This window comes from Vombatus ursinus, unplaced genomic scaffold (assembly GCF_900497805.2).
Source record: "Vombatus ursinus unplaced genomic scaffold, bare-nosed wombat genome assembly UNPS02005204.1, whole genome shotgun sequence".
In the NCBI taxonomy this organism is placed as follows: domain Eukaryota; kingdom Metazoa; phylum Chordata; class Mammalia; order Diprotodontia; family Vombatidae; genus Vombatus; species Vombatus ursinus.
In genome coordinates, this window is record NW_020944982.1 from 35,444 (window position 1) to 149,434 (window position 113,991).

At 36.5% G+C, this 113,991-nt stretch overlaps 6 protein-coding genes and 2 pseudogenes across 6 annotated transcripts; 6 read left to right on the top strand and 2 right to left on the bottom strand.

The window, feature by feature from the left end:
- The first annotated feature begins 5,817 nt into the window (after window positions 1–5,817).
- On the top strand, window positions 5,818–6,771 carry LOC114029859 (olfactory receptor 6C2-like). Its single transcript, XM_027844525.1, has one exon. The coding sequence runs from the start codon at window positions 5,818–5,820 to the stop codon at window positions 6,769–6,771; it is 954 nt and encodes a 317-aa protein (XP_027700326.1).
- Window positions 6,772–19,770: 12,999 nt separating this feature from the next.
- Window positions 19,771–20,723, top strand: LOC114029868 (olfactory receptor 6C2-like). Its single transcript, XM_027844536.1, is given in 2 exon segments — window positions 19,771–20,686; window positions 20,689–20,723. Coding segments are annotated over 2 exon segments (936 nt in total). The 5' UTR covers window positions 19,771–19,785.
- Window positions 20,724–37,886: 17,163 nt separating this feature from the next.
- On the top strand, window positions 37,887–38,834 carry LOC114029936 (annotated as a pseudogene).
- A 16,603-nt stretch (window positions 38,835–55,437) lies between these two features.
- LOC114029852 (olfactory receptor 6C2-like) lies at window positions 55,438–56,385 on the top strand. Its single transcript, XM_027844517.1, is given in 1 exon segment — window positions 55,438–56,385. A coding segment is annotated over 1 exon segment (939 nt). The 5' UTR covers window positions 55,438–55,446.
- Window positions 56,386–74,383: 17,998 nt separating this feature from the next.
- LOC114029833 lies at window positions 74,384–75,317 on the top strand (annotated as a pseudogene).
- A 9,739-nt stretch (window positions 75,318–85,056) lies between these two features.
- Window positions 85,057–85,998, bottom strand: LOC114029903 (olfactory receptor 6C2-like). The gene is given in 1 exon segment (XM_027844556.1): window positions 85,057–85,998. A coding segment is annotated over 1 exon segment (939 nt). The 5' UTR covers window positions 85,996–85,998.
- Window positions 85,999–101,068: 15,070 nt separating this feature from the next.
- Window positions 101,069–102,016, top strand: LOC114029839 (olfactory receptor 6C2-like). The gene has a single exon (XM_027844508.1). It carries the CDS (start codon window positions 101,084–101,086, stop codon window positions 102,014–102,016), a length of 933 nt encoding a protein of 310 aa, XP_027700309.1. The 5' UTR covers window positions 101,069–101,083.
- Window positions 102,017–111,299: 9,283 nt separating this feature from the next.
- Window positions 111,300–112,238, bottom strand: LOC114029892 (olfactory receptor 6C2-like). Its single transcript, XM_027844554.1, is given in 1 exon segment — window positions 111,300–112,238. A coding segment is annotated over 1 exon segment (939 nt).
- Window positions 112,239–113,991: the final 1,753 nt, after the last annotated feature.

The following is a 113,991-nucleotide window of genomic DNA, read 5'->3' on the forward strand; positions in this document are numbered from 1 at the left end:
TCCAAGGACTCTCAGAAAAGTAAGTATGGGAATGGTTTTCCATGTCACAAATTTTCATTTTAGATTTATATGAATGGAAAGTATAGGACTCTGCAAAATTCCAAGGTGTAGACAAATACTATGAATATTTCACTAAAAGGATAGATGGTCATTTTTGACATGTTGCTTTTCTATATAATGATAAAACCTTTGAATTTCATCCTCTAATTAGAGGAAAGCAAGTCAGCTTTAGTGATAGTGAATTAAATGCTTATTTCTGTGCTTTGAAATTTCTCTGTCTTCCTAGCTCTACTGCATCCAAAGATATCACTTCTGTTCTCCTACTGTGTGTTTCCTGAAATTAAACAGCTGATGGTAACTCTTTTGACTATCGAGCTTTCATATTTAAAATGCATCAACTCTTAAAGTATGACACAGTGGTTTTCAGGCAATAATAGAATAATACAAATTGGTTAAGCACTTTTCTTTTGGAAACAGTTCATTTGACCCCACTAGAGAGAGAACATAACTATTATAATAACAAGGAACTAGATAATCTGGGAACCTTTAGTGTGCCACTGCTTTACTGTAGGGTCAGCTGCTTCCAGCTGTGTATACTGTGAGATATACAAGACTTTTGCAGAAATAAATTAATATCACCTACCCACTCCTGCAAAAGAAAAGGAAAAATCATTTAATTTTACTGCTTTTTTGTTTCTCTAGTTACAGACCTCTTTTTTTCCCCTAAGAAAAAAATAGCCAAAACTCATTATCTAATTAAAAAATAAAGAAATTGAGGAGAAGGAGGAGACACCATATTCATTTGGACATTCTTCAGAGACATATCTACCTTACACATAGATAAAATAAGTAGCCATAATTTTGCCATTTTAGGAGTACTATGTAAACCAGTATACCTACCTCACTCTCAAACAATACCAATTCAACCTCCTGTTCATAAAAAGGTACCCCTTCATTCATTTAACAAACATTTTCTGAAGTACCTGCCAACTAATAGGCACTGTACTAAGTGCTGGGGATTCAAAGACAAAGACAAAATGGTCCCTATCCTCAAAGAACTGATAACCCATTAAAAGGAAACAACACATAGTTAGAAATTTAAATACAAAAGGGAAAGGATACATTCCAGGAAGGGGGACTAACCATGGAATAGGGATATAGGAGGCTTGTTGTTTGAAAGGAACAACAAGTACAGTGGTACAGCTGTACTGAAAAATAAGCAGGATGGGAGTAAAAAGATTAAAAATAAAATAAGGGGCTGGGTTATGAAGGCCTTTCAAAGTCAAAGAGAGGATTTTCTAATTGATCTTTGAGGCAATAGGGAGCCAGTGGAGTTCATTGAGTAGGGGAAGGAGAAGTAAATGGAGGGACCTGTGCTTTAAGAAAATCATTTGATAGTTGAGTGAAGGATAGATCAGAGTGGGGGGAGACTTGAGGAAGAAAGACTAATCTGAAAATTATAGCAGTGTCCAAATGTGAGTAAATGAGCACGTGTATCAAGGTGAGGGCAGTGTCAGAGGAGAGATGGAGGCAAATGTGAGAGATGTGAATGAGACTTGATAACAGTTGGATATATAGGATGAGTGCTCATGAGAAGCTGAGGCTGAAACCAATGTTGCAAGTCTGGCTTATTGGGAGACTAGTGATGTCACTGACAGTTTTGGAAAAGATTGGAAGAAAGGAGAGTTTGGGAGGAAAGATAATGAGTCTTGACTTGGACATATTGAGCTAGAAATGTCAATAGGACATTCAGTTTGAGATGTCCAAAAAATGATGATATGGAACTGAAGATCAGGAGAGAGATTAAGACTCAATATATAGATCTGGGAATCATCTGCCTAGACAGGATAGTTAAGCCCTTGGGAAGTGATGTCATCACTAAGAGAGGTAATACACATACAAGTTCTTAAGTTGGTGTTCACTGATCCCCAATAGGCTTATGGATAGATTTAAGGGAGTCTCAGAACTTAGATGGGGGAAGTACACTTTTATTTGAATATAATTGATTTCTTTTGTAATAATAATCACATCCATTTTTAATGCATTAAAATTATTCAGAGAATTGGTTCATAGACATCCCCAGACTGTCAAAAGGGGTCCATGACTCTTTGTCACAAATTAAACTGAGAAAAAAAAACAGTTAAAATAGGTAGGAAGAGAACCAGGATAAATCTGTGTTACAAAAAGCTAGAGAAAACAGAGTGTCCAGAAGGAGAGTGTGATTGACAATGTCAGAGTCTACAGATAGGTCAAGAAGGATTGGGATTGAGAAAAGATGATTAGATTTGACAATTAGAAGATCACTTGTAACTTCAGAGAAAGCAATTTCAGGTGTATGCTGACTTGGAAACCAGGTTGCAGAAAGAGTTAAATGAGAGGACATACAGTGGGAGCATCAAGAATGGCTTTTTCACAGATTTAGACAGTGCACAAGGCTGTGTCCAGGCTGGGGCACTGCAGTGGTGTGGTAAGTTTTACTAGTGACGGCTTTCTATCATTTCCTTTTTGTATAGGAAAAGTCCCATCTCTAACTTGTGTTAGATTTGGTCCCACCTTTTTGAGTGGCAACTGGTATTATCTGCTCCCTCTGATTCCAATTCCCAAATGGCACTAAAAATGTCCAGTTTATTGGATATTCTTTAAAGGAGTAAGTCTTGTGCATTGACATCCATCCCCCTCTCCCTTCTCTAGTGTAAAAGCTTGGTTACCACATGATCCCTCATTTGGAATATTTGCCACTAAATTTAGAAATTGAAATGGGTAAGAGAAACTAATCATGTCTCCTTCTTTTAAAATTTCTGAAGGGAATACAGAGAGCCCTCCTTCCAGTTGTTGCAGTAAGTGTCCCTATTTAATATAGCCCTTGAATTTTAAAAAGCACTTTGCTCACAATTACTCTATGAGCTAAACAATGTAAATATTACTAACTTCATTGTATACATGAGAAAATATAGGCTCAGAGATTGCCCAAAATCATAAGTAACCTGCATAAGTTCCAGGAATGTAAATCAAGGTCTCCTGACCCTCTGGTGTGTGGTTAAGGAAAATGAAGGTAATTAGGTAAAATTGAGTCATATTTCATTGTACTGTTTATATTTGAAAGGAAGATGAGTACAGTGTTAAAAAAAAAGGTAATTTTTTTGTGCGGATCATCTGACAATTTTTTTTTCCTTTAATACACTTATTATTTATTTATATTTAACTTTTTTTAAATTTAGAGTACAAAATTATCACAATATGATATCAATTATACATGTAAAATCATTTAAAGCCTATTTTAATAATAGCCATGTTGCCCCCCCAAAAAAACAAGAAAATTAAAGTGAAAAAAATTGTACTTCAATCTACATTTAGCGTTCATCTGAAGATGGAGAGCATTTTTCATCACAAGTCCTTTGGAATTGTCTTTCATAATGGTGTTAATCAGAGTAGCTCAGTCTGTCACAGTTGATCATCACTACAACTGGTACAGTGCACAACGTCCTCCTAGTTCTGCTCACCTCACTTTCCATCAATTCATATAAGTCTTTCCAGGTTTTTCTGAGGTCCACTTCCTCATCATTTCTTATGGTACAATAGTATTCCACCACAATCACATACCACAACTTGTTCAGACATTCCTCAATTGATGGGCATCCCTTCAACTTCTAAATCTTTGCCACCACAAAAAAATCCCACTATAAATATTTTTGTATATATGGGTTCTTTTCATTTTTCTTTGATCTCTTTGGGAAACAGATCTGCTACTGGTGTGTATACTTTTAATGCCCATTGGGCATAGTTCCAAATTGTTCTCCAGATAAGTTGGGCCAGTTCACAACTCCACCAACAATGTGTCAGTATCCCATTTTTCCCACATTGCCTCCAACATTTGTCATTTGCTTTTCTGTCATATTAGCCAATCTGAGAGGCATAAGGTGGTTCCTCAAGTTGTTTTAATTTGCATTTATCTTCTCAACAGTGATTTAGAACATTTTTTTATTACAGAGACCTTTGATTTCATCTTCTGAAAAGTGTTCATATCCTTTGACCATTTATCAGAAAAATTTCCTGTAAAAATTTCCCAGTTTTCTGCTTCTAATCTTGGCTGCATTAGGTTTTTTTGTGCAAAAATTGTTTAATTACATAAAATTTAAATTATCCACATTACTTCCCATGATACTCTCTATCCATATTTTGGTCATAAAATCTTCCCTGAACATGACAGGTAAAATTTTCCATGCTCCCTTAATTTGCTTATAATATCATTTATGTCTAAATCATGTGCCCATTTTGACCTTATCTTGGTAAACAGTGTGAGATGTTGGTCTAGTTTCTGCCAAACTGCTTTCCAGTCTTCCCATAATGTATTCCACTCATCCACCACTCTATATCTGGCCAGTACCAGACTGTTTTGATGATTATCACTTTGTAACATAGTTTGAAATTTGGTACTGCCAGGCTGCCTTCCTTCATATTTTTTTTCAATTAATTCCTTTGATAATCTTAACCATTGATTCTTCCAGATTTATTTTGTTATTATTTTCTCTGATTCAATAAACTAATACCTTTGATATTAGATTCATATGGCACTGATTAAATTAATTTGGGTAGAATTGTCATTTTAATTATATGTGCTCGATCTACCCATGAGCAATTTATATTTCTCCAGTTGTTTAGATATCTATTTGTGTAAAAAGTGTTTTGGAATGTTATTCACATACTTCATGGGTTTGTCTTGGCAGGTAGACTTCCAAGCATTTTATATTGTCTGCAGTTATGTTAAATGGAATTTTGGGAATACATAGAAATACTGATTATTCACATGGGTTTATTGTAGATCCTGAAATTTTTCCAAAGTTGTTCATTGTTTCAACTAATTTTGGGGAAAGCTTCTACTTTATGTCTATTACAGACTATATTTGATGATGGTTTTAGATAGAAACTGCATATTCTCTTGAGGAGAGCTTCATTTATTCCTAAGCCTTCTTCCATTTTTATTAGGAATTGGTGTTGTATTTTGTCAAAAGCTTTTTCTGCTTCTATTGAGATAATCATGTGACTTTTGTTGGTTTTTTGTTATTGATATGATCAATTATGCTGATAGTTTTCCTAATATTGAAATAGCTCTTCAGTCCTAGTGTAAATGGCACCTGGTCATAGGATATGATTTTTCTGATATATGGCTGGAATCTCTTTGCTATAATTTAAAAAAAACAGTTTTGCATAAATATTCATTAGGGAAATTGGTTTACAGATTTCTTTATGTTTTTGCTTTTCATAATGTAGGTATCAAATCCATATTTGTGTCAAAGAAGGAATTTGTTAGGGCTCCTTTTTTGCTTATTTTTCTAAATAGTTTACATAGTACTGGAATTAATTGTTCCTTCAACGTTTGAAAGAATTCACTTGTAAATTCATCTTGTCCTGGGGACTTTTTCTTGAGTATCCCATTTCTTACTTGTTCAATTTCTTTTCTTAAGAAAGGGTTATTTAAGCATTCAGTGGTCAGATTTTGAATGAAAATAAGAACATTTTAAGGGAATTGAAATGCAAATGGTGTTAACTATAAAGAGATATGGAATGACTGGATGTAAATAGACAGCCTAGACAAGAGTACAACAGAATATTGTTAAATAATAATAATGATCTTTAAACAAAGCCACTGTTTATTCTCTCTAATTTATAGATGAGAAATGCTCAGGTCATTACCTCAGTGATTTTTTTTATCAAGTAAAATGAAGGTCCAGTAATAACTTTCATGGATTTTCCTTTGATTCCCAGGACTAATACATTTTGTCACTCTCCTCCTAAGATCTAATCTCTCTCTTCTTTTACATGCAGATCCTTCAGAAGTCAGGGATGAAAAACCATACAGGGATAATGTTATTTATCCTACAAGGACTAACAGATGATCCACACTTAAAGGTTCTGATTTTCACTTTTCTCTTTTTCACATATGTTTCGACTATCATTGGCAACCTGATCATCATCACCCTCACCTTGATGGATGCACAGCTTAAGACACCAATGTATTTCTTCCTCCGAAACTTCTCCTTTTTAGAAGTGGCTTTCACAACTGCCTGTATTCCCAGATATCTCTACAGCTTGTCAACTGGGGACAATAACATTACCTATAATGCTTGCTTTGCCCAAATATTTTTTGTCATCCTTCTTGGGGCATTTCTTCTGGCCACCATGTCCTATGATCGCTATGTGGCCATCTGCAAACCTCTGCACTACACAACCATTATGAACAGCAAAGTCTGCAACCAGCTTCTCCTGAGTTCTTGGCTGGCTGGATTGGTGATCATCCTTCCACCAATTAGTCTGGGCTTCCAGATGGAATTCTGTGATTCCAATGTTATTGATCATTTTGGTTGTGAGGCATTTCCCATAATAAAGATTGCGTGCTCAGACACACAATTCATAGAGAAGATGGTTTTGATCTTTGCTGTGTTGACATTCATTGTCACCTTATTCTTAGTGTTTCTGTCCTATGCACACATCATCAGGACAGTTCTCAGATTCCCCTCAGCTCAGCAAAGGAAAAAGGCATTTTCCACTTGTACTTCCCACATGATTGTTGTCTCCATTACCTATGGCAGCTGCATCTTCATCTATATCAAGCCATCTGCAAAAGAAGGAGTGGCTTTGAATAAGGTCGTGTCAGTGCTTGTAACTTCAGTTGCCCCTGTTATGAACCCTTTAATTTATGCCCTGAGGAACAAGCAAGTGATACATGCTTTTAAGGACTTAGCCAAGAAGATTTTCTTCCTCTTGAAGCAATAAACTATTGACTTAAAGATACCAAATGACAAGAGAAAATCTAAATAATCTTTAACTATCTGTCCTGGATTCCATTACCCTTTTTCATTTCCCTTGCCCATCACCCTTAACCACAGTTCAATAACTGTAACCTTCTCACACTTTCTTTCTCTTCAATTGAAAATCGTACCAACCCCCAAATAATAAAGTTTTCTTCTGACACTCATTCCCCACTGTCAGTTTCTGCCCTGACATAGAACCTCACTCTCTACTCTAGCCTGCAAAAACCATCATGCCCCCACTTGAATTCACTGAAACCAATTCTTTTCCCCTCCCAAGATCATATACAGGGAGTTCTTATTTGGTACAGTTGTGGAATCATCAGTTCTACTACTAACGTGTCCTTAGAAGTCATCATTCTTCTGGCTAATACTCTTGTCTGTTGCCAATATTCCTTACCACTCTTCTTTTTCTTCACTTTCCTTGCCCTAACACTTAATTCCATGTTTCTCATTCTCTGTACATAGATTCCTCATTCCTCCTGCCTGATCATATCTGACCAATTTTCTGGCCATGAAAGAGACCAACATGATTTTCCAAAATGGTCACTGATGCCTAACCAATTAGAAGCAAACTACTTCTTTTCAGATCTCCTGTAACACCACAACTGTACCTTTCCTATGCAGTTAAGCACTCATTTTGGTCTAGTCTATAGTACAAAAGATTTTATATCTGCCTTTTTGTGTACAACTTGATCAAGAACTAGTGGAAAGCAAAGACCAGGTATTATTGATCTGCAACACAGTGCTTTGTACATATAAGCAGTTCTTACATTTTGTTGAATTTTATTGGTCAGTGGGAGGAAAGACACATCATTTTTGTGATTAGTGTAGGAATATAAGATATTCAGAAACTAGGAAAAACTAAATGAAAAAAAAAAAGTAGTATGCAGGAGCTGATTATAAAAAAGAAATCAGTGAATTCTACTCACTCAGAGAATTTAAATTGCCACTAGTGCTTAACCAAGCTTCAGGAGCATAAAATCAAGTTCTGAATTAAAAAAAAAATAAAGAGGGAGGGGCTTAATGCAACAGTATTATATTGTGGAAAAGACAAGCTGGGCAATTATAATTTTGTATGTGATTTGATTGAACTCCTCAGTGCAACTAATGAGGAAAAAGTATAAGAGAATAAAACAAAACAATTTGATGCATATATTAAATGTTAAAAAAAAATAAAGAACAAAAATGAGGAGCTGGAAAAAAGTTTTCTCAAAATAATGCACTTCCAAAATTGTAGCATTTCACTTATGACTTCAGATTAGACAACAATAAAAATTCACAAGGTTAAGAGGCATAAACTGGGAAATGATATTATGTTTTGAGTCATCACAATGAAAGAATTTGGTTAAATACATACGGACCAAGTAGCATGGCATTGAGTTCATAAATTAAAAGATAATTGTATTGAAAAACATATGGATTATAAAACAATTATTGTAAACTTTAATATTTTTCTTTAATATCTGGATAATGTAAAAGAAGAGCTAAATAAATAATACATTTCAAAGATTTGTGTTGTCTTCTGAATAAGAATATTAATACCTATTGATGAGTACCATGTATAAAAATCAATCAATTAAAAATACTTCTCATGAAGAAACAGAATATATGTTGAATATCAAAACTCATTAATAATAGCAATGAATTCAGATGACACAAAAAATAAAGATGTAACAATATCCTGAATAATGAATGGGTCATAGAAACAAACTTCATCAATGCTCTTTTTAAAAAGGATTATAACAATAAGAAAGCAAATAAACAATTAGGGGATGCAACTAAACTTCATTTCAAAGGAAAATGAAATTCACCAGTCAGTTAGCATTTATTGAATTCAATAGCCATTTATTAATCAACTACAATGTATCAGGTAATACAGGAAGTTCTTGGAAGACAAAGACAAAAATGAAACAGTCCCTATCCTCAAAGAGCTGGCATTCCACATGGGCAAACAGCTTTTTCACAGAGAGGTAAATGTAAAATATATAGAAAATAAATATAATTTGGTGGGGTGTGGGGAGTACTAACAAACTGAGTGCCTCAGAAAAGGTCTCTTCCAAGGCCTTATATATGAGCCTTGAATGAAGTCTTGAGCCCCAGGAGTCAGACGTGAAAGACAACAATATTCCAGGAATAGGTACAAGTTTATGGAAAGGTATGAAGTTAGAAGGCAGAATGCCATGTATAGAGTACAAAAAGCAGGTCAGTTTGGCTGTGACATAAACTAAATGAAAACAAATCAAGTTTATACTAAAAAGACAGCCAGATTATAAAGGACTTTATATGCTACAAAGAAAAGTTTATTTTATATCTTAGCTGTAATAAGGAGACACTGAATTTTCTGCCTCAAGGGAATTATATGGTCCATTCTGTCTGAAGTGGATACTTTGAGATTCCTCACTATTATAATTTTACTGTCCATTTGCCCTATGATCTGATTAGCTTTTCCTTTAAGTATTCAGATACTATGTTATTTGGTGCATATATAAACAAATACATGGATACTGACATATATTACCTGAAATGCTGATATTGATTCATTATCTATGGTGCCTCTTTTTAAATTTTTTGATTTTTCAAAAATATTTCTTGTTCCATTGAGTCTTCATTTTCTATTTGACCCATTCTAATGGCAAGGGCACTGAGTTTTTGAGTATGGTTTCCCCCTATATTTTCTATGGCACAAATTCTCCTTGCCTTTCTTTCCTCCCTAGATATTTTATTTGCTGCCTTTTGCTTCATCTCTTGTAAGTACTCTTACAAGTCCTTGTGGTCCAGAGTTCTTTTTATAATCTAAGACTCTACTTGGAATTACTGAAATGTAATGTCAGATGTAATCTTTTTTTGGTTCTATTTTGAATAATCTTTTCTCTGTTAGAGAGTAGGATCCTATGAGAAATTATTTTGATGTTTTTAAAAATGCTTCATTAAAAACTTAAATTTTAAAAATATAGATCTCATACAAGAAATGTATATTAACAAATGGAGGCTAGAGGGTCATAGAGTCAAAGTGGGAGGTAACAGATGGATAGTCCAAATGTTTTACTGGGTAAATGAAGTGTTAAAAAGGAAATGGTCTCCAATTCATTTTGGTAAATTTTCACAAAGGTTTTGTGGGAGAATCACACAAGATGGGAGAACGTGGAAGAATCACAATCTTTCCCATATAAAGTAATAAAGAAGAATCATAGAAGATGAGAGGGCATGGAAGCAGCATGCTCTGTGGGCACTGTGTGGAGCACTGCCCCCATCAATAAGTTAGAGATCCATTGAAGTACTCATACTGCACCATGGAACTAGCCTTCAGGGAGAAAGACTGCAACAGATGATGACATATCTCAGAATCCCATGGTACATAGAGTGATTGGGATTCTTCTGAAATCTGTCTTGATCCTAGGAATCCCCAATACCTTCTCCTCTGCCTTTGGACTAAGAACCCCTCTGATAACAGACACAAGGGCGATAAGATCAAAGGCTTGTTTCATTGTATGCCTACCATTGTTGAGCACTGTATCTGATGGTGTTATTCTCTGGTCTCTCTAGGCACCAGACAAAGTTGATTGCATAGGAGATTCATTAGTGCTGCTTAAACCTGAGTTCCTAAGGATTATTTTATTTGTGCACTAAGGTCATCCTAAAGCCCCTATAGCAGATTAAGCAGATAAAACAAATGTTATTTGCTGTCATTCATGGTAAATTTATAAGGAAATCAGTTTTACTACCCAGACAGATCAGAACTTCTATTCTGAAACACAAGGAAACAGATTCTAATATTACCTTTTTTTCACACTAAGTCTGCCTTCCTTTCAGGTACAAAGAGTACAGAGAAATATGACACACTTTTAAGGTGGAATTGAATCTGTGGTAGACTATTCATGTAGAATAAGTAAGGGGAGCAACTGGGCCAAGAATCTTGGGCATCCTGAGAATGGGAAATAGTCACAGAGCTGCCAATGAGTGTTAATTGTTTGGGTTCTAGAAGCAAAGTATGGTCAGAAATGTCCACATAGTTAAAATTTTAAGATTAAATTAGAAAAGAACTCAGGCATTATCTCATCCAAAACCATCATTTACAGATAAGGAAACAGAGGCTCATTGAAGAAAAACAATTTAACCAAAGTAACACATCATAAGGAACAGAAATGGGACTCAGATCTACTTATTCTTCCATTACTCCATGCTGCCTCCACTCACACACTGTTGCTCAGCATTGAGTCATGCCAGGAACCTTCAGGGCTACTCGACCCAATGAAGTCAAAGGATTGTCAAAAAAGTAAGTATGGGTATTGTTTTCCATGTCATACACTTTCATTTTGGATTTATAAAAATGGATAGTCATTTGACCCCTCTACAGAGAGAACATAAATATCATAATAAGAAGGAGCTAGACACCCTGGGTACCTTCAGTGTGTCATAAAACAGATCCCTACTATAGTGTAGGGAGAGCTGCTTCCAGTTGTGTATACTATGAAATATGCAAGGCTTTGCAGAAATAAATTAATATTACTTTCCCTGTCATGTGAAACAAAGGACAAAATCATTTAATTTTATTGCATATTTTTTGTGTCTCTCGTTACAGACTTCCTTGTTCCCCTAGAGAGAAAAATAAGCCTAACTCAGTACCTTAAAAAAATAACCAGAAATTAAGGGCAAGGAGGAGACGTCATTTTAGTTTGGAATTTCATCAGAATCACATCTGCCTTACACATAGCAAAAAGCAGTAGCCATAATTTTGTCATTTGAGAAGTACTAGGTATACAAGTATACCTACCTCATTCTCAAACAATATCAATTCACTCCCCTCTTTATATAAAGGTATTCCTTTCATTCAACAAACATTTTCTTAAGTACCTCCAATCTTCCAGGAACTGTACTTAGTGCTGCAGATTCAAAGACAAAATAATCCCTGTCCTCAAAGAACTTATATTCTATTAAGAGAAAACAATACATAGGTAAACATTTAAATATGAAAAGCATCCAAGTAAGTTCTGGGGTCAGGGAAGTAGCAACTGAGGGATCAAGAGAAGCTCCCTGTAGGAGACAGCATGGGAGTTGAGCTCAGAAGGAACCTAGGGACACCACAGGGAATGGAAAACAATCTATTCAAAGAACAAGAAATGGAAGCTTAAATGCCATATGTAGGAAAGAGCAAGCAGACCAGTTTTTCTGGAATGGAGAGAACAGGAAAGAGAATAATACACAATCAGCCTAGAAAGGTAGACTGAAGCCAGATTGGGAAGGACTTGAAAAGCCAGATAGAGGAGTCAGTATTTTCTCCTAGAAGCAAGAGAGAGGCACTATAGTTTCTTAAGCAGGAAAGTGATGTGATCCAACATTTGCTGGACAAATAACAATGATAGCTACATGGAAAATGAAGTAAGGAAGGGAAAAATCTGAGGCAGATATAACAATAAGGACCAAATAAGCTATTATAACACTCCAAGTGAGAGTCTGAAATGGCATAAAGGCTGTATGAATAAAACAAAGGAGATGAAGGGGAAACATATAGTTGTAGTAAGATAAAGGAATAAAGGAGAACAAAGAGTTGAGGGTGGCTCCTATGTGGCAAAACTGGATGACTTGAAGGATCATGGTGCCACCAAAAGAAATAGGAAAGCTTAATCGAGAGGAGGACTTGGGCAGAAAGATGACTATTTCATATACAGTGAGTTTCTGATGTCTAAAATACATCCAGCTGGAAAGTCTGCAGTACTCAAAAGAGAGATTGGGCTGGATATATTGGAGAGAGGAGGTAGGACATTTGTGGATGACTATGAGATTAAAGGTCTGAACATGTTTATACTTACATGAGGAGGTGAAGAAAAGTGAATATGAAGAGGTTGATGAACTAGGAAATTAGGGTATCTGAGAAGATATTAGAGGTAAATTTTAGTTCCCAACTAAAAGGGTAAGAGATAGGATTATGAGCAGGACTTTGCATGAGATATTAGATTTCTTGAGAAAGGAAGAAGAATCCCTTAGGGACTAGAAGATAATGGCCAACAGGATTTAGATAGGATGATATATTTGGATAGTTAGCTTCAGAAAAGTAGATATTGCTGAGTGATTGTGGTTGGGGAATAGTATGGAAGTAGCAGTGAGGAGCAAGAAGCATGTTAACTTCTCCAGTACAAGTTTATTGGGAGATATCAATGAATCCAGAGGCCAAGAAGGTGACCAGGAATGAAATCTATTTTGGGAGGAATCAGGTTTCCTTAATTGTAAAGACAGAGAAACAGCTTGAGAAGAACAGATTTAGCAAAAGAAAAATTTGTTTCCAATAGAATGAGGGATCCAAAGTTCATAGTGGAAGGGGAGGATACATTCCAGGAATAGGGAGCAACCATGGAATAGAGAAACAGGAGGCTTGTTGTTTAAAAGGAACAACAAGTATAATAGTATAGCTGTACTGGAGAATATGCAGGATAGGAGTAAGAAAACTAAAAATACAATAAGGGGCTGAGTTATGAAGGTCTTTAAAAGTCAAAGAAAGGATTTTCAATTTGATCTTTGAGGCAATAGGAAGTCACTGGACTTTATTGAGTGGGGGAAGAAGAAGGAAATGGAGGGACTTGTGCTTTAGGAAAATCACTTGGTACTTGAATGGAGGATGGATTGGAGTGGGGAAAGACTTGATTCAGAAAGACCAATCTGAAAGTTATTGCAGTGTCCAAGTGTGAGCAAATGAGCACCTGTATCAAGGTGGTGGCAGTGTCAGAGGAGAGATCAAGCATATGTGAGAGATGTGAATGAGACTTGATAACATCTGGATACATAGGGTGAGTGCTAGTGAGAAGTTGAGGCTGAAAGCAAAGTTGCAAGCCTGGATTATTGGGAGAATAAGGATGTCTTTGGCAGTTTTAGGAAAGTCAGGAAGAAGGGAGAATTTGGGGGGAAATTTAATAAGGCTTGAGTCGGACATATTGAACTTGAAATGTCTGTAGGGCATTCAGTTTGAGATGTCCAAAAGGGGGTGTTATGGAACTGAAGGTCAAGAGTGATATTAAGGCTCAATATATAGATCTGGGAATTATCTGCTTAGAGAAAATAGTTGAACCTATGGGGAGTGGTGTGATCACTAAGAGAGATAATACAGGGGAAGCTACGTGGTGCAATGGATAGAACACTGTCCCTGGATTCAGGAGGACCTGAGATCAAATCTGGCCTTAGACACATAACACTTACTAGCTGTGTGACTCTGGGCAAGTTACTTAACCCCATTGCATAACCAAAAAAAAAAGACATAATACAAATACAAGTTCTTAATTTGGGGTTCACAGACTCCCCCAGTGGGGCTTATGGATAAATTTAAGGGAGTCTCTGAACTTAGATGCAGAAACGATTTCAATATAATTGTTTTCCCTTATATTAATAATCACATGATTTAATTTTTGCATTAAAAATTATTCAGAGAATTGGTTCATAGACATCACCAGACTGCCAAAAGCGGTCCATGATCCTTTATCACAAAGGAAACTGAGAATAACCAGTTGAAATAGGTAGGAGCAAAACCAGTATAAATCAGTGTTATAAAAAGCTAGAAAAAAGAGGGTATGCAGAAAGAGGTTGTTGTACTTTGTTCTCAAAGACAACCAAAATGACATCACTATGTTAGACTCAAATTACACTGTGACCAGCTGTGGCTGATCAGACCAATATGAGCTCAGAATGCTCTACCACGGTTAGGCACAAATTGGGGTGGATTCTCTAAATTTGTGCATCTCACTTTTTTTCTGAGCTACTTCAATTCTCTTTTGCTCCTAGAGCACAGCACCTTCTCTGATGAGGGCACACCATGATGGGTGGTGTTGTGCCAGCGTCTCCCCTGTCACACAATTAATTCCAACGTGGAATCATCTTTGCAGAAGTTTTTGTTCATTTTTTTGTGTTTCAACCACAGGATGGGATCCCCATCTGACACAGTAATCAGGCCAGGATTTTGTAAGCAGCCAATTTTTAGGGCACTTTTTCGAGTACCTTTCTCACAGTAGGAGTTGAGCAGTGAGATCCTTAAAAGGCTGCTGAGACACCCAGAGGGCTGCCAAATCTTACTGCAGCTTCCAGTGAGAAGACAACCCTATGGCCTGGGCTTCCTGTTTTCAGGGTTGTGACTACAGCTCCCACTTCTCCACACCTTCTACTTCATCACTTGCCTGTCATCACAGGACTTTGAGATAGGTAAAAATGGAAAAGTGGTATAGGTGATATCTTTGGTTCATGCATAAATTGGATTTAAGTGAGACAGAGTTGCATGAAGTCATTGGCCTCATTCTCTCTTCCAGAGTCATCACAGTCCAGTGGTAGGACATAGTCAACATGGCTGGTGATAGGTTGAGATGCAGTGGATAACCTCGGCATATTCCATGTCTTACCAAGCTCTAAGCACTCCACAACACCTGTGTCAGCTGCCTTCATGGCCATTGGAAGAAATTTTTCTTATCTACCCATTCCACCAGGAGAAGTCTTCACATGCTTAAGGTAGACATTCCACTTAATTCACCGATGGGTGTGAGATTCCATGGTTCCTCTTAACCTGGTTTAGCCCATCTGCCAAAATGGTTTACCAGGATGTGGCCACTGTGCATGCAACAGCTTCTTGGAACCACAGGTGACAATTAGGTGGATCAGGTGGACGCCAAAAGTGGAAGCAGCCCTGAAAAGCACTTGGCAGCTTTCACACCAGTGGACCCTGAACACACCCTACACCACATCCAGAAGAAGAGTATGACTGACATCGTCAAAGGCTACAGAGAGATCAAGAAGGATTGAGATTGAGGAAAGATGATTAGATTTGGCAATTAAAACATCACTGGTAACTTCAGAGAAAGAAGATTCAAGTGAATGTTGGCTTGGAAACCAGATGGCAAAAAGAGTGAAATGAGAGAAGCAGCAGGAGCATGAAGTACAGTTGGCTTTTTCAAGGAATTGAGAGATTAGGAACCTAGTGAGGAGGAATATAAAATGGTAGCTAGTGGGGATGATCAGATAAAGTGGGGCTTCTTAAGGATGGAAGAGACATGGGTATGTTTGTAGGCAACAGGGAAGGAGCCAGGATAGAGGGAAGATGATACAGGGAGTAATATACTGGAAAAGACGAGAAGAAGAAATAGAGGGTACATGTGGTGGTACTGACCTTGGTAAAGACAAGGGTCACCTCTTCATATAACAGAGGAGTGAAAGAGAAGATAATAGAGGAAGATGTCTGAGTTATGTTACAGGAGGAGAGAAGAGGGAGCTCTTGGAAGAGAGGAGATGATTCTGTAAGGTTTTGAGAGGAAAAGCAGTTTGGTCACAACAGGAGTCATGGCCTGCTAAAGAACTGAGAAATGGAAAGATAGGTGGTCATGATGAAGATGAAGAATGGGGTTAGCAGTCATAAAGTGTAGGAAAATTGAATGATTATGAACAGATAAAAGAATTTTAGAGTTTATAAACATGGAAGTGGAATGTTTAAGGCTGATGACAAGATCAAGGATATGATCCTCACTGTGTGTGGCTAAGATGGAATAGAGGAGTAAATCATGACAATTATATAGATTGAGAGGCTGAGAGGTTATGCTATTTGAGAGAACATTGATATGCATGTTGAAATCCAAAAGTATGAAAACAGGAGTTGCAGGAAAGTGAAAGGCTCTAAGCCATGTACTGAACTCATTGAGGAAGGATGCTCTGGGGATCAATTGAACATGATCACCAATATGTGGATTGGGTTATAAATTTAAATAGCATGAACATCAAAGGAGAAGTTGCTAAGTGATGATGGTAAAGGGAGAGTCTGGAAATGGTGATTAAGAGGAAGGAGTATTTCAAATCTCCCGCCATGAGTCAGGGAGTTTCCTGGTGAGAAAACTATCAATAGATATCAGGGGTATGCCTGAAAGTATAACTGACACTGGACAGTGTAGCAAGCTAAGCTCTGTTATCAAAGAAAGAGACAGATCTCAATGAAAGTCAGAAAATAGTGAGAAAGAAAAAAGGCTTAAGATGAAAGCAAATGCGCTATATGGAGCAGATATTACAGAAAGCATAGCAGAAGAGGCAGGTAGATCCTGAGTAGGACATTGGTCATGAGGAGGGTTGAGGGGAAGGGGAGTAAGGGAGGAGGAAACTGAGGACAGAGAATGGAATCTGTGCATTGGTAGGCAGATATTCAGAAGACTGGGAAAGTATGAGGGAGTGGGAATATGCTGTTATTATAATGTGCTATTATATGTGTGAAATAATGCAGAGCATGTTTTTATATTAGCCATGTTGCGAGAAAAGCAAGAAAAATAAAGTGAAAAAATGATATTTCAGTCTGCACTCAGAGTTCATCATTTCTTTCCTTGAAGGTGGATAGCATTTTTCCTCAAAAGTCTTTTGGAATTGTTTTTTATCATGGTTTTGTTTAGAGTAGCTAAGTCTGTCACAGCTGATCATCATTACAATATTGCTGTTACTATGTACAATGTTCTTCTGATTCTGCTCATTTCCATTTGCATCAGTCTACAGGTTTTCCCAGGTTTTTCTGAAACAGTATTCCATCACAATCATATACCACAACTTGTTCAGCCACTGCCCAATTGAAGGGCATCCTCTGAATTTACAATTCTTTGCTACCATAAAAAGAGCCACTATAAAAATTTTTGTACTTACAAGTCTTTTTTCCTTTTTCTTTAATTTCTTTGGGAAACAGACCTGGTAGTGGTATGCACAGTTTTAAAGCCCACTGGGCATAGTTCCAAATTGTTCTCCAGAATGCTTGGTCCAGTTCATAGCTTCACCAACAGTGCATTAGTGTTCCAATTTCCTACATTGCCCCCAACATTTGTCATTTTCCATTCTGTCATATTAGCTGATCTGATAAGCATAAGATGGTAACTCAGAGTTGTTTTAATTTGCATTTCTCTAATCAATAGTGATTTGGAACATTTTTGCACTACAGAGAGCTTTGATTTCTTCTTTTGAAAACTGTTCATATCCTTTCACCATTTATCAATGAAGTGATGCCTCTTATTTTTATAAATTTGACTCAGTTACCAATATATTTGAGAAATAAAACCTTTATCAGAAAAAACTTGCTGTAAAAAAAAGCAACTTCCCCAGTTTTTTTGTTTTCCTTCTCATCTTGGCTGCATTAGTTTTATTTGTGGAAAACCTTTTTAATTTCAAATAATTAAAATTTTCCATATTACTTCCCATGATCATCTCTGCCTACATTTTGGTCATATAGTCTTCCCTTAACCATAGATCTGAGAGGTAAAATTTTCCATGCTCCCATAGTGTGCTCATATCATCACCTAAATCATGTGCCCATTTTGACTTTATCTTCATAAACAGTATGAAATTTTGGTCTAGTTTTTGCTAAACTGCTTTCCAGTCCTCCTAGCAATTTTTGTCAAATAGTGAGTTCTTGCCCAAAATTTTGGATCTTTGAGTTTATCAAATACTAAATTGCTGTGGTCACTTATTACTGTGTATTTTGTACATAATCTATCCCACTGATCCATCACTCTACTTAGAAAGCAGTAGTAGATTGCTTTGGCGATTATCACTTTGTAATGTGCTTTGAAATCTGGTACTGGTAGGCTGCCTTCCTTCATATTTTTTAATCAGTCCCCTTAATATTCTTGATCTTTCATTCTTTCAGGTGAATTTTTTTTATTTTTTCTAGCTCTATAAAATAATTCTTTGGGAATTTGATTCATTTGGCATTGATTGATTAAATAAATTAATTTAGGTAGAATTGTTATTTTAAATATATTGGTTTGACTTGACCATGAACAATTTATATTTCTCCAGTTGTTTAGATATCTATTGGTGTGAAAGTGTTTTGTAATTGTGTTAATGAAGTTCCTGCGTGTGTCTTGGTAAGTAGACTTCCAAGCACTTTATATTATCTGCAGCTATTTTAAATGGAATTTTTCTTACTACCTCTTCCTGCTGGACTTTGTTGGGAATACATAGAAATGCTGATTTCTGTGGGTGTATTTTATATCCTGCAACTTTTCCAAAGCTGTAACTGTTTCAACAAATTTGAGGGAAAGCATCTAGTTTATCCCCACTATAAATACTACTTGATAATGGTTTTAGCTACATACTACTTATTATTTAAGGAGAGCTCCTTTCATTCCTAAGCCTTCTAGTAGTAGGAATGGGTATTATATTTTGTCAAAAGCTTTTTCTGCATCTACTGAGATAATCATGTCATTTGTTATTTTTTATTATTGATCTGGTCAAGTATGCTGACAGTTTTCCTAGCATTCCTGGTATAAATCTCACCTGGTCATATATTGCTTTAATCTCTTTACTAGTATTTTAATTAATATTTTTAATCATTTTTGCATATTCATTAAGAAACTTGGTCTGTAGTTTTCTTTATGTTTTTGCATTTCATGATGTACGTATCAATCCATATTTGTGTCAAAGAAGGAATTTGCTTCTCTCCTTCTTTATCTATTTCTCAAAATAATTTAGTTTTCCAAATACCATTGGAATTAATTGTTCTTTAAGTATTTGGTAGAATTCACTTGTAAATACATTTGGTCCTGGGGATTTTTTCTTGGGTAGCCCATTTCTTGCTTGTTCAAATTTCTTTTTCTGAGAAAGGGTTATTTAAGTATTCAGTGGTTAGGCTTTGAATGAAAATTAGTAAGAAGATGTTTAAGAGGATTGAAATGCAAATGATGTCATCCATACTGATATATGGAATGACTGGATGTAGATGGAGAATCTAGATGAAAAGAGGATAGTATATTGTTAAATAATAATAATGATCTTTAAACAAGCCCACCGTTTATTCTCTCTAATTTATAGATGAGAAATGCTCAGGTCAGCACCTCAGTGATGTTGCTTTTTATCAAATAAAATGAAGGTCCAGTGATAGCTTTCATGGCTTTTCCCTATGATTCCCAGAACTAATGCATTTTGTCACTTTTCTCCTCAGATCTAATCTCTCTCTCTATTCTTTTACACACAGATCCATCAGAAATCAGGAATGAGAAACCATACAGGGATAACGTTATTTATCCTTCAAGGACTAACAGATGATCCACAGTTAAAGGTTCTGATTTTCATCTTAATCTTTTTCACATATGTTTTAACTATTGTTGGCAACCTGATCATCATCACCCTCACCTTGATGGATGCACAGCTTAAGACACCAATGTATTTCTTCCTCCAAAACTTCTCCTTTTTAGAAATGGCTTTCACAACTGCCTATATTCCCAGATATCTCTACAGCTTGGCAACTGGGGACAATACCATTACCTATAATGCTTGCTTAACCCAAATATTTTTTGTCATCCTTCTTGGGGCAACAGAATTTTTTCTTCTGGCCACCATGTCCTATTATCACTATGTGGCCATCTGCAAACCTCTGCACTATACAAACATCATGAACAGCAAAGTCTGCAGCCAGCTTCTCCTGAGTTCTTGGCTGGCTGGATTGATGATCATCCTCCCACCAGTTAGTCTGGGCTTCCAGATGGAATTCTGTGACTCCAATGTAGTTGATCATTTTGGCTGTGAGGCATTTCCCATGATAAAGATTGCATGCTCAGACATACAATTCATAGAGAAGATGGTTTTGATCTTTGCTGTGTTGTCACTCATTGTCACCTTATTCTTAGTGTTTCTGTCCTATGCACACATCATCAGGACAGTTCTCAGATTCCCCTCAGCTCAGCAAAGGAAAAAGGCCTTTTCCACTTGTTCCTCTCATGTAATTGTTGTCTCCATTATCTATGGCAGCTGCATCTTCATCTATATCAAGCCATCTGCAAAAGAAGGAGTGGCTTTGAATAAGGTGGTGTCAGTGCTCACAACTTCTGTTGCCCCTGTTATGAACCCCTTAATTTGTGCCCTAAGAAACAAGCAAGTGATAGAAGCTTTTAAGAATTCAACAAAAAGATTTTCTTTCTCTCAAAGCAATAAAGCCAAGTGATAAAAGAAAATCTGAGGTACTTTTAACTATCTGTCCTGGATTCCATTACCCTTTTTGATCTCCCTTGCTAATTCACCCTTTACCCATAGGCCAGTCACTATAACCTTCTCACATTTCTTATATTGAGAATTGATCCACCACCCAAGTAATAAAATACTTCTCTTTCCTTCCCCCATTCTTTGATTGTCAACTCCTGCCATGACATAGCACCTCACTAGCTACTCTCACCTGCAAAACCAACATCCCCCCACCTGAAAGCACTAAAACAAATTCTCTCACCCTTCCATGATCATATATAAGAAATTCCTATATGAGACATTCATTGAGTAATTAATTCTACTAATTTAAAGGGACCTTAGAAGTCATCTAGTCCAACAAGGTCCATTCTTATTGCTGATACCCAAACCTGTTGCCTATATTTCTTACCTCTCCTTATTCTTCTTCCAAGCCTATTCTCTTTGTATAGGCTCTTCATTCCTACTGTGTGACCATATCTGACCAATTTCCTGAGTAGGAAGGACACCACCATGATTTTCCAAAATGATCACTGATAACTAACAAAACAGAAGTAAGCGGCCTCTCTTCAGATCTTTTTATAACCCCACAGTTTTACCTGTCCTGTGCTTTTAAGCACTTATTTTGTTCTAGTTTATATTAAAAATTATGTGTAAACCTGCCTTTTTCTCTAAACTTGATTGGAAACTACTAGGGATAGGGACTAAGTATTACTCATCTTCTACATAGTGCTTTGTACATAATAATGCTTTGCATGTGTGATACATGGTGTTGAGTTTCTTTGGTTGGGGGAGGAAAGACATATAATTTAAGAACTGTCAGCAATAGGTAGGAATGCTGTACATTCAGAACCTGGGAAAGGTTAAATGAAAATAGTAGCACAAAGGTGCTGATTCTGGATAAACAAATCAGTGAGCTCTACTCAGTCAAAGAATTGAATAACCCCTAGTGTTTAACCAATGCTTCAGGAAAATAAAACCAAATTCTGACTTAAAGAAAAATAAATGAAGGGGTTGGGGACTTAATACAAAAATATTATATTGAGGAAAACACAAACAATAATTATAATTTTATATGTGAGTGGATTAAATTCACCAGTGAAATGAAAGATAAGAAAAAGCATTAGAAAACAAAATCCAGCAATTTGCTGCGTACAAGAAGCAAATAATAATAATAATGAAAATGAGGAACTCAAAAACATTTTCACAAGATAATGCAATTCCAAGTTTTCTGCAGTTACATATATAACTTCAGACTAGATAACAATAAAAACTCACAATGTCAAGCTCATAAATAGGAAAACTACATTATGTTTTAAGGCATCACAAAGAATTTTATTCAATACAGATGTACTAAATGGTATGACACTAACATCAAAAATGAAAAACAATTGAATGGAAAAAGATATAGATTGTAAGACAATAATTGTAGACTTTAATATTTTTCTTTGAGAGTCAAACAAATCTAATTGAAAGATAATGAGAAAGAAAACAGAACTAAATAAAAAAAAACTTTTAAAAGACTTAAGTTGCTTTCTGAATAGGAATATTAAAGACAATACCTATTACTGAGTGCCATTTACAAAACTTAATCAATTAAAGAAATATTCTTGTGAAAAGCCAAAAATAATAAATACTTGTATTGCATACCAAAATCCAATAAAATATTCAACTTAAGGAATATAAACAATAAAGATCCAATAACTTCCTAAATAAACAAAACTTATTATGCTTTTTAAAAATGATAAAAAGAAAACAAACCCAAAATTTGTGGGTGTTGCTAAACCAGATCTCTGAAGAAAATTCAATTCACCAATCAATCAATCAGTAAGTATTTACTGAACTCTACAGTCATTTTTTTTTTGGAGAGCTGTAATAATTATGATCAATACAATGACCACTTGTGACTCCAGAGGATTTATGATGAAACATATTATCCATTGCAGAGATGTGGTAGATTTAGGTTGCAGAATAGATGTGTCTATATGTATACATATATAATACAATATATTGAATGTATAATATAATAATACATAATTATAATACAGAATAACATTGCATATATTTTTTAAGTACAATCATTGCTTTGTTGGACTATAATATTTGTTATAGGACTTTCTATTTCTTTTTTTTCCTGAGAGAAAATAGATTTCTATTAATTAAAAAAAGTAGGAAAGAGGTGTTACAGACATGAAATGTAATGTACTTTCAGGTGAGATCATTGTATTAGTCTTAATTAACAGTTCACCTTTGTTATAGGAGACCTCCCATGAAGCAGGAGAAATTTGGAAATGTTTGTAATGAAAAAGCAACAGCAACAACAACAATAAAGTCATGTGCATTCTTCTTCAAGTTGAGACTCTAGACTTTCACCTATGACCAATTTAAGAACAGGGAGCTAGGGGGAGAAACATTTCTTATTGTTTCAGTTTGGGGTTTTTTTGTTTGTTTGTTTGTTTTTTTGCTTCTACATCATTTTCTTTTTTTAATTTTTTTTTCTTTTTAGTTTTCAACATTTACTTCCACAGGATTTTGAGTTCCAAATTTTCACCCCATCTTGCCCCTCCCCCCACCCCAAGATGGCATGCATTCTGAATACACCTTCCCCTAGTCTGCTTTCCCTTCTATCTCTCCCCCCCTTCCCCTTCTATTTTCCTGTAGGGCAGGATAGATTTCTGTACCCCATTTCCTGTATTTCTTATTTCCCAGTTGCATGTGAAAACATTTTTTTAAACATGTGTTTTTTAAACTTTGGGTTATAAATTTTCTCCCTTCCTCCTTCCCCACCCACCCTCATTGAAAAGGCAAGCAACTCAATATAGGCTATACATGTGCAGTTATGCAAAACACTTCCATGGTAGACATGCTGTGAAAAACTAACTCTATTTCCCTTAATCCTATCCCATCCTCCCATTTATTCTATTCTTTCTTTTGACCCTGTCCCTCCTCAGAAGCATTTGCTCCTGATTACCCCCTTTCCCAATCTGCCCTTCTCTCTATCACCCCCCTGCTGTCTTCTCCCCTTCCCCTCCTATTTTCCTGTAGGGTAAGACAGATTTCCATACCCAAATGAGTGTGTATGTTATACTCTCCTTAAGTCAAATCCTATGAGAATAAGATTCACTCATTTCCTCTCACCTTCCCCCAATTCTCCTCCACTGTAAGAGCCTTTTCTTTTCTGTTTTTTTCTGAGATAATTTACCCCATTCTACCTTTCCCTTTCTCCTTCTCCTAATATAATCTTCTCTCACCCCTTAATTTTATTCTCCAGATATGATCCCTTCATCTTCAACTCGCCCTGTGCCCTCTATCCATCTATCTATCTATCTATCTATCTATCTATCTATCTATCTATCTATCCATCTATATATACATACATATAATTTTTTTCCCTCCAACTACCCTAATACTGACAAAGGTCCCATGAATTACAAATATCATCTTTCCATGCAGGAATGTAAACAGTTCAACCTTAATAAGTCTCTTATGATTTCTCTTTCCTGTTTACTTCTTCATGTTCCACTTGAGTCTTGTATTGGAAAGTCAAATTTTCTATTCAGCTCTGGTCTTTTCATCAAGAATGCTTGAAAGTCCTCTATTTCACTGAATGACCATTTTTTCCCCTGCAGAATTATACTCAGTTTTGCTGGGTAGGTGATTCTTGGTTGTAATCCTATCTCCTTTGCTCTCTGGAATATTATTTTCCATGCCCTGCGGTCCCTTGATGTAGAAACTGCCAAATCTTGTGTTATCCTGATTGTGTTTCCACAATACTTGAATTGTTTCTTTCTGGGTGCCTGCAATATTTTCTCCTTGACCTGGGAATTCTGGAATTTGGCTATAATATTCCTAGGAGTTTTCCTTTGGGGAATCTCTTTCAGGAAGTGATTGGTGGATTCTTTCCATTTCTATTTTGCCCTCTGGTTCTAAAATGTCAGGGTAGTTTTCCTTGATAATTTCTTGAAAGATAATGTCTAGGCTCTTTTTTTGATCATGGCTTTCAGATAGTCCAATAATTTTTAAGTTCTCTCTCCTAGATCTATTTTCCAGTTCAGTTGTTTTTCCAATGAGATATTTCACATTCTCTTCTATTTTTTCATTCCTTTTGATTAGTGTTACAGTGACTTGATTTCTCGAATTGTCCCTCTCTTCCAATTTCTCCATTCTAATTTTTAAGGAAGTATTTTCTTCAGTAAGCTTTTGGACTTCCTTTTCCATTTGGCCAATTGTATTTTTTAGGGCATTCCTCTCCTCATTGGCTTTTTGGACCTCTTTTGCTATTTGGCTTAGTCTATTTTATAAGGTATTATTTTCTTCGGTATTTTTGGGGGTCTCCTTTGGCATCACTCTCCGTTTTTCCTCTACTTCCCTTACTTGCTTCTCAGAATCCTTTTTGAGCTCTTCTATGGCCTGAGACCAATTCATATTTTTCTTGGAGGCTTTGGATATAGGAGTTTTGGCTTCATTGTCTTCTTCTGGTTATGTGTTTTGATCTTCTTTGTCACCAAACTAAGAGAATATAGTCTGACTCTTTTTGTGCTGCTTGCTCATGATCCTGGCCAATTACTTGAGTTATAAACTCTTTGTTAAGGTAGGGGTCTGTTTCCAATGTGGAGAATGTACTTTAGGGGTTTTATGCAGCTGTTTTTAGAGATACTTCTAGGGACCTATAAATTTTCAGTTCTTTCAAGATGCTATGATCAAGAGCAAGGTGTTTACTCCTTTCCTGTCCTGTGCTCTGCTCTAGGAGTGACCACAAGAACTCTTATCTGTCTTGGAACTGTGAGGAGGATTTCCTCTCCACAGCCACTACAAGTTCCACCACACCAGCGCTCCTTCTCATCCCAAGACCCCCACCTAGAACTATGACCCAGATCCAAGCACAGGCAAAGCAAGAGAATCCTGCACCAGCAGAGAGATTCCTGCAGTCCCCCTCTGATCAGCCACTTGACTCCCCCTCAGTCTTTGGGTCAGAAGCTCAGGAGGCAGCTGCCGCCCCAGGGCTGAGCTCACAGAATGGGGCTGGGACCCTGTGCTTCTCTTTCACTGCAGAAACAGACTTTTCCCATTGACCTTCTAAGTTGTCTTTGGTGTTCATGGGTTGAGAAGTCTGGAAACCACCACAGCTGTCTGTCATTCAGTCCTCTAAGGCCTGCTCCAGGATCACTACGGCCTGCGCACCCACGCCGAACTGCGTTCCTCTCCCATCCCGGCACAATATACCTTTCCAATCAACCATCCAGGCTGTCTGGGCTGGAGATTTGTTTCACTTTGTCTTTTTGTGGGTTCTGCTGTTTTAGAATTTGTTTAGAACCATTTTTTATAGGTATTTGGAGGGGTTTGGGGGACAGCTCAAGCAAGTCACTGTTTTTACTCCACCATCTTGGCTCTGCCCTGTTAGTTCTTTGTTCTTGAAGAGGACCAATGACACCAGAAAGTTGGTATCTTGACTTGCAAGTGAATTGTATGTAAGTGAGGCAGGGCTGTGAGAAGTCTTTAATGTCTCACTTTCTTCTCCAGAGTCATTGGAGCCCAGTGGCAAGACATAGGTCAGGAAGACTCTTGATGACTTCTCTTTGTCTATTAAATGGAATGATCTCTAGATAATTCCTAAGGTCCTTTCTAACTCTAAACCCTTTAATCCTTGGACAAGTGAACCAGCAATAAGGTCTGAATGATTGAATAGTCAGTTCTTTATGGGTGTATTTTTATGTTGGCTAGTGAATGACTTGATATTTTCATGAAAGATGCTGGAACTCTTTCTCCCTACATGGATGTAGTGAGTTGTTTGATGGTGTACTGAACACGTTCTCAGAGAGTGTCCTGTTCTTGTGATTCAAGTCACTTATTGGTTATATTTTTCTGTTTCTCTCTTTCTCTAGAATAGTCATGACTTGTTTTTTTCAGATGTGAACTTTGTAATCTGTTCAATTTGCTGTGTAATTTACTTCAAAGTAGGAGTTCTTAAAATGTTTATGTCATGGACGCCTTTAGAAGTCTGGTGAAAGCTACAGACCTATCTCAGAGAGATGATTTTAAATACATAGGAATGCATGGAAACTTGCTACATTGAAATAGTTATCAAAATAGTTTTTTTTAAGTTGAAGACATCAATTTTAAAACTACTGCATTAAAACATTAATTTCAAGGGTGCATGCTTTTGCATGAGGGAATATTGTCCCAAAATACAATTACCCTACAATTGTGGGCTTCCTAGCAGGGTTTGTGGATGGTATCTTTCCTAAGAGGTGTTTTCCCAATATTCTGCAGATCAGAGAAGGGCATATATAATCCACTGTTCCTAAAGCTATATCCATGACCCCACTATAATGAGGATGTAAAACACAAATAGCTTGTCATTTTTTAAAAGTTGTGGTATCTCATATATAACTGTTGGCTCTCTCCCTGAAATCACCAAAATAATTTCATAAGGGTTTTTTTATTTCATAAATTTTTGATTTTTGAAGTAGACCACTCTAATCATTATTCTATTATATGGGGGAAATAGGCAAGCAAGTAGAATCTTCATGGAAACAAAATGAGAAAATGAGTGATGTGAAAACTATTTTCATACTTACTTTTGTGACAGTGCTTCATACAGAACATCAGCAGCCAGAAAAACCCCAAAGGGCCTTGGTATGTTCAAAGAGAAACAGCAGTGCAAGCAGGTGGCAGCAGCTTTGTGAAACTATTGCCTAGGTCAAGACATCCCATGGATTGGTTAGCCTATGAAATGAGTCCATCAGCACATTCACATTGAGCTCCTAGGAAGCTAGGACTTGAATTGCAGTTACTGCTTTTGTATTCTGTTGAGTCTCAATTTCCTCACCTATAAATAAGGAAGTTGTATTGAATGATCTCTGATATTCCTTCCAGGTTTGCTTCAAGATCCCAGTTGTGTGGACATTTTGGGGCACACCCTAAATCTGCTCCCTAGAACCTCAAGCTCAAAGGCATCTCTGTGGTTGATTCCCATCTCCAAAGACACTTAGTGCTACTGGGCCAACCTTCTGTCTCCCAACTTTTAATTAAAAGTCAGAAATCTTGCCCTAGAACTGAAAGGAAACTGGGATTCTGGGAATGGAAGACAATGTACAGACCTGCCTCTGTGAATTTCAGAGGAAAACATTTGATAGTTCTGGGCAGGGAAATGAGTTTTTCCTCCTAATTATTTTATCCACTTAGTCTGCTAAAGTTGTTTGGTGATCATATCAGAGAGCAAATAATAGATTCCTTAGGGATTGAGGTTCAAAATAATAAGTCTACCATGTAATCAGCATTAGATTTTTTTTAATGTTAAATAAACAGCTATGGGGCCTGGTCCACCGAGACAAGAAGGTGCTATCATAGCATTAGACATAGTTCTCAAGAAAAAAAAGATACAGCACTCAAACACTGAGAGTCCTGCAACTGAACAGGCCCCTGGTATCTTTCTGCTCCTGCTCACATGATGTAAAGAATAGCTGTGATGCTAAACTGTGGAGAAAATCTATGGAGGGTTCCCTGGGATAGGTCAGATGTTAAGGGAATTCCAGTCAACATGCACCCCCAAAGATTTTGACACATTCTGTTCCTTCCAAGCAGGATAGCATATCTTTGAAGTGAAGAAAATCAATAGGAAACATTTCAAAGATATGCCATCCTCTTATCTTCATTCCATTCAATTCCTGGCCTAGCTCATTGTAAATCTCCAAAACCTGACCAATGCAAATTCACAGATAGACTCAATGCATCTGTCTCATGGGATATCATAACCCAGGCAATACATGGTCAAGGAGAGCCGTTGGTTTCTTTTTCCAGGTGGTTTATTAGGTTCATCTCTTTTGCATTGCTATGGATCTCTTGGAGGAGCCATTGTGGTATATTCTGGGGTTTCTTACTAGAAGCCTAATATTGTCTACTAATACAACCTCATTCTCATTCAAGCAAGACAATAGCATAGTCAGATCTGTGCTATAAGAGTATCACTTTAGAACCTATGTGAAGAATGAATTAGCAATGGGATATTCTTGTTTAATTCCTTGTTTAATATGTTTCTTATGCCTTGATTATGTAGTATTTCCCTTGTTTAATTAATTACTTATTTTATATACTTGTTAACTAGTACAGCAATTCTGTTGTCCTCTTAATATGAAGAATCCTGTCATACCCATTATATTAAAATGTTGCATCCCATATCATACTTTCACCTGAAAACTTGATCCTACTTCTAGGATCAAGTACCTAAATAATAAACTCAGTCCACCATATGTTATTTTGAAAAGAACTAGCTTGCTCATTTTCTGTAAGCTAAGTCCATACCAATCCCAAGTAGCTTCATATCACACTTGGTTGAAATATTTTTGATTGATGGATTAAGTGGAGTTTTCTAATCCTTATTCACACTGACTTGATAATTAATTTAAGAAATTATGAAATAGTGTCAGGCATACCTGGTTCTTTGGGTACTCTCAAGGAAAGACTATGATGGGCAGCAGGAAATTGGGTAGTAATCACATTTTAATTGGGCACAAATGTCTGAAGGCAAAAAAAAGCAAAGAAAGTGGAGAAAGAAATGGTGAAAGGGGTACAGAGATAGACAGTGTGAGGACAGAGGGTAGGGGATTGAAGGCAAGTAGCATAAGGAAGAGGATGGGAAGGGGGAAAGGCAGAGAGTATCACATCTGTAATCATGGGGTAGAGTCAGGAGCACTAGGCAGCATGGATCCGAAAGAGATGAAAAAGAACACAGGGAGAGGGGAAGGCAGGCGTTTGAGTTCTCATTTTTATAGAGTTTGGGGATGAAAAAAACTAATTCTAATCTGTGCCACATGGGGACTAGTTCATTAATATATCCAAATCATTTCAAAGTTATCAATGAAAACTTTAAAGCTAACATCCACATCATCTCAAAATTACAAGCAGTATTTGGGAAAAAAGTAAGGGAAAAAAGTCAGGGAAAGAAGTAAGAAAGGTTAGAAACAGGGGAGACTTCAAAAGGAGGTACAGAGAGCCAGTGAGAACAAAATTGCCAATAATATATTAAGCTGAAACAACTGCAGTGATAATAATACTGTGTTTACGAGAAAAAAGTGGGACCCCTAATTTTTTGGGGCAACAATATTAGGCACAAATGGAGGAAAACATATCTCATAGTCTCCTAACCAATCTGTTGTTTACAAGAAATATATTTTAAAAACAAAAACATACAGAATAAAAATGAGAGAATGAAAAATGTTTTATTTATTAGGTGAATTTTAAGAAACAGGAATTATAAGTATGTTGTCAGAAAAGCAAAAACAAACTCACAACATAAAAAGGAACAAAAAGGGATTTTACATTATGCTGAAAGTAACCAGTCAAAAAAAACAATATTGATATAAAACTTACATGCTTCAAATTCCTTAGCATCTAAGGAATTAACTGAAATTTAACTTTACATGAACTGAGCTACAAGAAGTTATGAACAATAATGCAATAGTGGCAAGAGATTTCAATTTCCCTCCATCAATTTTGAATATGTCTAACAGAAAGTTAAACAAAAGAGAAAATATCAAATATAACAAATTGCCAGGGGGGAAAGATAAAAGACTTACGGCATCTTGTAAATGGGACTGGTCATGAATATATGTATTTCTCAACACTGCATAGAACTTCTCCAAAAATTCACAATGAATTAGTATGCAGCAGTATATTAAAACAAATGTAAAAAGGCAGAAATTATAAACACATCCCTTATGGACGACAACACAATAAACACAGCAATAGGTTAAGGGGGCACAAACAAAACATACATTTGGAGACTTAGGATCAAATCTTAAATAATAAGTGGATCAAAGAACAAATCATAGAAGTAATTAATAGAAGAGTGAGAGGGCATGAACTTATGGAAGAGCTTTTGAGGCAAATAGAGGGACATGACCAAGTAAGGGCAAAGGTCAATAATGAAATGCATAAGCAAGGACCTAAAAAAATCCTACCATGGTTTGATATCAATTCTGCAGGAACTGATGATTTACTAAAAGGGATCCATAACAGAAAAAGGGGGACTAGGAGTCATCTCTACAAGGAAATAATAGAAACTATTTAGAAAAGAAAAAAAAAAGAATAGTTACCTGAGAAGTTTTAATTCCATGAGGAATATGGAGAATCAAGGATTAAATAAGCGTAAGACTCATGAGCCAAAGAATAAATGTCAAGAACAGACAGAAAGGGAAAATAAACAATGTAGAGAGTAAGGGAAAAGGAGTATTTTATGTAAAAATGAACAGAAAAGAAATTCTTAAAAGCTAATAAATGAAACAAGTTGATAGGGCAAAGAGGAAGGAAGATACTAGTTGAAGAACTGAAAGAGGGAAAGGGGTGGGGAGAATTAAATAACCAGATAAAATTGATTTTTTTAAAAAATTGATTTAGAAAAAGGAAATAATAAACAAAACTCCAAAGGAAAATGGGCTGGGGACTTTAGAGGAAAGAGAAGAGAGCAAATAAGAATAGATCCAACTTTGAAAAGATTGAGCTAAAAAAGTTGAAGAGAAAAAAAACTTGAAAACAAAAGGCTTTAGAAATGATTAAACTAACCTAAAAACTAATTCTTCGAAAACATGAATTGAGAAATCCTCTAAGAATCTCTAACAGCAGGGATAGGTGGTGCCAAGACTGCAGAGCAAAGCAGGAATTAGCCCAAACTCTCCCAAATTAACCTTCAAACAACTATGAAATAACACCACAGAATAAAATCTGGAGTGACAGAACCAACAAAAGGACAGGGTGAAACAATTTTCTAGCACAAGACAACTTAGAAGGTTGGCAGGAAAGGTCTTGTGGTCCAAGTGGTGTCCAGGGAAGGCAGCAGCAGACTATGCCCCACTAAGCCAGTATCAAGGCCCCAGTCTCCCATTCATGTCAACAGCACGGTTCCATGGCCTCAACTCAGCAGGCCAGCAGTGAGGCCCCATGCCCTGGGTCCAAGAAGATTGAGACAGTGTCCCCTCAACACCAGAAGCAGAGCATAACACAAAATTAACAATCACAAAATAGGCTGGGGAAATAAGCAAAAAAAAAGAACTCGACCATAGAAAGTTACAATGGTGACAAGGAAGACCAAAACCCAAACTCAGAAGAGGATAACAATGTGATGCCTAAAAGAAAACTTTGAATTGACCTCAGACCCAAAAAGAACTCCTGGAAGAGTTCAAAAAGGGATTTTAAAAATTGATTAAGAGAGGTACAAGAAAAAATTGAGAAAAGAAATGAGAGTGACACAAGTCACTAATGGAAGGAAAAAAGAGTCAACAGATTGATAACAGAAATGCAAAAGATGGAAAAAGATATACAAAAATTCACTGAAGATAACTCCTTAAAAATTGAAATTGGCCAAATGGAAAAGGAGGTACAAAAGTTTACTGAAGAAAATAATGCCTTAAAAGTTAGAATTGGGCAAGTGGAAGCTAATGGCTTCATGACATCAAGAAACAATAAAACAAAATCAAAAGAATGAAAGAATAGAAGAAAAAGGGAAATATCCCATTGGAAGAACAACTAACCTGGAAAATAGATTGAGGAGAGATAATTTTAAAATTATTAGACCACTTGAAAGCTGTGATCAAGAAAAAAAGAGCCTGGACATCTCATTTCAAGAAATTATCAAGGAAAACTGCCCTGATATCCTAGAAAAAGAGAGTGAAAGAGAAATTGAAAGAATTCATTGATCATCCCCTGAAGGAGGTCAAAATGAAAACTCCCAGGAATATCATGACGAAATTCCATAACTCCCAGATCAAGGAGAAAATACTGCGATCAGTTAGAAAGAAACAATTTCAACATTGTGCAGCCACAGTCAGGATCACACAGAATTTAGCAGCTTCTACATGAAAGGATCAGAAGGCTTGGAATATGATGTTCCAGAAAGCATAAAGGCTAGGATTACAACCAAGAATCACTTATTCCATGAAACTGAGTATAGTCCACTAGAGGAGGGAAATGGATATTCAACAAAATAAAGGACTTTCAAGCATTCTTGATGAAAAGACAAGAGTTGAACTGAAAATTTTATTTTCAAATATAAGACCCAAAAGAAGCATAAAAGAGTAAACAGAAAAAAGACAATGTGAGGGATTCAATGAGGTTAAACCATTTACATCCCTACACGGGAAGATGATACTTGGAACTCTTAAGAATATTATCCCATTATCACAATTAGAAGGAGTATATCAAGGAGAAGAAAGTGATCAAGGATGTCAAAGATTACAAAGAATTCAAAAAGAACAAAGTTTGAGAAAAGACCTTTAGATATAGCAATTAGGAAATCTTAGTAACTTAAGAGAGAGCAGTTTCAGTGGGATGATGAGATCAGAAACTACATTGTAGGGAGTTAAGAAGAGAATAAGATGAGAGTAAGTGGAGATATCTTATTGTAGATGGACTTCTCAAAGAGTTTAATACAAAGGACAAAAGAAATTTAGGACAATTGCTATCAGATAGAAGTGAGGGTTTTTGAGGATGATGAAAATGTGGGCATATTTGTAGTAAGCAAGGAAGGAACCAGTAGACATGGAGAGAATGAAGATAAGAGAGTGGGCATAACAGAGGGAACACCTTGAGTATCTTGGGCAAGGCATGTTAAGAGTCTTGGGACACATTAAGATCTTGGGCAAGATCATTCAATGTAGTAAATGAAAAAGGGAGCATTTCAACCCAAGGCCCGGGACTCCAAATCTAATGCTCTTTTTCCTCTGGACCATGCTGCCTCTCACTTTCCAGGACAGGAACCATAATAAAGTCAATTCTGCTGTTGTTACAAGAAAAAGTATGTCAGTTTATTCTCTTATGATTCCATTCACCATTCCTTCAGCTTTCCACACCAAACACTCCCTCCCTGGCATTATTCAACTACGTGTCTTGTGTTTACTTGTTATGATTTAAGTTCCTTAGGTCAACAACTATTTTCTTTTATATTTTTTGTATGTGTGACCCCATCTCCCAGTAGTGTCTGACACATAGTAGGTGCTTAATGAATATTTTTATTCAATCATTATAAAAAGTTTTCCTGATTAGGGTCTATAGAAAGGGAGTTCACTTGTTACTATCCAGAATTTATTTTCCCTCTGTGATTGCTATAACAACCTGCAATTAGCAAGAAGTGAGAGGATTGGTATGTAAGATTCTTTCCATTTCTATATCTATGATTTTATAATTCTTTGATCCAACAACTATCCCAGAAGGCAGTTGTGCCTTTCTGGAGAATGAGAATTCATTTCCATGAAACTCAAGTGAATTTCCCTTACCTGTGAGAAGTAGTGTGGGCATAAGAGTTGTTTTGCCTCTCTACTGAGTCAGGTATATGTCATTCCTCTTTTTTATTTTGTGTGATAAAATAAAGACTGTGCTTTAAAAAAAAACCTATTTAGCTTACATGTGTTTAAGTAGTTTAAATAAAGGCTCTTCATCTTTTCTGTAATGACTTCAAAATGATTCCTTACATCAGAAGTGTCAAACTCAAAAAGAAATGAGGGAGATTAATCTGTATGTAAGGATCCAAGTGGGCCAGCACATTGACTTAGTTTTACAATATTTCTATATTTTATTATATTTTTATTATTTTTTAAAAATATTTCCCAATTGCATTGGACTCTGGTTTGGACTGCCAGCTTTATGTTTGAGATATCTGCCTCAGATGATGCAAGCAGGAGCATGGATATGCCAGGGGCCTGCTCTACTGCATGACCCACACTGTTTGAGCATTGTATCTAATGCTGGGGTGACACCTTCATGTCTCTGTGGACACAGCCCTCATAGCTGCTTTATTAATGTGTTTTTTTATTTATTTAATGCTGATTATATGGTAGATTCATTAGTAACTTTGAACTTCAATCCCTAAGGAACCTTTTGTTTGTTCTCCCACCTGATTGTCCCCAAACACCGTCAGCAGATTGAGCAAATAAAATTTAGGAGGGAAAACCCATCTCCTTGCCCAGATATTTCAGCACTTTTCCTCTGAAGTACCCAGAATCAGGTCTGAACAGTGCCTTCCCTTTCCATGGATCCCAGCTTCCTTTTAGCTGAAGGGCAAGATTTCTAACATTTAACATAAGACCAGATCTCTGATCCAAATACATTGTATAGTTATTTAGGAGACAGAAGGATGGCCCAGAAGCATTAAATGTCTTGGGACATGACAATTAGTCCCAGAGCTGCCTGTCAATATATGGTTCTAGGGAGCAGAGTGTGACCAAAAATTCCATAGAATTAGAATCTTTGAATTAAATCTATAACAAACATTAGAGATCATCTGAACCAACTTCCTTATTTACAGGTGAGGAAATTGAGACTTAGAGAAATCGATGTCCCAGAAGACACAAGTAACAACTGGAAGTCAAGTCTAGATAAGCTTCATAGGAGCAGGTGCAAATGTGCTGATAGACTCAATTCATAGGAGAAGTATTCCATGGGGTGTTATGACCTAGGCAATAGCTTCACTATGCTCCTGCCAGTTGCCTGTCCTACTGTTCATCTTTGAGCCATACCAAGGACCTTTGGATTTATTCGGGCCATTGATGCTATCCATGAAGCACTTTCAGAAACGTTAAGTATGAAAAGGTTTTTCTCATCACATATTGTATCATCATCATTTTGTATCCACGAAGATCATATTTTTGACTATTTCCCCTATACAAAAACACAGTGGACAGACTTATCCACTTCAGACATCAAAAACTTATGAAATTACATTGGCTGTTTCAGGGAGAGAATCAACAAACATTTCTGAGATATCACTTCTTTTATTTAGAATAACATGACATTTGAACTTATACTCTCTTTGGTGAGACTGGACTATGTGTGCCCTTTTATGATCTGCAGGGTGTGAAAAAACTCTCTCTTGGGAAATATACCAACCACAAGTAGCCCTATGCTGCCCACTTACAGAAATTCTACGATTGAAGTTAATTCCATTTCATAACAAAAATCTCTTTTTTCAAAAGCATGCCTCCCTGCCCTGAAAGGGTCAATGCTTTAACACCATGACTCTTAAGCAATTGTCTTTGAATTTCTTTTTTAAAATATTGTGATAGCCATATTTCAATGTAACTGATTTCTTTTGTAACTCTATGTATTTTATTTTGTGCACTTAAAATATTACTCTCAGAAAGGATTCATAGCGTAGTTTCACAATGCTGCCAATGCTGCTGCTTGCTGCCAAACAAAAACAGTTGAGGATCCCTGCTTTAAGAGGTTATTGGTCAATTTCACAAAAAGATGGACTGATTACACATTTTCTATCTAAAAAAAAAATCTCAAGTGACAGAGAGAGACAGACAGACACAGAAGCAGAGAAACATAACTAACAAGTCATAAGAATAGGATACTCTGAGAAGCTTTTTAGAATTTCCTAAAAGTGTTCACTATACATCCCTATAAAGAGAAAGAATTGGAGCACTTCCCATAAAAATAACAAGTCATTCATCACTTAAAACAAAACAAAAACAAACGAAAACAAAAACACTCCTTGGAAGAAACTCCTATCAGTTATTCAAACCTTATAGTTAATTCACTTATCAAAGAATTAAAGGCTTTAGAGTTAGAAAGAACCTGAGGGATCTTCTAGAGAATAATCACCTCATTTCAGAGACAAAGAAACTAAGGTCCTGAGAGATGAAGTGACTTGCACGGAACAACACAATTTTTAAGGAGCAGAGGCTAGATAGGAAAGCAGGTCTTCTAGTTTCTCATGGAAATCTTCTCAGACATGGCAGTTCCCAGACAAAAGATTTCTACAAAATGAGACTCAGGTTCCAAAACATTAGTCAGAAGAAATTAGGCAGAGGACTACAGCCAGGATCTTTGTGAGGTGTTGAACAGAGAGGGGAAAATCTCAGGTGCCCTGGGTAACTGAAGGAGTTGGGAGCATAAACAGGAGGGAAAAGTACATGGACAGGGAAATGGGAGGACCCCAAAGACAATCTGCATCTTCTCGACAACATTTCTTATGGCCAGCCCTGCTTACCCTCATAGGTCAGATGTTCCTAACTCTGCCTTGAGGTGATCTCCTAGAAAAAGATGCTGGGGAAAATAACACATATGAGAAAGTATAGATATAAAAGCAAAGTCATGATGTGGGGAGCAGAAGGAATACCAGTTAGTGCAGAGTAATCATTAGAATCAGCATAACTCACATTTAAAGTTTACAAAGTGCTTTGTTTGTAGCAGCCCACATAGTAAGTGCTGCAAGTATGTGAACAACCATTTGACATAAAAGGCAAGTTGGGTTCTGAGAAGCTGAGAGACTTCTACCTGGTCACATACCAGTAACAGTCAGGACATGAAAATAGGTCTCCTGACTCCATGTCCAGTGCTATAGACTGTGGCTAAGGGATAAAAGGCTCTGTGAAAAAGGATAAAATAAAAAGGACAAAAAAGGACAAGGGACAATATTTGAGTGAGTAAAATATGTTAATTCCCAAGAGACACTGAAGCAATTGCTAGAGGTAGAAACCCTGGAAAAGTGTAAGTTGCTTGTTATAATCATTTTAAGATCAATTGAGCCCCAATAAGGGCCAAAAACCTGAATTAATCTTTTCTCTCTGAGTGACCTAAAAATGCCCCTTCCTGTGTCAGCAGCTACAGGACCAGATGAAACTGACCAACACTCTTCTTGTTTGTGATCACTAAGGACAGGATACCTGGGACCAGACAATCTCTTGAATAGTGAGACTTTTCTTATCTTAGTATCCCATGGACACATGTTGTGTAGGGGAAACACAGATATCCTGGGACTATAATATCAATTGACACTTTGTTACTTCTCTTGCCTTATTGTATTTACAACCTATTCAGCTAAGAAACTTCCTTTCTCATATTATATGTTAAAAAACATGAGGGCTATATTTTTTTGAGTAACACAAACATCCTGAGTCAGGGTTTAAATGTCCTCCTAAAATTGCTTGTTAAAGTTCTGGTCCCATGTACATGCTGCTAACTTAGGGAAATAAACAATATGAATTTACTCATCACTTAGCTTGTTGCCTCTTTAACCAACTTTCAGGTGAACATTTGCCACCTTTTTCCCACCAGCTCCCATTGCTCTCCCTATTTTCTCTCCATCCTCTTACCCAGATCCAAATTCTTCCTCTCTATTTTCTGTGCAGGTTCATCAGAATTCAGAAGTCAGGAATGAGAAATCACACAGGGATTACATTGTTCATCCTACGAGGACTGACAGATGACCCACAGCTACAGGTTTTGCTTTTTATATTCCTGTTTCTCAACTACATGTTGAGTATCATTGGGAATCTGATCATCATCCTCCTCACTTTGGTGGATGCCCGCCTGAAAACTCCCATGTATTTTTTTTCTCAGAAACTTCTCCATCTTAGAAATCTCACTCACAACTTCTTGTATCCCCAGGTATCTCTATAGCATATCAACTGGGGACAATACCATTTCCCATGATGCTTGTTTCACCCAAATATTTTTGTCATCTTTGTTGGGGCAACAGAGTTCTTTCTTCTGGCCACCATGTCCTATGACTGCTATGTGGCCATCTGCAAACCTTTGCATTACACAACTATCATGAGCACCAAAGTCTGTAACCAGCTTCTGCTGAGTTCTTGGCTGGCTGGGCTGATGGTCATCCTCCCACCACTTAGCCTGGGCCTCCAATTGGACTTTTGTGATTCCAATGTCATTGATCATTTTAGCTGTGATACATTTCCTATGCTAGAGATTTCCTGCACAGACACACAGTTCATAGAGAAGATAGTTTTGATTGATGCTATATTAACACTCATTATTACATTATTCTTAGTGGTTTTGTCTTATGCCTCCATTATCAGAACTATTCTGAGATTCCCCTCTGCCCAGCAAAGGCAAAAGGCCTTTTCCACTTGTTCCTTCCACGTGATTGTTGTCTCCATCTCTTATGGAAGCTGCATCTTCATGTACATCAAATCTTCTGGAAATGAAAAAGTGGATTTGAACAAGACAGTGTCAGTTCTCATGGCCTCTGTTGCTCCAGTGATGAACCCCTTTATTTATGCCCTGAGGAACAAACAAGTCATACAAGCCTTTAAGGACTCAGTCAAAAAGATTGCAATTCTCACAAAGCAGTAAAAGATGCCAAATGATAAAACTAAAGCATGGGATGCCAAATGTTGAAAGAAAAACTGTTCAGGATTCAAAAACCCTAGGTAATTTTTCTTGCTAATGAGCTTTTCTAAACACTATAGAGTTTAATCTTAACACGGCCCATTTCCTCATGCAAGAAGAAACATCCTCACATGTGCATACACATATACACATCCACACACATGTGGAAATAGAACAAATACCCCCACACACACACGTGCATGCACACACATACACACACACACACACAGGTAAAAGTTTTCCCTCCATTTTTGTCAGAATCTCTAATGCTTTCTGATTTCTCACTCACTTCTCCTCTAATCCCCACCACCCAGTACAGCTACTTTTCTAACCCACTGGCTGCTCAATCAAACTCTCAGACAGATGAGAGTGATGGAAAAAGGGCTGTTCTTACAGCCTACAAGACCAAGGTTGAACTACATCCATAGCCATTTACCATTTCTGCATCCCTGGCAAGTCACCAGAATGGATCTTAGAGGCCATATAGTCCAACCTTTTTATTTTATATACAAGGAAACTCAGGCCCAGAATTTTGAAATGACTTGCCAAATTCCATACAAGACACTGGATTACAGAGCTGAGATTTCAAGCCAGGGCCTCTGCCTCCAAATCCAGTATGTTTCTCCTCTGGATTATGCCATCTCTCCCTTTCCAGCATTGGAACCATAATCAAGCTAATTCTGCCATTATCATTGAAACAGCTGTTTCAATCTGTTACCGTATGGTTCCTACCACCATCCCTTTCACTTTTCATACCAAAACATTCCTCCCTGGCCACCACTTCCCTATATATGTTGCCTTTGTTAGAATGCAAGTATGTTCTGATCAGAGATTCTCTTCTTTTATGTTATATGTCTATTTTGCATATTTTTTGTGTCTCCATTTCTTAACACTCTTCTTGGTACATAGTAGGTATTTAATTGGTGCTTTTTAATTCATTCATTCACTGAGGGTTAATACAGACTGTACAGTCCCTATGGAGAAGGAGTTCACTTTGTCACAACCTGGGTTTTCCTTCTATAGGAGCCTCAACCATCTACAAAAGGGAATGAGGTAGGTGGATTTAATGGTCTATGTTCCTTTCTCCTCTAAATCTATGATACTACCATACTATGATTCTGTAATTTTATGACTGTCTCTGCACTAAAGTAGGGCTCTCTGGAAAATGAGAGTTCGTCTCTCTATATAACTCAAATGCAATGTGGTCATGAGAACTCTCTTGCCTTCATATTGACACAGGACTAAGTATTTTCTGTTTGTATTTTCTGTGCAGAAAAATAATGGCTGTCCTTTAAAACATCACATACAATGGTCCTTTATTCTTTTTATAGCAGCCAATACAAGAGACAGAGGCTGAGGCTGCCAGCAGCAATACAGCTGATCAAAAAAAAAAAAACCACACATTAGAATTATCCAATTTGAAAGAATTAGAATAGGCAAAGAAGAAACAAAGCTATCACTCCTTGCAGATGATATGATGATATCCTTAGAGAATCTTAGGGAATCAAGTAAAAAATTACTTGAAATAATAAACAAATTTAGCTAAGTTGCAGGATGTAAAATAAACCCACATAAATCATTGGGCATTTCTATATATTACTAACAAAGTCCAACAGCAAGAGATAGAAAGAAAAATTCTAGTTAAAGTTACTGTAGGTATTATGAAGTATTTTGGAGTCTACCTGCCAAAACAAACTCAGGAACTATATGAACACAATTACAAAACACTTTTCACACAAATAAAGTCAGATCTAAATAATTAGAAAAACATCAGTTGCTCATGGGTAGGCTGAGCTAATATAATGAAAATGACAATTCTACCTAAATTAATTTACTTATTCAGTGCCACACCAATCAAATTAGCAAAGAATTATTTTATAGAGCTAGAAAAAAACAATAACAAAATTCATCTGGAAGAAGAAAAGATACAGAATATCAAGGGAACTAATGAAAAGAAATGCAAGGGAAGGTGGCCTAGCTGTACCAAATCTTAAATTGTATCATAAAGCAGCAATCATCACAACTACTTGGTACTGCCTAAGAAACAGAGTGATGGATCAGTGGAATAGGTTAGGTATGCAAGACACAACAAGCATTGACTTTAGTAATCTACTATTTGATAAAACCAAAGACTCTAGTTTCTAGGATAAGAACTCACTAACTACTTCACAAAAACTGCTGGGAAAACTGGAAAATGGTATGGCAGAAACTAGGCATAGATCAACATCTTATACCCTATACCAAGATAAAGTCAAAATGGGTACATGATTTAGATATAAAGACTGATACTATAAGCAAACTAGGAGAGCAAGGAATAGTTTACCTATCAAATCTATGGAGAGGGGAAGAATTTATGATCAAGCAAGAGATAGAAAACATTATGAAATACAAAATGGATAATTTTGATTATATCTAATTGAAAAGTTTTTGCAGAAACAAAACCAATGCAACCAAGATTAGAAGGGAAGCAGAAAGTTGGGAAACAATTTTTACAGCCAGTGTCTCTTATAAAGGCCTCATTCTAAAACATATAGAGAACTGAGTCAAATTTCTAAGAGTACAAGTCATTCCCCAATTGATAAATGGTCAAAGGATATGGATAGTCAGTTTTCAGATGAAGAAATTAAAGCTATCTACAATCATATGATAAAATGCTCTAAATCACTATTGATTAGAGAAATGAAAATCAAAACAACTCTGAGGTACCATATCACACCTATCAAACTAGCTAACATGACAAAACAGGAAAATGATAAGTGTCAGAGAAGATGTGGGAAAATTGGAACACTAATGCAATGTTGGTGGAATTGTGAACTAATCAAACCATTCTGAAGAGCAATTTGGAACAATGCCCAAAGGGCTATAAAACTATCCATACCTTTTGACCCAGCAATAGTCCTTCTAGGGCTGTATCCCAAAGAGATCATTGACATGGGAAAAGGACCCACATGTACAAAAATATTTCTAGCAGCTACTTTTGTGGTGACAAAGAATTCAAAATTTAGGTGATCCATCAATTGAGGAATAACTGCAACAAGTTGGGGTATATGAATGTAATGGAATACTATTGTGCTCTAAGAAATGATGAGCAGGAGGACTTCAGAAAAACCTGGAAAGACTTACGTGAACTGATGTTTAGTGAAATGAAAAAAATCAGAACATTTTACATGGTAATAGCCACATTGTGTGATGACTGACTTTGATAGACTTAGCTTTTCTCAGCAATGCAAGGATTTGAGACAACTCCAAAAGACTCATGACAGAAAATGCTATCTACATCCACAGAAAGAACTACAGAGTCTGAATGCAGATGGAAGCATACTATTTTCTTTCCTTTTCTTTTATTTTTGTTTTATTTCTTCTTCCTCATGGTTTCTCCCATTAGTTCTAATTGTCTTTACATCATGACTAATATGAAAATTTGCTTAATATGAATGTGTAAGTAGAGCCTAAAAAAAGAGAAAAAAAGATTATCCAATGTGTAAGTAAAGAAATATAATTATATAAGACTTTAAAGTTTCATCTCATATTTAGCAAATTGGCAAAGATAATAAAAGAGACAATGTGGTAGAGCTGTGCAAAGACAGGTACATTAATACATATTGGTGGAAATGTCAAATTTTCTAACTTTTCTGGAAAATAATTCAGAATATAATAGAAAAACTACATTATTCATAACTTTGTCCCCAATTATACCAATATTGGGTATTTATGCTGAGGAGATCAAAGGCTAAGTGAGGTAAGAGAACTGATATGTGGAAGACAGCCTATGGGAATAGGGTTATATCAAAGCTGATTATGGAAGACAAATTGTAGAGACATATTATTAACTTAAAAAAGGAAAAGGAACAAAAAATTCTAATTTTTTTAACATTCTAGATACACAAATGCAAAAAACACCAACCTAACTCTTATAACTTTAAATACAAATAAACAAAAAAAATTTATTTTAAAAAGGGAGTGACAGAATGAACAAGAAAACAACACCCTACAATCAATGGCTAACAAGAAAGAAATCTAATATTCAAAAATATACATCCTAAGAATAAAAATAAGAGGCTGCAATCATTCTATCAGAAATATAAAAAAGTCATGATACAGACACTCAAAGAAATTTTATTGATTAAAGGAACTATAGGCAACAAGTATGAACATTACATTTATATGTGCCAAGTTCCATAGCTAATTTCAGAAGGTAAAAATTAACTAAATTGCCAAAGAACATAGATAGGAACACAAAAATAATGGGAAATTTTAATATTCTTCTCTCAGTGTTGTAAAATTTAATAGAAAGATTTGTAAGAGAGGAAAAATAGAATTTAACAAATTATTGAATAATTTAAAGGTAAAAGACTTATGGTACTTCCTTAATGGAACTATTAAAGAATAGATATTTTTAACATTTATAGAATTTATGCAAAAATTTGACTACATGTTAATACTAAACATATCTTTTAAAGATCATTAAGCAATAAAAATAATTATCATGAAGAAGTATTGACCAATATTGTTAATATACATCCAAAAATTTTAAGTAAAATCTTGTCAAAAGGAATACATTCATAATGACCAAGTTAGATGATACTAGGGAAGCAAGGATTGTCAACATAATTCATTATATTGAAAGCAAAGACGTTCTAAACTACATGATTAACTCAAAACAAGGCAGAAAAAGCCTTTGATAAAGTACAATATTCATTTGTTCTTAAAAAAAGATAACAAAGAAGATATGGTTGAAAAAAGTCTCTATCTAAAACTAAAATCAAGCACTGTATACAATGAGGATACACTAGAATTTTATTAATAGATAAAGGAGTGAACAAATTATTTCCCTTTTCCCTTCTATGATTTGATATAGTTCTATAAATGCAATAAGACAACAGAAGAAATTTAAATGCATAAAGATAAACAAAAAGGATATAACCACCTGAGGGAATAAGAAGAGAAAATGAGATTAAAAATAGCTTCAGAAAAGTTTCAGAATAGAAAATAAACCAAAATAAACATTTGCATATGAGTAAAAAAAATTAAAGCTACAATAATAGAAAAAGAAGTCTCATTCAAGATAACCACAAAATACATTAAAGTATTTTGGAACTAGCCTACTGAAGTAAAAACAATACTTTTAAAGTTTTAATTACAAAAAGCTTTTAAAATTGACAGAAAGAAAAAGACAAGTTAAGTTGCTGGAAGAATATTCAGTGCTCATGGCTGGGCAATGCCAAAATGATAAAATGACAATACCGATAAGTTAACTTACTGATTTAATGCTATACCAATCAAAACACAAAAGAAATATTCTGTAGAGCTGGATAAAATACAAATAGAACAAAATAGAACAAATAAAAATAAAATTCATTTGCAGGAACAAAATATCTGGAATGTTAAGGGAAATAATGAAAGATGTAAGAATGAAGGGAAATTAATACTTTCAGACCTCAAACTGTATTATAAAGCAGCAGTTTTCAAAATCATTCAATATTGATTAAAAGGTGGAGAACCTGAGGAATGGAATGTATCAGATGATGAAGAATCAGAAATTATTGAACCCAATAAAAGTGTTCAATAAATCTTTAAATACATATTATCTAGAAAAGAATTTCTTATCTGATAAGAATTGCTGAAGAAATTGAAAAGCTATCTGGCAGAAATTAAGCTTTGACCAACATTTTACAATGTATTACACAATAAAATTAAAATGGATATGTGACTTGGCTGTTAAAAAGCATACAATAAAAATATTAGGAAAGAAAAGTAGCATATCCTTTTCACAGCCACTAGATGGAAAAGTATCATTAATCAAACAAGGGATAGAAGTATTTACAAAAGATGGAATATATAATTTTGATTATATGAAATTGAAAAGCTTTTGTGCAAGTAAAATTGGTACATCTAAGATGCGAAGGGAAGTAGTCAAATGGGAGAAAATCTTTCTATCAATTTTCTCATAAAAGGGTTTATATCCAAGCTACATAGACAACCAATACACAACAAAAAGCACTCTTCAAAAGGTAGTCAAAATATATGAATAAACAGTTCTGAAAAAGTAATTCCAAACTATAAACAATATAAAAGAATGTTCTAAATCACTAATAATAAAAGAAAAGTAAATCAAAATATCCCTCACACTCAGCTAAAAGGTAAAGATGATAAAAGATAGTATCGAAGGGGTAGTGAGAAAATAGGAACACTGGTTCATTACTGGTGGTGATGTGGAGTAGTACAACTATTTTGAAAAGCAATTTGGGATTATGCAAATGAAGTGTCTAAAATATCCATATGTTTTGACAAATGATTCCACTACCAGGCAAATTATTCAAAGTGATCATTGACAAACATAAATAAAGGCTCCAAATATAACAAAATATTCACAGCCGTACTTTTTGTCACAGCAAGGGCTGGAAACTTGATACCCATCAATTAAAGAATGGCTAAACAAACCATGTTTCAATCAATGTAATGCAATATTCCTATGTTGTAAAACATGAAATATGTGATGAATACAGACAAGTATGGAAAGATCTACATTAATTGATGCAAAGTGAAGTTTTCTGGGAGGGTAAGGAAGGCAAAAGGAATTTGAGGAGATGTTAAAACAAGTTATCAATGAAAATTGTTTTTTCAAAACAAAAAGTTGATGGCCATCAATTTGTGACCTGAACAAATTGTGGTAAATGAATGCAATGTAACATAATGTTACTACATTGATAGAAGTGAGGAATATGAAGAATTCAGTGAAATTGGAGATTTGTATGAATGCACAAATAGAGAAGTAAGCAAAACCCACATAACTATATACACAGTGACAACAGTAATGCAATTAAAGCAACAGTAAAGATATTAGGATTCAGAACAATCCGATAAGTAAACTTCATACTAGAAAACTAGAGTGTTCCTCCATTTTCTTGGTATAGAGATGGTGTTCTGCAGATATGGGCTAATTACAAAGAAAAAGATGCCAAAAAATGAAATTTTAAGCACTAACAGACAAGTTGAAGGGGAGGAAAAGAGTAGGCATTTTACTTGACTGCTTAACTGAGAGGAGAAAAAAAGGGAAGAAATAAATAACTTGATAAAAGCAAAAAGGAGAAAGGTAGCAGTAAATTAAGTAAAACTACAGAAAAAAGTAACAAATGAAAGGACAGGAGTGGAAGGAGGAAGGTGTGGGGAAAAGATCTGGTTGAAATAGGGGTGCCTTAAAGAAGATTAAGCTAAAATAATAAATAAAATAATATAATAGCCACGTATTCAAAACCACATGATTATCTCTATGAATGTTAAAAACAGACCTTGGTAAAATACAATGCTCATTTATGCTAGAAATCATAAAAAGTTTGTGGAGGGGGAGTTTTTAATATCATTAAAAATATCTATCTAAAACAAAAACCAAACATCATATGCAACAAGATAGAGCAAAAACTTTCCAACTAGTGTAGGATTTAAGCAAGGAAGCCAATTCCTCATTACTCTTTGATGTAGTTCTGAAAATGCTAGCAATAGCAGTAAGACAAGGCAAAGAAATTAAAGCTGTGAAGTCAAAAGGCTGATATGATGTTTTACTTAGAAAATACTAGGTAATGAACACAGGTGCTAATTGGAACAATTAATACCTTCAGGAAAGTTGTAGGCTACAAAATAAATCCTGAAAAATCATCTGTATTTCTATATAATGATGACAAAATCCAAAACAATGATAAAAAGGTAAATTGCTTTCCAATTCACTACAACGTGTATAAAGTATCTGGGGATCAACTTACCAAAGCACACAAAATATTGCAGAAATAAAGAACTCAAATACCTGGAGGAATATTCAGTGTCCAGGGTTGGGTCATACCAATGTAATAAAAATGATAATACTATCTAAGTTAAATTACACTTTTAATGCTATACCAATCAAATTATTCAAGGGATGCTTGACAGATAAATAAATAATAAATAAAATAATGTAATATAAATAATATAATATCAATAAAATAATAAAAAATTCATTTGGAAAAACAAAAGCTCTAGAGTATCAAGAGAAACAGTGAAAAAAGGTAGGTTTAAAGAGGGGATAGTATCTCTAGTCATCAAATGATATTATTAAAGTAGCAGTCATCAAAACCAACTGATAAATAAAATAATGAAGAAAGTCATTGGAACTGACTCAACAAGAAAAAATCAGAAATAATGGAACTCAACAACGCAGTGTTCAATAAATCAAAAAACATCAATTACTTAAAAAATAACTTTATTGACAAAAATTTCTGGGACAACTGGAAGGCAGGAGGGCAGAAATTAGGCTTAGACCAACACTTTACCTCATATTCCACAATACATTCTAAATGGATACATCTCTTAAATATTAAAATTCATACTGTAAAACAATGAGAAGACAAACAAATCGTGTACTTCTCATGGCTATGAATAGTATATATATTCTTAACCAAAAAAGGAATAGAAGTAATTACAAAAGACAAAATAGGGAGCAGCTAGGTGGCACAGTGGATAGAGCACCGGCCCTGAAGTCAGGAGGACCTGAGTTCAAATCCAGCCTCAGACCAAACACTTGACACTTACTAGCTGTGTGACCCTGGGCAAGTCACTTAACCCTAATTGCCTAAAACAAAACCAAATAAAACAAAAAAATCCTATTCTTTAAAAAAAAAAGATAAAATAGATAACTCATTGAAACTAAAAAGTTTCTGCACAAACAATATTAATGAGTTTAAGATAAGAAGGAAAGTGACCAAATGGGGAAAATCTTTATATTCAGTTTCTCTCTGAAGGGCTTGGTATTCAAGATATACAAAAATTGACAAATATGTATGTGTGTCATAATCTGTGTATATATGTATATATATATTTGTGTGTATGTATATATTTATATGTACTGTTAACAAAAGATCCAGAGGCACAAAAAGGGTCCCTAAATGAAATAGTCTGATCACAGATTTCAACAGCATTTATTGTCTGAGAAGAGCTTGCAAGGGAGCAGAGACAAAGTTCCCAGCTGGTTAAAGTGGGTGTGGAAGGGGGTGGTTATATTAATAGTTTCTAGAGGCTTTCATGTGGTGAGTGGGAGTTAAGGGAGAAGACATCTGTAGACACAGTAAGCCATGGAGCAGGATATTTAGAAAGTCCAAGCAAGGTCTCAAGTCTGTAGCTGCTGTTCAAGGGTGTTTCTGAGCTGGTCAAGGCTGGCTCTGGAAGCTGCAGGTATCTCCTAATTCAGCTAGCGTTCACTCCCAAAGGACCACTGGTATGTTAAGCAGCTCTGAGTCTCAGAAGTGCTTCTGATTAGCTGGTTGTTGTATAATCTCATTGTCCTGCTTCCCTGTAAAGAAGGGAAGCTCCAACATCTAACAGGTTGGTGTAGTCATTACAGAGTCCATAGTCACATGCAAAACTATTACCCAAGAGGTGTTATCAAAAGATATGAAAAAATAGTTGTCAAAAAAAGATTTGTGAACTATTAATAACCACATAAAAGAATGCTCCACATCACTAATAATAAGAAAAATACAAATCAAAACAACCTGACAAAAATAACAAAAGATGGAAATAGACAATGTTAGAAGGGTTATGGGAAGAAAGGCACAGCAGCGAATCATTGGTGGAGCTGTATATTAGTACAACCATGTTGAAAGGCAATTTAGATTATGCAAATAAAGTGACTAAAAACTCCATACCTTTCCATACCCATACTCCTGCCCATGAATTCCCTTAATGAACTTATACTCCAAGGAGGTTATTGATAAGAAGAAAGTTTCCATTTCTACCAAAACATTTATAGCAGCGCTTTTTGTGATAACAAAGAATTAGAAACAAAGTAGATGCCCATCAAATGGAGAATGACTAAACAAATTCTTTCTATGAATATAATGGAATACTACTATGTTGTAAGAAATGATAAAATGAAAATAGAGAAAAATGGAAAGATTTATATGAAATAAAACAGAGTTAAGATCCAAGAAAACAATATATATAATGACTATAGCAATGTAAAAGGAAAGAACAACCACTAAAAAAAATCAAAAGTAAATGTTGCAAAATTATAAATAAGCATGGATCAAAAAGAGATTGGATAAGATACCCCAACCCCAGCATTTCACAAAGCCAATAGGTCCACAAGAGGTATACATTGTCCATAGTTTCAGACTTTTTCCAGTGTTCAATAATGCTTTTTCTTCTTTTTGTCTTTAGAAAAATACTGTTTGTTATATGGTAATGTTTCTCAATGTTTTTTGTTCTACAAATCCTTTACAACAAAGACAAAAAAATTTGTTCTGACTCTGCCTGTGATAACATAGTATACTGCAAATAAATATTATTTTAGATTTATTAAATGTGCTAAAAAGTTCTAAATTAAATTTTATTTCATATAACTGTAAAATGGAGAAGTTATTCTACCTTTACTCATGACAACTCAATATAAAATGAATATTTTATGTGGGATAATTCTGTAATAATTAAAAGAGTCATCTGGCAAGACCTCATAAGCTTATTATTTATTACTTGCAAGAGTTCACATTAAATTTCTTTATATTATAAATGCATTGAATACAAATATTTTATTGAAATAAGTTACAACATGGAAGATGTTTAACATAACAATAACCATATTTAAACTTCATTTCTTTATTGGACTTTTATTAAAAGAAAGGTTATCAAAGACAGTCTTAAATTTGGTCCTGAATTAAATTCTGAATTTAAAGAAGAACAAAGTAAAAATGTTCAATCATACAAATAAGTAGTAGGAAAATCTTACCAAGTTCTCTTGCTAAGAAATGTTAATTCGTTTTTTATTTTTAGCCAAAAATTGATGACTGTCACTCTTCAATAATGTTCATAGACTGAAATCTTTGATATGTCCATTAATTTTCTTTTACATCCATTATCAATTCATCAGTCAGAGACATAAAAAGGATATCAACTGAGTTGTCAATCTAATTTAATTTATTGGAAATTTCAGGAAAATATTCATTGAAAGTCAATTCTAAAAATTTCAGATGATCACTGATATGTTCCTTAATGGCCTGATCTAGAAATAGTTAATTTTCTCATAAGATGTTATGCAATATACAAAAGCACTCTCAGTTGTGTAGTATCAAAATTTTAATTTCTTGATCATACTTTTTACTTTCTCTTTAGCACTAAATATGTATTTGCACATTGTAATAAAGTATTGAGTTCCTTAATTATTTAAAAAAGTTGTCTGCTGGAGCAGCTCCGTGGCACAGTGGATAGTGCACCAGCCCTGAAGTCAGGAGGACCTGAGTTCGAATCCGGCCCCAGACCAAACACTTAACACTTACTAGCAGTGTGACCCTGGGCAAGTCACTTAAGCCCAATTGCCAAAAAAAAAAAAGTTGTCTACTAAGTAAGCTAATCCTTGCAGTCATGTCATATCACTCATACACTTATTCCGGTGAAAAGGATGTTCAGTGAAGAAGACAAAAAACCCTTTGCTTAATTCAAATAGATGGGTAATAACTCTGTCATGGAAAAGTCATCTAAAATATGTGCATCTTAGAAGTATAACATGCTGGCTGCTCATCTCTCACTGCATAAAATGGCAAACAACTAAGTAGACTTTGGGTTTTTTAATTAATTATTCTGCTTACATCATCTAACACACTTTTACCTTTTTATGGCATTCTTTGTGATGCCAAAAACTTGTCTGTTTATGCTATAGAATGTGCAGACTCTATTTTTACTAATTTTTAATTTAAAAATGTCCAAAAGCTTTCCAATCATTCCTTTTGCTCCATTCCCGCAAATTACACAAGAGGACCAATTGATTTGTTTTGCCTCAAAGTGTGAACTAATTGGATTAAAAATATCTTCCCAATTCATACATCCTGTTAACTGATATCATACAACATATCTTTATCCATTTCGCCATCATGTAGGCATCTTACAAATACCATTAAAATTTCAAAATTACAAACATCAGTTGGTTCATCTAATGCAAAGCAAAATTGTTATCTTTTTAAACTCTTTCTATAATAATTGATTCAATGTCATGGGGCATATCACGTATCCAACGAAGTACTATTGTTAAAAATAGGTATCATCTCAAATTTCTTAATGGTAACTTCTTCAAAAATTCACTTAACAATTACATTGGCACAGGGCAAAATAAGTTTTTCTGCAACAGTATGACCTTCACTTTTTCCAATTTGATGCTTACTCATAATAAACCTTCAATTGCTTTTAGACTTTTTTATTTACAGGAATAAGAGAGTGAAAACTGAATATTTTGGAATCTTGTTCTTAGCACATGAGAAGAATCAACAGGCTTATCTACAAAGCTTTCATGCTTTGACTGTAAATGTAGAGACAGAAGATTTTAAGCTGCTATTTCAATAACTCCATAAATTACATATGCCAGTTCCGTATATTTTCTCCAAGAAATGAAAAATCAAATTTGATATATTCTTCATTAAATATTTCTTCTTTTTCAAACCCACCATAATATAAGTGTCCTGAACATCTTTGTGTTTTACATCAGAATTGTATTAATTGCAGTATGCTGAATCTGAATGAATATTTTTTAAATTTCTCATTTTTCAACATTCTTTTTTTTTTTGGTACACTTCCAGCCTTCGTCAAATAATCAGTTGGGGTTTCTGTACTTTAAAAAATAAAATGAAAAATATTTCTTTAAAATTTTTATGTTTGTGTTCAATCTTGTTAAATACATAATAATACTCTACCAGTACAGCAGCTGAGGGCACAGTAAATAGAGTGCCAAGCCTGGAGTCAGGAAGACTCATTTTCCTGAGTTCAGACACTTACTAACTATGTGACTCTGGGCAAGTCGCCTAACTCTGTTTGCCTCAGTTTCCTCATTTGTAAAATGAGTTGAAGAAGGAAATGGCAGACCACTTTAGTATCTTTGCCAAGAAAACCCCAAATGGGGTCACAAAGAGTCAGACACAACTGAAAAAAGACTGAACAACAACAAAGCCTAGAGGCTGGGGAGTAGAAAGTTAATTTTGAATATTTTTGTATAAACACATTCATCTGTTGGCTACCTATGAAAGCCAATGGACAAGATTCCCACAGGAAAAGAAGGCATAGAGGAGTCACAGGCTGCACTGGTGGAAAGTATGACTGAGGTATGTGATTGAAAACCCATTGAAATACAGATGTGGTACCATGGAATTAAACATAGGAGAGAAAGAGTGGAGGAAAGAAGAGATTACTTCAGTATCTTCTGGGATATAAGGTGATTGGGACTCCCCTGACATCTGACTCATTCTGAGAATCCCCTATAGATTTTCTCCTGAGTTAAACTTCGAAATGATTTCTTACATCAGTGGTGTCAAACTCAAAAAGAAAATGGAGACACTAGTCTGTGGGCCAGCACATTGACTTAGTTTTACAATATTTCTATATTTTGTTTTATTTTTATTATTTCTTAAAACTATTTCCCAATTACATTGGTCTCTGGTTTGAACTGCCAGCTTTATGTTTAAAATGTCTGCCTTAGATGATGTGAGCAGGAGCATGGATATGCCAGGGGCCTGCTCTACTGCATGACCCACACTGTTCAAGCACTGTATCTAATGCTGTGATGACACTTTCCTGTCTCTGTGGACACAGCCCTCATAGCTGCTTTATTAATGTGATTTTTTTTAATTTAATGATGATTATATGGTAGATTCATTAGTAATTTTGAACTTCAATCCCTTAGGAACTTTTTGTTTGTTCTCCCACTTGATTTTCCCCGAACACCTTCATCGGATTGAGCAAATAAAATTTAGAAGGGAAAATCTATCATCTTGCCCAGATATTTCAGTACTTTTCCTCTGTAGTACCCAGAGTCAGGTCTTAATGGTGCCTTCCCTTTCCAGGGATCCCAGCTTCCTTTTAGCTGTAGGGCAAGACTTCTGACATTTAACATGAGACCAGATCTCTGATCCAAATACATTGTATAATTATTTAGGAGACAGAAGGATGGCCCAGAAGCATTGAATGTTTTGGCACATGACAATCAGCCACAGAGCTGCCTGTGAATGTAAGGTTCTAGGGAGCAGAGTGTTACCAAAAAAATCCATAGAACTAGAATCTTTGAATTAAACCTATAACAAATATTAGAGATCATCTAAACCAACTTCCTTATTTACAGGTGAGGAAATTGAGACTTAGGGAGATCAAGGTCCCAGAAATCACAAGTAACAACTGGAAGTCAAGTCTAGATAAGCTTCCTTGGAGCAGGTGCAAATGTACTGATAGACTCAATTCATAGGCAAAATATTCCATGCGGTGTTATGACCTAGGCAATAGTTTCACTATGCTCCTGCCACCTGCCTGTCTTACAGTGCATCTTTGAGTCATACCAGGGACCTTTGGGTTTATTTGGGCCATTGATGTTATCCATGAAGCACTTTCAGAAACGTAAGTATGAAAAAGTTTTTCTCATCACACAGTTTCTCATTTTGGGTCCATGAAGATTCACTGTACTTTTCTATTTTCCATATAGAAAAACACACTAGGCAAACTTATCCACTTCAGACAACAAAAATTTATGAAATTACATTGGCTATTTAAAGGAGAGAATCAGCAATCACTTCTGAGAGGTAACTTTTTTTTTTTAGTGAGGCAATCAGGGTTAAGTGACCTGACCAGGGTCACATAGCCAGTATCAAGTGTCTGAGATTTGGATTTGAACTCAGGTCCTTCTGACTCCAAGGCCAGAACTCTATCCACTACACCACCTAGCTGCCCTGTTACTTCTTTTTTTTTTAGAATAATATGACATTTGAACTTTACACCCTCTTTGCAATAGATGACTATGGAGTCCGCTTTGGTGAGACTGGACTATGTGTGCCCTTCTATGATCTGCAGGGTGTGAAAAAAAGTCCCCCTTGGGAAAGATACCAACCACAAGTGGCCCTACGGTGCCCACTTACAGAAATTCTACAGCTGAAGTTAAATCCATTTCATGACAAAAATCCCTTTTTTCAAAACCATGCACCCTGAAAGGATGAATGGTTTAACATAGTGACTCTCAAGCTATTGTATATGAATTTGTTTTTTTAAATATTTTGATGGCAATATTTCAATATAATTGATTTCCTTTGTAACCCTATGTATTTTATTTTGTGCATTTAAAATATTTCTCTCAGAAGGGATTCATAGAGTTGTTTCACAATGCTGTCAAAGCTGCTGTTTGTTGCCAAACAAAAACAGTAAGGATCCCTGCTTTAAGGGGTTATTGGTCAATTCCACAGAAAGATAGACCGATTATACATTTTCTATCTGAAAAAAAAATCTCAAGTGACAGAGACAGAGAGAGATACAGAAGCAGAGAAACATAACTAACAAGTGATTTGAGTCACTAGAACAGGGCACTCTGAGAAGCTTTTTAGTATTTCATAGAAGTGCTCACTATATATCCCTATAAAGATAAAGAATTGGAGTACTTCCCATAAAAATAACAAGTCATTCACCAGTTGAAACAAAAAACACTCCTTGGAAGAAAACATTATTAGCTATTCAAACTTTATAATTAATTCCTTATCAAAGGATTAAAGGCTTTAGAGTTAGAAAGAACCTGAGGGATCTTCTTGAGAATAATCACCCCATTTAAGAGACAAAGAAACTAAGGTCCTGAGAGATTAAATGACTTGCACAGAACAACACAATTTTTAAGGAGCAGAGGCTAGATAGGAAAGCAGGTCTTCTGGTTTCCCATGGGGATCTTTTCAGACATGGCAGTTCCCAGACAAAAGATTTCTACCACATTAGACTCAGATTTCAAAACTTTAGTCAGAAGAAATTGGGCAGAGGACTACAGCCAGGATCTTCTTGAGGACTTAGACAGAGAGGGGAAAAGCTCAGGTACCCTGTGTAACTGAAGGAGTTGGGAGCATAAACAGGAGGGAAAAGTACATGGACAGGGAAACGGGAGGACCCCAAAGACAATCTGCATCTTCTCAACAATATTTCTTATGGCCAGCCCTGCTTACCTTCCTAGGTCAGATGTTCCTAACTCTGCCTTGAGGTGATCTCCTAGAAAAAGATGCTGGGGAAAATAACACATATGAGAAAGTATAGATATAAAAGCAAAGTCATGATGTGGGGAGCAGAAGGAATACCAGTTAGCGCAGAGTAATCATTAGAATCAGCATAACTCACATTTAAAATGTACAAAGTCCTTTGTTTGTAGCAGCCCACATAGTAAGTGCTGCAAGTATGTGAACAACCATTTAACATAAAAAGTAAGTTGCATTCTGAGAAGCTGAGAGACTTCTACCTAGTCACATACTAGGAACAGTCAGGACATGAAACTAGGTCTCCTGACTCCATGTCCAGTGCTACAGATTGTAGCTAAGGGATGAAAGGCTCTGTGAAAAAGGATGAAATGAAAGATTTTGACAAGGGACCATATCTGAGTGAGTAAAATATGTTAATTCCCAAAAGAAATTGCTAGAGGTAGAAACTCTGGAAAACTGTAAGTTGCTTGCCTCCCTTTTCCCACCATCTCCCATTGCTCTCCCTGTTTTGTCTCCATCCTCTTGTCCAGATCCAAATTCTTCCTCTCTATTTTCTGTGCAGGTGCATCAGAATTCAGAAGTCAGGGATGAGAAATCACACTTGGATTACATTATTCATCCTGCGTGGACTGACAAATGACCCACAGCTACAGGTTTTGCTTTTTATATTTCTGTTTCTCAACTACATGTTGAGTGTAATTGGGAACTTGATCATTATCACCCTTACCTTGGTGGATGCCCACCTGAAAACTCCCATGTATTTTTTTCTCAGAAACTTTTCCATCTTAGAAATCTTGCTCACAACTTCTTGTATTCCCAGGTATCTCTATAGCATATCAACTGGGGACAATACAATTTCTTACAGTGCCTGTGCCATACAACTATTTTGTCTCATCTTTCTTGGGGCAGCAGAGTTCTTCCTTCTAGCCACCATGTCCTATGACCGCTACGTGGCCATCTGCAAACCTTTGCATTACACAGCTATCATGAGCACCAAAGTCTGTAACCAGCTTCTGCTGAGTTCTTGGCTGGCTGGGCTGATGATCATCCTCCCACCACTTAGCCTGGGCCTCCAATTGGACTTTTGTGATTCCAATGTCATTGATCATTTTGCCTGTGATGCATTTCCTATGCTAGAGATTTCATGTACAGACACACAGTTCATAGAGAAGATAGTTTTGACTGATGCTATATTAACACTCATTATTACATTATTCTTAGTGGTTTTGTCTTATGCCTCCATTATCAGAACTATTCTGAGATTCCCCTCTGCCTAGCAAAGACAAAAGGCCTTTTCCACTTGTTCCTCCCACATGATTGTTGTCTCCATCTCTTATGGAAGCTGCATCTTCATGTACATCAAATCTTCTGGAAATGAAAAAGTGGATTTGAATAAGGCAGTGTCAGTTCTCATGGCCTCTGTTGCTCCAGTGATGAACCCCTTTATTTATGCCCTGAGGAACAAACAAGTCATACAAGCCTTTAAGGATTCAGTCAAAAAGATTGCAATTCTCACAAAGCAGTAAAAGATGCCAAATGATAAAACTGAAGTATGGGATGCCAAATGCTAAAAGAAAAACTGTTCAGGATTCTGAAACCCTGGGTAATTTTTCTTGCTAATGAGCTTTTCTAAACACTATGGAGTTTAATCTTAACACAGCCCATTTCCTAATGCATGAAGAAACATATATAAACTTACCCACATGAGTGCACACAAATACACATCCACACACTTATGTAAGTAGGACAACTACCCATGCACACACATGCACACACATACATACACACACAGGTAAAAGTCTTCCCTCCTTTTTTGTCAGAATCTGTAATGCTTTCTGGCTTCTCACTCATCTCTCCTCCAATCCTCACTGCCCAGTACAGCTACTTTTCTAACCCATTGGCTGTTTAATCAAACTCTCAGACACATGAGAATGATGGAAAAAGTGCTGTTCTTACAGTCTAGAAGACCAAGGTTCAACTACATCCTCAGGCACTTACCTTTTCTATATCTCTGACAAGTCACCAGAATGGATCTTAGAGGCCATGCAGTCCAACCTTATCATCTTATACACAAGAAAACTAAGGACCAGAATTTTGAAATGACTTGCCAAATTTCATAGAAATAAATGAGTTACAGAGCCAAGCTTTCAAGCCAGGGCTTCTGTCTCCAAATCCAATATTTTTTCCTCTGGATTATGCCAGCATTGGTATCATAATCAAGCTAATTCCACCATTGTAATTGGAACAGCTATTTCAATCTGTTCCCCTGTGGTTCCATCATCCTACCGTCCCTTTGACTTTTCATACCAAAACATTCCTCCTTGGCCACGATTCCCCTATAGATGTTGCTTTTTATTAGAATGTAAGTATGTTCTGATCAGAGACTATCCTGTTTTATATTTTGTATTTTGTATATTTTTGTGTCTCCATTTCTCAGCTTGGTATATAGTAAGTGTTTAATAATTACTGTTTCATTCATTCATTCACTGGAAGTGAAAATGGACTGTATAGTGTCTATGGAGAAGGAGTTCACTTTGTAGCAATCTCAGTTTTCCTTCTCTAGGAGCCTCAACCATCTACAAAAGGGAATGAGGTAGGTAGATTTAATGGTCTATAATGTTCCTTTCACTTCCAAATCTATGATACTACCATACTATGATCCTGTAATTTTATGACTGTTTCTACACTAAGGTAGGGTTCACTGGGAAATGAGAATTCATCTCTATATATAACTCAAATGCAGCTTCCTGGGGGAAGTAGTGTGGTCATAAGAACTCTCTTGCCTTCTTATTGACACAGGACTAAGCATTTTCTGTTTGTATTTTCTGTGCAGTAAAATAAAGGCCATCCTTTAAAATATCACATATAATGGCACTTTATCTTTTTTATAGTGGCTAATCCAAGATTCAGTGGCTGAGGCTGCCAGTTGAAATACTAGGCAGAGAAGTAGGAATGCATCTGGTCAAAAGCCACATGAAGAGTATCTAATTTGCAAATAAAGGAATATAATTGTATAAAACAATAAAGTTTCATCTAATATTCAGCAAATTTGCAAAGGAGATAAGAGAGTCAATGTGGTAATGCTGTGCAAAAACAGGTATATTAATACATATTGATGGAAATATCAAATTATCCAACTTTTCTGGATAATAATTCAGAACTATAATAGAAAAATTAAATTATTCATAACCTTGCCCCAATTTTACCAATACTCGGTATGTATGCTGAAGAGATCAAAGGCTAAGTGAGGTAAGAGAAATGATATGTGGAAGAGAGCCTGTGGAAATAGGGTTATATTAAAATAGATTATTGAAAAAAATTGTGGAGACATATCATTAACTTAAAATAAGAAAAGAAACAAAAAATTCTAGTTTTTTAAATATTCTAGAAATAAATAAATAAATGCAGGCAAATACCAAATTAACTCTTACAACTTTAAATTTGAATAAACTAAAAAAATGTGATCAAAAAAGAGAGTGACAAAATGGATAAGAAAACAAAACTCTACAACCAATGGCTAATAAGAAAGAAATTTAATATTCAAAAAAATACTAAGAATATAAATGAGGGGCTACAATTATTCTATCAGAAAAGTCAAAAAATCATTTTATCAACAGATCCTTAAAGAAATTATATTGGTTAAAGGAATCACACACAACAAGTATCAACATTATATCTATATGATCCAAGTTCCATAGCTAATTTCAGAAAGGAAAAATTAACTAAATTGCCAAAAGACATAGATAGTAACACAATGATAATAGGAAACTTTAATATTCCTCCTTTGATGTTGTAAAATTTAATTAAAAGATAAACTTGGAATTGAATGAATTATTGAAGGATTTAGAGCTTAAAGACTTGTAGTACCTCCTGAATGGAACCATTAAGGAATATACTTATTTTCAACACTTTTGGTATTTATACAAAAATTTTACTATGTGCTAATACTAAACACATCCTTTATAGATCATAAAACAATAAAAATAATTATCTTGGGGGAAGCATTGACCAATATTGTTAATATGCATCCAAAAATTTTAACTAAAATCTTATCAAAGGGAATACAGGAATATATCCAAAATGTCACTCATAATGACCAAGTTAGATTATACTAGGGAAGAAAGGATTGTCAACATGATTAATTACATTAAAGGCAAAAAGATCCTAAACTACATGATTAACTCAAAAAAGGCAGAAAAATCCTTGATAAAGTACAATACTCATTTGGTAAAAAAAAAAAAAAAAAGATAATGAAGAAGATATGTTTGAAAAAAATCTGTCTAAAAGCAAAATCAAGCACTATAGACAATGAGGATACACTACAATCTTTACTAATGAAGGAGCAAATAAATAATTTCCAATTTCCCTTCTGTGATTTGATAAAGTCCTACAAATGCAATAAGACAACAGAAAAAAAAATTCAAGGCATAAAGATAAACAAAGAGGATATAAAAACCTGAGGGAAGAAGCAGAGAAAATGAGATAAATAATAGCCTCTGAAAAGTATCAGAATAAAAAAATAAACCAAAATAAACATTTTATATAAGTAAAAAATGAAAGATACAATAATAGAAAAAGAAGTCCTATTCAAGATAAGCACAAAATACCTTAAAACATTTTTAAACTAGCCTACTGAAGTGAAAATAATACTTTTAGAGTTTCAATTACAAAGAGGTTCTCAAATAGACAAAAAAAAAAAAGACAACTTAAGTTTCTGGAAGAATATTCAGTGCTCATGACTGGGCCATGCCAAAAAAATAAAATTCTTCAAGTGACTAGGAGAAAAACCTTCAAATATACAATAAAGTAAAATAAGATACCATAAAATGATTCTGCCCCCCCACCTGAAACAGCAGGAGGGAATGGAATGATGTATTCCAAAAAGCAAAGAAGATAAAACACAAGGTAACCTACCCTGCAAAACTGAGCCTAATCATTGTGTAAAAAGTGGACGTTCAATACAAAAGAGACATTCAAAGTATTCCTAGAAAAAAATATGAATTATTTTATTTTCATGCACCCCAGAAAACAAATATACAGAAAAGGTTAAATGAATACAGAAACTAAGGACAACAAAATAACAACAAAACAAACCAATAATAAATTTCAATGTGAAAGTATACAAGGAGACAAAGTTAAAAGCAGAAGTCAAATAGAAGTGATGATAGAGAAACAGGACTGAAACATTTGCAGCGGGGGGGGGGGAGAAGAGATATGGGAGGGGAACGGCAGACAGAGAAACAGAGACAGCGAGAGACAAAAGAGACAGAGAGGGAGAGGAGCAGAGGGAGAGAGAGACAGAGACAGAGAGAGAGAGAATATTACATAATGGAAGTACAAATAAAGTGAGAAAGATGGGGAGTATGTGAGAGACCCTAATCAAGTCAAAAGCTCATGTTGAAAAGAAAATCATTCCTATAGTCTAAGAGGAAGAAAATAGCCCACAGAAGAATGAGTGAAGAGAAAAAGCAGAGATTGATACAAAGGGAAAGAAAGTGGAAAATTTGTTTCGGTGATGGTAAAGGGTGCTGCTGAGGAATGATCCTATGGGAAAAGAGAAATTCGATAAAGGGATCTTATTTTATAAAGGTGGACCTTACAATGGGTATAAGCTATAGGAGATTCACACTTAGACAGACCACTCAACCTAACCCAGAAGAAGACGAATCAGAGCTCCTGCAGGCAACTGACAAGAAGAGTGAGAGTTCATAGACCCAAGAATATTATAAGACAAATGGTGTGGTGGAGAAGAACATGGGGAAGGCAAAGATTAATTAATTATCAATTGCACAATGAGACACAGAAAAATACCTACCATGGAATGTCTTCTCTTTCAGAAATTGACACTCCTAAAAATGAGTCAGCACTAAAAAAAAAAAAAAAAAACTGAGGTAATATATACAATGCAATAACATGGAAACTATTTAGAAGTGGAAGCCCAAAATAGGCATCATAGAAGCTTTAATTCTATGAAGAATATAGAGACTAAAGAAGGACTAAATAAGAATGAGGGCCATAAATGAAAGGATAAAAATCTAGAATAGACAGAAAGAGATAAATAATGAAGAGAATGAGAAAAAGAAATTTTCTTTAGACAAATATGCAGAAAATGAAATTTTAAGTACTAACAAGTTGAAGGGGAGGAAAAGAGTAGGCACTTTACTTGACTGCTTAACTGAGAGGAGAAAAAAAGAGGGAAAGAAATAAAAACTAGATAAAAGCAAGAAGGAGAAAAGTAGTAGTAAGTTGAGTAAAACTAGGGAAAGAAGTAACAAATGGAAGGACTTGAGTGAAAGGAGGAAGGTGTGGGGGAAAGAGCTGGTTGAAATACGGGTGCCATAAAGATTAAGTTAAAATAACAGAAGAGACATAGGACTGTGTTTACAGAGTAAGATGGGAAATTGTAAATAGGAATAAAAACACAATATTACAAGCAAATGGAGAAAAATATAAACTTAATTCTCATAACTTTAAAAATGATTTATTGAACAATACAATAAAATTTTTAAAGTGAGAGAATGCACTTTTTTAAAAGCCCACAATTTTTTTTTGCCTACAAGAAACAAATTTACAAAATAAAAATAGAAACAGAATAAAAATAAAGGACTGGAAACAAATTTTACTATGCATCAGATAAGCCCAAATAAACAGAAGTTATAATGCTACTATCAGAGCAAAAAAAAAAATCCCAACATAAAGAAAGATAAACAAGGAAACTATGTTATGCTGAAAGGTAATAGCAACAACAAATCAATATCGGTATTAAACATATATGCTCCCAATGCCTTAACATATAAATTCACAGATTAAAACTTAACTAAATTACAGGAAGACATAGAGAGTGACACAACAATGGAAGGAGAATTCAGTATTCCTTTCTCAGTTTTGCATATGTCTAATGCAAAGATAAATGCAAGGAAAAATATAGAACTGAATATATTGATGTAAAAAATAAAGTTAAAAGAATCCACCAGTCACCTCCTGAAAAAGATCCTAAAATGAAAACTCAAAAGAATATTGTAGCCAAATTCTATAATTATCAGGTCAAGGAGAAAATACTGCAAGCAGCCAGAAACAATTTAAATATCACAGAACCATAGTCAGGATTGTGCAGGACTAAAGAATCAAAGGACTTGGAATATGATATTTCAGAAGGCAAAGGAGCTTGGATTATAATCAATAATCAACTACCCAGACAAATTGAGTATAATCTTTCAGGGGAAAAGATAGATATTCGGTGAAATAGGGGACTTTCAATCGCTCCTGATGAAAAAAACAGAGCTGAACAGTAAATTTGATCTTCAAATATAAGACTCGAGAGAAGCATAAAAAGTTAAACAAGAAAGAAAAAAATCATATTATTCAATAAGGTTAAACTGTTTAAATCCCTACATGGGAAGATACTTGTAACTCTTGAGAATGGTGTCTTTATCATGGCATTTAGAAGGATTATACCTAGACAGAGGGTTGGGGGTAGAAGTTGACTTTCATGTGATGATTAAAAATAATTAATTAAGGGGTGAAAAAATATTGTATTGGAAGAAGAGGAAATAGGGAGGCAAAATAGAGTAAATTACATCACATGAAGAGGCACAAAGACCTAGTACATTAGAGGGAAAGAAGGGAAGGAGGTAGACATTGTTTGAACCTTACTCTCATTGGCTCAAAGAAGGAATAACACACATTCAGTTGGTTATAGAAATCTATCTTACTCTACTTGGAAGAAGGAGGAGAAAGGGGAAAGAAAAGGGAGAGAGATGTATAGAAGGGAGGGAAGAAGTAGTAGGAGAAAGGTGAAAGAAAAGGAAGGGGACTGATAGAAGTGAAGGCAGACTGAGGGAAGCAGTGGTCAAAAGAAAAACACTAGTGAGGAGGCAAAGAGTGAAAGGAGAGAGAAAAGAATAAATGGGGAGGAAAATAAGATGGAAAGAAAGACATAGTAATCATAACAATGAGTGTGAGTGGAATGAACTCTACCATAAAAAAGAAACAGGTAGCAGAGTAGATTAAAAAGCATAATCATACAATATGTTGTTTACAAAAAAAAACAGAGATACACACAGAGGAAAGGTAAAAAGGCTGAAGCACAATATATTAGGCTTTAGCTGAAGTAAAAAAAAAAGAAAGCAAGAGTAGCAATCCTGATCTCAGACAAAGTGAAAACAAAAATAGATCTAATTAAAGGTATAAGGAAGGAAATTACATCTTCCTAAAAGTTACCATAGACAATGAAGCAATATCAATACCAAACACATATGCACCAAATGCTATAGCATCAAAATTCTTAGAGGAGAAGGTAAGGGAGGTATAGGAAGAAGTAGACAGCAAAATTATACTAGTGGGAGCCTTCAACCACCCCTCTCAGAACTAAATAAATCTAACCACAAAATAAACCAGAAAGAAGTTAAGGGGGTGAATAGAACTTTAGAAGTTAGATATGGTAGAACTCTGGAGAAAACTGAATGGGAATAGAAAAGAATATACCTTATTCTCAGCCATAGATGACACCTACACAAAAATTGACCATGTAGTAGGGCATAAAAACTTCAGAATCCAATGCAGAAAGGCAGAAATATTAAATGCATCCCCTTCAGATCATGATGCAATAAAAATTACATGTAATAAAGGACCATGGAAAGATAGACTAAAAATGAATTGGAAGCCAAATAAACTAAGTCTAAAGAATGAGTGGGTCAAACAACAAATCATAGAAACAATAAATAATTTCATCAAAAAGAATGACAATAATGAGACAACATACCAAAACTTATGGGATGCAGCCAAAGTGGTTCTTAGAGGAATTGCTATACCTCTAAATGCTTATATGAATAAAATAGAGAAAGAAGAGATCAATGAATCGGGCATGTAACTAAAAAAGCTAGAAAAAGAACAAATTTAAAATCCTCAATTAAATACCAAGTTAGAAATTCTGAAAATCAAAGTAGAGATTAATAAAATTGAAATTAAGAAAACTATTGAGCTAATAAATAAAACTAAAAGCTGGTGTTATGAAAAAAATACATAAACTTTGGTTAATCTGATTTTTAAAAAGCAAAATGAAAACCAAATAACCAACATCAAAAATTAAAAGGGTGAATTCACCACCAATGAAGAGGAAATTAAAACAATAATTAGGAGCTATTTTGACAAACTGTATGCCAAGATGTCTGACAATCTAAGTGAAATGGATGAATATTTATAAAAATATAAATTGCCCAAATTAACAGAAGAGGAAATAAAATACTTCAATAAGAGCATTTCAGAAAAAGAAATTGAACAAGCATCAAAGAACTCCCTAAGAAAAAATCTCCAGGGTCAGATGTATTTACAAGTGAATTCTATCAAACATTTAAAGAATAGTTCATTCCAACACTATATAAACTACTTGGAAAAGTAAGTAAAAGAGTCCTACCAAATTCTTTTTATGATACAAATATGGTGCTGTTACCTAAACCAGGAAGAGCCAAAACAGAGAAAGAAAATTATACACCAATTTCTCAAATGAATATAGATGCAAAAATTTTAAATAAAATATTAGCAAAGCTATTACTTCAAATTATCACTAGGATAATACACTATGACCAAGTGGGATTTATACTAAAGAATACAGGGCTGCTTCAATACGAGGAAAACTATCAGCATAATTTACCATATCAATAGTAACATTAACAGAAATCATATGATTGTCTCAATAGATTCAGAAAAAGCTTTTGACAAAATACAACATCCATTCCTATTAAAAACACTAGAGATCATAGGAATCAATGAAGTTTTCCTTAAAATGATAAGTATCATCTATCTAAACCATCAGCATGCATTATGTGTAATGAGGATAAGCTAGAAGCATCCCCAGTACAATCAGGGGTGAAATAAGGATATCCATTATCACCACTGTTATTCAATATTGTACTAGAAATGTTAGTTTTGGCAATAAGAGAAGAAAAAGAAATTGAAGAAATTAGAATAGGCAATGAAGAAACAAAACTATCACTCTTTGTGGATGATATGATGGTATACTTAGAGAATCCTAGAGAATCAACTAAAAGAACTACTTAAAATAAGTAATAACTTTAGCAAAGTTACAGGATATAAAATGAACCCACATAAATATTGGCATTTCTATATATTACTAACAAAGCCCAACAGCAATAGATAAAAAGAGAAATTCTATTTAAAGTAACTGTAGACAACATAAAATATTTGGGAGTCTACCTGCCAGGATAAACCCTGGAACTGTATGAATATAATTACAAAACCCTTTTCACACAAATAAAGACAGATCTAAATATCAGTTGCTCATGGGTAGGCTGAGCTAATGTAATAAAAATGACAATTCTACCTAAATGTATTTATTTATTCGGCACCATAGCAATCAAACTACCAAAAAATTATTTTATACAGCTAGGAAAAAATAATAATGAAATTCATCTGGAAAAATAAAAGTCCAGAATATCAAGGGAACCAATGTAAAGAAATGCAAGGGAAGTGGCCCAGCTCTACCAGACCTAAAACTGCATTATAAAACAGCAAGCATCAAAACTACTTAGTACTGGCTAAGAAATAGAATGGTGGATCAATGGAATAGTTTAAGTATGCAAGACACATATGCAAGTTTATGTCAATGACTATGCTAATCTACTATTTGATAAATCCAAAGACTCCAGCTTTTGGGATAAGAAATCCCAATTTAACAAAAACTGCTGTGAAAACTGGAAAAGAGTATGGCAAAAACTTGGCATAGACCAACATCTTACACCTTATACCAAGATAAAGTCAAAATTGGTACATGATTTAGATATAAAGAACGAGACTATAACTAAACTAAGAGGGCAAGGAATAGTATATCTGTCAGATCTATGGAGAACAAAAGAATTTATGACCAAAAAGAGATAGAAAACATTATGAAATGCAAAATGGATAACTTTGATTACATTAAATTAAAAAGGTTCTGCATGAACAAAGTCAATGCAACCAAGATTAGAAGGGAAGCAGAAAGCTGGGAAACAATTTTTACAGCTAATATCTCTGATAAAAACCTCATTCATAAAATATAGAAAATGGAGTCAAATTTATAAGAATACAAGTCATTCCCCAATTGATAAATGGTCAAAGGATATGGATAGCCAGTTTTCAGATGAAGAAATTAAAGCTATCTATAGTTAGATAGGAAAATGCTCTAATTCACTATTGATCAGAGAAATGCAAATGCATTTGCATCAAATGCCAATTTGAGGTACCACATCACACCTAGCAAATTGGCTAACATGACAAAACAGGAACATGATAAATGTCAGAGAAGACGTGGGAAAATTGGAACACTAATGCATTGTTGGTGGAATTGTGAACTGATCCAACCATTCTGGAGAGCAATTTGTAACTATGCCCAAAGAGCTATAAAAATGTGCATACCCTTTGACCCAGCAATACCATTTCAAGGGCTACATCTCAAAGAGATCATAAAAATGGGAAAAGGACCCACATGTACAAAAATATTTCTAGCAGTTATTTTTGTGGTGGCAAAGAATTGGAAATTGAAGGGATGCCCATCAATTGTGAAATGGCTGAACAGGTTGGGGTATATGATTGTGATGGAATACTACTGTGCTATAAGAAACAATGAGCCAAATGGTTTCAGAAAGACCTGGGAAGACTTATGTGAATTGATACAAATTGAAGTGAGCAGAACCAAGAGAGTATTGTATACAGTAACATCAACATTTACTATGACCAACTTTGATGGACTTAGCTCTTCTCAGCAATGCAATGATCTAAGTCAATTTCAAAAGATTCATGATGGAAAATGCTATCCATATCCAGAGAAAGAACTACAGAGTCTGAATGCAGATCAAAGTATAATATTTTCTCTTTTTTGTTCTTTTTGTTTTTTCTTTCCCCTGGTTTTTCCCTTTTGTTCTGATTCTTCTTTCACAATATGACTAACATGGAAATATATTTAATATGATCATACATTTATATCCTCTATCAGATTGCATGCTATTTTGGAAAGGGGGAAAAGTAGGGAGGGGGGAAAATTTAGAACTAAAAATCTTATGAAAGTGAATGTTGAAAACTATCTCTACATGTCATTGGAAAAAATAAAATGCTATTAAGTGGGGGGGGAGAAAATGAGGGTACATGCATGAATTTGACCACATGTTGGGAATCAGTTTGCACTCATACTGAACCCTTGTAGTAATTTGGAAACAATTTGATAACAGGTTAAGAATCAGTGAAAATACATTTCACTTAGTCAGAAGCAGAGTTTGATGTAATCATTGTATAAATATTTAGCTTAAAAAGAACAAGATCTCCCACTGCATCCAGGGCCATCTCCAATCATCCTAATCTATATCTTGCCACTGGACCCTGATGGCTCCTGAGAAAAAAGTGAGGCTCATGACTGTGCACAGCTCTCCCTCACTTAAATCCAATTCACTTGCATGTCATGGCAATACCTCTCTGATGTTATGGTCCTCTTTGGGAACAAAAGACAAACAACAACCTCTATGAGAGTAGTATGAGCTGCCCCACTGCAGACCCAACTGGAACTAGCCAGTTGGTCAACACAACTCTTTCTGTCTTTCTTTCTTCTCTCACCACATAGGGTATCATAGCCTTACCTGCAGGTGTGCTGCCCAAAGGAAAATAAATTTTGATCATTGAAAGCTCAGAAGATGTCTTGGGGTTTACAGGCTAGATTTCTTTCTTAAGCACCATGCCTTAAAACCAAATCACTCTGGCTCTTGTTGATTGGCCAACAATAGGTCCCAGGCCAAGGCTACTTGGTCATTGTTTGGGCCCTGATTGGCTCAGAGTAAACACAAATAGCAATTGTTTCTGTTTTGGCCAGAAACCCTGAGGGTCTTCTTCCTCTCTCAGATCTAATTTTTTTTTAAAAAGAGGCCATTCTTTACCCCGTTTCTTAATAACCCTTAATCACTGAATGAGCTCTGCCTCAGTCAGACTGAGACCTCTTAAAGATCTTAGCTTGAAAAAGGCAAGATGTCCCACTGCTTCCTGGGCCATTTCCAGTTGTCCTGATCCACATCTGGCCACTGGACCCAGATGGTGTCCTGAGGAGAAAGTGAGGCTGGTGACTTTGCACAACCCTCCATCACTTAAATCCAATTCATTTGTATATCATGGCATCACCTCCCTGATGTCATGACCCACTTTGAGAGGGAAGGACAAACAACAGCATGAAGCCAAAATTGTTACAATTACATCAATGATGTATTACTGTTTTGAATCACTGCAAAAATAAAACTATAGTCTTTCCAACTTGCATGTGCTTATCACAGAGTAATATGTGTGTGTATGTGTGTGTGCATGTAACATAATTAGGCAATCATTTACTACTTAAGGAGTCATTAAATAATTATTAGAACAACCCTTTTAGACAATCAAAAACTTTCAAGGGATTTCCAATCCACTAAATGGGAGCCACTATCATAGACAATGTTGTACATTCAAACCACAAACTGCCTTTTAGACATTGCAAATTAAATGTCCAGTTTGTATATTGAGTTCAGTATGTCCAAATTATGTGTCATTTTAACTGTCTCAAACTTACCAATTTTATGGATTGCCAATTTTCAGTTGAGGGCAATCCCAACCTTTCATTTAATGAAGTTCATAACCCGAGAGTCATCCACAACACCCCTCTCTGTTGCAACCCATATGTCCAATCAGTTCTCAAGTGTTGCTTTTTTTTTCTTTTTTCCAGGTTTTTTTTTTTATTTTGGGAGCTTATTTATGGATAGTTCAATTTATTTTTCAGAGATTGAGTTATTTAAGTACTCTATTACTTGTTCTGTTCATCTGGGCACCTTATATTTTTATAAATATTCATCCATTTCATTTACATTGTCAGTTTATTGGCCTATGATTAGGCAAAATTTATTTCTAAGAAATTCCTTAATTTCTTTAGTGTATATAAATTTGCTCTTTTCTTTCTTTCTAAACTCTGCTTTTCATTTTTCTTTTTGAAAAATCCAATTAGCTATCATTTATCTATTATTTGGGTGTTTTGTTTTGGTTTGGGGTTTTTTTTGGTTTTGTTTTTTTTTTTTTTTTTTCAGAAAGCCAGATCCTAGTTTTACCTATTGATTTGCTGGGTTAGACTTTGTGTTGTTGTTTGGTTTGGTTTTTTGCTTTCAATTTCGTTAATCTGTTTCTTGATTTTTTTAGAATTTCTTTTTTGGTGTGTAATTGACGGAGCTAATTTATTGGTTTTCTAGGTGCATTCCAATTTATTGTTCTGGATTTTCTTTTTTTTTGATAAAAGTATTTGGAGATATAAAATTTCCCCTAAGGACTTCTTTGACAGCACCCCAGAATTTTATGTATGTTGTTTAATTGTCATCATGTTTAATGAAATTATCAAGTGTTTCTAGGATTTGTTTTTGTACCTACCCATTCTTGATTTTTTTTAAATGCCATGTACATCTTAAAAATATATATATATACACTTTTTAATTGCCATTCATTAATCCCCAGAGATCTATTATATTTAACTTTAACAAAATTCTAATCAGAGCCTTAATTACTTGTGTTTTTGGTTAGACTTATCTAGGTCTGGAAAAAGATAAATGGAGGTCAACCACTATTAAAATTTACTTTCTTTTTCTATCTGTAACTAATTTAACTTCTCCTTTATGTATTTAGATACTATGCCAATTAATGTTTACATATTTACTATTGATATTAATTTTTCATCTATGGTACCTTTCAGTAAAATGAGGTGTCTACATTTATCTTTTTTAATCACATCTATTTTTACACTTTCTTTGCTTGAGATGATGGCTCTTGTCCTTTCTACTTCAGCTGAATCATAAAAGATTCTCTTCCATTTCCATATTTTTTAACTCTGTGTAAATCTTCATGTTTTAAGTGTGTTTACTATTAAAAATAAGATATCATTGGCTCCTGCTTTCTCATCCATTCTTCTATCTACTTTTAAAATTTTTTTTTACTTTGTGAGTGAGTTTAGCCTATTTATATTCACAGTTTTGATCATTAACTGTGTATTTTCCTCACCCTATTCTCTTATATTTTTGTCTTTTTTCTGCCCAATCTTTTTTATATATCATATTCATGGTTGTGCTATACTATTACAGAACTCAATGATGTATCAAACATCTAGGCAACTAAAGGGGCAATGGATGAGCAAAGAGCATATTAAAGTAGGCTTCAGGATATGATCAACAATGATTTGTGGGCATAGAGTAGTGTAAACTATAACACACAGAAAATGATCAGAGAAGGCAGGGGGGTTGCCATGAAAGGAAAGCAAACAGGCACAAATGGGCAGCCTGAGTAATGCACTGGTACCCATGAAATGTTAAAAGACAAGAAGAAAGACCTCCAGTTTATTGTGTAGAACTTCCCTGGGGGACTTATGGCATCACACAGACAGAAATCACACAGGATGGTGAGGCATAGATGAGTTACAGGCTAGGTAAGTGAAAGGAATGTCCCATGAATGAGATTAAAAATCTATCAATGTCTAGATGTGACATAAAGGAAGTAAACTTGGGAAAGAAAGTCAGAAAAAAGGAACAGAAGATCTCAGGGTTCCCTGGGATATAAAATGATTGAAAATCCCATGAAAACTTACTATCCCTCAGGAAGCCCTCCATAGCTTCTCCCCCTTAGATCCCTTAGGTGATATAAAAAGGAACAAGAAGATGTCAGGGGCCTTGCCCCATGCTACTATTTGACAACTCTGTTTGATACTGTGGCTGCACTTTCCTGTCTCTGTGGAGACCAACTCTTATATCTGGCCACTGGGCTCAGATAGCTCCCAATGAGAAAGTGAGGCTGGTGACTTTGCACAGTCCTCCCTCACTTAAATCCAATTCACCTTCATGTCATGCCATCAACTCCCTGATATCGTGGTCCTCTTTGAGAACCAAGGATAAACAGCAACATCTATGAGTAGAAAAGTCCACTGGGGACCAAACTTCCAGTTGGGCAACATGGCTTGCTGTCTTTCTTTTTTCCTTTCTTCCCTTCTATCTTTCTTCTCTCTCCACATAGGGTATCACACCCTTACCTGCAAATGCTCTACCCAAAGGGAATGTAAATTTTAATCTCTGAAATTTGTTTTTGTTTTTTTTTTCTCTTAAACACTAGCCTTAACTTCAAATCAGCCAGGCTTTCATTGATTGGACAACAATGTGTGACAGTCCAAGCCCTACTTGGTCATTGTTTGGGCCCTAATTGGCTCAGAATGAATGTAAACAATGAATGTTTCTATTTTGATCAGAAACCCTGAGGGTCTTCCCCTCCCAGATCTACTTTTTTAAGCCCATTCTTGTCTTATTGAGCCTTAATCACTGAATTGGCACTGCCTCAGTCAAACTGAGACTTCTTAAAGACCTTAGATGAACCATCTCCAGTTGTCTTGATCCATATCTGGTCACTGGACCCAGATGGCTCCTGAGGACAAAGTGAGGCTGGTGACTTTGCATAGTCCTCCCTCACTTAATTCCAATTCACTTAGATGTCATGACATCACCTCCCTGATGTCCTGGTCCTCTTTTAGAAGGAAGGATAAACAGCGGCAATGGACACCAACAACAACACTGTGTATTTACATTTTAGGGTTGATGTGGGGGAAAGGGACGTTGTTTTTGTATAATGGTGATTACATGGTAGATTCATTACTTACTTTGAATCTTAATCCCCAAGGAACCTTTTGTTTGTATACTCAATTCCCCAAATGCCTTTTGGAGACTGAGCAGATAAAATGAGAAGAAATTCATCTTCCTGCCCAGACATGTGACACCTTCTCATCTGAAGGATACAGAAGCAAGTGCTAATAACATTACCTCCCTCTTACAGAAGTCCAGGCTTCCTTTCAGCTTCAAGGCAAGATTGATGACTTTTAAAAATGGTACAGGATCTCTAATTCATAATCATTTAGAGATAATTATGAGAGAGATTAGCCCAGGAGCTTTGGGCATTCTGGTCAATGGGAATCACATAAACAGTTTCCTGTAAAGTGATGTCCTGGAGCCCAGAGATCATTTCAACAAAAATGTCTACAGTCAGGATCTGTGAAGTAAACCTGTAAAGAGCATTAGAGATCATCTAATCCAACCTCATTACTTGCAGGTGAGGAACTTGGAAATCAGAGAGGTGAAGTGATATATCTAATGTCACACAAGTCATTAGTAATAGCTCGAAGTTTTCAAATCAATTTGACCTTCCAATCATACCATGCTACCATCATTTCGCTGCACTCTATTTGCAGCTTTGAGTCACAGCAAGGACTTTCAGGATTATTCTGGCCACTGATGTCATGAAGCACTGTCAGAAATGTAAGTATGGCAACAATTTATTAGGTCACATAATTTCCTTCTTTTGGATCTAGCACAATCAAATTTATATGGCTATTTCCCTCACACAAAAGATTTAGGTGGAGGCAGCTAGGTGGCACAGTGGATAGAGTACCAGCCCTGAATTTAAGAGGACCTGAGGTCAAATCAGGCCTCAGACACATAATACTTACTAGCTGTGTGGCCCTGGGCAACTCACTTAACCCCATTGCCTAGCCAAAAAAAAAAAAAAGATTTAGGAGACACAATGGGTAGAGCACTGGGCCTGAAGTCAGGAAGTCCTAAATTTAAATCTAGATTCAAATACCAGGTCACCTTGGACAAATCACTTAACTTCTATCTGCCTCAGGTTCCTCAACTGTGAAAAGAGGATAATAACCCACCTACCTCCTAGGATTGTTGAAAGAACCAAATAAGATCATATTTATAAAGCACTTAGCACACTGACTGACACATAGTAGTTGTGTTGTTTATTTCCTTCTTCCCTACAAAAACCCAATGACCAGACCCACCTGTTTATAATGTCCAAATCTTTAGGAATTACTAGGGCTATCTCAGAGAAATATTCAACCATGATTTCCGAGATGTCCCATTTTACATGGAATAGGAAAACTTTTGAATTTAATACTCTCATTAGAGTTGGGTCACAGAGACAGCTGCACTGACAGTGGATTATGCACTTGCTTCTTTGATGTGAGAAGTGTTAGAAAAGCTTCTCTTTTTCTCAAAACTTCCTTCAGAAATGCCACTGTGCCACCTACTTCCAAAAATTTCACAAGTGAAGATATTTCCTTCCTGTGACACAAATTCCATTGTTTAAAAATGAATGCAACCATGAGTTAGTTGTTTTTAAAAAAAAATCTATCTGAAATAGCTCATTTAAGCATACTAGAAACAGAGAACAAATGTAATATAACAAAGAATTTGAGTTAAAAAGAGTAGGACATTATATTAGATCATTTTTAATAAAGTCTGAAATATCTTATCACATCTCTGTAGGGAGAAAGAATTTGAGATTTTCTTAGGAAAGTAACAACTCAATCACCACTTGAAATGAAATTACCCCCTTAGGAGAAATCATTGATTACATCTTATTGTGAACTCATTTACATGGGACTATGCGATTTAGAGCAGGAAAGAAACTGGAAAACAAAGTAGTACAGTCCACTCATGTAACACATGAAGAAACTGTGGCCCTAACAAATGAAGAACTTTGCCCAAGATAAAAAATTTTAAGAACAGAGGCTGAATTTGAAACTCTGATTTCCAGTGCACATCTTTTCAGACATCACAGGTACAGAAAGTAGATTACTGCAGAATGAGACTCATGTCACTCACAAAAATAAAAAATGAAGGAATTGTACAGAGGATCACAGCCAGGACATATTTGAGACAGTAAGAGGAAAACCTCAGGCAAACTGAATTACAAAGGAAATTGGAAGCATGAATAGAAGGGAGAGGGATCCTGGAGAGCCCCACAATATTTCTCAAGGACAGCCTGTTTACCATCTTGGGTCAGAGGTTCCTAAATTTTACTTCAAAGAGTGTACTAGAAAAAGATACTAAGAAAAAAAAGTCATGTATAGAGGAGTAGAGAAGGAAAGGTGAAGTAATGATTTGAGGAAAATAGAAGGTAGTTTTCAATCAGCCCAGAGTAACAACACCAATAATGATAATAGCTCACATTTAAGGTTTACAAAGATTTTTTTTTTCCAAAACATCCCTGTGCAGTAAGCAGTACAGGTACTGCAACCACCATTTTATAGACAAGGAAATGTGGGTTCAGAGTCACTCATATTATAGAACCAGTAGATGTCCCCTCCAGGATTAGAAACTAGGTCTCTTGACTCCAAGTTCAATTCTCTTGGATGTGGCTAAGGGAAAGGGGAAGGGAAGGGTTTTGAGAGAAGAATAGAATATTTTGACAGTAGATTGTGTTTGAAAGGGCAAAAAAAAATGTTAATTCTAAAGACACATAGAAAAAAATCAATCCTGTTAGAAACTGGAAAAAAGTGGAATATAATGAGGTGAACATATTTAAGACAAAACTTATGTGAGCTGCTTGCTTCTTCTTTCTTCCTGACTCTTATGACTATTATTCTGTTTCCATCCTTGTCTTCAGGCTGAACCTCTCCCTCTCTACTCTCTGTGCAGGTCCATCAGAATTCAAAAGGAGAGGATGAGAAATCACACAGGGATTACATTATTCATTCTACAGGGACTGACAGATGACCCACAGCTACAAGTTTCACTTTTTATCTTTCTATTTCTCAACTATATATTGAGTGTAATTGGGAACCTGACCATCATCATCCTCACCTTGGTGAATCCCCACCTGAAAACACCCATGTATTTTTTTCTGAGAAACTTCTCCTTCTTAGAAATCTCATTTACTACTGCCTGTTTCCCAGGTACCTCTATAGCATATGAACTGGGGACAATACCATTTCCCGTGATGCTGGCTTCACCCAATTATTTTATCATCTTTTTGGGGACAGCAGAGTTCTTTCTTCTGGCCACTAGGTCTTATGACTGCTATGTGGCCATTTGCAAACCTCTGTAGTACACAACTATCAAGAACAGCAAAGTCTGTAACCAGCTCCTGCTGGGTTCCTGGCTATCTGACCTGATGATCATGCTTCCACTACATGGCCTGTGCTTCCAGTTGAAATTCTGTGATTCCAATGCCATTGATCATTTTGGCGGTGATGCATTTCCCCTGCTGAAGATTGTGAGCTCAGACATAGAATTCATAGAGAGGATGGTTTTAATTTTTGCTGTGTTGACACTTATCATCACCTTACTCATCGTGGTTTGGTCCTATGCCTACATTATAAGGACGGTTCTCAGATTCCCTTCTGCCCAGCAATGACAAAAGGCCTTTTCCACCTGTTCCTCCCACATGATTGTTGTCTCCATCACTTAGGGAAGCTTCATCTTCATGTACATGAAACCTTCTGCAAAGGAAGGAGTGGCTTTGAACAAGGTGGTGTCAGTACTAACAACATCTGTCACTCCAGTAATGAACCCCTTTATTTACACTCTGAGGAATAAGGCTTGTACAAGCCTTTAAGGATTTAGTTAAAAGGATTGTGTTTCTCTCCAAGCAGTAAGAGGCTACTGAGATCAAGACACCAAAGGAGAAAGCTTTCCAAGATCTTGCAATTCTTTGCTATTTTCCTTGATAATCATCCCTTAGCTATGAGTTAGACTGTTTAACTTTCCAACCTATTTTCCCCATTCTGGGAGAAAAGGAGACAGAGAGTGACAGAGAGATAGAGAGAGAGATAGAGACAGAGAGAGACAGAGACAGAGACAGAAAGAGAAACACAGAGAGACACAGAGTGAGACAGAGAGAGACAAAGAGACAGAGGTTTGTTAATTTGTTTTTTGCTTCTCTCTTCTTAGGTTCTGCCCTTCTTTCTGACACCTCACTCACCTCCCTCCCCAGGGAAACTTCTCCCTCTACCTACAGATTCAGGTACACCCACCCTCCCAGACTTAATTCCTGCTTTGACATAACATAGCAATAGGAAAGCTGCAAATGACAAAATCATAGAATCCAAAGATTCCCAATTAGAAAGTTCTTTAGAAGTCATGGAGCCCAATTACTTTGCACCAAAATAAATTCCTTTTTTATTGCCAGTGCCCGTACCAGTTATAACATTTCTTGCCTAGATTATCTCCTCTATGTTTAAATTTCCTTTCCACTATCACTGATCCTATCTTGCCTTATCTTTGCTGACTGATTAATCAACCTCCTAGTCCATTCTCTCTCATGATATCCTAACTGATTTTCATCACCATTTCCCTATCACTATCAGGTTGAAGCATCAACCTCTCCTCAGAGATCCTGGAACACCTTAATTATAGTTCTCCTATGCATTTATGTATTCTTTTTTGTTCAGATTTGCACTATAATTATCTATGTGCCTATCCTCCCTTCATAACAAAATTAGAAGCTCCTGGGGGGCAGGTTTATTTATTATCCACTTTCAGGATGCCCTGAACATGCAGCTAAGTTCTTTATGCATACCAGACATTCAATAAAATGTATTTAAATGGAACTGGTCAATGAGAGAAAATACTGAAGTTATTTTCTAACAAAGGGGGTCAGAAGTAAATGAGATCAGATGGACTCTGGCTAGGCAAAGACAGAAAAGTGTGTGGGAGCTGACACTAGGCAAAAACAACTGCAAATTCTGTTCAGACAAGGAGTGATAATAAGAAATTTTTAGATAGTATTCTAATTTTTACGAAGCGCTTTCCATAAATCATCTTATTTGATCCTCACAACCACCTTGTGAAGTAGGTATTACTATGGGTCTTATTTTACCAACTAGCCAACTAAAGTTGATGAAGATTAAGTGATTTACACAACATGGAAGAAAAAATAATATTTTATCCACCTTGTAGGCACAATTTTAGGCACACCAAAAAATTAATTTATCATTGTTTTCAGCCAAGCATTGGTCTTCTTAGAAAACTAAGTGACAAAAAGAGTCTTCTCATGCACTGAAACATTGCTCTCTAATGCAAGACATTTTGGAGTAATATTTACGTCATTGCAAATTCAAAAAAGAAAATTTCACTATATGACAAAACAATTACACAACTCAGGGTAAAGCTAAAGTAAACACTTTAGTTCATCTATCCAAAAAAAAAAGTCACTCAATCTTGGAAAACCATTTTCCTAAAACCCCTCAGTCCCTCTATGACCCCTCCATTCAAGTCATGGAAAAAGAGACTGCTCTACCAAAGTGAATCATAGCCCTAATCCAGGCAAGGTTGATCAGTGAAGAGCCCCTTTCCTTTGTCTTTGCCCAGACACCACCCTAATTAATTCATGAGGGAGGCCTCCCTGGGCTAATCTGAGAAATGGGAAGAGGGTCTCATTTTGGAATTAATAGATAGAAAAAGACTGAGCAGAGTTCTTCTTTCTTATTAGTCCAAAGACTTCAAACAAGGATACTTGTAAAATGTTTCTTAATATTTTTAAAAGTGGATGCAGAATCTTGAGGTGGGAAGAAAAAATGGAGAATGGGGCTTTATATGCTTCCACTTCAGAGTCACATAGTAAAATTCTAAGGCAGGATTTGAAGGTAGGTCTTCCTATCTTAACAAAGTTTAAGGAATGTTAAGCAACTGGTGATTGAAAATAATGAAGCACCTGGGGGAAAACAAGAGCATCTTCAGTGGTACAACTGGTACAGAGTACTTGATTAGTAAAATGTGTACTATATACTATGGAATCCTAAGAGAAATGTGACAACAATTGATACAGAAAACCAAAGCAGATGAGTTGGTCTTTAATCTCATAATGATGAGGCCTCTGGAGGATGAGGAATCTGTATACTCCTCAAGGATGTTTCCCTTCCCTGGGGAATGGAAACACCTGGAGAAAGGAGCGTTATCTTGCTTATTGAAGGGTTCAGGGGTTGAACCCATTGGGTTTTGCATTTCCCGTGGGGTGAAAGTCTATCCTTTATTAGATATCTATTTAGGCTCACTGCTTTCATAGCAGAATTGAGCAGTCCTTTACTCAGTCTGCAGAAACCAAGAAAGGAACCAAATTCTGAAATTCTTAGTACAAATCCTAGATGGAGAAAAAGAAATGCAAAAGATCCAGAAAAACTTACTGCTAAATCTATAATAAATGATGAACATTATTACAACTCTGTGGTCTTACCCCATACCCAACAAGTTGAGGGTATGACGAAAAGCTAGAAACCATAAATGTTAGAGTCATATAAAAATAAACTATAAATGTATCCAACTTTATTGGAAAATAACATATAACTATATAAGACAAGAATTATTGTTCAGCCTTTCAAGTTTTGTCCAACTCTTCATGATCCCATGGACTTGCTCATGGGGTTTTCTTGGAAAAGATACTAAGGTGGTTTGCCATTTCCTTCTCCAGGGTGTCCCATTTTCAAAGATAAGGAACTGAAGCAAACAGAGGTTTAGTGACTGGCCTAGAGTCACACAGCTAGTAAGTGTCAGGGACTGGATTTGAACTCAGATCTTCCAGACTCGAGTCCCAGTGCTTTATCCACTACACCACCTATCTGGAAGGATAGTTGTTGTCACAGTGGGTTTGGCTACCCTCAAACAAGGGACTAATTCAAAATGACTATATATTAATAATGGCAAGTCACATGTGCATGCCATTAAAGTATTTTCCTCACAGTAAACCTATGAAAAACATAGTTTTAAGTGTTATCCCAATTCTACAGATGATGAAACTGAGACTCAGAAATTTTAAATCATTTGACTAAATCTAAATTTCCAGTTTATACTCTTAACTCTAAATAGGACTTTCTCTACTGTGCCAAAGAAACCTCTTCACCTTGGAAGCTCATTCTACCTCTGGACTACTTGTTACAACAAAAGTCCCCTCTGTCCCTGGGACCTCTCCTTTGGATGAGTTGATACCTCCCAGAACCTCCATTTTAAGGAAGATGCCTAGGCCAACCATGTCTTCACTCCTCTCCAGTCTTCACTCCTGATTCTCTGGAATTTCTATACCAGTGGTGTCAAACTCAAATAGAAATGAAGCCCACTAAAGCACATAAGGACATCTTCTAGAAAACCACATGTTAACATTATCTATTGTATTGTTTTATTTACTTGTTAAATATTTCTCAATTACATTTTAATCTGGTTTGAGCCAGACTTGGGACTGTTGTGGCTGTATGTAGCTGTCTTTGACCTCTCTGTTCCGTAGCATGCTCTGACACTGGCCACCCTGATTCCTCTCTCCCATTCTCAGCTTCCTTATAGAATATAAGTTCCTGGAGAGGAGGGACTGTTTTGTTTATTAGGGCAGATAGAAGGAATAGATATATAAAAAGCATGCACAGGTGTGAGTTTAATGTGAAGGGATGATATCTAAAAAAAACAAAATTAATGGGTGAGAGAGGAATGTACTGTAAGAAATGGAAAAGGAAATGTAGAGTGGGGTAAATTATCTCTCAGAAAAGAGGCAAGAAAAATTTTTTTACAGTGGAGGTAAAGAGGGGGAAGGTGAGATGGAGTGAGTGAACCTTACCCTCATCAGAATTGGCTCAAAGAGGGAATAACATACACACTCAATTGGGTATAGAAATCTATCTTATCTTATAGGAAAGGAGGGTGAGGGGATAAGAGAAGGGGAGAGTGATGGAAGGGAGGGTAGATTGGGGGAGGGGTACTCAGAAGCAATACACTTTTGAGGAGGGACAGGATAAAAAGAGAGAATAGAGTGAATGGGGGGAGAGTTGAATGGAGGAAAATATAGTTAGCAACAGTAATTGTGGGGGAAAAAAATTTTGAAGCCAGTTTCTCTGATAAAGGCTTTGTTTCTCAAACATATAGAGAACTGATTCAAATTTATAGATAAGAGCAATTCCCCAAGTGATAAGTGATCAAAAGATATGGTCAGTTTTCAGATGAAGTAATCAAAGTTGTCAATAGCCATATAAAAAAATGCTCTCACTATTAATTGGAGAAATGCAAATTAAAACAACTCTGAGGTACTATCTCATACTTATTAGATTGGCTAATAGGTCAGAAAAGGTAAATGACAAATGTTGGAGGAGATGTGTGGAAAATGAAACATTAAGTTGTTGGAGTTGTGAAATGATTCAACCATTCTGTGGAGTAATGTGGAACTATGCCCAAAGGGCTATAAAACCATGCATGCACTTTGACCTAGCAATACCACTACTTGTAGTATACCCCAAAAGAGACCAAAAAAAAAGGAAAAAGATGTATATGTACAAAAATATTTATAGCAGCTCTTTTCTGGAGGCAAAGAATTTGAAATTCAGGGGATGCTCTTCATTTGAGGAATGGCTGAACAAATTGTGGTGTGTGATAGTGGTGGAATGCTATTGTACTTACAAGAAACAATGAGCAAGATGCTCTCAGAAAAACCTGAAAAGACTTTCATGAGCTGTTACAAAGTGAAATGTACTACGTACAAAGTAACAGCAATATTGTAAGGTGATCAGCTGCGAATGACTTAACTCTTCTCAGCAATACAAGGATCCAAGACAACTCTGAAGGACTTAGGATGAAAAAATGTTAGTCCACTAATGGTATCTGAATAGAGATTGAAGCAACTTTTTTTGACTTTATTTTTCTTGAGTATTTTTGTCCATATTTTCTTTCACAACATGACTATTATGGAAATGTTTTTGCATGACTACAGATGTATAACCTATATTGAATCACTTGCCTTTTCTATGAGAGGGGTGAAGGGAGAGAATCTGGAACTCAAAAGTTTCAAAAACAAATGTTAAAAATCGTTTTTACATACAACTGGGGGAAAATTAAAATGCTTTTAAAAAGGTAGGTTTGCAAAGCAAAAAATAAAAATGAATAAATAAAAAGAGAGACCTTGGAGGAAAAAAAAAAAGACAATTTCCAGGGTCTTTAGTGACTTAGCCCCACATCAGGAGACAGATTGTCCAAACTGTGCCTAAACGATTATTCCATTGGTAAGAGACTTAGAGACATTTCCCCACATGCATTTTCTTCATGGAGGCGCTCACCTCGTGCAGGTTTAATCTTTCTAGGGGAGAGTTTTTCTTCCAAAGGCACAGTGTGCTTCTTCCACTGACACAGAAGGTAAAACTTTCTCCCGTTTTAGGGGAGAACAGTTGGCTGTGGCTTTCAAAATTCAGATGAACCAGTTTGGATCTATTTTCTTCATTCAGGTGGCACCTTTCCTTTAACTCAGAACAGATGGAATTTAACCTCCTAGGTAATGACTGAAATTGAACTCAGTGATAAGAGTAGGATAGGGGAGTGGGGGGCAGGGGAAATAGCTGTATCAATAGTGAAGCAACTGGAGCCGAATTTTGAGGTGTTGACCAAAGAACTGGGACAGATTTAGGTGTTTCTCAGGAAACACCAGCAAGCTTCTGTGACTTGGAAGACTCAGGGGTCAATTTTAACATCTAGAGAAATTCAGGGGTAATCTTTGGGAATTCAGCAGGCACAACTGGGCCAAATGCCAGTGATTCAAAGAGCAGAGATGGGCTTCTAAAGGTGAAAGAAATTATCAGAGGTAGACTTCTAAGGCCACCCAGAAACTGTGACTGATTTGTGTTACTTTGTTGTTGTTATTCAGTCCTGTCTGATTCTCTGTGACCCCGTGTGAGGTTTTCTTGGCAAAGATACTGGCATGGTTTGCCATTACCTTCTCCAGCTCATTTAACCAAGGATGTCCATCACCACCTGGAGGACAAGGTTCATGATGGTCCCAATAAGGGCAATTATGAGGTGAGGTATAGTGTACTTTCAATCTCACCATTGAGTAGCAAAAAAAGGACCAAATTCACCAGGAAAGGACAGGCTGAAAAGAGTCATATCAAAGGCTGGATATGCAGTAAGTCAGAAAAAGCAGAACACAGGTGAGATGTACCTTGGTCACAGTAGACCTGGGGCCTGGGATTGAGTCACAGTCAAAATGGAGTCATTTCCCAGCAACAAAGAACAGAGTCAAGGGACAACTAGGTGGCTCAGTGGATAGAGCACTGACCCTGAAGTCAGGAGGACCTGAGTTCAAATCTGGCCTCAGACCAAACACTTGATACTCACTAGCTGTGTGACCCTGGGCAAGTCACTTAACCCCAATTGCCAAAAAAAAAAAAAAAAGAGCAGAGTCAAGCAAGAGATTGGAAAATTAGATGAGTAAAGTCAGAAAGTAAATTTGAACCCTGAAAGAGATTTTAAAATATCTTTCCTGGCATTCTTTTTCCTTATGGAGGTGCCCACAGAGTCCATTGGGACCCTTTAAATCCCATTCTACAAGCAAGTTTTTGAAATACTAGCCTCATCTCTGCTATACTTCAGTCCAAGAAGAAAATAAGGAACCTATTTAGTTGTTTAATTAGGCAGTAGAGATAAGGAACATAGGAATGGGAAGTAGGAAACATGAGTGAGGGACTGGGACAAGGAAATGGAAAAATAACAGGCAGAATCCAGAAAGAAATCAGTGTACTATCAGGAGCACAAGGGCAACATTATACAGGGCTAGAGGGGCTAGAAGAATTGCACAGTCTTACAATTCACTAGGATTGATGACTGTCTCAACTAGGAGCTTGTTCTGTATGTCCTGCTGGGAACAAGAAGTGATCTCAGACTGCAAGTGGAATTCAGCTTAGGAGAATAAAAGAGAACATTTATGCTTGGTAGTTCTGCCTATAAGAGGAAAGGAGTTGTGAGGTTAAAATGACTAGATTGTGTGTAACAGATTTGAGGCCCAGAGGAAGCAGAGAGACCTGTGATTTCATCAGGGTAGGGTAATGTTGTCAAACTCAAATAGAAACTGCATCTTTGCTGGCTGCATATTGACTTAGAAAACCACAAATCAACATTATTTATGTTTTCTTTTATTTTTGTTAAACTTTGCTCAATTACATTTTAATCTGGTTCAGGAAACATTTGGAAGGGGCCACAAGTTTGATGCCTCTGGTAAAGAGGATTCCTCTTGGAGAAACTTCCTCCATTAAATTGGAAATTTGAGTTTAAAAAAAAAGCCACTCCTATCCCCAAAGAGCAATATCAAATGGTCACAAGCTCAAAAAGCATTACAAATCAAGTAAGAAAGACAGAAGAAAAAATAGGGAAAAAATAAAAGCAATCCAAGAAAATTATGGGAAAAAAAGTTAACCAATTGGAAAAAGAAACAAAATCCTAAGGAAGAAAATAACTGCTTGAAAACTAGAATTGGGCAAGAAAAATCAAATGATGTTAAAGACACCAAGATATAATAAAACTGGGGGGAAAAAAAGAGAATCTGAAACATCTCATTAGAAAAAATACCGATTTGGAGAACAGACTGAGGAGACACCATATAAGAATTGTTAGACTACCTGAAAGTTATGATCAAAAAAAGAATCTGGATAAAATATTACAAGAAATTTTTAAGGAAAATTGCCCTGAAGTTCCAGAACAAGAAGGTAAAGCAGAAGCAGAAAAACAGTCTACTTACAGAAATGTCATAGCCAAGTTTCAATACTCTCAGTTAAGGAGAAAATATTACAAGCAACAAGAAGAAAACAATTTAAATACTGGGGAAAGACATTTGGGATTTCACAAGACCTAACAGTTTCTACTCTAAAAGATCATAGGTTTTAGAACATTATATTTCAAAGACTGAAAAAGCTGGGATTGGATCCACAATAACTTACCCAGCAAAGTTGAGTATAATCCTGAATGGGAAAAAGAATGGGCATTTGACAAACTGAAAGACTTTCAAGTATTTGTAAAAAAAAAAAAAAAAAAAAAAAAGGACAGAACTCAATGAAAAATTTAATATAAAAGATCCAGAAGGAAAACCCATAAGGAAAACATTAAAGACTAATTATAAGGTACTCATCAAGCCAAACTGTTTTATACATACATATGTGTGTATCTCTCTATATGTGTGTGTATGTGAGTGTATATGTGAGTATGTATATATGTGTGTATATATATATATATATATATATATATATGAAAATGTTATCAGTACTCTTTAAACTGTCATCATTAAGGTAGTTTAAAAGAAAGTTTGGGGCTGAGTTGTGTATGATGGAGTGATTCTAAAAAACAAAATTGGGTAGGAAATGGTAAAAAGGAGGAATTATATTATCAAAATGGGACATGAAAGGAAAAACTAATACAGAGAAAACAAGTGGGGGTGGAGAGCTGGTAACATTGGAGCCTTACTCTCCTCTGAGTTGAAGAGGAAACTACATGTACATTTAAAAGGGTATAGAAGTCTTCTGAACATGTAGAAAGGTGAAAAACCTGAGGGATAGGTTGGGAGAGGGATTTTTAGAGGGGTATGTATATTCAGATTTTGGAGGGGTGGGTACTATAGGGAGTGGAAGGGTGGGGGGAGAAAATAAAGCAACAGGGATAGGGTAAAAAGAGAGGCTGAGAAAGAAAAGAGTGAGTAAAAATAAGATGGAGGAAAATTCACAAATATCAATTATAAATTTGAATGGGAATGGGATATTTATAGCAGTTCTCTTTGTGGTGGCAAAGAACTGGAAACTGCAGCCATCCCCATCAATTGGGGAATGGCTGAACAAGTTGTGGTGTATGGTTGTGATGGAAAACTACAATGATCTTAGAAAGGCATGGAAAAACTTGAATGAAATGGTGGAGAGCAAAGTGAGCAGAACCAAGAGAACATTGTATACAGTAACAGCAATATTGTTTTGAGAATGTCTTTGAGGTACTAAGTAACTTTGATTACTATAAATACACAAATTAAAAATTAAAAATATGAAGACATTATCTGCATCCAGATGAAAAACTGATAAATAGAAGTCTGTATAGATTATATCTATCTATCTCTATCTGTGTGTGTGTGTGTGTGTGTGTGTGTGTGTGTGTGTGTGTCTAGTGGTAGCCATCTCTAGGGTGGGATGGGGGAAGGGAAGAAAAGAAGTGCAAAAAAGAATATATGCATAGTAACTTTATTATAAATTTAAAAGGAATAGCAAGTTGTATATAATAGATTTCCAGTTTCATGTGCAATCATCTTTTTATTATATTGTGTTGTGAAAATGCTTGTCTTATTCCATAAATCGAAAATAAAATAATTTTTCAAATAAGTAACTTACAGCATTATACAGTTGCCTGAGGCCCTGAAAGGTTACGTGACTGACATACCTCTACATCTAGTACATTAGAGACAAGACTGAAGCCTAGGTGTTCCTGACTCCAGGACTAGTCTTCTATCCAGGATGTCACACTGTATATCAACAACAATTAGCAATGAAACAAAGTACTGAATTAAGGACAGATAATTAAAGGCTACTCAGGTTCTCCTGGACCATTTGCCACATCAATCTCAGTAGTCTCTTACTGCTTAAAGAAGAATGTCATCCTTTTCACTGAGTCCTTAAAAGCTTGTATCACTTGTTTATTCCTTAAAGTATATATAAAAGGTTCTACACTGGGAATAAAAGAAATTGTGAGCATGGCTACCACCTTATTCAAAGTCACTCCATCATTAGTGGACAGTTTGATGTATTGGAAGATGCAGCTGCCATAAGACATAGAGACAACGATGATGTGGGAAGAGCAGGTGGAAAGGGCCTTTGTCCTTTGCTGCATTGATGGGAATCCCAGAATGGTCCTGATGATGTATCCATAGGACGGAAACACTACGAGTAAGGTGATAATGAGTGTAAACACAGCAGTGAAGAGAACCATCTTTTCTATGAGTGTTGTGTCTGAGCACACAATGTCCAGCAGGGGAAATGCATCACAGCCAAAATGGTCAATGACATTGGAGTCACAGAATTCAAACTGGAGAGCGAGGCTAAGCAGTGGAAGTAGGATCATCAGAGCAGTCAGAAAACAACCCAAGAGGAGCTGGTTACAGACTCTGTTGTTCATGATGCTTGTGTAATGCAAGGGTTTGCAGATGGCCACATAGCAGTCATAGGACATAATGGCCAAAAGGAAAAAATCTGTTGCCCCAAAAAGGGTGATAAAAAACATTTGGGTGAAGCAAGCATTTCAGGAAATGGTATTGTCCCCAGTTGACATGCTGTAGAGATATTTAGGAATGTAAGTATTTGTGATTGAGAATTCTAAGAAGGAAAGATTTTGAAGGAAAAAATACATGGGGGTCTTAAGGTGGGGATCCAACAAGGTGAGGGTAATGATGGTGAGATTGCCAATTACACTCAGCATATAGCAGAGAAACAGAAAAATGAAGATCAGGATCTGCAGCTGTGGGTCATCTGTCAGTCTCCTTAGGATGAATAATGTTATCCTTGTGTGGTTTTGCATCTCTGACTTATGACTTCTGGTTGACCTGTATGTAGTAAAGAAAAAATTGAAACAGGACTAGAGGGTGACAAATTAGTAAAATGAGTGAAGAAGAAAAAGGAAGCTATTTGCTCACTTATATTTTTTAATAATTTCAATTTTAGTATTGCTCCTTTAAGTTGTATACCAGGGAAAAGGCAAGGCATTTTTTCCAGAGTCACACAATTTCAGTTTTGGAAGAATGCATACATTTCATGTATTCTGAGGCACACCTGAATAGGAATTTTTTTTTAATTTAGGCAATTGGGATTAAGTGACTTGCCCAGATAGTAATTGTCATGTATTTGGTCTGAGGCTGGATTTGAACTCAGGTCCTCCTGACTTCAGGGCCTGTGCTCTATCCACTGTGCCACCCAGCTGTCCCTCAGGAATTCTTATTAGAGCCTCTCTGACAAGTGTTTACCTACCCTTCTCTTCAGTGGTGAGAATCGAACTGCCTCCTGAGACAGCGCAGTCCACTTCTTGTGACCTAGAGCCATTGAGAAGTAGACAGTCACTCCTTCTTCCCATCAATTAGAGGTACCCCAAAGTGGACTGCTTCTTCAAATATTCTGTTCCAATTTTCCTAGAAGGGGAATCAGGACATGTTGGGGCTGTTATAGAAGAGATTGCTATTTAGACATACATTGAACTGGATGACCTCTGATTTCCCTTCCTACCAGGAGGGAGTCAATTTAATTTGCAGTGTGAACATTTATTTATACCTCAGAAATCTGCAAACACTACAAATCAGGGTTTGGTTTATTGAATTGTTTACTGCCTAGATTGAAGAAAGTGATGAAGAAAATATTATTAATGCAGTTTAAACTTAAAAGTATATCAAGTTGGGGCAGCTAGGTAGCAGAGTGGATACAGCACCAGCCTTGGAGTCAGGAGGACCTCAAATCCAGCCTCAGACACTTGACTCTTACAAGCTGTGTTATCCTGGGGAAGTCACTTAACCCTAATTGCCCCGCCAAAAAAAAAAAGAAGACGAAGAAGAAGTGTATCATTCTCCAGAGATTATTACATGTTTACTGGCATACTCCAGTAACTCTATGATTGAGTATCCATTATAGTTAAATGCTTGGTGGTGTATTTCTCTGATAAGGAGAAAGAGGACTGAGACAGCTTTACCTCATGGAGCATTATTTTTCTGTACTAGATAACGAAACGTGTGGAACTATTCTTATCACTGATGCAGACAGATATACATTTGAGTTTGTTGTATAAAAAAGATGGATCTCTTTTGTACTTTGTAGAATTTGGATAATACGTATGTCTGATTGCAAATAGAAACAAATTCTTTGACCCACATTAGTAAAACAAAACCCTGCTGTCTGAACCCTCTCAGAACCTAGCCCTCATTATGGTTCTTAGGACCAAAGTATGAATGCCATGCTCTTAAGAAAGGCTGTTCTTGGATAAGTGACTCCAGGTTTTGTACTCCTCTGAGGTCATATTCACATGACATTTTCCCTCCTCATTTAGGAATCATTAAGGCTTTCTCATTAATGTTCTAAGGCTATATATAGGAAAGAGGGAAGAAGGAGTGTCAAGGAGAAAGCAGAAAGGACCTGTCTGTTTCCATTGTCCCATGGCCCTCTGGAGTGGACTGTTTTGCTGAATAACATTCTGACCATGTGCTTATCAATTACTCTGTTGGAGTGATTTACTATTTGCTCCTGTGCTGGTGGGTTATCATCAGCTCTATTAAAGCATATGTGCATGTCTCTGATTCTCACATTTTACTAATCCCACATATCAATATTTCTGAAAGCCCTATGATGAAGCATTTCTACTGAAAGCATAATCATTATTAAAAAGTCATTTAAATCTCTCTTTCCAAAACAACTCTGCTTCCTACTCTGAATTCCATGGTTCAGTGAATTTGTGGTTTGGGTTTCTTTGTTTGTTTGTTTGTTTGTTTAATGAGTCTTCCTATCTCACCCAGGCTAAAATCACCACCACCTCTCATGGATTCCCTATTCCAGGGCTGATCAACATGTAGCCTTTGAATCTGCTCTGTTTCCGATCAAGAGAAGCTTTGAACTACTCTGTTTCCATTCTGACCTAGGTGATTTCTCCTCAAGCAGCCTGGTGTCCTCCTTGCTCTTGGGGGCTCATCATACTAGGCCAGACTTAGTGAGGACACCCAATTGACTCTAGCCTCACTTTAGCTCATAACTCATGACATGAGCCTCAAGCAGTCCACTGGCCTCAGCCACCTCCAGCAGCAGAGATTACAGGCAGGTACCATCACACCTGGCATTCTGTGGGTTTTTGACACTTCTGATGCCTAGGCAGATTTATTAGATTGTGCTAAAATTTATCTCTCTGCTATTTCCATCCATTACACTTACTAGAATAAAGACTAATAGCTATCTCGTCTTTGCTAGCACTTTCCTTATCTTATATGAAAACTAAGTATGCTCCAAATTCACCAAGGAAACAAAGACTATGAAAACATGCAAATAACAATAACTGACATTTACATAGGCTCAAATGGCACTTTCCATAAAGTATTTCATTTAATAAATTAAATTTCTTTGCCTTCTGTTTTAGGGCAGAGAAAGTTATTCTGGTGGTTTGTTTCATCAAAGGTTTTGGATGTCTGCTGATAAAACTCAGAATTTTCTTTTTCCAAGAGGTTTTTAAAGTCAGATGCCTCACATTCCAATACTCTGCTTGGGGAACAAGCAAGCCTAGTTGTTCCTCAAAAATTACTAGTTAATTAAATTGCCAGCTATCCAAATATTTTCAAACACTAGAATATGTCCATCTATAATTGTGTTCTACTTGGATTTCATAGTCCCTCCATATGCTGGAAATAAGCTCCTCTCAGGAGACCTCAATTAGTTAAGAAAATGGATTGTACTTGATCATTTTAAAACATTTCCCCCAATGAGCCCTTGAGAGAGTTTTTGCTGAGACAAGAGAAAGAACAATATTGTCTCTCCACTAACAAGTTTGTTGCAAGTTCCCAAATGTGCTTGAGTTATATTGTTAAGTGTTTACAGACAATATCAAAGGTCAGGGACACTGACCTCAGTTTGTGAAATCTCTGATTATTGGAGAGGTCAGGTACTCAACGCTCAGATACGGAATGCCCAACCAATAAAACTTATGGGCTGGCCATAAGTAATCTCCTTTTTGCAATGCCTACCCCCAAGAAATCAAGGGTCCTCTTATTTCCCAGCTCTATCTTCCCAAGCTGGTGTGCCAAACTCCACAGTTCCCTTCTCCATCATCAACATTCCCATTCCCTCAATGTCCTATAACCTGTGCATCTCCACTGAAATCATGTCCGCACCTTCCAATGCTCTGGTAATCCTCTCAGGAGTATTTGAATTGTAAGGGAAGAGCTTTCTGGACTCTTCAATTCCATACTTCCAATAAGGGACATTTGCACCTCACCCTCAACATGCCCAAACCTGAACTCAACATTGATCCTCAATAAACCTGCTCCTCCTCCTGTCAATGGCACCATGATCCTTATTTCAGAACCTCAAAATAATCTTTGACTTCTCTTTCACTTCCTCCAACCCAAGTCAATCATTTGCTCAACCCTCTTGATTCTATCCATATGGCTTCTCCTGTATCCATTCTCTTCTCTTTAGTTACCTCTTAGACTAGGGATTCTTAAGCTTTTTTGTGACATACACCCATCTGAGGCTGGTAAAGCCTATGCAACCTATTAGAATAATGTCTTAAAATAACTAAAGATAATGCTTACTGTCAGTTAGAAAACAAAGATGGAATTTTTCCCATCCAAGTTCACAGATGCACAGATATCTTATGGATCCCAGCTTAAGAACCCTTTCCCCAGAAGAATAATTTTTTCCCCTTGAATTGAAATAGCCCACCAACTGATCTTGTCAAGTCTCTCCCTTTCCTTCCATCCATCATATAACTGCTAAAATAAATCTTTCTAATGCAGTGTTTACCATGATATTTTACTTCTCAAAAATTTTCTGTGTCTCACTACTTCCTACAGCACCAACTACAAATTCCTTGGGCTGCAATTGAAGACCTTCCACAATCTGGGTCCAGCCTGTTTTTCCAAATTGTTTCATATTTGTTCCCTTTCCCCATCTGTGTTCCAGCTAATCTAGGCTTCTAACCATTTCCCAAACTTAGCATACCATTTGCCAACTCCTTTCACTCATAAAGTCATCTGTCTCTTCATGGCTTAAGGCAGGTGTCCTCTCACCTCTTATTTTCCAAGAGGACTTTCACGGAATTTCTTCTTTGACTCCAATACACTCTATCATGTATTGTTAATGCAAAGATTTTTTTTTAAATCTGTATCCACGAGGAACTATTCTATTCTCTATTCTCACACAAGGAACATATGTGTGACAGGAGTTTTTAATCTGGGACCATGAATGTGTGTCTGTGTGTGTTTTTTAAATATTTTGATAACTATTTCAATATCATTAGTTTCCTTTGTTATCCTGTGTATTTTATTTTATGCATTTAAAAACATAATTCTAAGAAGGGATTCATGGGCTGCACCAGACCACCAAAAGAGGACATGATGTAAAAAAGGCTAAGAAAACCTGGTTTATGTCAACTACATCCCCTATGCCATAATGTAAGTTCCTTGTGAGTAGGGATTATCTTTTTTTGAATCTTTGCAACTCCAGCTCCTAAATGCAGAGTACTTCACACAACGTAAGCCCTTAATAAATGTTTGTTGAATTGAATTGAACTTTAGGAAGAATATAGTGTAAGCATGGAAAAGAAGTTTGGGAATTAGAGATCTCCTGTACACTTGATAGAAGGTCATGTAATCCCCATACATAAAAGCTGGCTCCCACAAAGCAACTCTCATCCAAGGGGAAAATGTGAAGATTAGGTGACCAGAAGAAGCAGCACGTCTTATGTATGCTGATTCCCCTCACTGAAAAATCCAGTCATTTTCTAAGTTTGGGATTTGGGAGCAGGGAGAGAGACAGATCTCAATTCCCTGTGCCTAGATATGAGGGAAAGAACAACATATGTTCTATAACCACAGCCCCTACAAGGGAAAACATGATGTGATAAATCATTCTCATACTTACTTTTCTGACTGTCCTTCATTTTCTCAGTTGTCACTTTAACTCTGGTGTGACACAAAGCTTAGAGATGACATGTTAGTGGAGAAGCACATGGGCACTTCTGAGAAAACTTTGTCTTGTGCACCCCACCCTCACACTCACAACCAAGTGCAGGCTTTGCCACAGCTCTCCCATATCTTCAGACATCCAAGATTCCTGAGCCAACTTGCTCTCCCACCCTCCAGCTCTAAAATGATGTCTCATCAAAGAGCCTGTCCATTTCAAAAGTAGGACATGTTTCCATTTGCTCTACATAGCAGAAAGGAGGTCAGGGACTGTAAAGGTAAGGGAACATCAAGACCTGCCTTTGTTTGCATCAAAGACAAGACACATACAATCTGGAAAGGAGACAAGTTTCCCTCTAAATGAAACACTAAGAACCAATGATCTCTGTTTTATTTGTTTAATCTGCAACAGATACTAGGGGATCAACTAGGTAAATAAATAAAAAGGCCCTTGGGGACTCTAGTTTTTAAATCACTAATGAAACCCCTATGTAAATAATTTTAGCAAAAGTCTTTTAAGAAGAAACTGTGGGACCATTCATTACCTGCAGAGTCAGGAAGGTACAATCATAGAATTAACCACATTGTGCAACTGTGACAAGTAGGTATCTGCTACCTGAATGCTCCTTCCCATATTGTCAAAGGAATTTTTATTCTGAGGTCAAGGAGAAGCTGTTGAGTATTCCCCACAGGTGACCAGGTTTGAAAGTAGCTTTTCACTTTAGACACCTAGAGGAAGTTGGGATGAAGCACTGAATTAGACAGGATTAGAAACCCTGGGCCAGGTGTGGAGAATTGCAACTTGAGGACCTTCTAGGTCCTTGAGTGTGACCTTTTCACTGAGTCCAAGCTTTACAGAACTAATCCTTTTATTAAGGGAATTTGTTCTATAAAGTTTGGATTCAGTCAAAGGGTTGCACTTGAAGACCTAGACAGTCACATGTGGCCTTGAGGCCACAAGTTCCTCACCCCTTCCCTGGACATAAAACTGAAGACCTTAGGAACACAAGTGGTATTTTCATAACTACAACCATATAAAAATAGTGACTTCCTACCAAAACAGACAAATATAAAAGGAAAACAACTCCAGTGTTGAATTTATTTACACAGTAACAAATGTGATTTGAATTTCTGAAAACCAGTCAAAATTAGCACTTTTGGCTAGGGATGGGCAGCTAAGTGACTCAGTGGATAAAATGCTGGTCCTGGAGTCAGGAAGACTTACATGCAATGTTTCTTAGCTGTGTGACAAGTTGCTTGACCACTGTTTGCCTCAGTTTACCCGTCATAAAATGAGGATATTATTAGCCTTACCTTCCAGGGTTGTTGTGAGGATCAAATGAGATGAAAATTGTAAAGAGCTTAGCACAGTGCTTGTCACATAGTAACCATTACATAGATGTTAGTTATTATTTATCTAGTATATATATGAAGAACATTGTCAAATCTATAAGAATACAAGTCATTTCCCAATTGATAAATGGTCAAAGGATATGAACAGGCAGTTTTCCCTATGCCAAAGAAATAGGTCTAGTAACCATCCCTAACCCTACTGCAATCTAAAAATGTAAGATGTAGTAGTCATTCACACTCTAGTTCCCTCTAACAAACAGTTCCTCCTTATTCAGGAGAATTTATTCCAGAATAGAATTCACTCTCACTGGTTCTCTGCCTTCTGAAGGATAAAATTATCACTAAGGCAAATCAAGATATAAAGAGACTATTGTGCTCTGAGAAGAAAGAGTGTCCCAGCATACATCCCATCACAGTCATATTGTACTTCTGTACCATATTTGTGACCTGTTTCCTGAATTCGTGATCTATTACTTTTTTTGGCCAGCTGATCTGTGGTACATTCTGATGACAATGTTGCTTCTATTTTTGCCTTCATTTATCTTTATCCAAATGATCTCCATTCTATTTACTTACTTTAATCCTTGAATATCCTCAAATAAATATATCCTCTTAACATATATGCCATTTTCCCCTACCTCTTTCTTTTGAATAAGGTATACCTTTCTGGAGACATATTTCAGTCATTAGTTTCATCCCCCCCATGTCTCAATGACACCTATGAGGTTACAATTAAGCTATTGCATTGAAAAATCTCATTTATCTTTCTTGGAACTCATAATCTTTTTTTTTGTTTTAAACTTAAATGCCAAATGAGAAAAGAAAACAAAAAATATTGCCACATACACATCAGACCATAAGAGATGATGCAATATGAAACAAATTTTCATTTCAAGAAAACCTATATAATAAATACTACACATTGTGTTCAAAGCTGCCCAGCTTTTCTTTGCTTCTTTGTTGGTTTTCTTTTGTTCTCCACTGGGTACTTTTTTCTTATATTTTTTCTTCTTTCCCTTCCCTACACATAGACGCATACATTTCCTTTCTTTCCAACACATATATACATATTCACTCATACGCTAATAAGGACCATACTATCCTCATTTCCTCCTATCTTCTGTTTCTCTGAAGGTGGAAAGCATCTTTCTGCAGAAGTCCAAGTCTTTCCATGTTTTTCTAAATCAACCCGCTCATCATTTCCTACATTACAACAATATTCTAACCCAATCACATCTTATCTAAGAGATTGTCTGTAGAAGTTTTCTTTTCCTAATTTTCTGCATTCCTTCTGTTCTTGGCTACATAACTTTTATTTACACATGAAAATTTTAATTTAAAATAATGAAAATTATCATTTTTACACTTCAACAGTTATCTCATCTTATAATATAGTTTAAGTTCTGATATTACTGAATCTATTTCCTTTACATCTTTTTTCCCTGCTTTCTTTGAAGTTCCTGACATTTTGTTCTTTCAAATTAATTTTGTTATTATTTTTTCTAACTCAGTAAAGTAATTTTTAGCAATTTAATTGGGATGACATTGAAGAAATAGATTAGTTAGGTAAAATTATCATTTTTTTAATTATATTGGCTTTACCTACCCATGAACAATAAATATTACTTCAATTATTTAAATCTGAGTTTATTTGTATGAAAAGCGTTTTATGTTTATGTTCATATAGTTCCTGTGTCTGTTTTGGCAGATATTTTATATTGTCTAAGTATTTTAAATGGTCTAAAATAATAGTGAATAATATTGCTGGAACATAGCACAGTTTCTCTATTTTTCACTCTCAATTAAATCTATTTTAACTTTAACTTTATCTGAGATCATGATTATTATCTCTGCTTCTTTCATTTATGGCCACTACATTCTACTCCTGCCTTTTAGTTTATCTTTCTGCGTATCTCTCTTTTTTTTTCTTTTTGATGAGGCAGTTAGGGGTTAAGTGACTTGGCCAAAGTCACACAGCTAGTAAGGGTCAAGTATCTCAGGTCAGATTTGAGCTCAGGTCCTCCTGACTCCAAGGCCAGAGCTCTATCCACTGCACCACCTAGCTGCCCCTCTCATTTCTATAATGTTTCCTGAAAGTAACATATTGTTGAATTCAAATTTTTAATCTGTTATCTGTTTCCATTCTATAGATAAATTCATCCCATTCACATTCTAAGCTACAATTACTTGCATATTTTTCTCCTTCCTGTTCTTTCTCACTATCCTTCTGATTCTATTTAGCCTATCCCTCCTCACTCCTCTGTTTTACTTTTACCTGCTACCTTGCCCTCCTGTAGCTTAACCTACCCAACCCTCTAAGAGTCCCTCCTTTATCCTCTCCCCCACCCCTATCCCCTTGCCCCTTATTTCTTTCTGAATTTAGAAGACTTTTACACTCTTCTAGACAGATATGTTGTTCCCTTTTAACCCATTCCTAATGAGAATAAGGTTCAAGCACTACCTGCCCTCCTCCTTACTAACTTCTTCTGTATCAATTTTTTTTCCTTTTATGCTTCATTTGTATGAGATAATTACTTCTTTTTTTTATCTCTGCCTACACAGTTTTACTTTTTTTTTAGAATCATCCCATCATACTCACATCATCCTGATGGGGTATGGGCCCAAGCCAAGACCTTTGTCCCTCACCCCAAAAAGAATTGGGGTCCCATTTGTCTATGGGCCCCAGAAAACCCTTAAACATTTTTTGCCTTTCCTTATCTCTTATTCTTATTCCTATCAACTGGCCTTATGGCCTAGACTCCATCTTCCTTTGATACCCTAATGAAGCCTAGTATATTTCCCATCTTTGAGATTATCCAGACCCCATTCAACCTCTTCCTTCCCTATCTTCCAGTTCTTTGTTACCCTCATGGAGCCTAGCCCTCCATTGTCTATTCCCTGATGACCGCATTCAACCTCCTAAATATTACCATTGGGATTCTCCCTAAACTCCTCCCCCAGTCACCCCAGCTTCAGGATCCTCTTTCCAGACTCTTCTCCAAATACCCCAAATTGCTTGGCTGTATATAAGATCCATCCTGGCCCCCATTTAAACACTGAGATTACCTCATGCCCACTCCTCCTTATGGGCATCACTAATTTTCAGCTTCCTTAAGAGTCTGGCCTGTATGGCTCACCTCTAATAAACTTTGTCTTTGGCTGAAAGAAGACTTGGGTCAATTCATTCAGGCAGGACCTGAATGTTGTGATTTTGGAGTCTCAGCAACCCTACCATCTACACCTCAACAATCCTACACTTTTCTTTCTTGGTCTTTTTTCTTGTTATTGTTGTTTGATTTGGTTTTTTGCTTCCAATTTTGTTAATATCTTTCTTGATTTTTTTTAGCATTTCTTTTTTGGTGTCTAATTGAGGAACCTAATTTATTGGTTCTCTAGGTGCATTACAATTTATTACTCTGCACTTTCTGCCTCTTTTTGATGAAAGTATTTAGAGATATAAAATTTGCCCTAAGGACTTCTTTGACAGAAACCCAGAATTTTATGTATGTTGTTTAATTGTTGTCATGTTTAATGAAATTATCAAATGTTTCTAGGATTTGGACCTACCCATTCTTGATTTAAAAAAAAACTGCCATACACATCTGAAAAAAAAAAAAGGTTACACTTTTTAATTGTCATTCATTAATACCCAGAGGTCTATCATGTCTAACTTTTCCAGAATTCTAATCAGAGCCTTAATTTCTTGTGTTTTTGGTTAGATCTAGGTCAGGAAAAAGATAAAAGGAGGTCAACCACTATTAAAATTTAACTTTTTTTTATTGGTAACTCACTTAACTTCTGCTTTATGATTTTAGATACTATGCCATTTGATGCTTCCATATGTACTATTGATATTAATTTTTCATTTATGGTACCTTTCAGTAAAATGAGATTTCTATGTTTATCTCTTTTAATCACATCCATTCTTATAATTGCTTTGCTTGAGATGAAGACTCTTGTCCTTTCTACTTCAACTGAAGCATAAAAGATTTTCTCCATTCCCTGATTTTTTAACTCTGTGTAAATCTGTTGAGATTGAGGGGTCTAGGAGTGCTGGGACCCCAAAATCACAACACATGGGTGCTGTCTGAATGAATTTGACCCAAGCTTGCTTTCAGCCAAAGACAAAGTTTATTAAAGATCTGTCATAATGGCCAGACTCTTAAAAAATCTGAACATTTGTCAGTTATTGGTTAGGTTCTTAAGGAATCTGAACACCTTAATGGAGACAAGATGTACCTTACATACAGAAAGACTGTGGGAGGGATCTAGAAAGGATCTAGTGACTGGGAGGTTGAGAATGGGGTTCTAGATGAGATCAAGGGTGGGAAGTAGCCAGGGGCCATTGGGAGGTAATAGACAATGGAGGGCTGGGATAGGTTAAGGATAACAGAGAATTGGGAGATTGGGCATTGGAGATAATGAAAGGCCAGTTGATAGGATTATAGCCTAAGCAGAATGCTAGAGACCTCCTTGATCAAGTGGGAGAATTCAAGAAGAATCCCTGAGACAAATTCTTTTTGGCCCAAATTCTTTTTGGGGTAAGGGGCAAAGGTCTCGGCTTGGGCCCATACACCATCAAATCTTTATGTTTTAAGTGTGCTTACTACTAAAAAAAAAAACATCATTAGCTTCTACTTTCTAATCTATTCTATCTTTTTAATTTTTTTTATTTTATGAATGAGTTTAGCTGATCTGTATTCACAGTTATGATCATTAACTGTGCATTTTCCTCACCCTATTCTCTTATACTTTTCTTTCTCTTTTTTCTATCCAATACTTTTTATATATTGTATTTATGGTTGTGCTATACTATTTCAGAACTCAATGATGTATCAAACATCTGGACAAATAAAAGAGCAATGCATAAACAAAGACCACATTAAAGCAGGCTGCAGCATATGATCAACAATGACTTGTGGGCAAGGAATAATGTAAAATATAGCATACTGGAAGTGATCAGAGAAGGCAGTGGGGTTGTCATGAAAGGAAAGTAAACAGTCACAAATGGGCAGCCTGAGTACTGCACTGGTACCCATGAAATGTTAAAAGACATGGAGAAAGACCTCCAGTCCACTGGGCAGAATTTCCATGGGGGACTTATGGCATCACATAGACAAGAATCACACAGGATGGTAAAGCATAGATGAATCACAGGCTGCATAGGTGGAAAGAATGTCCCATCAATGAGATTAAAAATCTATTAATGTCTAGGGGTGGTACCATGCAAGGAAACTTGGGAGAGGAAGTCAGAAAAAGGAACAGAAGATCTCAGGGTCCCCAAGAATGTAAAGTGACTGAAAATCCCATGAAAACTTGCTGTCCCTCAGGAAGCCCTCCACAGCTTCTCCTCAGAATTCAAAATTAGATCCCTTAGATGATGTATAAAGGAACAAGAAGATGTCAGGGACTTTGCCACATATTACTGTTTGATAACTCTGACACTATAGATGCACTGTCTCTGTGGACACCAACCCTGTTATCTGGCCACTGGACCCACATGGGTCCAGAGGAGAAAGTGAGGCTGGTGATGATGTATAGCACTCTTTCACTTAAATCCAGTTCTCTTGGATGTCATAGCATCACCTCCCTGATGTTGTAGTTCTCTTGAAGAACCAAGGACAAACAGCAACCTCTATGAGTAGAAAAGGAGAGGCTCACTGGGGACCAAACTTTCAGCTGGGCAACTCAGCTCTCTATTTCTTCTCTCTCCACATAGGGTATCACACCGTTACCTGCCAGATCTCTTCCCAAAGGGAATGTAAATTTTAATCTCTGAAATTTGTTTTTGTTATTTCTCTTAAACACCAGCCTTAACCACAAATCACTTTGGCTTTCATTCATTGGCCAACAATGGGTGACAGGTCAAGTCCTACTTGGTCATTTTTGGGACCTGATTGGCTCAGAATGAATGTAAATAAAAAACATTTCTATTTAGGCCAGAAACCCTGAGGGTCTTCCCCTCCCAGATCTATTTATTTTTAAAAAGAGGCCATTCTTTGCCTCATTTCTTATTAAGCCTTAATGACTGAATGTACACTGCCTCAGTCAGACTGAGACCCATCAAAGACCTTAGCTTAAAAAGGGCAAGATCCCCCACTGCATTCTGGGCCATCTCCAGTTGTCCTGATCCATATCTGGCCACTGCACTCAGATGGCTCCTGAAGAGAAAGTGAGGCTGGTGACTTTGCACAGTCCTCCCTCACTTAAATCCAATTCACTTGCATGTCATGGCATCACCTCCCTGATGTCATAATCCTCTTCTAGAAGGAAGGATAAACAGTAGCAATGGACACCAACAATAACACTGTGTATTTAAATTTTAGGGTTCATGTTGTGGGGGAGAGGGTGTGTTTTTGTCTAATGGTGATTACATGGTAGATTCATTACTTATTTTGAACTTAATCCCCAAGGAACCTTTTGTGTGTGTACTCACTTAATTCCCCAAACCCCTTCTGCAGGCTGAGCAGATAAAATGAGAAGAACTCATCTCCGTGCCCAGACATGTCATACTTTCTCATCAGATACAGAAGCAAGTGCTAATAATGTTACCTTTCTCTTCCAGAAGTCCAGGCTTTTTTTCAGCTTCATGGCAAGATTTCTGACATTTAAAAATGGTACAGGATCACTAATTCATAACCAATTTAGAGATAGTTTTGAGAGAGGTTAGTCCAGGAGCTTTGGGTATCCTGGGAATGGGAATCATGCAAAAAGGTGCCTGTAAAGTGATGATGTCCTCGAGCCCAGAGATCTTTTTGATAAAAATGACTAGAGTCAGGATCTGTGAAGTAAACCTCTACAAAGCATTAGAGATCATCTAATCCAACCTCATTATTTGCAAGTGAGGAACGGAGGTGAAGTGATAGATCTAATATGACACAAGTCATTAGTAATAGCTAGAAGTTTTGAAATTAAGTTGACCTGCCAATCATGCCACCATTCCATCATTTCCCTCCTCTCTATTTGCAGCTTTGAGTCACACCAAGGACTTTCAGGGTTATTCTGGCCATTGATGTCATAAAGCACTATCAGAAATGTAAGTATGGCAACAATTTATTAGGTCATATATCCTCCTTCTTTTGGATCTAGCGTGATCAAATTTATATGGCTATTTCCCTCATACAAAAGATTTCAGTGATATAGTGGGTAGAGCACTGGGCCTGAAGTCAGGAAGACCTTGGACAAATAACTTAACTTCTATCTGCCTCAGGTTCCTCAACTGTGAAAAGAGGATAATAACCCACCTACCTCCTAGGATTGTTGAAAGAACCAAATAAGATCATATTTGTAAAGCACTTAGCACACTGCCTAGCACATAGTAGTTGTGTGGTTTATTTCCTTCCTTTCTACAGAAACACAATGACCAGACCCACATGTTTCTAATTTCCAAATCTTTAGGAATTACTAGGGCTATCTCAGAGAAATATTCAACCATGATTTCTGAGATGTCCCATTTTACATGGAATAGGAAAACTGTTGAATTTAATACTCTCATTAGAGTTGGGTCACAGAGATAGCTGCATTGACAGTGGATTATGCACTTGCTTATTTGATTTGAAAAGTGTTAGAAAAGCTTCTCTTTTTCTCAAAACTTCCTTCAGAAATGCCACTGTGCCACTTACTTCCAAAAATTCCACATTTCCTTCCTATGACACAAATTCCATTCTTAAAAAACACATGCAACCGTGAGTTGACACATCTTTTCAGACATCACAGGTACAGAAAGTAGGTTTCTGCAGAATGAGACTCATGTCACTCACACAAAAAAAAAAAAAGACAGAAGGAATTATACAGAGGACCACATCCAGGACGTATTTGAAACAGTAAAGAGAGAACCTCAGGCATACTGAATGACAAAGGGAACTGGAAGCATAAATAGAAGGGAGAGGGATCCTGGAGAGTCTAACAATATTTCTCAAGGCCAGTCCGCTTACCATCTCAGAGGTTCCTAACTATTCCTTGAAAGAGTGTACTAGAAAAAGATACCAAGAAAAAAATTTCACGTATAGGGGAGTAGACAAGGAAAGGTGAAGTCATATGACAAATATAGGAGGTAGTTTTCAATCAGCCCAGAGTACCAGCAACAACACCAATAATAATAATGACAGCTCACATTTAAGTTTGAAAAGATATATTTTTACCAAAACATCCCTCTGTACTAAGCAATAAAGGTACTGTGACCACGACTTTATAGACAAGGAAATGTGGGTTCTGAGTCACTCATATTATAGAGCCAGTAGATGTCACCTCCAGGATTGGAAACTAGGTCTCTTGACTCAGAGTTCAACTCTCTTGGATATGGCTAAGGAAAAGGGGGAGCAAAGGGCTTTGAGTGAAGATGGATAAAATCGAAAATTTTGACAGAAGACCGTGTTTAAAAGGGCAAAAACATTAATTCTAAAGATATATGGAAAAAAGCAATCCTGATAGAACCTAGAAAAAAGTGGAATATAATGAGGTGGCCATATTTAAGACAAAATTTATGTGAGCTGCTTGCTCCCTCTTTCTTCCTGACTCTTACGACTATTATTTTGTCTCCATTCTCATCTTCAGGCTGAACTTCTCCCTCTCTACTCTCTGTGCAGGTCCATCAGAATTCAAAAGGAGAGGATGAGAAATCACACAGGGATTACATTATTCATTCTACAGGGACTGACAGATGACCCACAGCTACAAGTTTTGCTTTTTATCTTTCTATTTCTCAACTATATATTGAGTTTAATTGGGAACCTGACCATCATCATCCTCACCTTGGTGAATCCCCACCTGAAAACACCCATGTATTTTTTTCTGAGAAACTTCTCCTTCTTAGAAATCTCATTTACTACTGCCTGTATTCCAAGGTATCTCTATACCATGTCAACTGGGGACAATACCATTTCTCGTGATGCTTGCTTTGCCCAAATATTCTTTGTCATCTTTTTAGGGGCAGCAGAGTTCTTTCTTCTGGCCACCATGTCTTATGACCGCTATGTGGCCATTTGCAAACCTCTGCAGTACACAGCTATCATGAACAGCAAAGTCTGTAACCAGCTCCTGCTGAGTTCCTGGCTATCTGGGCTGATGATCATCCTCCCACCACTTAGCCTGGGCCTCCAGTTGGAATTCTGTGACTCTGATGTTATTGATCATTTTGGCTGTGATGCATTTCCCCTGCTGAAGATTGCATGCTCAGACACAGAGTTCATGGAGAGGATGATTTTAATTTTTGCTTTATTGACACTCATCATCACCTTACTCATGGTGGTTTGGTCCTATGCCTACATTATAAGGACAGTTCTCAGATTCCCTTCTGCCCAGCAAAGACAAAAGGCCTTTTCCACCTGTTCCTCCCACATGATTGTTGTCTCCATCACTTACGGAAGCTGCATCTTCATGTATATGAAACCTTCTGCAAAGGAAGGAGTGGCTTTGAACAAGGTGGTGTCAGTACTAACAACATCTGTCACTCCAGTAATGAACCCCTTTATTTACAGTCTGAGGAATAAGCAAGTTGTACAAGCCTTTAAGGATTTAGTTAATAGGAATGTTTTTCTCTCCTAGCAGTAAGAGGCTACTGAGGTCAAGATGCCAAAGGGGAAAGCTTTCCAAGATTTTGCAATTCTTTGCTATTTTCCTTGCTAATCATCCTTTAGCTATGAGCTAGACTGTTTAACTTTCTAGCCTATTTTCCCATTCTGGGAGAAAAGGAGGGAAAGAGGAAAGGAGAGAGAGAGAGAGAAAGAGAGAGAGAGACAGTTTTTTTTTATTTCTCTTTTGTCAGGATCTGCCCTGCTTTTTGACACCTCACTCATCTCTCTCCCCAGGGAAGCTTCTATCTCTACCTGTAGGTTGAGGTGTACCCACCGTCTCAGACTAATTCCTGCCTTGGCAACACACAGCAATAGGAAAGCCCCAATTGACAAAATCATAGAATCCAAAACGTTCCCAGAAAGTTAAAGAAAATTCTTGAAGACTCACGGTGGCTTTATCAGGGATGCTTTGCTTACCAGCTCAGAGAGGGGAGAGGGGAGAGGGGAGGGAGCAAAGGACGAATATAACTTGGAATTCAAAAGTTTTTTTTTTAAATATGCTAAAAAATTGTTTTGAAATGTATTGGGGAAACAAATAAAATATGTTTAAAAATAAAAAATTAAAACATGTAAGAGCTAAGCAATTAAAAAAAAGTCACAGAGCCAGATTACTTTGCACCAAAATAAATTCCTTTCTTATTGCCAGCGCCCACACCAGTTCGAAATATTTCTTGCCTAGAATCTCTCCTTTATGTTTAAATTTCCTTTCCACTATCACTGATCCTATGTTGCCTTATCTTTGCTGACTGATTAATTAACCTCCTAGTCCATTTGCTCTCATGATATCCTAACTCATTTTCATCACCATTTCCCTATCACTATCAGGTTGAAGCATCAGCCTCTCCTCAGAGATCCTGGAACACCTTAATTATAGTTCTCCTATGCATTTATGTATTCTTTTTTGTTCAGATTTGCACTATAATTAGGTGCGTACCTTCCCTCCCTCCATAACAAAATTAGAAGCTCCTGGGACCAGGTTTATTTATATCCACCTGCATGATGACCTGGAACATGTAGCTAAGTCCTTTGTGCATACTAGACATTCAATAAAATGTATTTAAATGGAACTGGTCAATGAGAGAAAATACCGAAGTTATTTTTTGGCAAAGGGGATCAGGAGTAAATGAGATCATAGAATATTTGGACTCTGACCTAGACAAAGACAGAAAAGTGTGTAGGAGCTGACTCTGGCCAAAAACAACTCCAAATTCTGTTCAGACAAGGAATAATAACAAGAAACTTTCATATAGTATTTCAATTTTTGCAAAGTGCTTTCCATAAATCATCTCACTTCATCCTCACATCCACCCTGTGAAGTAGGTATTACTATTGGCCTTATTTTACCAACTAGCCAACTCAAGCTGATGAAGATTAAGTTATTTGCACAACATGAAAGAAAAAAACAATATTTTACCCCCCTTGTAGACACAATTTTAGGCATGCCAAAAAATTGCACCAATTTATCATTATTTTAGACCAGGCATTGATATTCTTAGAAAGAGAAATGACAAACAGATTCTTCTCATGCTCTGAAACATTGCTCTCTAATGCAAGACATTTTGAAGTAATATTTACAGTATTCTTGAAAAGAGGAAATTTCGCCATATAATAAAACATAATTACACAACTCAGAGTAAGGTAAAGGTTGACATTTTAGTTCATCTATCCAGAAAAAAAAAAGTGATTCAATCTTGGAGAACTATTTTTCTAAAAATCCTCAGTCTCTCTAGGTCCACTGCATCCAGGTCATAGGAAAAGAGACTGCTCTTCCAAAGTGAATCATAGCCCTAATCCAGGCAAGGTTGATCAATGAAGAGCCCCTTTCCTCTGTCTTTGCCCAGATGCCTCCCTAATCAATTCATGAGGGAGGCCTCCCTAGGCTAATCTGAGAAATGGGAAGAGGGTCTCATTTTGGAATTAATAGTTAGAAAAAGACTGAGCAGAGTTCTTCTTTCTTATTAGTCCAAAGACTTCAAACAAGGATACTTGTAAAATGTTTCTTAATATTTCTAAAAGTGGATGCAGAGTCCTGAGGTGGGAAGAAAAAATGGAGAATGGGGCTTTATATGCTTCCACTTCAGAGTCACATAGTAAAATTCTAAGGCATAATTTGAAGTTAAGTCTTCCTAATTTAACAAAGCTTAAGGAGTGTTAAGCAACTGGTGATTGAAAATAATGAAGCACCCAGGGGGAAACCAGAGCATCTTCAGTCCCAGGACTAGCACAGTGGTACAACTGGTACAGAGTTCTTGATTAGTAAAATGTGTACTATATACTGTGGAATCCTAAGAGAAATGTGACGACAATTGATACAGAAAACAAAAGCAGATGAGTTGGTCTTTATCTCATCATAATGAGACCTCTGGAGGATGAGGAATCTGTATACTCCTCAAGGATGTTTCCCTTCCCTGGGGAGTGGAAATCTCTGCAGAAAGAAGAGTTATCTTGTTTGTTGAAGGGATCAGGGGCAAGCCCATTGGGTTTTGCATTTTCTGTGGGGTGAAAATCTATCCTTTATTAGATATCTGTTTAGGCTCAATACTTTCATGGCAGAATTGAACAGTCCTTTACTCAGTCTGTAGAAACCAAGAAAGGAACCAAATTCTGAAATTCTTAGTACAAATCCTAGATGGAGAAAAAGAAATGCAAAAGGTCCAGAAAAATTTACTGCTAAATCTATAATAAATGATGAACATTATTACAACTCTGTGGTCTTACCCCATACCCAAAAAGTTGAGAGGATGATGAAAAGCTAGAAATCATAAATGTTAGAATCATATAAAGATAAACTATAAATTTATCCAACTTTATTGGAAAAATGATTTATAACTAAAAACAAGAATTGTTGTTTAGCCTTTCAGTCTTGTCTAACTCTTCATGATCCCATGGACTTCTCCATGAGATTTTCTCGGCAAAGATTCTGGAGTGGTTAGCCATTTCCTTCTCCAGGATGTCCCCATTTTATAGATAAGGAACCAAAGCAAATAGGGATTAAGTGCCTGGCCTAAAGTCACACAGCTAGTGTCAGGGTCTGGATTTGAACTCAGATCTTCCTGATTAGGGTCCCAGTGCTCTATCCACTATACCATCTATCTGGAAGGATAGTTATTGTCATAGAGGGATTGGCCATCCTCAAGTAAGGGAATAATCCAAAATGTGTCTATATTAATGATATTAAGTCACATGTATATGCCACTTTTAAAAGTATTTTCATCACAATAATCCTCTAACGCATGTAGTTTTAAGTGTTATCCCAGTTTTGCAGATGATGAAACTGAGGCTCAAAGATTTTAAATCATTTAACTAAATTCAAATTCAGGACTCTTTCTAGGTTATACACCTAACTATAAAGAGGACTTTCTCTACCTTGTCAAGGAAACCTCTTCATCCTGGAAACTCATTTCACCCCCAGAATACTTTTCACATCCTAAGTCCCCTCTATCCCTGGGGTTCCTCCCTTTGATTGGCTGGTAAGTACCAGAACCTCCATTTTAAGGAGGATGCCTAGGTCAACCATGTCTTCATTCCTCTACAATCTACACTCCCAAATTTCTGGAATTTCTGTAACAGTGGTGTCAAACTCAAATAGAATTGGGGGCCACTAAAGCACATAAGGACATCTTCTAGAAAACCACATATTAACATTATCTATTGTATTATGTTTTATTGACTTGTTATATATTTCTCAATTACATTTTACTCTAATTTGAGCCAGACTTGGGACTGTTGTGAATTGTATGTAGCTGTCTCTGACCTCTCTGTTCCATAGCATGCTCTGACACTGGCCACCTTGCATCCACTCTCCCATTCTTAACTTCGTTATAGAATGTAAGTTCCTAGATAGAAAGAACTTTTTTTTTCTTTCTGCTTGTATACTGGCCGCATGCCAACCTTCTGCCAGCCGTACGCCAGTACCCACTCCTTCTATAAGGAGCACACTACCAGAGTCATACTCACTCCCGAGTCTTCGGTCCTCAGCCGGATCAACACACAGAGACGAGCCATCGGGAGGCGCCAACACCAGAGCTTTATTCAGAGGCCAACACAGCAAGCCATCATAGCAAGCCCAAGCAGCAAGGCCAGAGCAACAGGGCAGGAGCCAGGAGAGAGCGCGTGTGTGATCTGACCACGCTTGTTCTAAGTACCTACCTAGCCCCTCCTCCCCAGCCCTCTTACTAGCCAATGATTGTAGGGTCAGATACCGGAAGGGGCTGTCTGAGTTTAGCACACCAAGGGGGAGGGAGTGACATAGGAGGCTAGGACCGGATACGGGGAGGAGGCATCTGGGATTGACGCATAGACAAGAGTACGTGACCTAGGAAGTCAGACTCAGGAGGGGTCTGGGGTCAGTGCTGCACAAAGGGACCCAGGAAGTCAGGAAGGTCACAAGAGGTGTCTGGGGATGACGTTGCATATAGGGAGGGGACTAAGCAAAGGGAACTCAGTCCTCTGCCGTCCCACTCCCACATGGCACCGCCCCTTGCCTTAGGAGCTCAAGCTCTGGCTACTTCCTTGTACCCAGCTTATCTCACAAAGCACTGCCCATTGCCTCAGGGCTTCTCCGTAACTAGCCCATCCCAGTTCACCACGACTCTGCCTACCATAGCCCCTGCCTCGACTTCCAAAATACCCAGATCTTACGCTACTCTTGCCACAGCACCCAACCTGGTAGCTGCCAACATCAGACAGTCCCTCACATGCTTGTACTTATATTCCCAGCATTTTAGCACCACACCTAGTCCATGATAAATGCTAAAAAAAAAATGCTTGTTGTTGTTGTCTCCATTATATCATGCTTCGTCTCAATAAGAAAGATCAGGCTTCCAGGCAAGGAAATTGAGGAATGAGGAATCTGAATTCTGGGGAGAAGGCAGGGAAGGGCAAGGGGAGGTCACTGTTATATCATGACTCTCTACCAAGCATGAGATCTGTTGCCCAAACTCTTCATCTAACTCCCCTTTCTGTTCAGGAGGTCTATAGTATATTCCAACAACAAAAATCAATTCTATTTTTCTCTCCATTGATCTTTATCCAAATAACCTCTCACTATGATCATAGATATCCTCACATGAGTATATCTTCTCAAAACATAATGCTACTACCCCCAACTCTTATTACCTAGTCTGTTTCTTTTAAAAAAGATATCCATTCAAAGACCAAGTCTACTCATGGATTTTATCCTACAACCCTACATAAGAACCAATGTTACCACCCACACACTTTGTCAGCCTTCAGCCAAGATGGAAGTAGGTTACTACAGAAGCTCTAAAATTGTACCTCAAAGAACAATCACAAAGAACAACAAAGGGAAACTGGGACAAGTGCCTCCATACAGCTTAGGACTTCACAAGAAAACTACCAGAAACCTATGGAAGCTCTGAGAGTAAATATGCCAGGTAGGTGAATGGCACAGCATGGAATCAGCCCACAACAGCTACAACAACAAAGTTACATCAGTGCCCAAGAAGCCTATGCCCAACAAAGAGCCCAGGTAACACATCATTGGCTCCTACTTTCTAATCAATTCTTCTATCTTCTTTTTTAATTTTTTTTTATCTTTTGAGTGAATTTAGCCCATCTGACTCTCTGTGATCCCATGTGGAGTTTTCTTGGCAACCACTGGAGAGGTTTGCCATTTCCTTCTCCAGCTCATTTAACCATGGATGTCCAGGAACAATTGGAGGACAAGGTTCTTGATGGTCCCAATAAGGGCAATTATGAGGTGAGGTATAGTATACTTTCAATCTCACCATTGGGTAGCAAAAATGACAAACTTCACCAGTAAAAGACAGGTTGAAAAGAGTCATATCAAAGGCTGGATATGCAGTAAGCCAGAGAACAGCAGAACACAGGTGACATGTACATTGATCACAGTAGAGCTGAGGCTTGGGATCGAGTCACAGTCAAAATGGAGTTATTTCCCAGCAGCAAAGAGCAGCAGCAGGCAAGAGATTGGAAAATTAGGTGAGTAAACAAGGGTAGAAAGTTAATTTGAACCCTGAAAGAGACTTAAGGAGATCTTTCCTGACTTTCTTTTTCCTTATGGAGGTGCACAAAAGGTCCATTGGGACCCTTTAAATTCCATTCTACAAGCAAGTTTTTGAAATATTAGCCTCATCTCTCCTACATTTCAGCCCAAGAAGAAAATAAGGAACCTATTTAGTTGGTTAATTAGGCAGTAGGGATAAGGAACATAGGAATGGAAAGTGGGAAACATGAGTGAGGGACTGGGACAAGGAAATGGAGAAATAAAAGGGAGAATCCAGACAAGAAATCAGTGTAACAGATAAAGTATCAGCATCACAAGGGCAACTTTATACAGTGCTAGAGGAGCTGGAAGAGCTGTATAGTCTTACAATTCACTAGGATTGATGACTGTCTCAACTAGGAGCTTCTTCTGCATATCCTGCTGGGAACAAGAACTGATCTCAAACTGCAAGGGGAATTCAGCTTAGGAGGATAAAAGAGAACATTTATGTTTGGTGGTTCTGCCTATAAGAGGAAAGGAGTTGTGAGGTTAAAATGACTAGATTGTGTGTAACAGATCTGAGGCCCAGAGGAGACAGAGACTTGTGATTTCATCAGGATAGGGCAATGTTGTCAAACTCAAATAGAAACTGCATCCTTGCTGGCTGCATACTGACTTAGAAAACCACAAATTAACATTATCTATTTTTTTTGTATTTTTGTTAAACATTGCTCAATTATATTTTAATCTGGTTCAGGCAACATTTGGAAGAGGCCACAAGTTTGATACCTCTGGTAAAGAGGATTCTTCTTAGAGAAATTCCCTCCATTAAATTGGAAATGTGAGTTAAAAAAAAAGCAACTCCTACCCCAAAATCAAATGATCACAAGCCCAAAAAGCATTCTTAGAAGAACTTAAAAAGAAATTTAAAAAATCAAATAAGAGAGGAAGATTAAAAATTAGGGAAAAAAACAAAAGCAATCCAAGAAAATTATGAAAAGAGTTAACCAATTGAAAAAGGAGATACAAAATTTTAAGGAAGAAAATAACTCCTTGAAAACTAGAATTGAGCAAGAGGCATCAAATGACATTATAAGACACCAAGATATAATAAAACTAGAAAAAAAATAGAAGAGAATCTGAAACATCCCATTATAAAAACAACTGATTTGGAGAATAGACTGAGGAGAGACAATATAAGAATTGTCAGAGCACCTGAAAGTTATGATCAAAAAAAGAATCTGGATAGAATATTACAAGAAATTTTTAAGGAAAATTGCCCTGAAGTTGCAGAACAAGAAGGTAAAGCAGAAATAGAAAAAATCCACCATTCACCATCTGAAAGAGATCCCAGGAGGAAAATTTACAGGAATATTATAGCCAAGTTTCAAAACTCCCTGGTTGAGGAGAAAACATTGTAAGCAGCAAGTAAAAACAATTTAAATACTAGGGAAATACAGTTGGGATTTCACAAGACTTAATAACTTCTACTCTAAAAGACCATAGGTCTTGGACATTATATTTCAAAGACCAAAAGAGCTGAAGGTTCATCCACAAATAACTTACCCAGCAAAGTTGAGTATAATCCTGAATTGGAAAAAAAAAAGGGGGGGTGGTGATTTGACAATCTGAAAGACTTTCAGTTATTTGTAACAAAAAGACCAGAACTAAGTGGAAATTTTGATATAAAAATCCAGAAGGAAAACCTATAAGGAAAACATTGAAGACTAATTACAAGGCACTCATTAAGGTGAAACTGTTTACTTCATATATATATATATATATATATATATATATATATAAATGTTATCAGTATTCTTAAAACTGTCATCATTACTAAGGTAGTTTGAAAGAAAGGTTTGGGCTTAATAGCATATGATGGGATGATTCTAAAAAATGCAACTGTATAGGAAAAGATTAAAGGGATTAATTATATTATTAAAATGGGGCATAAAAGCAAGAACTAATACAGAGGAAGCAGGTGGAGGTGGAGGGCTGGTAATGTTGAAAACTTACTGTTATCTGGGTTGCAGAGGAAATAATGTATACATCTGGAAGGATGTAGAAGTCTTCTGAACATATAAAAAGGTGAAAAACCTGAGAGACAGGGTGGGGGAGGGATTTTCAAAGGGGTGTGTATAACAGGATTTGGGAGGGTCTTTTGGAGGCGTATATGGATTGTGATTGGAGGCAAGGGAAGGGGGAAACTCTTGGAGGGGTGGGTAAATGGGGAATGGAAGGGTAGAGGCAGAAAATAAAGTAATGGGGATAGGATAAAAAAGAGGGGCTGAGAAAGAAAATAGTGAGTAAAAATAAGATGGAGGAAAATTCACAAATAGTAATTGTAACTTTGAATGGGAATGAGATTTACAGCAGCTCCTTTGTGGTGGCAAAGAACTGGAAACTGCAGCCATCCCCATCAATTGGGGAATGGCTGAACAAGTTGTGGTGTATGGTTGTGATGGAATACTACAATGATCTTAGAAAGGCATGGAAAGACTTGAATGAAATGGTGGAGAGCAAAGTGAGCAGAACCAAGAGAACAGTGTATACAGTAACAGCAATATTGTTTTGAGAATGTCTTTGAGTGACCAAGTAATTTTGACTCCTATAAATACACACATTAAAAATAAAAAGCATATGAAGAAAGATGCTATCTGCATCCAGAGGAAAAACTGATAAATAGAAGTCTGTATAGAATAATTACATGTATATGTGTGTGTGTCTTTGTCTGTGTGTCTGTGTCTGTATCTGTATATATGTGTGTGTAATTACATGTATTATATATATACATATACATATATATACATATATTTGTATCTAATGGTAGCCATCTCTGGTGTGGTAAGGGGGGAGGGAAGGAAAGAAGGAGGAAAAATAAATTTACATGATAACTTTATTATATATTTAAAAGGAATAGAGAGTTTTATATAATAGATTTGCAGTTTCATGTGCAATTATCTTTTTATTATGCCACCTTAAGAAAATGCTTGTCTTATCCCATAAATTAAAACTAAAATAATTTTTAAATTTACAATTTATAGTATTACAGAGTTGCCTGAGGCCCTGGAAGGTTAAATGACTGATATACCTTGACATCTAGTACTTTAGAGACAAGACTGGAGCCTAGGTGTTCCTGACTCCAGGCCTAGTCCTCTATATAGGATGTCACACTGTATATCTAAAACAATTAGCAAAATAAAAAAAAAGTATCGAACTAAGGACAGATAATGAAAAGTTACTCAGGTTTTCCTGGACCATTTGCCACATCAATCTCAGTAGTCTCTTACTGCTTAAAGAAGAATGTCATCCTTTTCACTAAGTTCTTAAAAGCTTGTATCACTTGCTTATTCCTTAAAGCATATATGAAAGGGTTTACACTGGGAATGATAGAAATTGTAAGCATGGCTACCACCTTATTCAAAGTCACTCCATCATTAGTGGACAGTTTGATGTATTGGAAGATGCAGCTGCCATAAGACATAGAAACAACAATGATGTGGGAGGAACAGGTGGAAAAGGCCTTTGTCCTTTGCTGCACTGATGGGAATCCCAGAATGGTCCTGATGATGTATCCATAGGACAGAAACACTAAGAGTAAGGTGATAATGAGTGTAAACACAGCAGTGAAGAGAACCATCTTTTCTATGAGTGTTGTGTCTGAGCACACAATGTCCAGCAGGGGAAATGCATCACAGCCAAAATGGTCAATGACATTGGAGTCACAGAATTCAAACTGGAGGCCCAGGCTAAGTGGTGGGAGGATGATCATCAGCCCAGTCAGAAAACAACCCAAGAGGAGCTGGTTACAGACTCTGCTGTTCATGATGCTTGTGTAATGCAAGGGTTTGCAGATGGCCACATAGCAGTCATAGGACATAATGGCCAAAAGGAAAAAATCTGTTGACCCAAAAAGGATGACAAAAAATATTTGGGTGAAGCAAGCATTTCAGGAAATGGTATTGTCCCCAGTTGACATGCTGTAGAGATATTTAGGAATGTAAGTATTTGTGATTGAGAATTCTAAGAAGGAAAGATTTTGAAGGAAAAAATACATGGGGGTCTTAAGGTGGGGATCCAACAAGGTGAGGGTAATGATGGTGAGATTGCCAATTACACTCAGCATATAGCAGAGAAACAGAAAAATGAAGATCAGGATCTGCAGCTGTGGGTCATCTGTCAGTCCCCTTAGGATGAATAATGTTGTCCTTGTGTGGTTTTGCATCTCTGACTTATGACCTCTGGTTGACCTGTGTGTAGCAGAAATTGAAATAGGACTAGAGAGTGACAAATTAGTGAAGTGATTAAAGAAGAAAAAGGAAACTAGTTGCTCACATATATTTTTTAAGAATTCCAATATTAGAATTGCTCCTTTGAGTTGTATACCAGGGAAAAGGCAAAGAATTTTTTTTCCAGAGTCACACAATCTCAGTTTTGGAAGAATGCATAGATTTCATCTATGCTGAGGCATACCTGAACAGGAATTCTTACTAGCGCATCTCTGACAAGTGTTTATCTACTGTTCTCTTCAGTGGTGAGAATCTAACTGCCTCCTGCGAGCACAGTCCACTTCCTATGACCGAGAGCCCTCCAGAAGTAGACAGCCACTCCTTCTTCCCATCACTTAGAGGTGCCCCAAAATGGGCTGCTTCTTCAATATTCTGTTCCTTTTTCCTGGAAGGTGAATCAGGACTTGTTGGGGTTGTTATGGAATAATAGAATGTATTAAGACATACATTGAACTGGATGACCTCTGATTTCCCTTCCTACCAGGAGTGAATCAATTGTTAAATTTTCAGTGTGAACATATATTTATACCTCAGAAATCTGCAAAAACTACAAATCAGGCCTTAATTTATTGTTTTGTTGATTCCCTAATTTTTTAAAGTGATGGAGAAAATGGTACTAATGCAGTTTAAACTGAAAAGTGTATCATTCTTCAGAAATTATTACACATTTACCATCACACTCTATCATTGAGTATCCCTGATTATTATTAAATACTTGGTGGAGTAATTCTCTGATAAGAGCGAAGAAAGTAAAGACACAGCTTTACCTCATGGAGCATTGTTTTTCTGTAGTAGACAATGAAACGTGGGGAAGTATTGTTATCACTGATGCAGACGGATATCCATTTGAGATGACTGTATAAAGAAGATGGTTCTCTTTTGTACTTTGTAGAATTTGGATAATATGTATGTCTAATTGCAAAAAGAAACAAATTCTTTGACCCACATTAGTAAAACAAAACCCTGCTGTCTGAACCCTCTCAGAACCTAGCCCTCATTATGGTTCTTAGGACCAAAGTATGAATGTCATGCTCTTAAGAAAGGCTGTTCTTGGATAAGTGACTCCAGGTTTTGTACTTCTCTGAGGGCATATTCACACGACATGTTTTCCCCTCATTAAGAGATCATTAAAACTTTCCCATTAATGTTCTAAAGGTATAGGAAGGAGAAAAGGAATACTGTCAGGGAGAAAGCAGAAAAGACCTGTAGAACTCTGTTTCCATAATCATGGAGTAGACTGTTTTGCTGAATAACATTTAGACCATGTACTTACCACTCATTCTATTGGAGTGATTTACTATTTGCTCCTGTGCTGGTGGGCTGTCACTAGCTCTTTTAAAGCATATGTGCTCACTTGATTATAGATGGACATATTCAAGTATTTGCAAATATTTGAGTAACTCCCAATTTAATTAATTAGCAATTCTTGAGGAGCAACCGAGATCAATCCTACCCCAACCAGAGTATTGGAATGCCCTCCATATGACTTTAAAAATCACTTGATCAGATAGACTAACCAGGAGAAGTGGCATCAGCAAAGAGATGCCCTCACTAGAGGAAGGAGATACTTGAGTATTGCTGTCACCTAGCCAAAGGACACTATTGGGACAAATGCATGGTTTTTATCTGACACTTTGTTAAAGAAACAAAAACAAAAGAACAGGCTGTTTTGACTGGCCAAGAATGGAA

Coding starts and splice junctions, on each gene's coding strand:
- LOC114029859 (XM_027844525.1), top strand. CDS start 5,818: ATGCAGATCCTTCAGAAGTCAGGGATGAAAAACCATACAGGGATAATG.
- LOC114029839 (XM_027844508.1), top strand. CDS start 101,084: ATGAGAAATCACACAGGGATTACATTATTCATTCTACAGGGACTGACA.